Source organism: Ylistrum balloti, unplaced genomic scaffold (genome assembly GCF_031769215.1).
Source record: "Ylistrum balloti isolate Yb309-2 unplaced genomic scaffold, AGI_CSIRO_Ybal_v1 Utg369916, whole genome shotgun sequence".
Taxonomy (NCBI): Eukaryota; Metazoa; Mollusca; class Bivalvia; order Pectinida; family Pectinidae; genus Ylistrum; species Ylistrum balloti.
Window position 1 is genome coordinate 1550725 of NW_026782036.1, and position 144179 is coordinate 1694903.

The following is a 144179-nucleotide window of genomic DNA, read 5'->3' on the forward strand; positions in this document are numbered from 1 at the left end:
ACTGTATAACGGTGTGATGGCGGCTAATAACAGTAAAAACAAACTACTTCTGTCACCCATAGTTTAAACAACAATTTCAATGCCTAAAGGTGGAAACTACCATTCTTGGCTAGTTAACAGCTTTCATTAACACTCTGATGCTGTCTTATGTGTCTTTGGTTCTGCTGCATGTAATACGATCAGTATTTAGAACTAGACAGTGAAACGTTTTCTCTTAGGATTTCTGTCCTATTTTTGAGAGTTAATTTATTGAAGATTTTGTAGCATGTATGTAATACTGTATACTTTCTGTTGGTGATGTCTGATGGTCATAATTATACAGTTTAGTCTTTGAAACCAATAACTCGTGTCAGTCATATGACCATCTGCGTTAAGGTTTTAACGCCATATCTGTATATTAATGGGTAGAATTCTTGTCATAGTTAATTGATATTGTCAAAAATATATCTGTGCGTCTTTTCAGATTAACACTGTTCTCTCTGAATTTCTTGTTTATCAAGACATTCCCAATGCAGAATAAGATCTCCTTCACCACCTCTAACTGAATGTTTTGTCGTAAGGATTTCTGTTCCACTTGTGCCGCTGCACAACTCTTTTCTGACGACAATATTTTCTTGTGAAAATATCAAAAATACCAGTACCGTACCATTCGTGTGTATCAAGTTTTGGACGGTAACTGACGTCGCTAAAGTAAAGACTTCCATGACACATTGCTGTGGCTGGTAGAAGTGAAGCAAGCTTTCCTCCAAACTCGCTTGATGACCATTCTTCGGTTTGTTTTGCGTCCTGTCCTGTGTTCACAACATTGTGTAAAGGTCCCACTGCAATAAAAGAGTCACCTTCCACAATGATGTCTGGGTGAGGTGGTAGACAACTTAGAATTACATTAACTGTTCTAGTATTGGAGAGGTCAACTACTGGCATCAACTTGTAGAACCCAGACTGGAGCTCATCAACCTTGATATGTACCAGTGTATTATCATCGTTCTGGTATGTGAGTTGTGCCTTAAAGTCAGCAAATCTACTCCATCGCTTCATCTCAGCATCAGTACCCTTGGTAAGAGTGATATTTACTCTTGTAGTAGTGGTTTGTATTCTTCCCTTTGTACGATGAATGTGGACCACCTTGGCATTCCTTATAACAGATGTTCTATGAGATCTGCATGACTGAACAGGTTGCTTTTCCTTCTTCTTTTTCCTTTTTAAACATTTCTGATTCAATACCAGCTGCTTCACGAAATCCAATTTCCGCTTTGAAGATAATTTACCCATGTTAACTTTATGGTTATTCTTCTTTGCCATATAGGGACTGTCCTTATTTACAATTACTTCGTCTGTTCTGATTTCAACCTTTGGAGAAATGGGCTTAAATTTTGGAATCTCCTTTTTTGTTTCCATTGTCCCAGTTACAGATATTTTGTTGCTGTCGTCCTTGCCATGTATAAGGAAGAGTTTGTCGCCATATTTAACAGCATAAACAGGTTGTTTACAGTTGCCTTGTGATATCTGAGCACGGTTCCCCATTACTACAGTTCCAGATTGTGTTGACGTTCTGTGCAGGATGCCCTTAGTGAGGGATTTAGCTGGCGAAGCTTCTGGAGTCTTTGTATACCTATGATCCGACAAGTGTACACTGTCATCATCATCATCATCATCGTCATCGTCAATATCTAAACTTTCTTTATGAGGTTCTTCGCATTTCTCTTGTTTTATTGCTTCTTCAGAGCAATCCAACACCTCCACAGTATCATGGGATTGTGGAGATGAAGATATTACGTCTACCGAACAGCTTGTATTACCTACATGTAACTGATTTAGCTTTTTCAACAACAAAGTATCGTCATTCTGCAATGGATCGTTTATATTATCGCCGATTTCTGCGTCATTTTTCTTCAATTCCGTCGCCTTAATTTCATCTTGTTCTGACGTGCGCCTTGGCTTCGCCGCATCCTCTGAAGCTTCTGCATCGTCCATTTGTGCACAATAATCAGCATAAGATATGGCATGAATAAGACGCTTAGGAGTAGTAACGTTCGGCTTTGTTTCAGGAGTTAAGAATGACTCGTTGGATTTGACTGGAAAAATTTCCTGAGATTTACTGATGGCAAAGCTTCCCATCTGGACCAGTGGTTTTGATGCTGTGGCACTTTTAACCGGTAGCAGTTTGGTACTTACTGCATCAGCCTCCTCGGTAACTACATCTATAGCCTTTTTAGGTGAAAACTTAAAAGAGATCGGACTCTTCGATCCTATTTCATTTTTGTATGTTAATGCAACACGATTTTTCGGCGATGTTCTATTGATTTTCATTTGAATTCCTTCAACTGGAAGCTTAAATTTTTTCATGTATGGGAACGAATTTGGATTGTTTACATGTAAAGCATTTGACTTGAGCGCTTTTGCTAGCGTACTTCGTTCTGTGTCGCTAATCGTAACTGGTTTGTCTGATGACTTTCCGGGCTGTTTTCCTTCTCCTTTCACGAATCCACTGATCTTTCTATATCCAGATGGACCAGGTTTTACTGTCTCGTCTTGTTTTTTCCGATTTCTTTTCTGTTTAAGTTTTGTCAAAACTTCTTCACTTTCATTACTATCGATTTTCTGGAGTCGAACGAGCTCCGCCGAAGCCGTTTTTGAAGTATCTGTGCACATTTTATCAAATGTTGACGATTTGGAGCAAGTCGCAGTTTGTACAACTTTGGAAATTTCTCTGAAATTAGGAACATGTTTTGACTTGACGAGAATATTTGGAACGTTTTTCGGTATGCCATGTGTCCAGTCCTCCAGCGTTGCGTACTCCACCTTGGTGCTAACGGCACTTGCTGATATTGCTGTCTTCAGCATTTTTCTTGTCTCCTTTAGCTTGCTCACACTAGACAAAGGAACAGAAGAACATCGTTCTTTAGGGATCACTTCTTCTTTAAGTGATACTTCTTTAGCGGAATTACAGCGCACATACTGTTTTTGGGTGGGTCTTTTTCTGGTGCGGTGTGCTGGGTTATTATCGGACAGCTGTCTGTTCATGGACTTGATAGAGGTGAAGGTGGAAGGACCCAATGGTTCACATTTTAAAGTCGATAGATACGGCGAAGTGTTCATGTCATTAGATCCCGGAATATCGCAAGCTACTTGTTTTTCTCTCATTAATTTTGCTGTTATATTCTCTATTTTGATCTTGGATTTCTTACTTCCTTTTGATATATCTAAACAATCGATCATGTCAGTATTAGAAGTATGCCTTTTTGCGGAAGAATCGTGTCTCTTAACGGCATAGGGTGTGGATTCACATGATTGTTCGTTTTCAATGCAGACACAATTTCCTTCAATTTGCATCGGCTTTTCATCGACTGCTTTTCCGGAAAGTCTTGCATATTTGCTCTCTGTAGCAGATGTGTTCGTTCCTTTGATACCAGGGTCCTGTTTACCAATATCGTTGGTATGTTGAATTTTTCTGAACGACTTTCCGACGTTTTTCTCCTCTTCATTGGAATCATCGTCAGGTTGATGACTTTTATCTAAAGGTTTGCCAAATCTCATCCCCACAACTATAGGTACGTTCGATGCCTCTTTTCTTCCATACTGTGTGTCAGTTGATACTGATATGTTCTCTTTTGCATTGCTTGTCATATTGCCCTCTCCAACATCCGCTTCTACATTAATGTTTATGGAGGTAGAAAAATAAAGCTTTCTGCGTTTTGGGGACGATTCATGGTTTTCTGTTTCGCGAGTCTTGGTATTTTCGTGATCGAAAACATGTTTAGGAGGCGCCATTTTTCGGTCGTTGTTTCTAGTTGGTCTATCGTCAAGAGATACTTTATCTCCGAGACTGTCGTCCTTAGAGTTATCGGTAGTATTTGACGGAACACTTCTACATTTGGCTTCTCCTGAGCACCTATTTACTTGCGAGGCGTTTTCGGGCTTTGAGTAGCTGACTGTAGTATTAAGGAAAGACCTTTGCTGAATGTTACACGTGACGCCATCCGGCAGATTAGCAGGCTCGAGTTTTGTCAGCGCTACAGTGGCAGATTTGATTGGGTGAACATCAGGGTGGACCTTCATTTTCGTGGAGCCTTAAGTATAAATACATGTACATAGAGTTCCATGCAAGTTAGTATCAGTGTCATGTGAGAATATATATTTGATCGCATAGGGAAAAAACGAAACTGGTAGAGGTTGTTTGATACGATCTTATGAATGAATTTGATTATTATTTTCATTCTTGCGATTACAACTTATTATTTTCATTCTTGCGATTACAACAAGCAGATATTTTATTTTTAATTCATCGCTTTATCGCCATCATCTTTAATCAAATCTGGATGGAAATACCGATCTGAACTATCTTTAACATCTGGATAGTGGTAATTATCACTGTTTTCTCCGTCTATTTATCTATTACTAATCTATACCACAATCTCACATGTGATCTTTTTGGTGCCATTTGACTTAATCAGCTCAGTCATTCTCCAGTCCTTACGTCAGATCGATGCAGCATTATCCGATCAATGCAGTCAACTCGTGGTCGCCATTGGAAACGCAGTGGACCTGAAATGACAATATCAGTGTCGTGTAGCGAATCATCACAAATCGGTAAATCTCTTTTGTACATAGGTTAAATGACCCATGATACCATCAATATAATAAAACAATGTTATACATGTACATGAGTGCGGGAGCACTAAATGCCGACAAAGAAATGCAGTACACGAATGTCTGATGTCACTTGTAATTATCACCATCTTTGCTAAGTATAAAAGATTCTTGAAAGACAGCCAGCATGTATGAAAATGAATCAAGAGGCAAAATGATGCAAAGTAACTCAAGCTAGAAGCTTAGACTACAGCAACTGCAAATGAGGCTAAATGAGATGTTTAAACATACATGTAAGTAGATAACAAGAACGACAGACTAGATCTACAACAGATCAGATCTGAGGGGCGTGTTGTCACCTAAATAGGGAATGACTTGGAAGAAGAAAGAAGAAGATAAAAAAGACGACTTGTGAAAAATGGTTTATGTTGAACATAGAATTTTTCCTGTTAATTTTTCTCTCACGAACTGTAACTTGTACACTACCATCGCTTGCGCACCATCATTCTTTACCAGGTGTCGCTCCTTACGGTGTTATGGAAGGTACCACAATGTACTAGAGAGATTGGTTCATGTTTTTGTAAACTGTGTTTATCGACCCACCAACAGTCAAAATTATTTTGAGGCGGGGTGTCCTTGTAATCGCTGGTACCTCAAAGAACAACATACAGAGGACCGTCGCAATGGGGAAATGAGAAGGTAAGGATAAGGCTGTGAAATAAAATTGGAAAAACAATATGAAAGTCATCCAGTACTACCCCACCTTGTCTCGTGTGACCTAATAATGTCACAGTTTGAGTGTGAATGCAAAAAACTTCTCTTGCATTGTTACACATCCTCTGACATGATACTGTAATCAGGGATCGCTTATTATTTGATGCTCTTGATACGTTCAGTCATTAGTTAGAATCGAACTCCAAAAGAAATACGACGTTACCTCGCGTTGGTCTTTGTTGGTGCAAAAGTTGGTGTATGATTATCCGATATAAATCGCTAGAAGATGACACAAAATATTTTCAATGCTATTTCGATATTGACAGCTGCTATATACACGGTATGCATATTGGCGAAATACAGCGATAGTGTTTCCTGTCATTTTTTACTTAAAATTATTGTCAAACTATGATGTGCACAATTGCCTGTTAGTAAAATGTTATTTCTACAACTTAATGTATATTGTAAAATAGGTCATAATTTACCCTTTATTTCACGTGTTTTACGTCCATTATAACGGCCTTTCGGTCTTTCAGTGGACGAGCGTAAAATAGGTAAACACAATAGGTAAATGCAACAGAGACGGGTGTATACCATCTCATTACATTTGGCATTGTGTTACGAGGATATAGATATAGTACCACGTGAATTGATGATTCTAATTAGACTGAAGTTTTGAAAAATTTCAACAACAGATATTTCATTTATCAAATGTACAAATAATAGCTTTGACCGTTACTTCGAATGAACACAACGTTCATTTCATTACAGTATTTAAAAAAATCCCTGCAGTGGAACAAACATAACACTAGACGGATTGAACAGATTAGAATCTATTTAACCTTTCAAATAGGTCAAAAATCTTTGGTGCTCGCAAACTTTGTGTAGCACTCGGCGTCAATATGCTACTGGCAAGATCACCTGAGGTTTTTTTATAACCTTAATATAACCTAGATATTCAGGAGAAATTATCTGAACGATTAACAAATCTAATGCTTTGATCTTTTTGAATTTAGTTTAAACATGTTTAATTTTAACGTTGTGGTCAAGGCTTTTGTAATCTTGGCAAAACTATCAGATGAAATCGTTTGCGTGTTTTAACAAAATTTTCATCTAAGGTACAACATGTTTAGTTTTGTGTATTTCATTTTTAAACGAACTTAATTATCGTTTGAGATATTTTTCAGTCATTGTGTTTAATCTTTCATCGTTTTAACGTATAATAATACATTTTTATTGTAAATATTCTTGTATGTCTTGCTCAAAATCTACCATGAAACGATCTATCCTGGTATGTTGTGAGCGCCAGGTATAAATCCATGCATTTTGCTTTCTTAAGCTCTGAGTTCGCTTTATTGGTGCATTGGCAAAGGTGACAGAATTTCTCTGATATTTTTTTTAAATATATGAATGTACAACAAAATAGCAAAAGATGAGAAATTTGGTATAATTTAGTGAATTTTGATGGAAAGTAGAAAGAAAAGATAAAAAAAATATCAATGAAGAAATGCATGAACTCTTTAGGATTTCAAGTCTTGTTTTTTTGTTTCATCTCCATGTCGGGCGGAATTAGCAGACATTGTTGTATGTATATGTTAAAGGTAATTTCTACCGAAAAATAAAGAACCCTTTTAGCACATAATGTCAGCAATTAACTGTCCTGCAGATATCATGAGTCCATGCATATCTGTTGAGTAGTTTCCATATTTAAACACATATCAAGGGTTTGTAGCTTTAAATGTGGGTCAAGGTAATTACTTTGCGTAAACTTGTTTCTATAGTAGCCAGCAAGACGCTCACAAAAAAAGGACGTTGTCTTATAACAAATAAGACAACGTCGTCTGTCACAAGATTAGAACCAAGCTCCCTTGGCCATACAACATTACCAATAAACAACACGGCAGATTATTTCTTAAAACGTTTAATATTAGACCAGCATTGTGTATTACATAAACCGATGCCGTTTTACCGAAATAGAGATGTACGGAGTAATTTGAAAGTGATCTCCGACATTGGTTAAAATCCGTACTAAACAGGTTTTCATCTAAATTATATTTTATTTTCAAAATCAGACGAATGGACCAGTGACAAGTTCTGCTTACATTCATGTCTCCACATACAATTATACATTAAGTTTGTTTCATTTAGGCTTCATCGTGATTTTGCTGATTTTTGTTGAGCCCCTGGTTTAAATGCACCCTGGTTTAAATGCAATGAAAAAATCATATTCATGTAGGCCTACTTAGTAGTATTTTTTCCTGAATGATTTCTTTCGTAATTGGGTGTAGGAAGGAAATCTGTAAATGCGGAAACGTTAGCTACATTAACATTGTGTTCGTATTTTAACGAACAGAGACAACTTATCTTTATAGTTTGTGAATAAATTTTGCTTTTCAATGCATCCCCTAATCAATTAGACGTAAAAAGAAAGAGAATACGCCGGATTTGTGGAATCGAAGACTTACCTGATTGTAGAGTGGATGACGGGGAAAAGTGTCCGTCAACTTGAACAGCAGAAACTTATGACGTCACCGACAAAGAAATGACGTCATCGAAACAGGTCTTGTTTTTATGACGTCAATATTTCTAATTACATATGCAATACGGACTATCACATACGTCTGCACAATTTGCAGACGTATTGTTCTCGAATTATATGAGTCTTCGTGATAAGGTTTCAGATGCATCTATATGAAAGGTGTTGAAAACATTACTTTGATAACTTTCGTTTTAGCCAAACGTGTATCATGTCATATCGCCTTGAAGTTTCGTCAGCCGGCACATAACGCTCCATTCTTTATTTCCTCTAAGCATTGATATGTCATTGAATGTAGCGATTTACCGTTAGTTTTGTCTTAAGGTAGGGAGAAATAACGGGTTCATTTCGTCCAGTCCATGCGAAATGATCTTCGTACTGTCTCCCATCGCGACGAAATAAGGAAGATTTCATGCTGTCGCTTTGAAATGATGACATTATTTACACTGTCGCCCTGCAAAAGGAGATTATCATGCTTTTTATCCTGTCTCATAAATGGTCCAAACTAATGAAAGACAGTATCATCATTTCTAATTTAATTGTTGTGTCAAACTATGATGATTTTTTCATTTCTGATACTTTTATTTCTAATACTGAAGACGTAGTTCTAGACTGAAATTCAGATATATTACAATTCTAGAAATCAGCGAGGTCAGCATCATAAATCAATGAAGTTCCATTTACAAGGTAATGTTATATTTGTATCATACTAGACTAAAGACAACGATCCAGGTTAGTTTAATCCGGGAACTCGGCCTTGACCCTGGCTTTTTAAGGACACCGTGATAAGATCCTACTTCCCCTCGGTCGACTAAGCCATATAAATCTCTGTCCATTAATGCTGTGATTGGAAAGTGCTCTGAACTAAAAACATGGTATGATATATAATGATTGGACGGCAGGATCAGTGAAACTCGCTCGAGCAGCAGTCAGGTTGATTTTGGTCGATAGACAAGCGTTCAATATTGTCTCATAACCACACAGTTAAGAGCTAGGTCATTCTAACTACAATAAACGGACATTTCCAATCTTACACTGTAACACTTGTATATATAACTCTCAAGTTATTTCGTGGTGATAACCGCTGGTTCTTTCCATCTTCATTTATGTTCAATAGTTTCACCCTGATAGCCGTTCACGACCTTGCTGTAAGACACATCTACACTCGACCGACGTCTGTTGCGCTGGTAATTCATCAACGATAATTATCGGACATCCCTCTATATACCATCACCATAGAAACAGAGCTTATAAGAAATTAAACGACAGTGCATGGAAGCATGTGAGCCAATTTCACATAAAGGCGAACACCCGAGGTAGCAAACAGCGAATGTATATACTTGTTTTGGTTGGATTCGGAAAGAGGATACAACTGGTGGTAGTTCCAAGTTACCAACATATATAAAGTAAGTATAATAATATCGTGGAGAGTTATGATCATTTACGTTCAAATTTCAAGCTCTTTGGCATTTCCCATCTCGGACATCGCTTTGGTTTCTGACTTAATTATATATGTGTATTTGTTTTAGGGAGATTTGTAATTAGTTCAGTAGGTGTTTTCACATAACTCTAATCCTACCTGAATTTGTACATATATGATATATATAAACACTATATTGTTATGATTATACACATATGCGGACCTAGCGATTGAGGATTTGTACAATTATTTTAATGGATTAGTTATGTAAGTATTTAACAGCTTACTATATTTCCGAGACTGTTAACAATAATTTTAATAGATAATATGGTTTGCGATAACTTTGATGACGAAATACATGTAAAAAGTAATCAATTTTAATGCAGGTTAAAATATGTATGTAACAAAGGTTATGTTTTTTCTGTTGATTTATTAATGGCTGAACCCAAAGAATATGCTTAACTAGACTATTCTAGCTCGAAGTTTGGTAATATCAATGTTAACCATGATGGTTTAATAGATAATCAAATTATTCTGATTTATTTTGCTGCACTCCATGTCACTTATAATTATATCAGAAAGCAAACATTTGTGCTGCTATGTGATATGAGGCGTTTTTAATTATCAAACTTATTCTAAATTTACGTCACCATTAGTTTCTACCAACAAGAACTAATTATATTTTGTTTAACGACATAGTTCATTTATAAAGTTGGAAACTTAATTATGACACATTCAGGAGCAAAAAAAAAAAACAGCTTCGTTAATATCCATAGCATTCGATGGCATCTATTGAAAAGGGACTCTTCTGATTAAATTTATTGAAACGGCCAATGAAATATTTGTGGCAGAAATATATCAATAATTAGTTTGTTTCTTGTACATTAGCATTTGTCGACATGGTGTTGTGTTTATATATAATAGTCTTAGTCTGTTTGTTGTGATATAAAGGTCATTATTACAGTATAGTGCTCTAACACAATCAACTATGATTGCTCGCGAAACTCTATTCTAATATTTATACCGATTATGAGTGCAAGAGCAATACACTAAAACATATACTTATATTTCCTACACGCTTAGCTAGCTTAAGTACATTTTTAGTGTAATAAAACCCAAGTATTAATCAAATGGAATAGCCATTTTCAAGTTGTAGTGTCACATTTTCTATAATAACAACGTTTAACGCCATTATAATCACGTAATTGGTGTGATGTAAAGCATTGTGAATTCCAGTTCTTTTCGATGACTTAATGTACATACTATATTTACAATTTATATTTTATTCAGACCAGACATACTCAGTGTATGCCAAGTGGTTTAAGACGAGGCATCTCTAGCTACTGGTTCCTGACACTGGACAAATATGGCAATCATCACAAGGAAGTTTTTACTGTTTGGCCGACATGGCTAGACGTGTTCTCAAGCTCCTGGTGGCTTTGTGTGTGTGTATGGCTGCCGCCATGCAGTGTCACAACCCTCTAGCCTGTTTAGGCGGCAAGAATCGAGGTAAGGTTTTAATTAAATTGTTAACATCAGTGTAATCGAGGTCACTAAACCCAGGCCTACTTCACAGGTAATAACAACCCATAATATAATCAATACATGATTCCCATTCCAAGACATGTCTGAAACAAGTGTCTTTGGTCGTTTTGTTCAGCAGTTTGGTTGGACTAAAAGGTAGTTCATTGATTTATATTTTTGGAGAACCTTGTCAAAGTCTTCCAATTCTTCATTAACACGACTTAGTGTAGGTCAGTCACAATTTATACCTAAAAAGTAATAGCATTAAAGCTTGTTCACATATACAAACTGGTCCCAAAAAGTGATACATCGTGCTCGTCAGGTTCGCATGCACAGGTGATGATAAAATAGAGAAAATGACAAAGCGTCAATGTTATGAAACCCAGGATTCGCGTAATGAGTATTTATCGATCGCGGAATCACCCTGAATCTATTCAAATCTATGGTATTAGTATATCAAGCAGCTGTTCATTATCACAGATAAATGAGCGCCCGAATACCTCTGTGGTCTATTTGTGTCACACCCGATGAGCATTTCACTGAAATGAAATTTACTCTAATATGTTATTCAATTGGCACACACAAACTTAACAATTATGCATAAACCATGACGACGAAACCTATCTCTTTCTACTGAATAAACTGTTCAATGTTGAAATCTTGTCCTTCTGCTCTTTTTAAGGTTACAACACTGCAACGGATTGCATACTTGGGGCTAGTGAATTAGAGCAAATCAGTTTTCAACGTGACTTAATTCTGCGTGAAGAAAAGAATTTACAAAACAACAACAAGAACAACGAAAAACCAAGTCAGCGGCACAAACTCCGTCGGAAGCTGAAGGGGTCGAAACGACAAAAGAAAAGGGAAAAGCGTAAATCACGTCGGAAACGGAGCCACAGATGCACTTGATCATTCATTGTCTTGGTTTGTTTTCGTCCTTTGGAGATTCGTTTTAAATCAAACACAAAGACAGTATTATTTTTGTACTTTCCCATGAAAATAAACATTCAGGGACATTAATTGGGTTGACTATGAATGCATTTTTCTCGACAGTGCAAAAGAAAGCCATAAACAGACTACAGCGTAGACACGAATAAAGCTGCCACATATTGAAATTTCGCTAATGTGCCATTTACCAAATGAACGTCGTGTTGTTGCATCACGCTACCCATGGTCTGTACTAACATATAAATGTAACGCATAAAGACACGAGACTCGTCGGTTCATACGGAGTCGATATTGACAATGACCTGCCATCGTAAATTGAATGAATGTATTTTACACAAAGGGATGTACAGACGCTTTGTAGAGAAACATAGACAACTTCTCGTGTCGTTAATTTTACAATATTGGCAGTGCACATGCAGATAGCAGCTTAAGAACAGCCAGAAGAGGGCTGTTGTAACAACTGAGAAGAAATATCCTCGAATGGTAACATAAGAAAGTACATGTATGTATATTGACTATCTAGAGACTTATAAACTCTTGATACACAAGGCAAGTCTCCCAAACTTTACACTGAATAGTACCAGTACAAACACATTTTGTTTAAAACATTTGTCAATGAGCTGTTTGTGACGAGCTGCTTGTGACCTTTCATCATTGATATATCGAACGGGCAATACACGTGCTTAAATTCCCTGCTATATGGATATTGGTACGTTGCTTTTGATGCTCTATTCGAGAAGAAGAAACTTGCCTTGGTGATGTATTTTTCTATTTGTTCGACTGTGCATGCCGTGATGTTGAAAAAACATCATTAAGCTTTGTATACCATACCTCTCTACTGTACACGAATCTCCATCACTTTAAAAACTGTGTATGTGCCGTAAACTGCATTTGTACCATAAATACTGATAGCAACATGTGTCTTCTATATACTTTATATATATCGAGTTGAAATACATTTCATCAAGTACACCGGCCATGTAAAATTCAAAATAATGACACGTTCTTAAAATGAGAGCCGGGTTAATTACAAAGAAACAATCAAGAACAGTCACAAGTAGTTCCCGCATAGAATTTATAACACACGTTGCAATAAAAAATAAGACATGAGATAAAACTTTCAGTAAGCCTTCATCAATCAACATATCGAAACCGTGTGTGCTTTTGTTAAGGAAAGTATGTTGGATTACGTTACAAGAATAAATTTATCACATTTTCTCATCTGTGGCTACGCTGTATATGGTCCATTTCCTATTTCTCAACATGTGATCACGAAAGAATATTGAAGAATATCCTTGATGGCGGTTGAAAGAAATCCTTGATAGCGTAGATGACTGAGCAACCAGCAAAACAGCATGCTTCTGGATTTTTTGGTTATTCATAAGAAATCGTCTAAATGTTCGACCCTTGTGGCTTTGAATATGGGTCAAGGACGTTATTTTACGCAATCTTTGTCGGGTTTCATCCTAGGAACCTATCAAACAAATATCATGCTTCTGTCCCTTCTGGTTAGTCAGCAGAAGTTGTTTTAAGGATATAACGAATTCGACTCCTGTGACATTGAATAAGGGTCAAGGTAATTTATTTTCGCAACATTTGCTAGGCTTTATCCTAGGAACCTATCAGCATATATACATATATATATCTTGACATTTGGTTATTCAGAATTAGTCACTCAAATGTTTTAACAACTTCGACCCCCTTGATCTTGAATGGTGAAGGTCATTTTTTCGCAAACTTTGCCGGGCTTTACCCAAGGAACCTTTCAGCCAAATACCATAACTGTGCCTTTTGGATTACCAGAAGTCGTTTGAAGGTTTTTAATTTGACCACTGTGACCTTAAATATGGGACAAGGTAGTTTCTTTTCGCGAAATTTATTGGTTTTCAACCTAGGAACCTATCAGCCAAATACCACGCTTCTGCGCATTTTGCTTCGAGAAATTTGACCCTTGTGACCTTGAATAAGGAACAAGGTAATTTCTTTTTGAAAATTTATTGGGCTTCATCCTAGCAACCCAACAGCCAAATACCATGACATTTGGATTATTGGTTATTGAGAAGAAGTTATTCAAATGGAAAAGTTAAAGCTGGAGAGACACCACACAACAGCATAGTTCCCTTAGCCCTTTAGGACAGATAAGCAAAAAAAAAAAAAAAAAAAATTTAAAAAGAAAAAAAAAAAAAGAAAATATATTTGCAGACAAAGCTTTATCTTTGTATCCATATAAAATCATAAAAGAAATCCATGAGGGATCTAGGTATCCACCATCATTTTCACTCATTTATTCTTACTAAATTGGATTTTTACCCTCTTTCCTGTTTTGCTCTTGACTACATGAAATTTGAAAATTCCTCTCAAGAAATGGTGATAATGATCTTTTTCTGTCTAATCTGAGATGGTGGCATATCGCCCAATTTTTTTTATTTGTCCCAAACTCAAATCTGAAAAATACCCATACAATCCTTCCAAAGTGATAACAAACTTCCACAGCAAAAATCCAACATGACCACCTGTCAGCCATTTTGCTATTCAGATTAGTCTCTTAATCAAAGGAGCACAGCTAAGGACATAAGGAAACCTTCATAGATATATGGGGGAGATCCATCCATCATTTCCCAAGAAACAGCAATGACAGGAATTATTTCAGTGCCAACAATGGATACAAGGCTGCACATTATCAGATAATGGTAGGCTAAATCAGAATAAATTGATAAGATGATATCAACCTCTCAAACATAAAACTATAATATTAGATACGTAGAGATTTCATACATTGGGCTGGCAAACAAAAGCAAGACTTATATACATATGTTGTACTTTATTCCAAGCACATTGGCCATTTGAAATTTTAAAAGTCACAAAAAATGAACTTGAAGTAATTAAATTAAGATTATACAGTAAACAATAACCTGAAGCATTTAAAATTACTTTGCAAATTATAATGACAATAAATTACAATGTATATAAATTACAATAATACAACAAATGCACATAAACAGTCATAATAGTAACTTAAGGTACACATTTTTCTCAAAAATATTACTGTTTTCAAGATTAACCTATATGCAAATATATTTGTACCGTATTTATCCACAAATGAGCCCCTCGTCTTCATTTTGACAGGATCATTAATTTTGAAGAAGCAAGCTAAAGGTGATTTGCAAATAAGCCCTCACCAAACTTTAGTGCTCAACTTTTACACTAGAGGGGCGGGGTGTATCTGAGGATAAATATGGTAATATGCCTTATTGCATATTTACATCCTTTTTGTGGCAGTAAATCTGATTCAAAGCTATATTGTACAGCGTTTACTGACATTGAAATTCACCAAATATATGCTTATAATACTGAAATAAATAAACAAAGTGCCATAGGCTCTTTATAAAGTAAAGAAATTTAAGAATTCTTTCTTGCCATTGTTTCATTCATTAAAGATTTGAAATCTTTAATTACCATAAATGGTCAAAATTTCATTACACATGTATCTTTAATAGAGCAAAGTCAAAACTGATGAATCCTAAGCCTGTTTAATTATGATGAATTTTGTGTAATTTAACGTTGCTAGTGTAATATAAAGCTGACCAAGTTTGTCAGAAATTAATCAGATCTTGCCGTGTGGAAATCGATCAGATAAACAGATTTCATTTCATGTCAACAAGGGAAACTATTCAATGTGCTTAGAAGAGTAAAACAAAATTTGGAAGTCTTACTAAATGAGAAACACTTGTAATTCAACAACTAAAATGTAATAACAATCCTAACAGATTCATTTCTCAAGTAAATTTTTATGAAATCAGCACATTTAATTATACTGCAGCATGATATTTTTTATTTATACTACACACTGCTCTTGATATTTTATTGTGAAAAGAAGTTAAAATATGATACTTTATTAACAATGTGATGTCATCACTTGACTTGAGCAAATCTGAATCAACTTAACTAAAATATCTTGTCACCATGTAGAAGGAGATTTTTTATAAATGATTTATTTTAGTTTCTCTCACTCCTTTTAACGTCAGTGGGAAACATCCTTTAGTGTAAAGAACTCTAGAAGTTATAAAATTCTGTAGCCACCTTGTTTCAAGTAATGGTAGAAAACCTAGAGTAAGGATGGGCACTAATATGGCTGTTTATATATAATGTTAAATATTTGTGTTTTCTTTTTTTGCTTTTTTCTTGTACCAAACTATAAGAATATTATCTTACAGAAACAGATTAACATTTTGAATTATAGAAGGTAGAAAATATCAGCAAGCCTTATCATAAATTCTGTTCATTAGATGGAAACAGTCAGATGAGGGATATTATAAATGAAATTGAATACAAACATTGAACACATGTGGGATTTTGAAATTTTGAAGGATAAGAAAGCCTGTACAGATAATCTGACAGACATAACATACAAGAATTACATTACAAAAAATAATGTCTAGAACAAAAATTGAGCAGTATCATCTAATAAGAGCTACACAGTCTATTGTTATCTATGAAAACAATTACTCTCACCAAAATTCAATTAGTTCAGAAAAATACATTATAAATATCTTGGAATATTGTTAATTCACATAAAACTCACTTTTTACAAGACCTAGCTAGCCACTCATATCCTTAATGCTTAATTAAAGAGATTACCATCACTTAGATTCTTTACAACAGCTGCATATCTACCATGCTACACCACCCTTTAATTTTGTTTTCATTAGAAAGACTCGGTGGTGTAATCCATACCCTGGTGGTGAAATTCATACCTTTCCTAGGTAATTCAATTTGGGTGTGCAAACGAAATCTTCTGCATTTAAGAAGTATCTCTTTACGATGTTAATACCAGTCTCAAACGATTCTCTGGGGACCTAAAACACCTCAATATTAACAAGTTATAGAAATTAAAGCAGACAAATAATTTGAAAACTGCACTAAACAATGACATTTTGACTTGATTAGTTTTAATTCAACTTGATAATCAGTTTTAATTTTTGCTGAGAAAGGTATTGGATGTAAATATAACCCTGGTTAGACAAATGTAGATATAAACACTAAATTCTCCTCTTTCTCAAGACCTTTGGCTCTCATGACTTTTTCTTCTCCATTTCACTGACATGAGTCCTGTTCTCCTGTTTTTCCTCATGCTGTTCCTCCAAATTCACAAATAAACCAAACAGAAACTGAAGCAGATACACCATGAGCCTGAAGATGAACACACAGAACAAACCGCCTAATACAATTACAATCAGGCCAGACACCAGCGTCAATTCTACTGTCACCGACATTGTACTTCCGCAGTGTTGACAGTTCCTCAATATAGATCACAGAATACAACAAATACTCAATTTAATCTCCTTAGATAGGATGGAATTAATGTCTTAAAGTCTAAATCTAATGATGAGATAAAGGTGGAAATTGATTGAATACTTAGCAACCTTCTTCCTCACCCAGGGCAGTGACATACACAGTGCAATAACAGCTGACTCTGGGTTCCAGTCATACAGGTGATTCAATAATGCCATCTTGATAAAAGAGACTTCTTATGATCTTTGCACAAACACAGAAAGATGTACATGTATGCCCAATATTCCTATAAATGTTGACAGTATCATTATTTGCAAGTTTCTTCTGTTTGCTGGCTTCCTGTACACAATCTATACAGATGTCTCTTCATGCTAATATCAGCTGCTCTGGATCAGACAGATAGTTGATTTGATATGGCACCATCTGAAAATGAAAGGACAAAATGTTAATCGGATATTTTTATTTCAACCAAGCCATAATTATGTAAATACAACACTATAATTATGTAAATAAAACATTATGATTTTTCAAAATGTGGTGGATGTCAAAGTTCTGTGTGCACGTGGGACTTGCTGATTTAGTCGGTTTTATCTTTGTCTCAAAGTTTCCAAAAATAATGAATGGTTGCCGCAATGAAAAAAAAATTACTATTTGATAAATTGATAGGATTGTTATTTTAGAATGTTTTTTCTGCTTCAATCTTATGTTTTTTAAACTTAAAATACTTCTGAAGTTCATTCCTTCTGGATAATTTCTCCCATAGAATGTCTTTCAGGAGAGAAGAAAAAGACAAAAACTCTCCCATTTTCTGTCTTTACTCACTCAGACATGTACATCAATTTGGTTGTAATTATTTTAGTCAAAGTTACAATTTCATTATTGATTTATCAGCTAGTTTTTTTTTCATTTCCTTTGTATCATATATGTATGCACAATGCATATATATCACTGTCATTTCTTCTATTGTTGGTATGGAGATGGTTTAAAGGAATGAAACACACTAGTACAGAAATGAAACTGGTCAAATCAGGGGATCTCCCCTTATTAATGTTCTATAATATGACATTGTTTTGGTCATTAATAATATTAGGCATTTTGTGCAAGACTTTTGAGGAGTGAAAATATCTTTTCCATTCTACAGTTCTACCCATCACTGACAATTATCAGTGGACAGAACTGAGTTATACAGATGACATTTGAGTAATACAGGACTGTTGAACACAGTTTTATGTTGAGTTGTTAATTTGGTACCAAATCATGCTGTATTGCCATTGCATAGCAATATTTTGATAATACAGGGGAGACAAATCCTCCACCAAGCAACAATTCAGATTTAATTGATGTCATCAACATGGCTTATTTGCGCTACAAGAGATCCGAGATAAATCCTTGAGCCAATCATTATAAGATCTAAATCTTTTAGTTCTACATAAATTTTACCTTTCTGACTGTACATGTCTTTTCTCTTATGCTCAACAAATGGTTATCTTCTGAACCGACAGCCATTTTATTACTTTTTTTGCCATTGAAATATAGGAAAATATATATTTGATAAAAACTTATATCATCACAACCACACTCACTTTAAGTCACTGCATTGAAATTAAGATTTTAGGTGTATATAATGAAGGTCGAGTGAATTGGTTTTCTATCAAATAATTCCTGTGTAAATTTCTGGTTTTCTCTAATTTGGTATTTAGAAAATTTTTAAGTTGATTTTTACAACATTGGAAGAATACCACATAATACTGTCTTTGTCTAGTTGCCAATGGTAATGTCAAGAAAAAATATAGATATTCTGTCATAAAAATCCTCTACATGCCAACTTACAATAAATCAGCCAAGAGTTAATGTTGTGTTTAAGTATCCTGGGGACTTTTCAATGGTCTGTATAAATAATAATAATAATATCACGCCTTTTTCCATGCACCATGAATCCTGCCAACTGCTTCAGCTTACCTTGCCCTACAGTGTATGGATACTGCAGATTGCATTTGTTTGGTACATTTGTGCACATGTAGTTGATTTTTTGGGCTCGATACAGTTTACTTCTTAAAAATTCAACTAGCTCTCCCATAATATGAAGATAACCTAAATCCAAAAGAGATGGGAAAAGGACTGGCCCTACATCTATGTAACTTCAACAAGTAGTTTATTTTTTGCGAACGATGGGTCAATGGGCCTACTTCAGTGCATGTACATTTTTATAGTCACAATGTCACCGACTGACAGACCGATCATAAATAGAGAGTCATTGTCAAAGCGATGCTGTGACAGGTAGGTCCTATACTTCTATTGCAATAATATCGGTCGCAAACATCTATGATACATCTAAAGTTTCGTACAAAAGGTTCATTCTCATGTATTCCGCGGCAACTTCTGTGATCTGATATGCAAATGAACTCACAAAAATACAAACGTTCACCATCCCGCCATATTTGTCTAAGTAGAGAGTTTCCGAAAGGTTGATCCTTTATAATAGAGTGAACCGTAGTCAATATCGTCCGGAATTGTCTTAATTGCAAGGTACTTTCATAATCTACATGGTAGTGAAAATAAGTATTGTTATGATAAATTCTATTGACGTTGGACTATTGATGATGTAATGCAGATAGGACATACTTTTGATTAGAAATTTTGTTCGTAACAAAAGTAGGAAAATCAATAGAAGGGAGACAACCATTACAAAAATCAGAATGAAATCGTAGTAAGGATACATGTATAATGATTTAAAATGTATGGTACTGACTTAAAAAATTAAACCGTGGAAAATACTAGTCAAAATTTTGTTACAATATACGTAATACGAAACACAGATTTAAAAAAATGTGTATGTATTGTTTCACCTTTTATGTTTTTATTTCTTTTTTCATCAATTATGATTCTTGAACTTGATCAGTGTTTTTATTCATTTCCAATCATCACTGAATAAATAAATCTTAATGTACAGAAAAAGGCGATACCACATAAACATTGAAATTCTGCTGTTAAACGATCTATGAATTATGAAAAAATAAAAACAAAAAATGGAATGTGACTTGTGATAACTGAATGCAGCATAGTTGCATTATGACGTCTTGAAATATAATTTAATCTTTTGAGTAGTGTCTGACACACTTTGCCACTTAATTGAACACCATGTATACCTAGTGGTATATATTTCAACAATGAGTTCTGAAGACTTGTGGATTGACTAACATTTCAATACATGGGCTATGTCATAAAATAAGTCCTTTCACCATTAGATGTACCTACCATGACTATTGGGACTAGTCGTTTTCAGAACACGGAACAATGGAGGCGTGTAACCATCTGATTCGACATAATTAAGACCAGCAACGAATTGGAAAACTTAATCAAATTATATCCAAAGACTAATTAGAAGACAAATTATGAGTCATCTACATCTGTATGTTTTCTACATATCGTCAATACACTGTAAATCATTAGCGGTTTCATTTTCTCTTAATACCACCCCATGTGGTCTCTTCGTTGGACTCTTTACAAATTATCGATTAAAGCATTACACTGTAGTTTTTACACACGCCCTAAGTTTTTACTTATTTTGTGTTTTAGAACTACTGCACGGAGTTGCAGAAACTGTTATGTAGGATATTGCAGAATATTAAGGCGTATTCATAAATTTTGAAAAAGGCAAGAAAGGGTTTTAATCATACATGGATGATCGAGGTTAGACAAATATTACGATAAAAATAATACATTTGACATGGGAAACAAATATATTGTTGTTTACGTTATAATGGCGACCATAAGGAGCATGCGCTTCTTTTATTCAGTCTTATATACATAATATGTACACCAAGCTGGTTAAATCAGAGACACATATAACATATATATGTCTCTGGCTAAACGCAGCTTTCAATCAGCGAGATTAAAAGTGAATCACTTTACCAGCTTTCTTTGACATGCGCACTAGACATGTTGTTATTATCGAGTATTTGTGTATTGATAACATTGAGGTTAGGTTTTTGTTGACGTGTACCCATGTCCAAATAACACTTGCCAATCTATAACGATACACACAGATATCCATAACCCCTGACAACCCTTATCTCACTACCCACTTTCTAATTTCTGACCACCCGAATAATAAAAGACAACGTTTATTTAATTTTCATAATTCATGCGAACAAAGAGGACATTATATGCAGCGATGAGGTAAATCCGACGGTGTAACATTTAAATTGGTGTGTGACAGGTACGGAGCCGACGTAGACTCTTAAACCGTTGTTGTACAGGTGAGATCTGATTTTGCAATGAACACGATTACAAAAGTAACTTGGGGCGTTGACGACAGAAATTTCGAGTAACTACAACTTCGAATAATGAAAACGGTAAGTTTTTTGCTTTATTACTTCTTAAAAAATCAAGTTGAAAGGTAAAATTCTTATTTCTAAAGGTCTAGGAATAATTCCAAATGTTTTGTGTAGTTTGATTTGATTCCCAATTTTTGACACGACGTCCTGGTAACGTTTGTTTCAATTGACGTGATTTGCTTTATTCTAAATTCGTTTGTTGCGTTACTTTTAAATGTCTGGTTTTCTCAAGATTTACCTTGTTCAGGTAACATTACGTTATTAAAGGTATCACGGTTGTAAATAGTCATAGTCTACACCGTTCTGTTTGAATTTATCATTGGTAAAGTGGAGGAGGGGAGGGGAAAGGGGGATTGGTGTTATTTACACCAGTTGCACTCGAAAAGGATATTTTGGCCAACATACAATGCACAAATAAATTTGAAATTGAGATAAAGCGTACTTAATGTAAATTACTTAATGGAGCAAGACTAGTCACCTTAAGGAGATTGATGTGGTTTTAAAAACACGTTTGTCTCTCCGTCCTCCAGTAACCAAAAAACGTCAGGACAAGATGGGGTCCGGAAAGTCTAAGGTCAAAGTCAAAGACAGGCCTGCTACACCGGACTATGTAAGTAATTTCAGTGTAAATACAAAACCAAGGAAACTGTTTTATATAGTCGTTTTATATTTGTAAGTTTTGTAAATTTGGGGAAATCGTTAACAGAATACTTACGTATATTGCTGTTGGTTGATATTGTGTTACATGTATTTATTTGCTGCCTCTCGTTTCCTGTTCTGTTAGAAAAAGGTTCCGTCCATCCTGAACGAGTATCCTCCTCCTAGTGTTCCAACCTCACACCGGAGGGATGTCGTCAAACCCGAACGTCTCAAGAAAGTTTCCAGGGCAGCGTTAATGGTTAGTGTCGATATGTCAAAATTACAAGGCAAATGCAGATGTTCAATAAAAGTGAGGAATTTGAAAGCAAATACTTATGTGATTGAGAGGTTTGTATGTCCATTTGTAGGTACCAGTAGACTCGATGGCAGAGAGTTATGACGAGTTCCTGAGACAGCTGACTCGGGCGGCACAGGATGACGTAGAGAAGGTTTGGTCTATCTACATCTGGCTTGGGAGTATGACGTCAGAGCTTGTCTCAAGTCAAGGGTCCTCAAACACACCCATGGGATACCTCAGAATGGTCAATGACAGAAAAGGGGACATAACAACATTCTTCACTCTTCTTTGTCGGTATGACAGTTTTCCTTCCAAAAAAGTAATTATCAGTGAAATCTTAAATGAATTTAATTTAAAAATTAAATTGATCATGCCAAGTGCATTTTTCTGTTATTGAAAGACGATATGCGTCGTTGAAATTTCATTTCGAAATTAACACTTGTACTCTAAACAATTTTTTCTCAAAACATTGACATCGTCTCCGACAGCCATTGCGGTATACCGTGTGTGATGATTCAAGGAGTGACTCGAGCAGAAGCAGTCGGGCAGATAGATGCGAACATTACAGACGATATGAAAGATAAATGGGCTGCTGTGTTTCTGCAGGGCAGCTGGAGGTTTATTCATGTTACCAGAGCCAGGGATCCGAGTGTTAAGGTCAGCTCAAATCACTAATACAAAGTGTTTTATATTTGTGATGTTGATAAGTGTCTTCATTGTCAACCTCACGTGAAAGCTACATATAAAATGGCCTGAACTTTAAAGGTATTTCAAATCAGTACTATTACGTAATATGTCAAAAAAAGTGGCAAGACACTCTAAAGACATTTGTATCATTTGCCTAGCATTATAAAGTATGTTTGATGACTTAATTATTGAAATTCCATATGGCTTGTAGGTGAAAAACCACTTCTTTTTAACGGAACCGGATGAATTCATCTTTACGTGTTTACCAGATCTTCCCGAATGGCAACTACTCCCAAAATCATTAACCGCCACCGAGTTTCTCAATCAACCGTTTTGTTCTCCGGAAATGCTCAGCAATGGTATTCGTATTGTGAACCCCAAAACGGGCCGAATTCGTAGTAAATCTGGTAAAGTATTAATAGAAATCTCCTCCCCACGACAGATAGGACAGAATCTAGCAGTGAGTTTTTTCTTAAGAGGGCTAAGGGTGATAGAAGCCGAGTCATGTGATGAAGGGTTTGCAGGAGTCAAAAGCAACAACGACCACGATGATTGTAACGACGATGACGAGCTAGGCGTCAGTCCATCGCTTGCAACACAGTTTCCACCGTTGTTAGAACGATATGTTTATCAGACTACTAAGAACAACCATGTGTTTTTTGATATCGTCCTTCCAGTTCCGGGTATCTACCAATTTGATGTTCATGGGGACCTGCTGGACAATGTGGACGACTTTGCTGACATGCCTGTGATGTGTCAGTTTAAGCTGATATCTGGGAATGCTCCGTTTCCGGGACAGCTCGACCCCCTCCCACTCGCTCCTTCACTTGGTTGGGGACCAACGCCATACCTTTCAAAGCTTGGTATGAAAACAGTTAGTCATAAGGGAGGCCATATCTATGTCATCCCAGAGGATGTTGTTACCGTCAAGTTCGAAACAATGGACGACTATCACTTCAAAGTGGAACTCCATCATGATCTTGTTACCAGGGACCATTTGGAGGATCACGTGAGCCACCAAACTGAAAATGGCATTCTTTATGTAAGTTTGTCTGTTCCCGAGGAAGGACAATATGCCCTACTTGTATTTGCCAAAAGAGACGAAGGTTCCCTGGAGGATTATGAGAATGTGTGTAATTACCTGGTTATCTGTAGCAGACAGGCATCCACCGAGACTGAGGTTGGTATTTCAATCCTGTTCCAAGTTAAGGAGGATGGACAATGGAAGTTTTGTGCTGTTTTTCATTTTCTTTCTGATGCCCATAAATGACTAAGATAAAAATACATAAAAACTTCTATTTATACTTTGTATGCCAATCACTGGCTGGAGTATTCGGTAATCCGTAAGTGCACATCGTGTTTAAGATAACTATCTTAGTCTATTAATTCGGTACTGGATATGTCAGTTCTTCCTTTTAATATAAAACAACAACATGTCAACAAAACCATGATTCATACTAAAATTAAATGAAACCATAAACAAAAGAAAGATTTAAATGGAGACTCATAGAAAATTGCAATGTGAATAAGACCAGGTGTTCCGATAGAGTAAGCGTCTTCTGCTTCTTGGTTAATCCAAGTAAGTAATGTCATGTGTCCAATTGTGAACACAGCAACAAACACAAAAAAGTAAGCTTTTTGAAGTTTGACAATATTGTCATTAACAGTAATCCCAACGTTACTCATGTAAAAGTGTTATTTTTTTCCACGGTGGAATAAAATCCTTTTCATTCAAAATGCTTCCTGTTTGGTAAAAACCTGGAAATTTGAACCTATATAAAAAGGTATTTACTTTTCTGATAGACCACAAATAGTACAAAATGAAAAGTTAGATTATATCACCAAACCAAGTTCAATTTTAAATACAAACACTCATTGTGCCATTGACGATATTTTTCGAGTGGATGAGTCATGAAATCCAAATGATCACAGTTGATGGTATTTTACAGGAATTTTTCCAGTATGCCTTTCTTTGTCATGACTGTCTTGAGAAGGCCAGTGTGCATTTTCTTATGTTCATATGTTGTAGAGATATCCGAAACGAGTGTTGAGGGAGCGACTGGAGCAGCAGACAGAATCAGGAACATATGACGGACTTTGGGCCGCACTGGAAGCTTTCCTGCTTCACAATGTTGAAGACAGGGGTGAAGTTGACAGAGCTAACCAGAAACTTCACTATTTCAAACTCAAGAAAGGTGACTAGCAACACTATCACTTTGATAATATCTCTTCAAGAAGAATTGAATCGGCAAGGATAAGTATACTTAAGCATTGAGTTGCAACAACAGTTTAATTTTCTATTTTCTGTGTCGAAATATTTTAAGTGCTTCACAAATAGATTAAGATTTATAGTGGATAAGAATCATTGGTACCAAGAGTAATGAAACACTTTTGGAAGTATTGGTGTGGAAAGGAAGTCATTTCAAACATTTTATTGTCCATTGTGTACAAGTTTTGTTAATTTGTATACACTGATATGTCAAAGTTCAGTTCAATTGAACTGTTTTCTCGTTAACGAGCATGTCATATTTTTGTTCTAGAACTTAATGCAGTATTGGCATGGCTTATTACAATAAATAGCACTGATAACTCTGGCAGTCTCCTATCTAACTTTTATTAAGTAGAGTTAACTAAACTTTATGTAACTATCAGGGAGTTATAGTCGTAGCCAGTCAGCTGCATAACTTCTTAAACATAAAACATTCTATAAACGTCTTTTTGCCATGACGATTAAGAAAATGCAGCCTCAAACACTGGAACACCTTTATCGCAAACCTTTTCTTTTCCGACTCCGGTTGTCGCCCGAACCCTTTTGGGGAGACACTGAGAGGGGAAAGTTTTGATAGTTGAGTAAAACAAAGTGTCTTGTGACATTGCGAAACGTGATTACACGTGACCACGCATGCGAAACGAATCCATCTCCACAATAATCTATGGACAACAATAAAAAAAAAGGTAATCGAACGACAAAGATTAAATGCAACCATAAAATACCAACTCGTGAACAGAATCATAATTCAAACTCAAGTTTAAAAAAAAATGGACAAAATATGAACAAAAGAAAATTTACACTCAGAGGAAATAAGATTAGGTGATAAAGGACTCAGAACATTGTCTCATATTGTGATAATGAAAAAACCTTCAGAAATGCGAGCACCTATATGATGACTTGTTTTTCCCTTGCACTAGGCCTATTGGACACGTTGAAAAGACGAAACCTGTTCGTCCTTAAAGAAAGCATATGGCAGGCCAGAAATTCTAAATTCGAGTCGGAACTACAACCAGAAATACAGCGGGCAGAAGATTATCTTTGTCGACTTCAAAGGCTTGCCGGATACCTTCATCCTATTGAAAAGCTTGAATCAAAGGTTATCTCCGAGATTCGGAGTTACAGGAGCCCGAAACCTGTCATACAGGATGTCCTCATAGCGGTCTACTTGATGTTTGGGGAACCGAGAGAGTATTTACAGGTAGCAAAGTAATAGCATCAGTAATACTACTGTCAAAAATAGTTTTCGTATGTTTTTTTTGTTGATTTCTTTGAATTAATTTGTTCAAAATTGTTGAAAAACGTTTAAAATTGAGTTAAAGTTTCAGTGTACGGGTGGATTTAATGAATACAACGTAACCATGAAAGGTTTCCAGGAAAACACGATTTCACAATAAATGTTTTATAATATTCACACTTTAAAATTCACAAATTAAATAAGTGGACATGTCAGGGGACGCATTATATAAAGCCTGTATATATATTTCCGTGTGTGTCCTACATTGTCTTGAACAGGAGTGGGGATACATCCAAGTCCTAATGGCCCAAAGTGGCAAGGACAGTCTGCAGAAGAAAATAGCAAGCTTAGACCCAGATGACGTCACCATGGAGAGTGTGAAAGACGCAGAGAATGTCCTTAAACCCTATGATCTCCGTGCTGTAAGAGAGGCTAGCCCAGGTACCGCGGCTCTGTACGTCTGGGTAAGTGATACTAGATCAATGGCCATTTTAAATTCTAAACTTCATTTGTCGCTATAAACTTAACATAACATTTCATTCATGTTTGCAAATAACTGCTTTCAAAATATTTCTTCCTTGTTACGGAAAACCATTGCTTATTTTATACAATTATCGACATTTCCTTATTTGCTATACTCTACAAACTAGTGTGTATACAATTTAGTGATGGAAATTACAGATATTTATTCTTTAGATGTGATATGACGTCATACTTATACTTTACAAAACGTTTGATAACATGATAGGTATATGATTAACTAGGTAGAGTTAGTTTTGTAAGTAGAGATCTTAAGGAAAGCATTCAAGGTATATAGTTCGATCTCTAGCCGAGCAGTTTGTATTTCTCAGGAAGCTGAGATGAAACCATCACGTGTCGTCCTTGAGCACGACAGTTTATTGCAATTGTTGTATATAGCATGAGAGGAGCACCTTTATTATGGTGTTCAGTAAAGTAATCACCGGGTGAAATGACCAAAACTGTTCGCAGAGCGATAATAATACAAAAAACTGTCATAGGTCATGGTTATAAAATGACAGATTGATGGGAATTATGGTAAAGAGTAACGAAAAAAATCATAAATCTTTGGTAAGACTTAAACAATATATATGTATATAACATAGACTAACAGCGATTTAAGAATAATACCTGTTGTATTGTTGTACTCGGGAAAAAATAGGTCGTTTAATCAACGAAAATAAACCAAAGAAATTGCTTGTTATAGGTACAAAATATTTGTAAGGAGAAAAGGGAACCTACCCCACGGGAATCAACCACAAAAGACAGCACTAACACCAGAAAGAGTCTTGATACATTCCGTAAAGCTGTGATTCCCATGGAGAATTCGCATCTGAAACGAATGAGACGAGAACATCTTCCCAACGTGGCTGGAGGACGGGCGTAATTATACTTAAAAGACTGATGATTTAACAGCTATAAATGGAAATAGTTTGTACACAATAAATACCCATATTGATAGTTATCTATCAATATATTTCGAAAAACAAAATTTCCATAGAAATGATAATCCCAAATATGTTGCAGAAATTTTCTTTCTATCTTGTCAGCTTTCCATTATACTATATTACGATTTGTAATATAACATGTGTATCAAAACAGTTTGCAAATTGATATAGAATATGACATGGATATCTTCACATATACTAGCAATGTATCAACATTTGTGATGATGAGGTCAATAAAACCTACTGTATATTTACTACAACAACTGCCACTGATTTATCACGTGATATATACCATTTCCCAAGTATTGCAATGTTCTTAGCAGTGCTGTTCAGTATGTTGGACCTTACGTTTTCGCAGCGATATGTACCATAATGTTTATCCTCATTTTGTTTTATAACTTTCCTATTCATATTAATGTTATTTTTGAGAGCTATGAATTCTTGATTTCTTTCTATAAAAAAACATTAAAAATAACAAGGTATTGGTGCTTCAAGGGTATTTTTGTTTGGATTAATTGTATTTGCTACAAAAGCGAATAGAAATCAGTGATGCATGCTTGAGGAGATATAAATATTACCCTAATGTCTCTGTTTTAGTAAAAAATGATATTACATGCCGATACATTATCTGATTGTACAGTAGATATTCTATACATGTTTATAACCGATCATTAAATATTAAATTGTGATTTGTTTCTTGTCGTTTTAATGACAGATTATTGTTGAAAAATGTTTAAAAAACAAATAGAGATAACTTTCAATCGAAGATATCGGTAATAAAGAACCTTAAAGTCTATTAGTTCATTCTTGTTACTCTTTTCTTTTTGGTGACTATTACAGTGCCAGATAAACGATTGTGAAGCCAAGGATGTGATTGAACACCTTTATAAATTCTGTCGGAATAACGTACCAAAACTGACGAGATATTGGTTAATCTCCTTTCAGATCTCTTGAGGTTATCTAGTTGTTTTTCATCACGACTTGAAGCATTTCTGAATGACATATATTGACTTCAAATGCATATAGTTTCTGTATCGAATCTGATCTGACTTAGCCCTTTACATGTTGACGCTGTGGTACGTTGTGTGTGTGCGGTTGTGGTGTGTGTGAATATGTGTGTGTGAGTAAGGCTTTGTGTGTATGGATAAGTGGTGATGTGTGTGTTTATGTGGTGGTGGTGGTGGTGTGCGTTGGTATATGTGTGTGTGAAGTTGGTTATGTGTGTAGTGGTATGTGATGGTGGTGGTGGTGTTGTGTGTGTTGTTTTAAATTTCTAAAGGTTACATTTTCGCTGTACATGGTATAAAAAAGAAACTGATAAACTTCAGATTAACATGTCACCGAATATTAAGTACAAGCAACACATTTTGTAAAGATATGTAAACCTATCTGTCAAGGAACAGCTGCAGTAGGAATGGAGTATCTATTCAATGGATGAATTAACATTAATTACATGTGTCTCGTTAATGAAAAATAAATAAGAAAAAGTAATTCATTTTTAACTAGACGAAAATAATCATACTGAGAGTAACTATCAAAGAAATATCTGTCAGAGGGTAATCTTTCATCTCTTCCTTAGCACGGTGTAGTGTTAGACTAGGATAGTAACAACTGATCGATCTATCAATGAGCTGGATTCTGCACCTCTTAAGACAAACACTTATACTTCCTAGGTTTCGTTTTAGTAAACATTCCTTTTGGAAAACGATGGTTTTCAATCCTGTCAGTAAAGGTGTCCTTGAGATTTAATTTCATATTGATTGAACGCTTATGAATTTCAAACGCATATATCTTTTGTTACCCACCTGTAAATTGAAATCCAGTACAACGAAAAAATATGTTACCATTGGAATGTGATCAAACGGCGTTATACGTTATAGAGGTGGATTGGTACGACTTGATGTAACATTATACGCAAAATATAGTCGCGCTTGAGTGATTATACAATGGTACCACACTCTACATTACATATCAAGATATTTAATGAAGTTAAGTATCCTGCATTACGTATTGTACATGTAACACATACTCTATGTAAGTCGGTCTCATATATGGCAGCGATACCGATCAAACATTGATACACTGTTGATAGATCAGAAGTATGTTATCGTGTGGATATAACAGTTGCCTGTCATAGTTGTAGATTCTCTAAAGTTTTGAAGGTGAAATATCAGTAAAATAATTCACTACTATTAACACTGGACCACTTTTTGCTTACATGCAGCCTATATTTACCGATATCGAATCAGTTCATTTCTAATTTTAAGTATGTGGACATATTTTTTATACCAAAGGTTTCCTCATATATACAACAAACAAGCACATGAACTAATTTGTCATTGATTTGTTTCTAGTTTATTTTTCCTTCGCGCAGTAGCTTTTCGTTGTCCATGGCCTTTTCAAAATTCCCCCTCTACCTTTAGATATACTGTCAATCCACATATTAGGGCATTAGAGAGGAATATTTTACACAATGAGGTTTTTATGACGCACCTGTTCAATTTGGTATAAATCTGTCTCGAATTACGCATCCAGTTATATACACTGGTAGTGCTAAACGGAAATCTATTGATATAAATGTGGGTACTTGTGATGTATCAAACTTTATCTTAGACAGGACTCATCATAGATATATCAACGAAAAGTCCACAAAAACGCTGATGTGTTTCAACATTGTAAAGGCTGAGTTTAATCAATTATGAACAGTACTGTTCCTTTTGTTTCAAATCACAAAGGGGATTGCGATATTAATATCAATAATTCGATAATATACTAACGCATCAGGAAATGTTTTACTGTTTTAACTGATATAAATCTAAAAATTCTTTAACTTCTTATAAAACTGTTTATAAAACTTTTGCGAAATACATTTTTTTTATATAAATTGATTCCCTCAATACCATATAATGATAAATGTTTGCATTCATACAGGTCACTAAAATATGAAGCTGCACATAAAACAACAAGGGAGGTTTTAGAGAATTTCACAGCACTGATGAAACTGGCATTGAAATAGTATGGTATCTATGAGATTATTGCCTGTGTAAACACTGAAAACCTTCGCCCGTACAACATACATTTATGTATCTAATATTACAACATGGATACTACCGACATAAGAGATAAGACATCGGTAGACGATTGTAAGTTTTATATTGGCCGCGGTTGATTATTTCAATAAATATTGTAAACCATTCATCATAGGACATATTTGATTTATGTTTTTTTGAATATTTAAGTCGAGTATGTTTGAATATAATTTGAGCGATTAAATGATAATATTTTGTCCTGTTAAGCTCCATATATCAGGGTTACAGGGTGTATGTAAAACACAGACATATAAATAGTCTATTGTTGGTAATTGTTATTAGTCAGTGAGCGCGTATAATTGATATCGGAAACATCGTACTACTATTGTTACAAGACGATTAAACAGAGCGGCCTAACAACATTCCCAGTGTTCAAATCTTAATTTAACAAAAGTAACGGGATAAAACACCATGGATATGGACACTGACGGAAACAACTGTCCTTAGACAGGGTATGTATATAACACTTGCAGTGAAAGAATGATTGGATGTGACATGAAAAATCCATTTACTGTTACTCATGAATAGATATCCACATGGCAGTTATATTTGGTAATGACTAAAACATGTCAAATCAAAGATAAAATACATATGTTTGATATGGTGTCATTTCGCAAGTTTAAATATCAAATTAAACAAAAAATTCTATTTGTTAACAAAAATGTGTTTTTGACATTATTTTTTGTATAAACCTGCCACAATATTTCTAATAAATCTGCAAAATTAAAAGCGATTTTTCTGTATAATCAGTACAAATATAAAAAAAAAACCCAGAACGAGTGTTAGATGTCGATTTATTACATAGAAGTAAAAATGAATTGACATTGACAGTATTTAATTTAAGAAGAGTGTTCTTTTTGTCTTGCTCTGCTTGTAATTAAACGTATAAAACTCTTTATTATTAATAAGATTGTTGCCACAATTACGTCATTTCCTGTTTATAACAACCCAGAGAATATTCTAGCAGATTGCCAAGTTTTTATCCATAGTTGATATATGAAGAACCACGATATATATAAACCAAGGAATACTGACAATAATAAGAGACATTTAATAAAAAAAACTTTGAAGACAGCGTGTGCTAATAAAATTCTACTCACTGAATACTTTATTAACATTATCAAGCTTATTATTACATGTTTGATATCGATGGAATCGACTTTTACATGCATCAGAATAATACACATTTCGTAAGCTTAAGTTTTTTTTTTTATTTATTTATCACACTATCATGTCATAACGTGTTGCTTTCTAGTTACTAATTACTATTGGGCAGATGACACAACAATAATTCTGCTATCTCATTAGGCTTAAACAATACGCGTGTTCGCACATTTCCATGCCAAGGGGTATATAATGTTTTATCACGTTTTTGTCTTTTTGTTTAGCTTTTGCTATACTGACATTTCGTACCTTGTTATTACGTGTTTGCTTTTTATTTACTTCCAATTTTGTTAATAGATAAAGACATGTGGTTTGTCTTTCCTTTCTCGAACGCCTCAAAACTGCATAATTGTGTTAACTTAGGACAGACAAATATCGCTCCTTGGGTAGAGACAGCGTGAGCGCTATTATTCAAAGGAGGATCTTAACCAGCATGACAGCTTAACCACATAATAATTGGATAAAGCTAATTTTGATATATTTTTCATGGACCATAACTTACGATTCGAAAGTTTGGGGGGAAAATATAGAGAACTTCGGTGTGATCTTGACAGAGTCATCGCTACCCTGGAAATAATAATTTTATCTATGTCTATGTCAAAAATAGGCGAAAACTATATTGATATACGTTAATTTCGATTTTTTCCTTGAATGTCGAGATTGTAGCTGTGCATTTGTATGGTATTTCCCCTATACAAATATAGGCCGTGGACTTTAGCTACATGTTTTGCAAAATTTACCTGCAATGAGAACATTAGATATAAACTCTTTTTGTTCATGTAAAGAAGACACACGTAGAGATGTATGTTGTATTGCGTGTACATAACAGCTGATTAGTGGATATAATTTTATGAAAAAGTGAATATTTCAACAAATTGTCAAGTTAAAATCTAATGTTATGGTAATTAGAAATGTAGTCAATTACATCTGGAAAAGGCGCTTTATATGTACATATCACATATGTGACCAAGTCTTTTATACAGAAACACAGCTGTAATTCGTTATCTCGAACTTATATAACTCGAGTACCGTGTTTAATTCCACCGATGTCGACTAAATTACACATTGAGTGTTCGAACTAATCTAAATACTCGGATAACTCGAAGTTCTCCCACAGTCCCGCTGCCTTTCGAGATAATAGGTTTGACTGTATTTTTTGTATGTAACCAATATTTAAAAAGATATGTATTTACATGCTCTTCTTAGAAATATATGAAATGAGATGATATTGATGGTTTCACTTATAACTGTATGTGTAAGAATTAGTTACAATGATGGATGTGTGAAAGCATGAAAGAAAAAACAATCTGTAATCTTATTAATTGTATCTTAATGTCAAAATGTAACTTTGATTACTTGATAACCATGACAGTGGACGGAAACCAGGTACTTATTTTATACCACTGATATTTTATGTAATTAAAATAAATAAAGTGGTCTAGATATTGAATAACAACATGTGTAACCGACTTTAAGATAACAGAGCATTTTGATAGCTTAATAATGTACCCTGAGATAAAGTACTACTTATGAAAATGTGTGATACCATCATTAAAAGGTCGAGGACTCCCGAGGTCAAGTTACTGTGTATAAAGGGCCTGCTTTGATCAATGACCTGATACGTTTATATTTGTGATATGTTTTTGTCGTTGATTTACTCAAATACATAAAGGCTTATTGAGCGACTCTTTTGATTCAGTATGTACATTATTCTTTCTTTGGGTGGCATTCTCGAGTAATGTTGATGTCCGCACAGCAAATGATTGTAGCCAGGGCGAATCGCCAAGTCGATTAAACAGACGTATGTGCACTCTTGTATTAGCAATCCTGGAGTAAGTAACAGTTAATGTACATTATACGTCTCTGGCCTTTGTAGGAGCAAGTGACACATTACATAATGTTTTCCTTGATCAAATGATAGATGTTTATAGGATTAAGTAGAAATGTGATGCAGTTTTATTTATTATTCGACACATATAGTGTTGCCATTACTTAACCCTATTGAATGACTATCAACTCATGTCTTGTGCATAATTCATTCAAATGATATCCCCCTTCTTCTTCTTCTTCTTAAAGAAAATCGATGACTTTCTACATTAACTATTTCACATACAAAATTCGTTGGCTGTATTATCGATGACAAATCAGAATGCTTACCTTTCGAGAACGCCGTTTTTTCCATCTCTTGGTCTTCATGTGAATATTACTTTTGTTCATATTTTGTCCTTATTTCATCGATTTTGAGATTGATTTTAAATTTTACATGTTCATTTCCATATATTTGTATCATATGACAAAATTGGGAATTGGGCAACAGGAAATGCCTATGCCTTAGAACACATACATTTCAAACACTAATAGAGTTATCATATAGTCTTAGAAATATCATCCTCGATACTCCAGGGTAGTATTTTGAACATATATATGTATAGATATAATCAGAATACTAGGTAAATAAATCATTATGCATACATATATCCATGATCATGAAATATGATGACATCTAACACTTTTACAGATCTACCATAACATGAGAGCTACACCATAGTAGGACATATATGCCTTATAATTAGTAAGAGTTAATTGATATTATGATACGAATTAGCCACTCATCACCACTTCCACTTAAGATATCATAACTCCACGAAGGAATTATGTTGAGGGGCTATCTCATACAAATATGTATACAGACATGTGTTTATAACGTGGCAATGAATCATACGGGTTATTGTTTTCTTTACCTCTTTGTTTATTCAAGACTAAAAAGAAAATAGTAATTGACCCAGACTTTGATTGGTACTAAATACTTGACTCAGATGACATAGAGATGTAGGATATTAATAACTACTAATTTTAAACACTGCTTTACAAGTCAGGTCTCAGGTGCTTAAAACTTAAACCATTTAAACCAATGGTAAGTGAAATAAGATCAAGTATGCATGAAACAGAAAAAAGGGAGGAGTTTAAAAAATTTCACGACTTTAGATTTATTGAATGTCAATCTGGCTTTGAAAGTTTCTTATTCACTGGCAACAATCTTTTATACCGAAAGTTAACTCTACCCAACCTTTGGACAACTTAGGCCTGGTAGCCATTATTTTCGTTTAAAAATCTCGAAATAGATCGTTTGATCGAATTTCATAAAAACGATATCTCCGATAGTAGGAAAAAAATGGCAACATCTTACCAGTATCCCAAACCTTTCATTAAAAAAACATAATGTGAAAAAGTGTATTGAAACCTGATTTAATGCAGTTTTCGTGAACAGATGTATATTACTTTTCAGATGTTCATTTTCGGAGAAGAGCTCCTTACCTATGAACTTGGTGAAAGGCGCTGCTTTTAGTATGAGATGAGTTGATTTGTAAATCAACTTATAATAATGGGTAGCGGACAGACAAAGAAAGAAAAGGAGCCTATTGAGGCTGAGGTGGAAGAGGTGAAGCCGATAAATCCAGCCATTCTCAAACTGACCATGAAGGTATAACGACATTTTATACATATAAATACACATAAATAAAATAAAAACCTCCAGCCTATCACTGACCATTTTAAGGATGATAGTATGAGTACGATACTTCATTGCCATTCAATTGCAGGCTGGTGTTCATTCACGATATTGTACTAGGCACACATTCATTGAAATTCAATTTTCACAAATGATATGTGCAAAGACGAAACCCTTTGATACCTTGACATCAGAGAGACAATTCATTCGAAAAAATGATTAAATATCCTTTGCCATAGTTAATAAACTGTGCAATGACTGATATAAATCTAGAGTATTTTCTGTAAAGGAATTGATTTAAATATCTGAGATTTGTTTAAGATATTATGTAGGCGACGAAATCATCATTATCAAGCTATCACAGAGAATTGGTTCTATACAGTATTTCTCTTCCCCAATACAATATTAGAGTGCGTAACATGATTTTTCAGACTGTGGATCGATTCAAACGTATCCGGCTAATTGAGAAAGCAGTGCAGGCAGACATGAGCAAGTTCCCACCCGTACAGCCGACTAAGATTCGGAAAAAAGACATTTTTTCTCCTCGCAAAATGCAGTCTGTTTACAAACGTGTATTTTCAGTAAGTATATTTAGTGGTCATCTATGATGCATTTTCTAAAATATTAATATAAGTTGTCACCATTCATAATATCATCTAAACGCGACAGAATATCTCAGAGATCCTAACAGCAAATAGAAATTAGTCTAGGGTAGTGAAAACTGACTAATATTCCCTTATTTAGTGTGTCCTTATATATAAATGCACAATTATAAATCCGAAGCAAGAGACATTTGGTTAAATCAGGATCAACTTTTTGTTTTCAGGTAAGCAAGGACGATTTGATGAGCTATGGCAAATTGATTGAACACCTGACAGGCAAGGCAGGGAATGCTGTGGAGTCCGTGTGGGCAATCTACCTTTGGCTGGTCAATATGGATCCTTCCAGTCCTGATCTGCGTGGAACATCCAGTACTGACACCCCACATAAGGACCTCAACGACGTCATATCTGGCAAATTGGATGTTCAACTTTTGTTTAATATGATATGCAAGTAAGTGTCTCCTTAGATAGACCGGAGTTAGAAAGTCAGTTATTAATGTAATATCTAAACAGTGTTTTACATAGCTGTTTAAACAACTTAAATTATCTTAATTTAATTTAATATTTGATATAGTGAACATATAATTCCATCCAATTGTCACATTCTTCACCAGTACGAACTTTTGTTTTTAATAACGCAATCACTGCTGACACAAAGTCCCCGAAACATCTTTTAAACTGTATGGACTCTTTCAACAATCAACAGAAATATATACATGTCCAAAAATGATTTAGATGAAGAAAAGTATTATCGCGCCTTGATTTCTAATTCTTGTGGGAATATACCATGGTCGTGGTCGATTAATCTCACGATATATAAGACATCAACATTAATCTGAAAAAAGAAATTGATAGACTTCGTAAAGTGTCCGACCTGTTTAGATAAATTGAAATAAAAGCATGTCAGTCACAAAAAGGGGCACAGTCAGATCCCAAAGATATGTCAGTAGGCTTTTGGAAGATCTTACCATCCAACTCGACAAAGATGTTGCCATCTGGAAAGTCTTCAGTACAGTTTTAATCATAAATTCGAATTTAGAATCGGGTATGTTGGTGTACAGAGAAGAGAAATGAAATGTTTTTAAGAGGATATTTCAGAAAAGGGGTAATGAAGATAATTCATAAGCTGTTTATTGAGTTTTTTAAAATCCCAATATTATTGATTTAACTTCTTCAGTAAAATTTACTTCAAATATTCATTTTTTTTTACTATTTTGAAATGTGATATATTTAAAAACATTGGTTAGACATTGTTTACCGTTACGTTACGATGGCTGCAAAATATAGGTTTCTGTTGATTTTTAATAAATCTTTCATTTTTGATAATTCACCTTCAAAATGGATACGTTTGCGTACTGAGAAATGGCGTATGATGAATGATGGTAGGGAATAGAGTGTCATGAACGAAATGAAATGTGCATAGCCCAGAAATGTTATTATGCTCTTGTCTGTGTATATCCTCCCCTCCACCCTCACGGTATTTAATTTTTTTTCTAATGTTTTACTGAAAAAGTGAAAGGCAATGCAAACATGCATGTCTATGTACTGTTTTTGTTTGTTTGATTATTTTGTTTTTCTTCTCAGAAAAATTAATCAACCATGCATGGTTGCGGAGGGATTTACGAAAACGGACCGATTTGTCCCCAGGTCTCTACAGAGCGAGGCTAAATCTTCTGCGGACCACTGGAATTATGTGCACTTAGAGGGTGAATGGAGATTTGTGCATCCTGGGCTTGGAGTCACGGCCCCCAAAAAGGTATCTTTCAATTTCGTAAACGCTGTGTTCGCCTTCTCGCTTCACACTTAATAAGGTATATCATTTAGAATGGATAAACGATCTATAACCAAATTATACCCCCAAAGACATTGTGACACCATAACAGATTATGAATTCATACTAAGGTTTAAAGAAATGTCAAAATGAAGTATATATTAACATAGATTTCTACATTTTTTAACAGAATAGGAGCTTCTTCTTTCTGACGGATCCGTCTGAATTCATTCGCTTTTCCTTTCCCTCTGAAACTCGCTGGCAACTTTCCGAAGACCCTATATTCTGGAAAGATTTCTCTGAATCAGCGCTCTGTAGACCAAATTTCTTCGCTATGGGATTAGTCGTCGTCAAGCCAAGGACGCCGGAACTGAAAATCAAGAGCGAAACTGTTGTTATCGAGATTTCAGCTCCTTCTGAAATGATGGACAAAATTTTGCTCCACTACAGGATGAAGGGACTTCAGGTGAAGACGTTCGTAGAGAAAGAGGACACCATATCAAACGACTCGTTGCCTATTAGCCCATACCAGTCGACAGCTGATCTAAAAGAGGATCTCTCAGACCCGGCTTTTGTGTTGCAGGCAATGTTTGGTAAACAAGTGTTCAAAAGGCCTTTATTAGCTGGGGGCTTTGCACGAGGTGGCGGTGGCGGTGGCGTAGGCAGTGAACCTGTGGAGGAAAAAGGTAAGATGAATGGTAGTCACGAAAACAGTGAGGGAAAACCGGTCGATGATCACAATGATAATACTCCAAAACTTAACGGTGACGTGCATCAGCCCAATGGCGACGTGAAACCGGATACTAAAGTAAAGTTTATGAATGGTGGACTAAAAAGCATTTTAACGAAGCCTGCAGTTCCAAAGGAGAACGAAAATAGTGAAAAGAATAAGCAAAATCCACCAAGTGTACACAGTTCAAAGGTCAGTGTTAGGCCAAAAAAGCCACCGAAGTACAGTTTCGTGATCCCTCATGACCAAAAACCAAGTAAACTTGTATTTGGGAGTTCACTGGAAAGTTCTAAGCCTGTACCACACAAGACTATGTTTACAACGAAAAATCCTAGGACTATTGACAAAATGATAGACGATGCATTTAAAAAATCGACGATTTCGCCGAGTGTTTCCGCGGAGAAAGCAACCCCGATTAAAGAAATTGACCCCTCAAAATTCCCGACTCATCTGGAACGATATGTCTATCTTCATTATGGATACTCCAGATTCATATTTGAAATTGAACTTCCGGTAACAGGAGTTTACACGTTTGAAATTTTAGGAGATCTTTTCAATTTTAATGACTTTTCACCAGATGTAACTCAATTAGAAAGTATCTGCAAATTGAAAATCGAGAAGGAAGGAGAAACTTGCAAGGTACCAGCACTTCCACTAGTTCCGGAAGTAGGATGGGGACCAAACCCTTACATGGCTGTGTATGGTATGAAGCCACTGACCCACACAGACGGGCGTGTATTTTTGGAGACAGGTGATGAAATAACGATGCAGTTTGAACTATTTGGCACTATCGAATTCCACACAATCAAAATTCAAACAAAACTCCGCAGTCCAAACTTCAAACCAGAGGACATGGAAGATAAGACAAGGCATGTAATCATTGGCGATATCATGTACATTCGCATCCTCCTCCCAGGGAAAGGACAGTTTGCCTTGAAAGTGTTTGCCAAGAAAAAGGGCGAACAGGGATTTAAGAACATTTGTAATTATCTGCTTATATACGGCAAGCAAGATGTGAAGAGTCCATTCAACGAAATCAAGGATGATGTAAGTACTGAAATAATTTGATCCTCTATGAAACAAATATTTTCACTGTCCATTCTTGTTATCGTCTCACAACATAAGAAATGAATGTCATTTTGAAAGTTTTATCGGCAGCGCTGCAAGAAATAATCAAAGAAAAAAAACCATGTCGAAAGTAAGTACTCTAACAACGGAGAGTACCCTTGGCATAAGTCCCTTTGCAAATCATTAAGAGTACATGGAGTACCACCTTACTGGAGACAAATGAATCCCGCACGTAGGTTAAAGCTGATCTCTTACTTTAAAATAACTTTCTTTTCGGTGATTTCTTGCATGGCACTGATGTTTGCTTACTTTTGTTACCATACGCGATGTTCACAGTTACTTACAAGATGTATGAAGCTGTCCGCATGTACCCAGTAAGTCACATAAATATCGATATTTTTGAACAAAATGGACTATTGGCACACCTATGGAAACTAACTGTATCTCCCTGTTGACTGACTAATGAGGTGGAATTTATCGAAGACCTTATCAAAACATGTTGTACAGTCTTTCAATTTCACTTTTAGTTATATTGATGGCATATTGTCTCTTAATAACGAGAGAATTTTACTGAACACGTCCGCCTTATATATCAGAATTGGAGATAGAGGATATCACTTACTCTTCTACATCTTCCGCTTATCTCGATCTTTTCCTAAAGCGAAATCAACATGGATAGCTTTCCGCCAAGCTCTATAATGATCGTGATGGAATTAATGTTCCTTTCATGAATGTACCGTTTCTGGACGGCAACCTACCCTGCATTACCAGCCGATGTTGTTAACATGTCGCAGTTTATTCGATACCCAAGGGCCTATTCCCTTTTCCCAATATCACGATTTTCTTGAAAGATATTGACAACTGACTCATAACATATAGATTCGCGAGATATAGATTGATGAAAAAATATGCTATATGAGGTTGAATAAAATTGATGCTCTTGTTTTCCTTGTGTCTATTCAGAAGTCTCGGTGTGAATCTATGTTTCGTTCATATTTTGCGCTACTTTTTCGGTTTGAGTGTGATTATGATTCTGTTTGCAAGTTTGTATTTTCTTCTTGTTCTATATACACCTATTAGGCCGACTTTAAAGGGGATGACAAGTGATAAACATTACTGTGAATATTTACTAAGGTGCCAGTCTCATTGCAAATAAGACGCAGTAAAGCCTCACACGGCGATATTTTGACTCATTATTTCATTTCCATCTTTGAAGAGAAAAAAATGAAATACGACTGCGATAATAATTATATAGACGTCGGGAGATTTTTTACCATCATCATTGCCATAACAGAAGATCACAATTGCGACCGACCAAGAGAAAGTTGACGGATTACTATACCATATCACTAATATATCTGTACATGAATGCAACCTTGACACATACGCGCCAATATAACACTCTTTCGAGTGTTACATTATCTTGGCCATATAACTATCGATATTAATTGTAAACCAAATCGTTAATTCAAATCTAAGAGAAAACAAGCATAACGTTTTCATATGATATCCATGTAGAATAGGCAAATTTCGACGAGGATGGTACTTTTCAAGTGTTTTTTTTTAAACAAAAAAGCACAATTTTAGATTTCATCTCCTCAATGAGGCTTGGAAAGTAAACATTTATTAGATATAAAAGTAATGATTAACGATCACAGCATTATATTCATACTACTGAAGTTTTGATCCCCGAGATTTGCTAGTATCTGTATGCCATGTTCTTAAAAGTGGCACGGTTCAGAATAACTTTACTTGACCTTTTTTTTTATTAAAAACTGGTCAGGTACATATGCAAATTACAAAATCATTTGAGTAAAGAAAAACATAAAGAAAATACCAACATGGCAACATAATCATAATCCAAACTGAAAATCCATAAAACTAGGACAATATATGGGGAAAAAAATTTTACACGGATGAGGAAGCGTTTACTGCTTTATCGACGATACCCGCCATGTAAACCCTGGTCAATCCAAGTAAATAATGTCACGCTCTCAAATGAGGCATACAACAACGGAAACAACAGGCATCAAACACCTCCAGATTCATATCACACAAAGAAGGAAATATTCTCAATGAGATCACAGTGGCGACCATACAACTTTCCCATAATTTTCATTAAATCTTTTGTTACGAGGAGTTTGTCCGTCAGATGACGACTTCTTGCTCGAAAATTAAAATTATGGGAACAGCCCCTTGAATATCGAATCAACTGTGACATTTAATGGACAATTCACGATAGAGAAATAAAAATCACCACGGTTATCATACAGCATGGTGGAAAGCTGTCAATGTTTCGTTGTCGGTATAAAGATCGTGATTAGCAGCTGATGTAGAAGAGTCTTTGATTTCTGATTTTGATGGATATATACGATAGACATGGTCAATAAATTTCTTGTTATTTAAAGACAAGACGTCATCAATACATCTGAAGAAGATGTTGTCAACCAGAATTCTATCATATTGATGATTTCGTCCTCAGTATATTTCGTTTTTGATTAAGACGTAATTTTTTTTACGAAATACGCTTCAGTACAGATTTGATAGTATCAGAATGGTGGTTAGTAGTTTGGACAAAGGCTTGGTTTAACAGATGGACGAGCCAGCAATAAACCGTTGTTTATATGAATTCCTGTGATCTAATAAAAACGGAAGAGGTTCGTATCCGTATCAATAATAGCCAACCTAAATGATTGTAATAGAGAAGTTTGAGCACCTCCTCATCTTAATTTCTTTCTCGGATTAACACAGACGCCCGTTGTATATCCTTGAAGGGCAAAACAGCTGTATGATGTAGTTTAATTCATTATTAAGCTTTATTGTATCTGATTATATTACTCTATTCACTTGTGTATCCTTGGTATAGAAATATTCGAAGAGGATGTTACGGGAACGTCTTCAAAAAGCAATTCTCTATGGCAATGAGACAGAAATCGAGAAAGCAGTAAGTAATTTCGAGCTGCATCTCATTCCTGACGAGGGAGAACTAAAACTTGCCAAGAAAAGGCTGGAGTTCTTTGCACTCCAAAAAGGTAATATCTCTAAGATATGTTTTGGTTAAAATGTTTATCAAAATATGTGTAGTATTCTTAATGTGATATCAAAGCGATAACAAAGCGATATTTCTGTCATTAAAGAATTATCAAGTGGTCAAGAAAACATCAATTCCAATAAGACACATTATAAGTGGAATGCATATTGACATACACACATTGAGAATCATGATGAGCAAAAAAGAATGTTTCATCTGAACCATTATAAGAATTAATCTTGAACTGACCTTTAAATTATTATAGAGTTCAGCTGACCTTTGAGTATTGTATGGACCTTTAAATATTACATCATATTGTTACATAAACCCTGTGGTCAAAATACCCTTCAAACGTCAACACCTGTGTTTATATATTCAGACATGATAGATATGCGTGTTGGTCATGTGGAGTTTAATACCGGTCATGTAGAGTTTAATACCATTAAGTAATTCTTCTGGTCACTTGTCTTTATCTGTCAAGATGTTGAATAATATAGGACCGTGGTATAAATACAGCAGAGAGCTTGGTCACTTTCAGTCGATACTTGGGGTTGTCTACTCAACAGTCACCCAGGAGGGGCTGGACCGTGAGGTTCAGTCCCTAGAACTACATCACAAAAGAATACACCAAAACTTAACACAAGCGTGGACTTCATCTGTACTACAATGGCTTGGTTCATCACTACAACTTTAACAACTTTTAAAAAGCCACAAGAAACGTTGTTTCGTTATACATCACTTATCCTAAATCGTTTGTCAGGCTTGTGGTCTCGTGTAATGACTTTTTATCAATTTAGAATCAATAAGTTAAGTGATAATCATAGCTCAAACACCGCCATAATTGTTTTTATTTGATTTGATAATAATTCATTCTGCATTGCAGAACTGCGTGTTGTAACAAGACGACGCCATGCCGATACAATTAAGGTTGTGCTCGCAAAGGGCAAAGCGTCGGATTACGCCCCGGAACTACGGAATGAAATTACGGAAGCAGAAAATACTCTGTCCAACCTTAACAAACTTGACGGATATAACTTTCATATAAGGAAGTTGGACAGGGACATCCTGGCGGAAATGAAAACATTTATCCGACCAAAACCTATTGTAGTAGACGTGATGCGAGTAGTGTGTATACTTCTTGGAGAGGATGAAAGTACGATAGAGGTAAGATATGACAGTAATGATTACAATAATACAGGTAAACCAATATTATTAGTTTTCTTACCATGTGTTTAAATCATACATTAAATTGCCTATTCAGGTATATTGCAATGTAGTCCATGTACCAATGAAAACCGGCATCCTCTTTGTGTATTGACAAATAATGTTTGATGGCTCAAATATTGGGCAAGAAATAATGTGAGACACGTATGTATAAAATGTTCGTTTACATCAAGATCGCAAAAATTTTCATTCGTTACTATAGATATGGACGGTTTAATTAGAAAATCGCGAAAATTTTATACCATTAAAAATTACCATTTGGTTTGTGTCATACAGACAAAAGGATTCTGCAATATTTCATTTACAATTCACCAATTACTTCTCCGATTATGTCTCGTTTTATGTATTAATATGTTGTCTCTGTTACAGACATGGGATAAGATATTACCACATCTTCACAAGAAGGGCGCGGACAGTTTTCTCAACCGGATAGATAATCTGCGGGTAGGGTCTCTAGATCCAAGTCTGCTAAAGACGGTGGATACCATCCTGGAGAAATACTCCTATAAGGATATCAGAGAGTCAAGCACAAATGTCGCCGCCTTCCATAAATGGGTAAATTGAAGTACCTGTAGTAATGATATATAATATAAATAGAAACAATTTCAACAAAATGCTATCAAATGAACACAGCTCATAGATTCAAATTACGTATTATTTAGATAACAAACGCATTATCGTAAACTTAGATATCACGCATATTGTACTTTTTACTAATAACATTTATCTCTAGTAAAATGAAATAATTGATATTGTCCTGAAATTAAAAATACGTCTTTATAATGAATCAGTGTAGTGATACTTCCAGTTTTGATAAGAAATTTGATATATATACGCAGATTCAGCAGGTGTGTGATAAACGGAAAGCCATCATTGAAAAGGAACGAAGAGAGTTGCTTAACCGTATGCGAGGAACAGTGCAGGCAAAAGCCAAGGATATTGTGTTTAACAATGAACTCGCCAAACTGACAGCGAAACCAGGAGCATAAGGAGAACATGAAAATAGAATTTTAGATAAACACATTTGCCTATCCTAATTTAATTTAAGAACAGGTCGACATTTCCCTTGTTACAAGTCAGCCAAAAGGATCCGAGGCAAAGGGAAATCAAGTAATTCTAACTGGATGTATTCAAAAGTGCTTTTATCAACACGTAACTTAGAAGATCGATCTAAATTAATGTGTACCATATTTGTAATTGTTTGTATACATTCTTCTTAGTTAAGTGAAACAGAAATGCAGAAAGAAAAACGAGAGAGCATGGCATAAAAAATATGATGAAAACGCTTTGAGAAGACAGATACAAATTTAATTGAACACAAAGGATAGCATACCTGCCATACAATTAAACTATGGAAAGCATCATGGATTAAAGCATCACCTCATCATAGTCATATCAACCATATCATATGATGATATATTTTCGTACGACTCGCTGTTCATGGTTTTTGAAAAAATGTCTTAGGCACTTGATTTCATGGATAACTGTATTGCAAAAATCTAATTCCAATTTTTAGTTGTGACTTTGTGGGCATATGAATCCGTGGATTTAGTGTACCCATTGAATCAACGATCATAAATACACTGCTAAAATTGATGATTTCATAAACTTCTTTCACAATGACATTCAAAGTATACAGCTAAAGTAATGTAATGTGATACTTCATATCAGTCTGCAATAAAGCTTTTTTCATGCATTATTGTTCCATATTTCGAAGATATGATAAAGAGAATTGTGCATCATTTACTATGCTCTCATCAATTTACTCCAAAACTCATTCACTCTCACCAGACGTAATAAGAATAAAAAGTTTGGTTTCAAAACTATCATGAAATTTACTCATATAAGATCACATTATTAGATGAATAGAACAGTATTAGTTATTCTTTCAAATCAAGCGTTTGTGATAGGTATTCTAAGATATTGGTTCCAAGGTAATATAAATAAGGTAATAGGTAAAGAAATAAACCAAGACTTTTCAAAATAATACTTGATGCATTATATTGACAATCTTTAAAACAATCATAATTAATTTGAAAGTCCAATAAATGTGCATCTGGATACATCATAACTTTTTCACCAAATTATAAAAAATATATAACGATACCATTGCTTGTTTTGTGGTTATCCAGAAACAAAGATTGATGTTTTGGTAGTAATTAGACTCAAAACTTTTATATTTTGTATACTTGCATCATATCGATTCTATTTTAATATTTTACTTAAGGGTGTATTTGGCGATAATACATTATTGCATTGCGAGCTCTCGAGACACATAAAGATGTAAATGCTGAAAATTTGCTGAAAACAAAAATTAACTATTACAAATGATATGTAACGTTATGTCTATCCACGGGTTGGTGTATTTTTCATCTGTCATCCATTTCTCGGCACACTTCTTTGTATGATTCAAAAGATTGAGCAAATGATACACATGAGATGAACATTAAATTTGAAAGCTAGGTATGATGGTTTCATGTTTAAATAATAATGTATGTCTTCCAGATTGATTAGCTAGGTTTGTGCTCGACCATTTAGTATAATGTTTCCTCAATACGTCATCAAGTTGTGCTAGGTGGGGAACGTAAGTTGGTCCCTATTTGTTCCTGACATTTTCCTTATATTTTTCGATATGCATGTTATTTACTGATATGTCCCTATTATTTCCTGATATGATTATTTTCTTTACGACCCTATTTTACAATAATTGTATTGTTATCAAATTTTGTTTTTGAATATAATAACCCCCACCTTAAGTCACAGTAAAGAAATAGGCATTTAGGTGAAATGAGTAATGAGGTTTATAAAATACCTTGTTTTCTTGCTCAGGTCATACAATAAGAACATCACATACTAAACATTGTTTTAGCTAATTAGGCGATCGGTCCATCCAATTATCCTCCAGGTTAGGTTATACACAAATAACTGATTTATAACATCAATTATAGCATATTGCCATTACTATATAGTTTTAGTTGTAGATGATATGTCTTTTCATATCATCACGTCAAGACGGAAATGTTAAACCAATTCAAAATCACTCAACACTTTGTCTTTACATTCTGCGAAATTCATATAAAGTAACGTGGAATAAAACATTTCAGATGAAACCTCAGTGTTGTCTTTATTTACAGGCTATCGAATTTGACTCTTATATAAAGTTATGTACGTAAGCATATTCACGGACTACAGGTATGTACAATATCTTTCAACATGATAAACAAGTACAAAGTGGAAAAATCAATCTATTTCCTTTTTAAAATTTGTCCTGGGTAACGGCCGCAGTGTGAAATATCAACAGCAATATGAAATGCTGAAAAGTTAGAGAAGGGAAAGTACAAGAATTTGGAATGAATGATGACAATTAGTAAAATTGAAAGAAGTAGAATTACTAAAGTATTTGGAGGATTAATGGTGACGTATCAGCTGCGGTCATGACACAGCATATGTCACTTGCTTACATCGTTTATGCTGACACATATATGGTTTATTAGAGACCAGAGTTTTTGCATCGTTAAGTGTGTGGTTTATAAAACTCGTCACGAATGTTTCATTTTAGCGAGCCGTTAAAAATATTTGACTCGTTTCACATATCAAATTGAAAGTAAGTTACTAGATGTATCATCGGCAAATCATCTTATAAAGTCTCTGTAAGACAGACTGTAGTCAAGCATAACACCTGTATTTTAACAACTGATTTTCGTGTATGTGTGTCGTACGAGGTTACTACACCGGCGTATAGCATAACATAATTGGATTATTATGTGATAAAACGTGAGAAAAAAGTCGAATAGTACAATGTATGATCTTCAGAGGAAATAAAGATTTTTTCGTCCTCTTGAAATCTACGTAAAATATTACACAAAACAACCGACTATTTCACGCCAAAACTTCATTGTAAAATAAAGTCCTGAGATAATGTACGTAAACTAGGCTTTTAAAGGTAGAAAAATTACTATGTTTAGACATAATACATACGTTGTTGACATTAAAAATTATTGACATTTTTTTTAATATCACATATAATTAAGGAAAAAAATAGTATCGAAGTCTTAAGTTTGTCTGTTAGTCTTTCTCATTGGTGTTACTTCGAGGCGCATTCACTTGGAGCAGTACATATACCACATGTCCGACTACAGGAGAACTCAGCAAAGATCTTGTGTTCAGTACACATGTTAGGAACGCCATTCTGAATGGAGACACATCAGAAAACAAAGAAAAATCAAAAGATCTATCGAAATTGCGGATACATTTTCTCCATAGCTTTTCACACCCGATCGAATAATCGATTCCTGGTTGGTTGATGAAATGCGATTTATAAACCATGGCATCGAAAGTTACAAAAACGGTAATACCTTAAGACCCTAATTATCATCCTCTAAAATCTAGTATTTTTCTTCAATTAATTTTCAATCTGTTCTTGCCAAGAAACGTTTAAATTCTGTTTTTTCAGCACTCGGAGGATTTCAATTTCGTAAAGAGTTTTCCCAGCAATATTTTGATGAATTGCTTTGATGTTCTTCATATATTAGATCCGAATGACAATTGATAATAATTAATAGTCAAAGTGGTAGATTCCTGGTACAGTAATGTAAACCATTTGGTCATCAGCATTGGGATAACTAAACAAAAGGTCAATGCAGGTAATATAGCACTAGATCAATGATAACCACACCATTGAAAACCTCAGTTTTCATGTAAGAATTAAAAAGAAAAAATGATAATAAAGCACGAAGGCTTATCACTGATCATTATTGAGACCCAATTGTTTAAACATGATTTCAAATTTACAAATTCACATACCAATATAATATCAGTATGTTGTTTTTAACATGATCTGAATAGGTTTTTAAAATAACAACTGAAATCAAGTCATATTGTTTTGCTAAAATATATCACTCTAAAAAGAAACAGTAACTTCTGTGATGTATTCGATAGGTTATTTAGTTATGAAAAATTATATTGTTCTTAGTGTTTAAAGACATACCTTTCAATGATGTCTGACAAATGTAGACTCGAAGCTTTGTTTCACAGTTTTGATCAAGAAGCTTTTTACTCTTATTAACTTTCACACAGTCTTGGCCCCCTTTGTCATCAGGTTGTCCTGTCAATCAAAGTAGTAATAATAATACAAATTATTACAACAATAAGTATAAATAAACTACTTTTTAATAAATCTATAACATCGACATATGATATCAATTATATCAAAGATGCCTATATGAAAGAAGCCGATCGTGCATTGTATCATCTTTCATCGAAATCGATTTACTTCAATGTCCACCTGATCATACCTTTGTTGATCACACGTATGATGTGACAGGTATACTTAATAATTTTCAACTGAAAATATGCCGCGGTTCAGACTAAACCCTCTTGTACAGAGACTCGGCCTAGTAATTTAAGTATCTATAGAGATGGACGAAGGGTGATATCTACGTTGCATATTTTACATTTTGTCTATTGTCTTGAGAGCAGACCACTGAAGCCGTTTAACATCCCATTGATATTCATTTTTCTATCAAGTTTCTTATAACACTGTTTATGGAAACAGGGGTTGTGTTACACATGGATGAAGATATTGTTCTATGAAATTTTATCTCCCTCCCCTCTCCATTTCTTCCTCCCATCGAAGTTATTCCATTACAATAGTTTTCAAACGTTTGCGATATAATAACTTATACAGTGAAATCTAAATACACTCCAGAAATATAAATATCATCATGAAAAGACGTTGGGAAAATACCGTTCCTCCAGGAAGCTCCAAGCTTTGTAGTATCTAGTGGTGTTCTATCTTGCCACTGAAATGTTCCCTCTGTTTCCGCGTCTCCGAGGCCTAACCACACGGTGACTTTAGCAGGTTTCCTGGTGAAATGATTAAATCATACAAGTTGATAAATATTCTCGATTATACGATCTTGTTGTATGTAATTGTATCGGCTTAACAATTTTATATAAGGCCAACTACGACAATATGGTATTTCTTTCTGATTAATACCGATATCTCGTGCGGGATGTACATAAGATAAGAACAGATGAACATATGAAATGATTAGCTATGTTTTATCAAAGTCACATCATTAGGTAAAAGCCATCTGATTTCATGAATTTTTAAATAGCTCCTTTTGTGACGGTTTCATTAACAGAATAATGTTGTTAGCTTCAACTTTTAAATAACCATATCAAGCAATACATAATTTCTTAACTCTAAAATAAAACAATGTTACTTACATGAGTTCGTACACAAGTCGATATTTTCAGTAATAAACAGTGTGCCATTGTTAAATGTAGAACAATGCTGAGAAGCATCTATCCAAGATGCCGTTTCATGGAAGAATTTATAGCAATTACCATGGTGATATGACCAGTCATTAGGGCATCCTTCAATATAAAATATATATCAGTGGAACAAAATATCTTCTACTCTCTACTACTAAAATCAGAGAATGTTTTGTAATTGTTCAATATAAAAATACTAACAAGACGCTCTAGAAATGTTTCAAACATCAAAATTATATAATATATCCCGAAACGACCACAAAAAGATGTCTGAACTGTTTTAATGCCAAGATAGTAGTTTGGTAAAGCTAGGAAGTATGGTTATTGTTTAGATATATCCAATCTCACGTATGTCTAATTAAAAGTAACAAACAATATGTATTCATTTTTAGACTCGTATGGTACTAAATAAAACAATTGAATACCTTGGCATGCCGACATCGGACCGTTCCATGTACCGGCTGTAGTACACGTATGCGTGACTGAATAATTTTGGTCTTCAGTACACACAGATTGAACAGATTCCCCGACACTATATACATTCTTTAGTGTTGCAGGGATACTGCCATGGGCAGGAAGGATGGGCCGAGTACACGTCCTGGTGATCGCTGTAACATTTCATGATGCATTTATTTTAATGTAAACATTTAAAAAAAAAATTTTTGCAATATAAAAGTGACTAAATCTATTGAATTATGGGAATCTCCCCATTCTGATTTGAGATTTCTTTCGATCACCTCGAATTTTTCAAAGTCACACCTTAGGCTCTGAGGTTCAGGCAATATCCATAGAAGGACGACAACTGCTGTGTGATGCAGTTTAATTAATTGTTTGGCTTACTGTATCTAACTCGAAACTGTTATGAAAAGGATAATTCATTATTTATATTTTTATACTTATGTGCAGCAAAAAGATAATAATATTAGTACCAAACTGATTTTCTAGATATTTTTATGAGTACTAATTAGATTTATATTTCGTCTCATTCCTAAATATACAATATTTAAAAATAACATAATTGTATAATTAACGCAAAATAGTAGTTGCAATATTGAATTGAAGAACATTTACCTATCTCCGATATCTGCCTGCTACACATATTACATGTTACCGCGCATCCAACAGTACCTACAGAGTCTATATGTTGATCATCCAGACAATAGGAGTTATTGGCCAAGAACCTGTCCATACAGTCGGGAAGGATGTCGTTACACGAACCTGTCAATAAGAAAATGTTCTACTGAAATATCAATTCTTATGGCATGCTGTACATGCGATCACAAGGACTTTTATCTAATAATTTCATCTTTACGGTAACAAAATATGATAAATCTTATTTTTATTTGAATATTTTGTATTTCAGTATAATAAATAAGAGTGAAGACTGGCGTTCATAATGTTCAACGAAAAAGCAAAATAGAAAACTACTGACTTTCTATTACAGATTTGGAATTTGAACACTGCTGATTCTACTATTAAATTGTGAAACACATAAACAACTTCTGATTACAGTACATATCGATACCGCATACGTCACAGTAGTTGGGAACACATCCTTCTGCTGCTGTGTATCAAAATGGACGTAAGCCAGCACCTGGCGCCCGGCAAAAGTTTTCATCCATCCCATCGAAAAAGTCACTGGTATTACATGGAACAAACAAAGATTCCAGGTACAGAATAGAAGGGCAATTTTGATACACATTACTAAACTTTAAACCATTCCCACCGACAAACAAAGATAGTTATATCTATCTTTATTGATACATACGATTCACATTTCAAATGAGTCTAAAAATGTAGGTTTACCTGTATTCAAAAACATTATGAGGACAGTGACTGACGTCTCGCCACGGGAGATAAATCTTCATGTCTTGGGCAAAATTCACACGTCCTCTGTACGTTGCACCTTTATCGGAGGTTTTATTTCACAACTCATCGTCTGGAAAATGTTCATCAACATATCAAAACCTGCATTGAATATTTGTGCAACCAACACTTAAAAAAAGATAAATTGATAATTTTAAAACCAAGGAGGTCTAACTCGTTATGTCAGCCATCTTCCATAAAGGAATACCAAGTAATCTTGATGATAATTTAGCATCTAAATCATATCTAGAAGAAACATAATTGAAGAATACAACGTAATGGTACATGAATCAAACGATAATTTGTATTTGAATTTTAGGCGTGGTATGTCTGCATTTGTTAATAATGATTACAACAAGAAAATACCATCATGTGAACATAATCATAATCCAAACTCAATTTAAGTAAAACTAAGGCAAAATATGAATAAAAGAAATATTTACAAGGTTACTCCTGAAAAGGCACGAGAAGAATAGTACCAGGTGTGCCAGAAGAATGAGCGTCTGCTGTTTCATAGACAACATCCACCATATAACTAACTATAAATCGTTTTGAAAATTATTCAGGTGAGTAACGTAATTTTAACATCAAGGAGTTGTTGCGTAGAGAATAAAGACTATCTTAATACATCCAGCTCTCAGCTTTCTCAAATTTAAATGAGGGAAAAAATACCGTTGCCGCAAAGTTTTTCCTTTGAATGAAATATTTATTATCTATTGCCGCTTAATCATATGCAGACTTAATTAATGTTTTTAAGATTAGGTTACATACATGTAAATGTTTTTAATAAGAGGATGGATAATTTGTGTAATGCACCTTCTTGTGTTCCTTGGAGAACTCGAATAAGACTATCACAAAGTTAGCTTACGAACCAACAGAACATATCAGAGAGATTTATAAAATATTCACAACTATAAATGCATGTACATTCTGTCGACATTTTCACCTTGGCTTTAAACTTTTTTTGCTGACTTAACAGGTCCCATTGAGTGTAATATCAAGGATAAAATGTTGGTTTCGGAAATTGTTGACACCTTGTGGTCACTACCGCACACACTGAAATACCAAATTACGGTAACATATCACATTTATAATTTGAAGTGACAACAAAACAGTCTATCAGACTCCGGAATCACTTGGTCTCTGTTTCCATGAGGAATAAGGATATTTTATGAAGTTACAAGTATACGATCAGGTGTTTCGGAAACGTAGGCATCTTATACTTCTTTGAGGGCAAGTGGCACCAGCTGTTACTCCTCTAAAAATGACTGTTAAATTGAACACTGTTATTTTGTCGATGTGTACAGGGTGATTCGGGTTGTAAATGTTTTAAGAATTGCAGACACAGAAAATGGAAATGAAATGAAGGAATCTAATTTGTTTCCAGCAAGACTTTATACTTATATGATTTGTTCTTACTTTTTCGCGTATTACTAAGTAGTATGTAATCAACCTTTCCTACAAAAAGAGAATGATACAAACACGAAGACATTCCATCGGTTTGAGTAGAATTTTTTTCTGATAGTATCAATATATATTTTTATAAAAACATGTTCAGCATATCTACATTTTATACAATGTATTCCCTACACATACCGCAAATCCGGCTGACCAGGTAAGGTGAATACTATTTCGAGTTCATCTTCGTCACATGAGGTAGCGGTGTTGCCACTTGGTATTTCAAAATCAATGAAGTCCAGTACAATTTTCGTATTGCCAGGGCTCTGTAAGTGAAAAAAGCCCAATAATACACGCAATAATAAAAAATGGATCTAGTTCCCTACTCATCACTTCATTTCTTTACGATTTATATATTGCTTAATGTGTACATATCTGAATACAATTATTCAATATTATGCAAACAAAAATCTGTTTTTGGCGAATACGATGATTTGCCATCCTGAGAAGGCGATATTTCAACAGACCAAACAGTATCCATCCAATCAAAAAGTTTCGCAATCAGCTGGCTTTTCATTTGCCAATATATTTATGCTGCCTTTCTGGTGTATTTTTGTTTAGTCTTCAAACAAAATGGCATTGTTCCTCGTGGCAAATCTTCTGTTGTCTGCTACTGGACAGTGCTATGTTACTATATTTATTGTGTAGTATACAAAACAGCCTTTAGTAGTGACACATTATGTGTAATACGTAGCACAGCCCTTTCTGGTGTATTTTTGTTTAGTCTTCAAACAAAATGGCATTGTTCCTCGTGGCAAATCTTCTGTTGTCTGCTACTGGACAGTGCTATGTTACTATATTTATTGTGTAGTATACAAAACAGCCTTTAGTAGTGACACATTATGTGTAATACGTAGCACAGCCCTTAATGGTGATATATTGTGTACAATACACAGAACAGCCTCTAGTGGTGATATGTTGTATACAATACACAGAACAGCCTCTAGTGGTGGTAAGTTGTGTACAATAAACAGAACAGCCTCTAGTGGTGATATATTGTGTACAATACACAGAACAGCCTCTAGTGGTGATATATTGTGTACAATACACAGAACAGCCTCTAGTGGTGATATATTGTGCATAATGCACAGAACAGCCTCTAGTGGTGATATATTGTGTACAATACACGGAACAGCCTCTAGTGGTGATATATTGTGTACAATAAACAGAACAGCATCTATTGGTGATATATTGTGTACAATAAACAGAACAGCCTCTAGTGGTGATATATTGTGTACAATACACAGAACAGCCTCTAGTGGTGATATATTGTGTACAATACACGGAACAGCCTCTAGTGGTGATATATTGTGTACAATACACAGAACAGCCTCTAGTGGTGATATATTGTGTACAATACACAGAACAGCCTCTAGTGGTGGTATATTGTGTACAATACACGGAACAGCCTCTAGTGGTGATATATTGTGTACAATAAACAGAACAGCCTCTATTGGTGATATATTGTGTACAATACACGGAACAGCCTCTAGTGGTGATATATTGTGTACAATACACGGAACAGCCTCTAGTGGTGATATATTGTGTACAATACACAGAACAGCCTCTAGTGGTGATATATTGTGTACAATACACAGAACAGCCTCTAGTGGTGATATATTGTGTACAATAAACAGAACAGCCTCTATTGGTGATATATTGTGTACAATAAACAGAACAGCCTCTAGTGGTGATAAATTGTGTACAATACACAGAACAGCCACTAGTGGTGATATATTGTGTACAATACACAGAACAGCCTCTAGTGGTGGTATATTGTGTACTATACACAGAAAAGCCTCTAGTGGTGATTTAATGTGCACAATAAACAGAACAGCCTCCAGAAATGATTTCAAATGTGTAATACACAGAACACTCCCTAGAGTTGATAAATTGTTTGTAATACACAGAACACTTTCTAGTGTTGATACATTGCGTGTGATAAACAGAACTCTTTCTAGTGGGATACATTGTGTGTGATAAACAGAACACTTTCTAGTGGCGATACATGTGAATGTTTCATCATGATATTACTACCTCATGCGTCAACTCTGTAAATCCTTAAACAATACAACTGTTGTTTCATTTGCATCCTTGATTAATTATTTAATCGTCAGTGAATTGTTTCAACCTATCGTGTATATTTAAAAATAGATATCTAGAAATAGTGAAATGGTGCAGTGGTAATATATGTATCCATGCGTTCATTGTCTAAATACGGTAGCACATGTTTGCCAAACTCCTTGGCAATAAAACAGCTTTCAAGGTTACACGTGCGAGATATCTTCATAATGGTTCTAACTCGGCTCCATACAATATGTTCTACACCTTTACAATTACAACTATAAATCAGGTCCTCCTCTCTGCAGTGTGATTTTTTACTATGCTATACAGACACACCCGGCTCAATTAAATCACTGATATACGATTGCTTTCTCTAAGTAAATACAGGGGATGGTAAAAAAGGACACAATCAATCTTATTTTACATCGTGAGGTGACAATAAACGAGGAACTTACTTAACACTAACCATTTAAGATTATATATGGCCATGTATTTCGGTAAGACGAACCGATAACCTTGGGTTATATTTCTAATCTTGAGATGATGACATTTACATTTACACAGTCAGAAGTGTTTATTCGCTACATTGATGTGCAAATTCGTCGTACGGACAACAATAGCGCAGGTTTCTTCTAGTTTACTTTCGATTTAGGAGAAACTTACCCTTACAACTCCGAATACTCATCATATGGATCCGGATAATTCGGAGATTGGATGACGGCCTCTGGGGAGTCCTCTGTCAGCTCGATTATACCACCGCAGTTACCTACATCAAGGGAAGGGTATAGTGATACAACCTTTTCATCAGCATTTGTGTAAAGTGCGTGAAGCATTTCATCACGAAATTTAAGTAAGGCTTAGAATGTTGGGAGTTTACCCTCATCAGAGAAGTGAGAAATAAATAAATCACTTATACTTAACTGTATATAAAACTTGACAAATACTAAATACATTTTAGGTAAAAACGAAGACGTAAAATATTGGAAATGTTAAATATATGTCCAGAACTGTATTTTATCATAATTGGAAGACAAATTTTGTGATATATGCTTTTTGATTGATGGGTAAAGTTCGGATTTTGCTATATCCTTCGTAATTGGTTGGTAGTGTTTTAATCATGTTATATATTTTGTGATAATTTGGTTGAATTTGATTGTTTTTAAGTTATGTTATTGGTTTTCAGAATTTAGATTTATATTACCTTTTGTGATTGGTTGATAGACGCAGTAGTACAACCATATGTTAGTGATATCATCATGAAATGACAGAGGAATAGGTTATTTTACGCTTGCAGTTGAACTTTGACTTGGATTCCGAAATCCAAAATACTGTGATCCTAGAGAAACAGCATCTGTAGATGGAATATTGTAATATCATTATAACAATTTCTAAATGTTATATACAGATATCCCGAATCAGTAAACAACAACTGGAGTGTGTGAATTCGGCCAAGAAATGAGGAAAGTAATCTCTTTGAAAACGTATATTGTTTTTAGTTTACATATATTGTATCATGAATTCTTTGGCCATTGGCGAACAGATCAATCAGATGACATTCCGCAGCAAAATGAAGATTTTTTAAAGTCACGTTTTACTGTTTTACAATCCGAATTTCCGCGCTAAGATATTTGATATTGCTGCGTTTTGCTTCAAGTACATAATGGAAGCTGTTACAATGCATCTATCACTATTTTTTACAAAGTGCTGAAATGTGACTGCGATACATTAAGAAAAGCCAGTTTTCAGTATTGAAAAAGATGAAGTATTACCTTTCACCTCTTGGCAACTAGTTTTACTTGTCCTCCACAAAATAAACCTCTCTTTCAACGGTAATTCTATCGGTATGCGAAAATTGCCATCATTTCGACAGCAAAACTCTAAATGTGTATTTTCATCGAATTCCGCGTCTGGAACGGATCCAGAAGTAATCGGATCTTTATTATCCTCATACTGTACATAACCATGTGAGAAACCTTTTAGAAAAAAAAATATTGAAATAATGCAAAAATACATAGCAGATTGAAAAGCAATATTTCAAAAATAGCAGCACTGTTCTCGCTTTACATGGAAATCAACCGAACGATTTTACACCTACCGAGGGAGAGGAATATCCAATATATAGAATACAAACCATTTAGAAAGGAATCTTCGACAAAAATGAAGATTCATCATGAATTAGAAAGCTGCTATGCTATTGGATACCCAATGTTGCACCCGATTGAATATTGAAAAACCCACAAGAACTTTTACACAATTGTTGGATATGAAAAATGTAGGAAATTTCACACGATTGCTATTTATTTATTTTGATAACTTAGACAACGTTTTTAAACACTCAACATTGTGTACAAAGTAATTGATTGCAGCTTGAAGTCCGATTATTTACCCTCTATGAGCGCATGTACGTGAAACACGTTGAAGTCTCTTAAGTGTAACAGGTTCTTTATTTTAAACAATATCATATAAATGGAACAGGAAGCTCTGATTAAATTAATGGTGTTGCATGAGTATGATTGTACAACAGGTTAGGCCTGTATCAGTTATATAACGTACGGCTGAAAATGCGCTTTAGAGCAGGACCCTGCCATCCGACCGACCTTGATATCTAGGACAGAGCCCTTCCACCTGAAGGACAGGACTTTCATAACCACTTGAAAGGCAGAACTATCACACACGATCGAATACCTACCTGTAGGGCAAGACCCTCCAACACGATTAATACAATATTGTCCTTGGCTGAAGTTGAACGTATTTTCATATCGTTGTGAGTCCTCGAATGTGCAGAATTTCATTGTTGTATCGCTTCTATGGACAGTGCCATCTGCATCATGTCTGTCTGCAGTCCGGGACAACTCTCCATAATGTGTTAGAGTGCCTTCTTCGGAACCAGTTGGACAAGATACGTCCTTCACCTTCAGCAAGGAAAATGGTTCAGTCGGCCAGTCAGTTGAGTACAGGCGATGGTCTGTGAATGAAGATCGTGGCTATATTACATAACAGACACATGAGCCTAATACACCTCAGATGGCGTAATCTGATAAAAGCAGCAAAAAACATCAGCTAGACAGAACAGCAGAAGGCATATTGTTTAAGGACAGATGAACTAATAATTCTCCTATGGATCTCCTACATGCAGAGATATGGTAAACATTGTAGTTTACTTCCAATTACAAGTGACCAAGATGTTATCATTAGCTTAGTTTTCTTTTGCCATCCGAACACTTTGATAAGAAATGTATGACTTCTTAGTCTAGAAAAAAAATCGGAAATCGTCAAAAGCGAGGCTGAGAAAAGGTTGAAATTTGCTAGAGATCTACCTTGTTTGAGTAGAGTGGCACAGTTCGTTTCTGGGTCAAGACCATGTATACATCGGTATGAGCAGTTGTTGTCCTGGAAAGTAAAGTAGCCTTTATACTGACACTCTTGGGTATCGTCTGGACATTCCAAAGCTGTCGAATAAAGTACAAACATCGCAGGTAAAGAATAAGTAACAAGTTTCGAACGGGCTTATCTATATTTTGTAGTTTATTCTAAGAAATAGCAGTTGTACTGAAAATAATTCTTTCTGTGCTCGAATGTCATGAAATGTATGCATTTCAGTATAGTAAACACGTAAATAAGGACGAGAAGACGTTTGGTCATCCGTACCAGTTACATTCAATGTATAATTTATTAAGGATATTGTTTAAAAGTTATATTTCCTTTCTGTAACCAAAGAAACCACGACCAGAGGATAAAAGATGCCCTGAAACATTCAGTGCCAAATTCGAAAATTGCTTCAAAATATCCAAAATATGAAAGCACACGTATAATGTGTACAATTTACCTTTACAGTTATATAGTGTCTCGAAATCCCGTATTAAATAGTAATATTTGTTGTCGCCCTGCTGGGCAAGATACGTTGTCAAAGGATCTCGCTTCGTCATCGTAGCCCCCGAGCCTGACGAGAAGTCCTAAGGGAAGATACATATTGACAAAGTCACAGCTGATTAAAAAATCTCCATTGAGTTCATTTGGGAATTTTTGCGTGGTAGGGTTACCCACATATCCAACACATGTATCAGCTTTAGCATTTTATTAACATTCTACTTAAATGATGTAGTGTTTCAGGAAACATGGCCCCAGTCTTTACAGCCATTTGTTTTTTTGTTTTATTTTGTCATTGATAAATATTCTATCATATTCGATACATTTTTGTAAGTAATAACAATATATTTTAGTTCCAGATCAATATTTATCTAATAGTAATAGCTAAATGTATACATAAACTTCAACAAACAGAGCCAAATCAATATGTCTATTTTCATGTTTCTATACTATAATGAATGTTTGCATAATAAAGGTAGAATAATCCTTATCGTTTGAACTAAAACAGCAAGACTGAGTGATCGATTTACTCTTAATAATACAAGTGTAAACATGCTTTACTTATTATCTATGAAATATTTTTTACTGAAGATCAATCAGAGTTACACATCCACATTTCACTGCTTGTGGTTTACAGAATACGTTGTAGTAGATAATCTGGAATCGATATGGCCGAGTACTGGTCTATTTTCGAGGAATTCTCTTATGATCACAATAAAGTACAGGTGTGGTGTGTCGTGAATAAAATACTTTCACAGGTGTGAAGTGTCTTTTATGAATTACTTTTAAGAATGAAACAAATTTGATATACGTAACTCCAGAAGACTACGGAGGTCTTTCAATTGTTGTGTTCACATTCACATATTTGCTGATAAATTATAAGGACATCTAGGTCAACCACCCAAAGCCATATTGACAGAAGACACAATGAGATATGTGTACCTATTAACAGAATCTCAAACTTTAATTAATGGAACGAGGGCGTAATGTGAACAAATGAAAGATTTACGTATTCCCGAAAATGAACAAACAGAATGTGATCAATTGTTCCGGAATGGTAAGCGTCGCCGTCTTCGTTAAACCGGCATCCATTTTGAAAGTATATGTCAATCCAAGTAAAGTAATGTCACAGTACCTAACGAGAACTTGGAGACTATCAGTCATACTGATGAACGGAGAAACCCTTACACTTAGTCCGTAATGCATTACTGACGACAAGTCTTATTTCCATGGAAACGACTCAACAATGTCGGAATCCTTCTTAGCATACGTAAAGTGGTGATCTAATAAAGCAAATAAAGGAAATGATAATATATGTCGTCATTAAAATGGTCAAATAAAGCAATATTCTAAAAATACCAAACATTAATAACACACACCTATGACAAAGTGGTCAACAAAGCGTAGCCGAATTGACTATAGTTCATTGTTACCATCTGGTATCGTATAGTCTATAATCTGTTTACCATCTCGTCACACTATTTTCGACCTTAGTGTACATAGGATTATAGCACAGCCGAAAAGTTGGTCGATTTCGTACCATCTCGTACACTACGTACATCAGTGCTTGTACGCTCCACACCGGCCGTTTGTCTGCTGAAGGTGACCGTGTAGTCACATTCGAATCTTCTACTGGTTGTGTTATAAGAATTTCTATTCTATTTAATTGCACCATTATTATCGATATAGAAATGTAAACGATTGGTATTGATTTTTAGAAGGAAAGGCTGCAGAATGCCTAAAAATGTATTAATATTATCATTTTTGTATCATGTCTTCCTGCAAATTTTATTAAATTTCACAGCTTGAAATGAATGTTTACAGAAATGGTAGTGCGATAACAAGTTTGGACTGATGACATCATTCTGGACATGAAAAACTATTTTTATCACTGTAATTATGAGCAGGACGCGAATGAACATGAAAGTAATCGTAGAATTATATTTAATTTCAACATTCATTATGTATAAACCAGAAATCAACAATGGCGTATTCCTAAGTAAGTACAGAATCAACGTCCCCTATTCCCACCATACGTACTGCGATTGATATTGTCATAATTCACCCGTATCACGTAGAGGATTCATCTGTTCATGGATGAAACCAAAAGCGTATCCAAGCTCATGCACACAAATGCCCTGAAATGATATAAGAAGTATTACAAGCATTACCCACTACCCGTATATGTAAAACGTGAGATAACATTGTGTATATGATGTGATTACAGGTAGATATCACGATACATACAACCAGATCTTATATATATATATAAAGAAAGAGCGGATCCTAAGTGATTTTCAGTTTAAATGTGGTTTATTAAACAAAGTTTTTTATTTTTATCTCTATTTATTTATTTTTATTTACATACATATAACACCAAGAAATAATGGAGAGATTACAATCATAACAAAGTAATCAGGTAGGAAAGACATAATTACATAGAAATCATTTATGATGTGTTTCTCACACAACCTAGAGGACGTTAAACCACGTGAATTACAATGTAGACAAAGAATTGTATCCTGTATCACTTACTGTCGCCTCAATGTGTTCTCTTGTTATTTAAGATATTTTTGACTACGGTTTTTTGTGTGTGATATCAATAACATGAATTCTGATAGATGATTATACGTACCGCTCCACAACACGATATCTTCTGACCTTTGTTGTTATTTGCCATTCCAACCACAGATGAACATCTAATGGAAAAATACATCATTATTTTACTGTTCTTACAGATAAACATGAATAAGGTTAATAAAACTACATAATCCATACACTCTCTGAAGTTACATGTCGATGTATTTATCCAATATAACTTATTCCTGCCACCCCACTCCTCTCTCTCTTCTCACCTGATCAAGATTTCCATTTAAACGTAAGTACTTTACTATAGTTTCAACAAGTTGTCGTTTATATCAAGAATGATACCTAGAAATATAAAAATTACAACCTAAAACCTCTGTTGACCTTACAACAATAGCGATACAAATTAAAATCTGAATGGATTCTCATGAGTGATGTTATTGCAGGGTACCTGTGTATGTCTATTTATCATAGTGTCTATTTCAATCTTATTAATTAATATAAACCAAGGCCATATACCCTCCATTACTGATGAATTATAAATAGTTATGCCCTAGGTCCCGTTCCTCGGCTATGTTCTCGTGCCATTCGTAGAACCGGAAACCTGTATACGTCTCGTATATCTGGGAAGCTTGTATAATTGACTCGATCTGTGGTTGTGCTGTAGAAATGATAAAATATATGACGTCACTATATGTGGTAGTTAATAAAAAAAAGTTGATGTTAGTTTTAATGAATAACGGTTTCCATCGTTTTCAATGCTTTCGAAGATATCTATTAAAAAAAGATAGACATGCAATGAAATTCCCACTATATATTAAATATACATGGTACGATGGTCATTCCAAACAGATGCCAGGCCTGTTACTTTTTCAGGTTAATGCAAATATGCTTATATAACTTAATATTGCTGTTGATTAATTTACCAATCACGTGCGTTGTTACAAATAGTGTTCAACAGTTGATATTGTTTCAGTATGTGGTAGAATGTTAAATTATCATTTTCTTCTGAACCAAATCTAATCGTAAAGAATATATCCTTATAAAATTGATTTGTAAGTTAAAGAAGACCAGAACAAACTATAACTTACTTAAACTACCGAACGTGTACTGGATGACGCACTTGGGCCACAACTTTTCAGGATGGTTCGTGATGATCCTCTTGTCAAGTTCACCGTTTGCTTCTATTCCATGTGTATCCTGTGACAAATGAGTGAAATAAAACATTTATTTGACTTGAAAATAAGATTTTCTTAATGTATAGAAATCGAATCATCTACAGGAAATCATACCAATCATCCAGTCATCTTCATCGTACGATTTCGTTTTCAGCATTTCAAATAGGACCTTTATCTTTATAACGTATCTTATCAGTATTTCTCTTTTAATGATATATTGAAAATACCATTAGCCTGCCTTCAGTGAGTATTGAAAGAATGTTTTGTTATCGGAATTGTTTCCTTATGGGAAAAAACACCTATAAAACAAAAAACGGACAAAGCTAATGAAAACCCAATTTCTGTCGTTGACTGTGTCATACTTTAACTGTATATGTTAGCAATTAATACGATAGAGTGCTAAAAGGTGAATTACTAATTACTTAATTAGTCCGACGACAAAAAGTTAAAGACTTTATCATAGCACTGTTAATTAAAACACAGACACAAAAAACAAAAAGTATACAAAGTACCATTATTAGCTTCAATACTTTCATAATTCCGTGGTGTTCATCATGGTCGCTCTCGGATCCATCGTCCTCATCTGGATTAGACTCCACCAACATAGACGGTTTTAAATTATCCTTTGAGCAAAAATAGTCATTCTAATATCATTTCCTTATTATATGACTTCAAGTATACAACAAATTGCTAATTTTTTCATAGTTCTAGCTATACTGTTGAAACATTCATCACATCAATATACTCATGTAATATTAAATAAGACATCCATTTACTAAAGCGTTTTATGAACCAATCAATCAATACTTATTATTGCATGTGTATATATTCATTGTAACAGTACACACACACATATATATATATATAGTGAAAATGTGATGATATATATATACGTCGTTATGACGTCATTAGTATGAAATAGGGTATTGTAGGGTGTTGTATTTTATAATGTATATATATATTGTATCATAAATGTATATGAAAAAGACGGGACACAAGTAAAAAACTATAGTCTAATTCTTGTTCATGTAAGATAATCAATATTCATTGCTCATACAAAACAACTTACGTACCATATTCTCTAGAATATTGACTCGTGAGTCAGAATTAATGACTCCGTTCTTGACCACCAAACCGGGATGCGATGGTCCCGAGTACACGGGGTCGGACGGTATACTTTGGTCATCATGTACCACGGGATCGATCTCAGGGTCGACGGAAATTATCGGATCGAAAGAAATCTATTAATAGACAATGTGATTTAATGTGAGCTTTCATTGTCTAGCATATGTAACAATAGATCAAACGGAATGGGGTATTGTTTTCAAAGACTGATCGAGTAACCAGTTGTATCGATTAAACAATTTGGACAATCTATTAAAGAAGAAAAAAACAGTTTGATATTTACGTCAGTATCACAGATGTAAGTGTAAAGTGTTATACTATCTACTGTCACTTTCGCTACGTAGTTAACTTGGATAGTTTCTAATAAGGAGCAAATGACGAAATTTAACTATGGAGAAAGCCTCCCAGTAGAACAAATATACCTACACAAGTATGCATTGAATACTGTTTCAATTCTGATATTTTTCATTTGTAAAATAATATCTAAACTGGTGACGTGATATCAGAAGAATACATGGGTATAAAAGATCTAGATTGTCAACGATTAAAGTTTTTGCATTGATATTACTGTAGACAACATACCTGGTCACGTGACTCCATGTCGTCAGACTCGTCAGAATGATGTCCTTTACCTTCATTATTTAGGGCATTCAGTTCCTGTCAGTATTGTAGATTAGTAACCAGTTTTAGAAGGCTCCAGATTATTTTTATTTCAATAACTCAAATGAGTATACTTGTAAGCTCTTTTTTTCTCAAAAATAAGTTTTTGAAATGCTTCAAAACGTTAACTTTCTGCTTTTGCTACTAACGATGAAAATAAAAGTATTACTACAAGGCTATGGGCCAGTCAAAAGCAAAAAAATTAACAAATTTTGCGTTCAGGGAGTTGGTTTTTAAAAAAATATCTTATTAAAGATGCCAAACTGTTTTATTTTCGTGATGTTTAAAATAAATTACATTGTAAGACAACTAACCTGTATTGTTTTTTCTATTAAATCATGGCGATGGGCTGTCGCAGCAGTAGAAACAATCTGGACATCGTACCAGCCGAAAGACGTTCGGTGAAAAGTATTATCACTGAGAAAATACAACATCTTTACAAATATTGTTTGAATTGAAAAGCTTACATGTAGGTCGAAATTAATTCTAATAGTATACACTATCCTAACATTAGTACTTACATATTACAGATACTCGATGCTGGAATGAAAGTTGGGATGAATCTCTCATAGATCACTCTGACTTATATACATACCAATATACATATGTTATGTTGATTAAGCGTGAACCGATGATTATCTTAATTACGCGGTTATTAAACCCGGACGTGATTGGACATTCAACCCAAAGAAAACAAATTTTCATTCGCTTTATTGTTTATAAAAGGAAAGCAAACTACATTTTTTTTTAAATTTTCATTAATTGATTTCTGTTAACGATGAAAAGCAGATTTAAAAATAATTGCTGAGTTTAACGGTTGGATGTAGAGAGCAAAAGCTATTACAACCACTGGGGTATCGATGATGGGCAGACCAGTATTTGATTCTGTTCAATTTGCGCGACATGCAACATATCTTGTGACCATTTAGATGGCTAAACTATATTTCGAAACTTCAGGTTAAGGTATCCCCATTCTTACCAAATTCTGGCAGTTTCCGTTGTCAGATATTTTTCATTGTTATAATGACAACGCCTAACATCGGTAACGATATCAAACCACATAATTTCAAGAGAGTCACCATTTTTCGTGCTGTCATTGGAGTTATTACCCTGAACTTAAAGCTAGAAAGAACTCATTATTTTCATCCAAACACCGGCACACAGAGGGAGTGAGGGAGGGAGGGAGAGAGAGAGAGAGAGGGTGGGGGGGGGGGGGGGGGGGAGAGGGAAAGGGAGAGGGGAGGGGGAGAGAGAGAGAGGGGGGGGGGATTTACATTAATAGATTGTATCGAGCATTGACCAAATTGCCCTACTATGCCCTGTAGGTGTTGAAACAGATCGATTAAATTTTTGTAAAATATCATTTTGATAATTATTTACCTAATATCCTGTAATTATGATTTCATCGAATTAAACCAAATATATATCAAACAATGATCCATAATTTGATATGTCGACGAACCTTCTATTTAACTTAACGGCATTAAGCTTTGTGATGTTTGATCTAAATAAGCAATCTAAAGCCTCTTCGTCTGTTTAGTCTTTGGTATCCGTTAACCATATGCGCAAGGATGTGTGAGTAAAAGGTTGTGTGAGTGAGGGTGTATGTGAGTGAGTAAGGGTGTATGTGTGTTAGTGAAGGATTGCGCGAGGAAAGGTGTATGTGTGTGAGTGAGAGGTTGTGTGAGGTAAAAGGTTGTGTGAGTGAGGGTGTATGTGTGTGAGTAAGGGTGTATGTTTGAGGGAAGGTGTATGTGTGTAAGGTAAAGGTTGTGTGAGAGAGGGTGTATGTGTGTGAGTGAAAGGTTGTGTGACGGAGAGTGTATGTGTGTGAGTAAGGGTGTATGTGTGAGGGAAGGTGTATGTGTGTGAGGTAAAGGTTGTGTGAGAGAGGGTGTATATGTGTGTGAGTGAGAGGTTGTGTGACGGAGAGTGTATGTGTGTGAGTAAGGGTGTATGTGTGAGGGAAGGTGTATGTGTGTGAGTGAAAGTTTGTGTGACGGAGAGTGTATGTGTGTGAGTAAGGGTGTATGTGTGAGGGAAGGTGTATGTGTGAGAGGTAAAGGTTGTGTGAGAGAGGGTGTATATGTGTGAGTGAAAGTTTGTGTGACGGAGGGTGTATGTGTGTAAGTAAGGGTGTATGTATGAGGAAAGGTGTATGTGTGTGAGGTTAAGGTTGTGTGAGAGAGGGTGTATATGTGTGAGTGAAAGATTGTGTGACGGAAGGTGTATGTGTGTGAGGTAAAGGTTGTGTGACGGAGGGTATATATGTTTTAGGTAAAGGTTGTGTGAGTGAGGATGTATGTGTGTGAGTGAAGGGTTGTGTGAGTTAAGGTGTATGTGTATGAGTGAAAGGTTGTGTGAGAGAGGGTGTGTGTATGTGAGTGATGGGTTGTGTGAGAGAGGGTGTATGTATGTGAGTGAAGGTTGTATGACAGAGGGTGTATGTGTGTGAGTGAAAGGTTGTGTGAGGGAGGGTGTATGTATGTGAGTGAAGGTTGTATGACAGAGGGTGTATGTGTATGAGTGAAAGGTTGTGTGAGGGAGGGTGTATGTATGTGAGCGAAAGTTATATGACAGAGGGTGTATGTGTGTGAGTGAAAGATTATGTGAGGGAGGATGGATGTATGTATGAGTGAAGGGTTGTTTGAGGGATGATGTGTGTGAGTGAGGGTGTATGTGTATGAGTGAAAGGTTGTTTGAGTGAGGGTGTATATGTGTGAGTGAAAGGTTGTTTGAGAGAGGGTGTATGTGTTTGAGTGAAAGGTTGTGTGAGAGAGGGTGTTTGTATGTGAGTGAAGGATTGTGTGAGAGAGGGTGTATGTGTGTGAGTGAAGGATTGTGTGAGGAAAGGTGTATGTGTTAGAGTCAAAGGTTATGTGAGGGAAGACGGATGTATGTATGTGAGTGAAGGATTGTGTGAGAGAGGATGTATGTGTTTGCGTGAAGGGTTGTGTGAGGGAGGATGTATGTTTGTGAGTAAAAGGTTGCGTGAGAGAGGGTGTATATGTGTGAGTGAAGCGTTGTGTGAGGGAGGGTGTATGTGTGTGAGTGAAGGGTTGTGTGAGGGAGGGTGTATGTGTGTCATTGAAGGGTTGTGTGAGGGAGGATGTATGTGTGTGAGTGAAAGGTTGTGTGAGGGAGGGTGTATGTGTGTGAGTGAAAGGTTGTGTGAGTGAGGGTGTATATGTGTAAGTAAGGGTGTTTGTGTGGTAGTGTTTTATTTTCGCAATAAATAACACTATATACACTATTTACGTTCTGTTAATATTTGTTTTAAATATAGTGATGCTATGTTGCTTTTAGCCATTTAGTTCCCAATAACTTCATTGGGCGATCAATACCGCTGTCCAACTGCAATAGTCTAATTAGATTAACTTTATCCAAGGCGTTGGCGGCAAAGCTGTAATTTGTCTGGGGAAAGATGGCTTATCATGTCGTTCTCGTGTCATCAACAGGGAAATTAAAACAGACAAAGCAACGCTAAAGTTAATGGTGTTACTATACATACAATATAATTACATAGTGTGTCGGAAAATAACAACCAAAGGAAAATGATACGTCGCCAAATTATAAGTGTAAATTATAGGTTCAGCTTTACGATGTACTAAACCAGGTACATAATTAGGGCTACCGAGGTATGTTTCTCCCAATGAAATATGATAAAAGATAATAGCTCTCAAGATATCAAGAACTCGCCAACGCGATCTTTAGAATGCTCATTAACGATTACATGCATTTCGGCGCTGTTGATCTTTGCTTCAGTTTTCGCAGTATAATCTTTTAAGGAGAATGCAGATATCAAAATTTAGTTTCATTTACCGAACAGCTAAGTTACAGAAACAATTACGAAAAAAATATCGACATGACAACAGAACTTAATTCAATTCGATTAAACTGGAGAAAAGTATGAACAAAAGAGCGTCAACCACGTCCAATTTCATATCACACATGGATATCTTTCCCAGTGCGAGCATGATGACAACAGTAAAACTTTGCCATAATTTTCATCAACATATCTCTAAAACATGTGTTGTGGGTGATGATGAGGATGATTTTTTATTGAGATTTGGTATTAAATGGATTAGCTGTAAGGTCAAAGGTAATAAAATAATTGATTCAAGTTTATTTATGAGTCTACGACCATAATCTCGCTATGTGTAGCTCTGTATGTAGATGTGGTATTCTCAGATATGTTACGGATGTATGTGTATAAAATCTATTTAACTGGTTGGTACATGTACCTATGTACACGATTAGACTACATCGAGCAACGTTATCTGTCATCACGTAGAGAACAGGTCCATGTCAGAATTAATTTGAATTAGAACTAATGGTACCGTCATCTCCGTTTCGGTCCGTACGTAGAGCATGGCGAAGTTATACAATTAGAGAATGTAAAATTCTATGACGTCAGACATCTGCTGTCAAAGATATGATTGTAAAACTTTACCTTCAAATTACAAAGTTTCTATCATGTATCTCTAACATACCGTAAAATCAGGCTGTTGGAACACGACATGTATAGGCTCTAATGTGATAATCAAATCTTATTCTAAATATTTAATTTTATTGGTGTAAAATAAATTATGTTCGATCAATATTTGTCTTTTGGTTTATCGTAGACAATGTTATATACCCTTCACTAGAAAATCGTTATCAATGATATCACATGAAAAAAAAAATCTTATCTCGATAACGTATATATACCGTCATATATATTACTAACTCAAGTGGTTTTTGTCAATACCACATGAACTTGTACATTGTACTATGTGAATCATTCCTACACCGATAAAAAGCAGAGCGAAATTTCGCTGGGTGCGACATGCAAACATTACAGAGAACGTACTGACGATTATATGGAAACTGTCAGACTTTTTATATTTCGAACATTTAGGCATATCGTCCCAGTTACTTATATTGTTACGCTGACCGCTTCGAACAAGCATGTTTTCGAACGCTGCAAGCAGGTGAGCCTTGTCACTGACATCTTTATATACAGGTAAGTTCGTAAAAAAGCACGTGCTTCCAACTAGTGAATATGTTGTTTGAAATTGTATTTTTTGCAAGTAAAATTAAATGCTTTACATATTACTGTATATACTAAGCTCAATATGTTCTCCCATCACCAGGTTTTATATATTCTGTCCTTAGTGTTACAGTTTACTTCCATCGAGAGATCGATCACTAATCTCATTTGTTTTGCATATGTCACGGAGGCTATCAAATAAACAAATATTTTTGTCCCATCAAATTATTTTTTGACCGCTCTTGAAAGTTTGACAGGGAATTTAACTGGTATGTACTTTTGTATTTATATATTACATGCATGTAAATGTCGTCTAACTGTATTAATTTCATTCTTTCGAAATTTCCCAATGATCCTTATATACAGATCGCCACCTTGGCTTAACTAACATTACGTTAGATGAAGGGATATGTTGTCCTTGCGAAATGCTGTGTGTTGTCGATATAACACGCCAGGTATTGGCGCCAATCAATAATTCCGACGCAGCTTCACTACCAGCTAGCAGCTCAAGCCCTCAATTATTTATCTAACACAGACATGCAGTGGTAAGCTACACGAGAGGAAAAGTATTTCGTGGACACCGCCATACGGACCTTCCAAACACGGTAGGTGAGAATCTTACGAGTAAGTTATAATTGCTTTCACTAATTTCATGTCATACTGTTTATCGCTTGTGTACCATGAATGTTAATATATGCACGGATGGTATTTCACGAATAGGAGCACGTGCTATTGACCTTTGATTAAGATATTGATAACAGCGTTTTAAAAATAAATTAAATATTTTTTTATTTGACAGATTGTGGACAGTAATCAGTTTCACTCGAACAACGGAGTACAGATGTGATTGAATTTGGTGATTTGTGCTTAATGCATGTAAATTTCAACAATCAGACAATGTAGTTAATATCTGCATTTAAAAACAAACTGAATTTCCTGATATGTTCGTAGTGTGAATCATTTCTATAACATCGAGATACATCGTCCAGTCATTAAACGTCAGAGGGAAATTGAGAGATAGGATATCTGGAATCATGCTTGTATCTACATTCATTAAAATGGAGGATTCATGTTTTAAATAATTGGTAGTTAAACAGGAGATCGTTACTGAAACGGGGCTGTACTCTCCAGTCTGTCGGGACTGAAGCACGACCGCCAATACACCAGCCAAATAATGAGAGGAAGCGAGGAGTCGTCTGCTGTCAGTATTCATGACTAGGAATTTCACTCCGTGTTCTTTTATTTAAAAAAAAGCCTGACGTTTGGGTGATTGGGGTGACAGACACACCGAGAATTCATTATTTCGGCGACCTTAAAACGTGAGTGTAATTAGTTGAATTACGTGTACAAGTGTATCACGTGTACTATTGGGAAATAAAAAAATTCGATTAGCTCTAGTTGTACATTATCCAATGAACTGTTATATGCATATATATCTACACGGAAGAAAGCGAGCGTATCACGTGATGTACATTACTACAGATGGCTAAATCTCTTCTATATAACGCTGGTTCTGTACATTGTACCCACCGGCGTTGAATTCTTTGATTGCTATGAAAATGGATTTTCATAATGTTTTTTTTCGACATATTCTATCTGTATTTCATAACTGTCAATGTTGATTCTAAACAAGTAATACATCTTATCTTGCAATTGGCACTGCCATTGTCAGAATACACCTGCCACATATATGTTGCTGTATTCGGCAGTGACGGAAAACAGCTGTAATTAGCACGTGTGTTAGTTCGACGGAATTACTTTCTGATTTATTTGAAAACGTTTAAAATATAAATAGCTGTTGAAATTTTACATCTTGTAATTAACAAGTTGATTTATAAAAATTCCAAAAGTCGCTGCTATTATATTCGTTGAGGTTTGGAACTATATTTCCGCGCGAAGTAATACATTTCGGGTATGTCATCAGGCAAAACTTAGCATAACGTCAACGTCAGCTAATAAAAAATGAACAACAAAACTATTGAAGTTTCGATAGTCTTATGTTCAATCAATGTTGCAGGAGAAATAGAATACATGGTCAGTGTCTTAAAATATCAGTTGCATTTTGGCTCGGGACATAAAGACAAAAGTGACTCGCCAGTGGGATTCTTACTAGTTTTGTCTTTCTTCACCCTCGCCAAAATACAGCTTATATCTTAAGACACTGACCATGTATTATCTATGAAGCAGCTTGATCATTTTGAGGCCAAGGGGCAATTAAATCTAAAAAAAACGTCATTTCAATCATACTGAATTATCATTTTAACGTACGTGATATATCCATTGAAAATCTAATTAAATAACCACATTAACGAAATTCTACTTGTAGAACTTTAAAAATGATATTTTTTTCTTATCAATGTTTTAGATAGCAACTTGTAGAAGTGTTGCATGACGTCATTAAAAGAATGGTCATGCGTCACTACATCAGAACAAGTCACAACCAAAGACGTAGGAATAGTGTCACGCCCTCGGAGGAGGAGAACTCTGTCCTGTACAACTGCAGCGACCCCAGACGAAAATCAACCGATGAATTTCTGCGAATGACACCTGGGATGAACCAGAGAAGGGTGTCACTGCCTGCGAATGCTACGTTTCATTCACCTTCGACGATTTTTAAATCTGCTGTAAGGAAGGAAAGAAAAGCGAGAAGGATAAAGACGATAACAGATGAAATCAATTCGAACAAGGTGCTTTTCTCCATATCGTGTGTTGTAGTCCTTGTAATATTTTCTGTGGCGTTTTCCATGTACCGAATGTTCAACACAGGTACCACGTGATCAAAAGACCACGTGACTCAGATTTTTTGTGATGTTGATAATATGTATATCATTTTATTGATATTTTGTTGGTCTACCAGCTTTTCAGTACTTATAATATACATGTACGCTCATTGTAAAACGTCTTGTGACGTGAAACCTGCTACGGTAACATTCCCTGTCGTGATAAGGATTGCGTGTTATGTATAAAGACAGGTATATTTTGAGATCGTTATATTGGGATATCAGTGGTAACGTTTGTAACAGATGCCTTAGTGACGATTTCTTGACCAACAATGCTCTCAGTGATTTGAAAAACAAAGACTGATTGATAAGTTGTTAGCCTCATTTTTAAAGGTTTGACTTTTGGCGGACATATTGCATTATTTTTTTCAACATAACCCTCTTCAGTATCGGATTTTTTTTTTCAATTTTGGAAATAGATGAAAGTGTGATGGAGAGATCTGGTGAATAAGGCGAATGGTCAATCAGTGCAAAGCCACAATCGTTAATGACAGGCATGACAATGGCAGACTTGTGATCAGGGGCATTATCCTGGTGGGACAACGCACCTTAATTAAGTTTTCTGCGGTGCTTGATGTTAATATTTTGTCTTAATTGCCATCAGAATACCATCAGCATCAAAGAAAAACCGAGGCCATAACCTTTCCAGCTGATGGAACAGTCTGCCTTCTTTGGCGGGGATACACCAGTGTGCTTCCATTGTTTAGACTGTTGTTTGGACTCTGGGGCGAAATGATGAATCCATGTTAATCCATAGTCACAAACTTCTGCAGAAAGTTAACAAAACCAGCTTCTAAAAGGTTAAGATAAGCAGTCGGGCTGAGAGCTTTCCTCATCGTGTGATCTTCCGTGAGAATGGAATGTACTGTGAAATTGTAAGTGTACTAGCTATACATCTCTCTGTAACTCGTCAGTCAGCCAACAATATGATGGACTTCATTGACTATTTCTGGGGTTGCGACAGTGACAGGCCTTCCAGGTCGTACGTCATCCCCAAGGCTCTGCATGTCACGCTTAAATTCCGCCAACCACCTTTTCACTGTAGCATATGGGGGAACCATCTTCTAGTGTTGTTTCCATTTCAGTTTGGAACCCTTAAATGCTAGACATTTCTTATGCAAACATGGAATCCTTGCTTTTTTCAGCGATTTTGTCCATTTTGCAAAAGTCAATTGCTTTGCTTACTTTAGAGAGCTACTTCTTCGATATATACTAACCAAATGACACCAGTCTTCGGGTACACAGCCTTAAATAGTCGGGGAATAGAAGAGCTGTAAAACACCATTGCTTCTTCAATACAAGGCTCACAACTTATCAATCAGTCCTTATTCTATCCTGGTGAAAACAGTTAACTTTGTGATAATTGTAAACTTGGTGACAACCTGGACCTTGAAAAAATTCTACTTTATTATATCAAACAATTAATTTTATGATTTTTTCAGATATAAGTTATAGGTTTCTATGGTGATGTTGATGACTTACTGTTATGTTGCTGTAAAAGTTCGTGTAAAATGGCGTCCACATTTTCAATACTATTTTGCCTTCCATTCAATTTTTGTGACATAAGATATGGATCTACACAGATAAGAGATTAACAGTGATTTATTTTTAAACTTTGATTCTATACACGAATAGCTGAACCCATACTTCCACTTGTGTACATGTGTTTGTGTTTGGTGTTGAGGAGAAGGATGGAGCGTTACAGTGGGTGAGAGAGTTCATTGAGCGTGCTGACAAGACCCTAACTGCTTTGTAACATACTAAGGTAAACAAGGTTAAGGCAAGATTGCTTTCCTCATCCTGTACATTATGAAAAATTAAATGAAATATATTCCCTTTTTTTCATCGTTTTTTTTTGTAGTGATGAATTTACATCCGACTGCAGGCTCAGAAATTAGCGTTCAATTTTAAATCGACTTTCACGCCGATAGCCAACCTAAGAAAGAATTTATCAGCTTTACTACTGATGTGGAATTACACGATCGCTAGAAACGCGACATTCCTGGTCTACATACCATATATAGCCGGGAGGTCTTGGATTTATAGACCTCACTAACTCATGATCTATGTCAAGGGCGATATGCGATTAAGCTTTTATGCATTTGCAAGCTCGTCTTGATACAAAGAAAAAAATAAGTCTTAAAGAAACAAACCAGTCAATTTTTCTGTCACTGTAAACAATATTGAGGGGCGTTTATATTTAACATTGATAGCTACTCGAATCAATTATAATTTTGTCAACTATGTTTGTTTTCATTGTATTGTGTAATCAGCTTATTTATTGGAAAGGGGCTCGTAGCCATGGACAACAGATATACAAGTCTTGTATTTCACGTTACAGTGTACAAACCCTTGTGTTCAAAAGTCGACGGCACTGAACCAATACAACGAGATGTAGTTATGAAATACTACATACATAACGTCTATCAAGCTGTACATAGAATTTCATGTAGATACTACTCTTTTGTGCATAAACTTCTTGATTGAAAGTAAAAAGTAAAAAAATATGATAAAAAGAATGATATGACTTGTCGTAGATTATGATAACGGCCGGAGAATTCTTAGCTGTAAACACAGAAATGTAGTCATAGCGATGGTACAATATGACATAGCTGATAACTTTCTGCTCTTGACTGCGAAGTATTGCAACTATATGTAAATTCATTCTAGAGATTTTTGTGTGTATTGTTTGTTAATCTGTTTTGGAGGCAATGAGACCTACATATTATTTAAATCGACTATAATTGTCGTATCAATCTGATTCATTGCTTGAAATTATTAATAAAGCATAATGATATGTATGGAAAAACACGGTTCTGAACAGTTCCGAACAACCATAACAGAGTCCGAAAAAGCACAAAATGACATTACGGAACTGCGCATGCGTCGTCGCGTGCGTTCTGACTGTTTATACTTGATTAAGTATATAAATACATAACTAAAGTTGTACAATTTCCGTTTGTTTTCCTAAGTACATTGGAGAATAGCATGCGATCGTACACACATATATCAGTCAAAAAGAACAGCTTGTATGACGTGCGTGCTGATTAACGATATATATGACTAAGGCTTATTTTCACCTAATCCTATTTGGATAAAGGTGAAGGACAGTTGTTGTAGAGATAGTACTAAAAAAGATTCATATCATCACTTCTGACCACAGGGACATGAGGATTTGTTGCAGTCTGAGTATATATTGACTTACCATGATCTAATTTGTAATGTTAATTAAGAGGAAAGATCTAGTTTGATGACCCCAAGATTTATACAAACGACATGCAAGTGAACAGTACATTTTAGTAGAAATCTAGAATGAGATACAGTATAATCAAGTAATGATTAACAACATTATATATCTGCTTTGTCCTTCCAGGTTTCTTCGGTGAATTGGCGAGTCTAACTTATTGTTGAAACTATAGAGGAGACAGGGGAAAATTAAATTGATCGAAACAAATTGCGAAATCTAGACAGGGTGGTGCACTAATCCCATGCTTTCATAGATTTAATTTCAAGATTGTATGAATTCAAAGGGAATGTTAACTTTTTTCATTTATTTATCTATTTACTAACATTTGAAACCGTACTTTTCCTTTAATTTAATTTACGCAGCTGTTCTAGACATTCAAAATCAACACACAACGGTGTCATTTCTTGTTATCTATATCTCATATCGGGTACATGACATAAAATATTTTTTGTTTGTTTGTTTGTTTGTTTTTCTTTCTCTTTATGTTTGTTTTGTCCTCTACCAAAACTGAATTATTACTTAAAGGGTTATAAGAAACATCAATTTCATTATGTTGTATAAACTCTCACTAATTGATCAGCTGTCCATACAGAATTTCATTCAATCTGTTTATTGACAATACATCAAAGAGATTTGGAACAAGTAATTACAACTTACTAGGCTCTCCCCAATATCACACAATAACTGTAAAACGTAGGCGATTACACGATTTCAACCATATTCTAGTACTCAATAACAATTGTTGATATACTAAGTACCAAAGATAGGAAGAGGGGGAAGATTGTGTGGAAGTCCTGGTTGCCAAGGTTGTCCAGTGTCCACTGACTGATTTCGGTCGTTTTCTTGATTTAAAAGCAAGCAATATGCGCCGTAAAGGTTTATGACTGGCTTATCGAAACTGAATGGCGATAGTCTCTATGTTGCCATAACAACTCGTAAATTCCTAAAGGGGAGATAATACAATACAATGAAAAATATACTCAAATAAATCAGTAATCCTGTGAGTTTCCATTGTATAAACGATAAAATAGTGGGGATAATAGTATGATAATCATGCCATATGATTGACATCAACGATGATTAACTGAAATTGACACGTCTTGGGCTTTTGACTGGATCAAGTATCTGTGGGGGATTATATAAGAATATCTGACGAGACAGCTACTATCTGATAAAAGCAAGGTTCTACAGTTTTGTCTACGACCTGAAGAGTGCGTCGCTGTGGGAATTGCATCATATCTGAGCAGCGATCTGTGTCCATTGCAAACACGTCGAGCACCTTTTCTGTGTACTTTCTCTCTTTGATTTTATTTGTTAATGAGGACCTCAAACAGTGTAACTGTATTCCAATTTTGGAGGTACTAGAGCTGTGTGGTCGTGATGTTTTCTGATTTTGTTTTCAGATTGTGACTTAAAAAATCTAAGGGACTGATTCCCTTTCGAAGAAACAGTTAAGGTGTAGATCGCTTGTTAGATTTGCTGCACTGTCATACCAAGATATTTCGCTGAATCTGTCTCCTCAAGGCTATGTTCTAAATTAAAAGATGGATTGCCAGAGACAGCGAGGACAAAATACATATGTGGATGAAATTGTCAATTTCTCATTTCGCTGCGCATTTGGATAGGATTGAAAATTCAGTTGATCTGTAGATAAATGGTTGTAATGTTTCAGACATGCAGGCAAAATAATTAATATAGATTTTATTTTTTTAATCATGACTAGAATTCAAGATTGGTGGGAAATGACATTTATTTCAAAACGACAGGTGCTTGGAAGATGAGTGACAGCATTTGAAATATAGTTCAACTGGAGACGTGATGACAAAAAAACGTTAATTTAGAAAGATAGATTTTTTGGTGAAAACATGTTGCCTGACAGTGTGGATGGTGATTGATCATGCACCGGGCGATGCTATTATCTGGATCAATACAGTAATGAAACTCTATGTTTCATTATACAAAAATTTAGTGATATCCAATAACCTTACAGGATGTTTTCCCATGTGACCTACATCCTCGTTCATTACCGGACGTTCTAAAGGAAAACATCTCCGGTCGATAGTGCCACAAGCATTTATACAGTTTAATATAGTTCTGTATCATTTGGAAGCATAACAGGATACATCAAGGGTAAGATTTCAGAGACCTAGATTTCTGTCTGCAAATTTCGTTTCTGATTTGATCTAAGAATTGAAAAAAATCAAGTTTTAACTATACTTTCTTCGAACCATTGACTTAAGAAACATTGTACTTGATTTAACTGAAGCCGCCAAAATGCATATTTTCTACATTTGTTTTTGAATACATAAAAAGATATTCATTTGAATATTACAATTTTTTCAATGTACCATTATTCTTTATTGAATTAATCATCCTGTTTCTTGATATACATATAAAAAACATGATTTTGAAACAACATTAGAAAATTGGTCAAAGATTGAAGCCATCATGAAATTTAAAACTTGACGTATCTCAATAATATTTGATAGTAAGTAATTCTATGAATTATTTTTCAACTAATATACATGTAAATATTTCCCTGTTATCATAAGAATTATAATGTAACTTAATGTTCTTATACAATCATTGAGAATTAATATTGGAACCTCATCATATGGACCATGGTACATAAATCTTATCATTCTTGGCTGTTATGATCACTGGTTGTCAGGGTAGCTAATGTGGCTTACTGTGGTTGTCATGTTGACCAGTTGCCATGGTGACGAGGTAGTTTTATGGTGGCTGGTCTCCATAGTGACAAGGGTGGTTCACGTTGGCTGGTTGCCATGGTAGTTAAGGTGGCCCTTAGATGATAATAATTGCTGGTATGCTAATTTGTTGCTCTCGCGATGGTGCCTGGTCTTCACTAGTCCTATCCAGTTAAATTATGTTTTGTGTCCGTAAATTTGAAAAATCAAATGGGTCCGAGAGTTTTTTTTATTTAAATGAAATTACTAAACTGCTTTTTGAAAGTGTCGAACAATGTATATGCCATTAAAGAAAACATACATGTACAAGATATGTTCAGGTGAACTTACTGTGTACAACATATAGCAATGTATACGTGTATACATTCTGAAATACCATGGGATATCTTCGGCGTTTCATTAGATACAGCGTCCTGCTGTGCTAAAATTCAGAAACTGAAATAGAAACTGAACATCACTTATTTATGACAAAGTTACTACCTCAGGAAGGCCTCGTAATCATGGCCTGTAATATAGGCGAGACGGGATCCCTCTGAGAAATCGGAAAGAAATATACTTTTATTTTTAAGATTCTAACTAACAGAATGAAATTTCACTCTGGCAGTTTCACGACATGACTTCATAGACACGTTATGATAAAAAGCTACTCTGACAATACAGGCATGTCAACCATGTCTAACTGAAAATCAATAATACGGGGAACACACAGAGAGACAACTGGCACCAGGAGAATCATTACACTTACACAGATTGTTTACCGAATGAGGTGGAAGTATCTAACATGAAACTCAAGTACACTCGCTTCCATTGTTTTGCCAACAACCCTATGAAACAGCTAGTTATCGAACTCAACAAAAATATGCCTACTTAAGCTTTCTCCATTCTCACGACCTCATCTCTAATCTACTTTAGGTCTTTGTACTTCATTTCGCTTCTCTAAATCTCGTTTCTAGAGTATACAGTAGCACAGTGATATAGGCAACCATTACATAACACACGGAACGGTAGCCGGAAACGTGGAGACAAGGCTTGATGGAGCAAGGAGTCGAACCGGTGGACCGTCGTTCAAATATACGTAATCTGATACAGGTGTCTGCTTACCGGTGCTCTGAATGATGGCAATGTAGAAATTGTGTCAGTAGAGCTCTCTTGGTGATCTTACAATCCTAATTCGTATTGCAGGCATGAAATGGTTTTTAGAAATTTAGAAATTTACTTCCGACTAGAAGTGAGCCCATTGTTCTCGTACTTTGTCGCATTCTTGCTTGAGGTCAATTGTTATCCTATTGTTAGCATTACGAGTATCGTTTCATGAACAGCTAAGCGTCGTGTAATTATTTCTGTAATTAGCTTATAATGTGCGACATCTCAGAAATTGACCCATATTTACATCCGACCTGTATGGCAATATGATGTATTGAGAGCATCGTCATAACTTCTCTACATCGTCATAACTTCTCTACACCGTAATTTACCGTTTTTCGTAGTTTCGTGCAGTTTCGTTCTTGGCTCAATCCTCAGTGTTTTTGACAATAACAAATCTATAGTATATGGCAAATTTATCTTAATTAGAATGAAGATCCACTTGAATAACAGTAAAATAATTTGATGACTAACTGTCCTGTTGCGTTATGTCATACGCCTGGAATAAATATAACAATACAGATGCGTAATAACACTATTTTGACGTCATAAATAAGTAATATCTTGATGACGTCACATGATTGCTTCATTAGTGGAAAACGTACCGTCGAAATCAGTTGATTATAGACAGAATCTTGCACTCCCGCCTAAAAGCACGTGTCAAATCAAAATATTGAACTCGTTTAGTAGATTCCATATTTATCGAAACTAAGCCTTACAGATATCCTCTATCTATTTACGAATCATATTGAATTTATCATATGTTATTTTATTTATCTTTGCTTGCATTTATCGAAGTAATCAACATTGTATCTGCACATTTGTATGAAATTGACAAATAATATAAAAAGCTATTTGGCCCTCGGGCTGATACTGATAAGTTGTGCGATATCAAAATGTCAATATCCGCTTAATGTTAACACATGGTGTATACAGATGTTGTTACATACTGGGTTTACATTGATCGATCTATCATATTCATTACATGACTACGGAGTCCTGATCTCAGATCGATTTTTACATGGTCCTATAATGTAGTGGGGCAAACTTGCGTTGTTGGTCCCATTGTTAAGGAGAATGTGAAAAAAAGCTTTAAGGTACATGTATCGACAATGTGATTGATTTTTTTCTTTCGTTTATTCACTTCGTATAGATGTAGGTATCGATTACGCTGTTTCATGATAGACAATGAGTTAAATGGCTCGTATATTTGATATATCAATATATTGAAGTAGACATTGAAATAAAGTGATTGTTACTACTGATCATAGGAATGATGTGAAAATCAAAAGACACATCTTTCTCAAAGATCAAACAATTTACGTTAAAATGTGAAAATAAAACAAATGGGTATAATTCTGTATAGAATGGGTTATATTGTACATATAAACTCCAACACGACATATGTAATGTCTTTACTAAGCGAGAAAACAAAAACGAAACCAATATTATCATCTTATAGCCCCGCAGGGCGACAGAACGAAGACTATCTTTATTTCGCCATGGCGGATCTATAATTATTGCAATTTCGTCCCCTGGTTAGGGTCGCGTGGCGACAGAAAGATGCTAACAGAGTGACGAAATATCACATGTCTCTAAACAGCCACTTCATATTTTGTATCGTATATAAGTTCTATCTCTGAGAGAGGACGATGTTTTCGCAGGTCTCATTGACAATATTACCGTTGCTTCGCTGCCTTGTTCTTTTGTTTGATGACATGTTTCAAAGATGAGATTACCGGTAGGAGGCCATATTGAATCTGAACACATTGCTATAACTAAATTTAAGATGTGCTGTGTGCAGTGGAGACTTTATAGCTTACAACAACAAATATCAGATTAAATAAGAAGGGAAAAACTTATATAGAAACAAGAAAGACCTGCGGTTGGCAGCATGGAACATCCGCCTGAATTCTCTAGATGTATTGCTGTGTCTCCCCATTGTTACATGTACAATGTACCTGGATATCGATTTTCTCATCAACTAATTCTCCCCTCCGTTAATATCTGTATATTTTGACTTTTTCGCGTGTGACTTAAACATCATTTATGTGTTCTCTCGCTTTTCTAATTTGACAAGGACACTTTCGTTTGAATGTTTTATTAGAGATTTCCTGTCACACATTTTCACTGTAGGCCTTTCCTCCTTAAATTTAATCTACTATCGATCGTATTTTCTGCAAAATGGAATTATTTTGCAGAATAAATGTTCAATTACAAAATTGCACTTCAAAAAAAATTATATAATTAAATTAAAACGCTTTAAGGAAAAAATCATAGCCTAGTGACTCTGTCAACATGACGCTTAATTGGAATGGAGTTTCAGCACGGCAAGGTCAACTATTTATCTTTGGAATTTGTCTAACAGATCAATAGTTCCTCGAGGGACGTCACGGGGAGGAGCTTCATGTGTCTGAGGTTGTGCGTGGGCTTACGACACCACACTCCTCGCAATGAAAATCTAACAGACTTTAGCACCAACATATATTTCCATGATATATGGTTTTGTTTTGCCTCCGACTTTGACGATCTTGTATTGTTATAAAAATGTCTATTTCTATGAGTTATGTGGTCCTTAGTTTCAAGCGTTACTGTGATATTGTATTTAACATGTCTCTGACATTTAGTTTGACTTGTCTCCGTGACGTCAACACTTTCTATAGGAGTGATTACAAACCACGTGATCTACCATCACCTGTTTATTAACTTCCCTCTGTCTGTAACCTTTTTATTTCTCTCTGTGAACCTCGTGCATGTGTATGTGTGCAGTGTATATACATGTGAATTACTGTCGGGATGACCTACACAAAACAGTTTGTGATATATATCTTGCTGTCTGTGACCTATATATAACTATCTGTGACCTATATATTACTGTATGTGATCTATATACAATGTATTACTGTTTGTAACATATATATTACTCTGACTTATATATTACTGTTTGTGACATAAACACGTGTGTATATCTCTGCCTGTGACCTGTACATCTCTATGTTTGTCCTTACATGGTCCAGTTATTAATTTATAAATAAAAAAATGAGATTTTCTTACCATTTTTAGAACAGAAAAAAAAGAGTTTGCGTATGTATTATTTTCCGATTCGGAGAATTTTCCCTAAATACATGTAAATCATGTGTGATCATCGCTTCAAGTGAGTAGGATTTGTAAAATGCGTACATATACACCACCAATCAACTAATCATGTATGATATTTACACAAGTGTATTCATATTTACTACAAGCTGGTTACCATTATGTTCGCGTGTCTAAAAGTGACCTAGAAATCTGTCTATTTTCCACGAAATTTTCCGTTCAAATGTATATTTACATGAAATACCTCACTACTTTATTTTAGTTTTAACTACCATTGTCTCTCACCTGTGTTATTTATATATATATATATCAATTTCCGGTTAAGATGTCTGATTAATATATTTGTAAATCTCCATATAAGGCGAATGATGATGACACGCCGAACCATGTACATTGATTCTTCAATGGCGAGAAAGTTAACTATTAAAAGAGTATACTGGTACATTAATACATATAACACATCTTATTTCCCTGGTCAGCATAACTGTGGAAAAATGCTGTGACCAATCAAATTACAAGTTATGTTTTTTGTCGGCATACCAACACCGGCACGTGCGAGTGATGCACTATGTAGTCGCTAACACTTCCCAGAAAAGTGCGTCGGACAGTACCGAGACCTCTACTTCCGGTTATAATGAAGTCGGCGTTTTGCTCTTGTGCAACTTTACAGATTCCTGGTCCTGGCTCTCCTCCCACGCGAATCAGCTTTCCTTTCATCTGGAAACAATCAGAGTGCGTTTTATCATTTATGAACCAAAACTCTAACTTATTACATACAGAAAATATGATGCATCTTCGCAGTTTGTATGTCATTCATTCGGAAGCATATCTCTATTCACCGAAATGGATCATAAACACAGCATCATTGATAGGCAGTCTTATCTGACACCTCAAATATATCGTCGCTTCGACAACAATTTAATGTCGTAAAAAAACCTCAAAAAACCTGACGTCTCCGGCACCCCTCGAACATATATCATTTCTGAACGTTCCATGTCCGACACCATGTTTTAAGAAGAAAAGACAAGTTTGACACTTTGATGTGCATCAAACAAATCTCAAGGTCTCATATGTACTGGCTGTGTAGTAGGGAGTCGCTCCTTTGTAATCTTTGTAATCCAGAAGGTGTAGCACACGGAACCTTGGATTCTGCCATGATATGTTCCAGTCCATATCGCCTTCATTTCAGTTTTTGATAGCCATCGATAAAAAATTAATACATTCATACATTAATCTTCACAGAAGCACTAGTGTATACACTGACCACTATTCCGAGGCAAAGTCGCGATGTAAAATTGTTTGCGAAAATGAACTTTAAGTTTCCAGTTATCACTAACTAGATTTCTTTACATATCATATATATACATATAGTACAACTAGTACCTTAAAATAACTTTAGAGACCTTAGAATACGACAATGGTAGAGTTATTCTAATTGAGTTATAAAATCAGAACTTGTGGTTACCGATAAACCACCAGCAATCAACCCGTTGAAGTACCACATGATCACAGAACAACAGAGAACATAAATCTTAGATCTAGAAATCTGGTTTGAAATCAGTTCGGTAACTTGCCACGAAACCATTCACAATTACCATAAACGTCAGTTTGGTTTATTTGAACTTCTCAACACTGTTTAGCGCCCCAAACTTATCTTATATTAACGTTACATTGTACCATTTGATCAATAACAAGAGCCTTGATATTGGTAATTATTTGTAATTGTACCTTATGATCTTTAACAAGGGCTTCGAATTTCTCAGCTATTTTATTCATCTCTTTTTCTTCCTCCATTATAAGATTGGTGACAAGGGCTGGATCGATTGACATCATGGTGAGAGCTGCAAAGAAATGGTGCGAAATTGATATGAGCTCGAGACGTTCAACTGCATGGCGTCAACGTTAGTACAGGGGAAACAACTCTTCATCTTGAATATCATGTACCTCAGATTTTACTGGTAACAGGTATTATCGGATACAAAAGGTGGTTGTATAGAAATTGCTGAAATAATGTATATCAATTTTATTACACGTCAATAATCTTTACAATGTTTTCACTTTAATACAAATAGTGTTTTATGTACATTTATACCTGTAGTTTGGTCGACAGTGTGTTATACTCATGATAATGTTGTATGTTGTTGTTGCTATTGAATGTTGAATTTTGTTTACTTGATACTTACATTGTTGATTGTTTAATGACTTATATTCAGCACAATACACAATCACCAACTGATCATGTTCTTTGTATAAATTGTCTTTGTAATCTGTAAGGTTAAAAATATCGATATAAATAACGCGTAACCAAAATCCTATACAAGGGAGGTAACTATGATTCAAACGATGAACAAACTTACCGCTAATTCGGTTCGGCAGAGTATGAAATCCTACTTAATTTTCGTTTATTGATGAAGTATTATGCTAAATCTGTCCATTAATATCTGAAACATTATTTGGCTAGATAAAATTATACAGAGATATCACTTATACTTTCGCTACTTACAAGTTTAGACACGAGAAAAAAAAATAAGGTTAGAAAGTAGGACCGTTTCCATGAAATTAAACGTTTCGTATATTTTCCACGTATTTATCGGACACCAAATTTATCGTGGATTTAGAAGGTAATAGTACAATAAAGGTAACTCCATAGTTATAGATATACATAGAACTTCTAAACATGATAGTTAACAGAACTCTATTTGCGGGGCCGATGTAACCATGACAACAGGACTACACATATGGGAAAGAACACATATGTTGTAATATCTTGTATCTGTTGAGCTGTGTTAAATATTGTCTAGTCGTTTTCATGAATGTACCATTTTGTTAAGAATAACACTAAGACATACATTCATATATCTATCTTTTTTTTCAAATTCAAAGTTTCTTATGTGTGTATTTAGCAAATTTAAACTCTGTTTCGATTTTTTTCTCGTCAGTTTAAGTAAGATAGTATGACTCTATACACCTTGAATTGACGTGACTATTATATCAACCCCGTATCTTTAGTCAGTGACCTAAATCCAATATGCACGATAACGCTCCACAACCTGTACATTGTCTATACTAAAATTATATAGATAATGGAAATTAAACCGTTAGACGTGCAAGTGAAAACATTCACACATTTTACACACTTTATTCATGACAAAATAATACTTACATGTGAAGGCACAATCTGCATGTTCGCTACCGTCCATAGCAATAAGCACTGTACGTTCATCGGTCATCTTGCTCTCGTGTTGAACTGACCAGTCTAAGGTTAAGTTTCCTCTCTGTGATCTTTGGACACAGATGACAACGCTGGAATGTACCAAGCGATATGTCACAGATCGTAATGTGTCGGTACTTAAAGCGACACAATCTATAAACTCAACAGTATGACCATCCAGTTGCGCGAAAAAATCTTATGCAATTTGAACTATACTAAAGCGATAGGATGCCGACTCGCGATTTTATTAATATATTTTTCCAACCTGATAAGTTTAAATATACATTTTTTAATCTATATATGTTATAACCACTCTTTGGCGTACAAGGTGTGATATTTTTAATAACTGGCAATAAATGCACATATGTTGCTTGCATTATTCATGATCAGGATAAAAAATCAATAGTGCCTGTTATCTATCCAGTGAACAGCCAGGTGCCGTAAAATCTGAGATATCATCGCCTGTTGGTGTACTTGTTTTGATTCTTTCTTTTGATAGGCTGTAGTTTTTGTAGTTTAATTTTCTGTAAATCTTATTGCCAAATCTTTTATTAAGAATATTACGATAAACAGTCAACATTCTCTCTGTAAACAAGTTCCAAAGATAGGTGTGTAGAATTCACACCAGATTTTTATCATTAAATGGAAAAGGTAGATAAGTTACTATTGCTTAACATGCATCCTAATTTCAATAAGTGAACTGAAAATTTGTAATTCATACAAGCATCATGTGTTGAAAAGTTGCCAGCGGTAACAAATCCTGCTTGAAATAAATCACAACTTTCTTCATCTCTAAATTCTGCATTTTGATGCCTTTCTGATATCAACAGAACTATTTAGATATATTCTTAAGATTTTTACTAGGAATTATCACAAGGGTATAAGACTTGTTCGAGCGGGACTAGCAAGTTACTACTGGTCTAAGGGAGATAACTTTTTCAGCGAAGCGAATTGACATAGATTTAAAAGGAAACTCGGATCTACAGAACACATAACTCAGAATTATAGTTTCTTTTATGTTCAAAATCATCACTCTAGCGTAGAAAGTGATTTGTTTCATTCCAATCATGGAAAATACTGATTTACGACATAAGCCACTCTCAAAACCGCGCATGCGTTGACAGACAACAGGACAGTGTAACAAGATCTAGGCATGATCAGAAGATGTCAGTACTCACATACTATTCCCAGGTTTTACTAACATACAACAGCTTAAGCACCTCAAACCTTGTGCCCGTAATGCAAAGAAAGTCCATGTGAAAATGTTGTACAGAGCTGAAATCCACCTTGTTTACCCAGTGTGAGACTCGCGATTACCGGACGATCGCCTACATTTAGTTATTCCCGTGATCACTGTCAGTATAGTGTTGATCACGATAATTTGTACAATTCAAGATCGAGTCAATATAGTGACTATACATAAGAAATCTCTACGAAATGGACCAGACGTGGAGAGAAGAGAGATGAATTGTTGAGCTGGTATGATGAATGAACTCAATAATAGTTCCCACTGAATTCCACAAACTCGATAGTAGTTCCCACTGAATCCCTCAAAGTCGATAACAGTTCCCAAAGAATTCCTCGAACTCGATAATAATTCCCACTGAATCCTTTAAACTCGATAATAGTTCCCACTGAATCCCTTAAACTCGATAATAATTCCCACTGAATCCCTCAAACTCGATAACAGTTCCCACTGAATCCCCCAAACTCGATAACAGTTCCCACTGAATCCCTCAAACTCGATAAAAGTTCCCACTGAATCCCTCAAACTGGATAATAGTTCACACTGAATCCCTCAAACTCTATAACAGTTCCCACTGAATCCCTCAAACTCGATATTAGTTCCCACTGAATCCCTCAAACTGGATAATAGTTCCCACTGAATCCCTCAAACTCGATAACAGTTCCCATTGAATCCCTCAAACTCTATAATAGTTCCCACTGAATCTCTCAAACTCAATAATAGTTCCCACTGAATCCCTCAAACTCGATAAAAGTTCCCACTGAATGACTCAAACTCGATAAAAGTTCCCACTAAATCCCTCAAACTCGATAATAGTTCCCACTGAATCCCTCAAACTCGATAACAGTTCCCACTGAATCCCTCAAACTCTATAATAGTTCCCACTGAATCTCTCAAACTCCATAACAGTTCCCACTGAATCCCTCAAACTCGATATTAGTTCCCACTGAATCCCTCACACTGGATAATAGTTCCCACTGAATCCCTCAAACTCGATAACAGTTCCCACTGAATCCCTCAAACTCGATAATAGTTCCCACTGAATCCCTCAAACTCAATAATAGTTCCATCTGAATCCCTCAAACTCGATAAAAGTTCCCACTGAATCCCTCAAACTCTATAATAGTTCCCACAGAATCCCTCAAACTCTATAATAGTTCCCACAGAATCCCTCAAACTCTATAACAGTTCCCACTGAATCCCTCAAACTCAATAACAGTTCCCACTGAATCTCTCAAACTCTATAATAGTTCCCACTGAATCTCTCAAACTCAATAACAGTTCCCACTGAATCTCTCAAACTCAATAACAGTTCCCACTGAATCCCTCAAACTGTATAATAGTTCCCACTGAATCCCTCAAACTCGATATTAGTTCCCACTGAATCTCTCAAACTCAATAACAGTTCCCACTGAATTTCACAAACTATATAATTGTTCCCACTGAATCCCTCAAACTCTATAATAGTTCCCACTGAATCCCTCCAACTGTATAATAGTTCCCACTGAATCCCTCAAACTCGATATTAGTTCCCACTGCATCTCTCAAACTCAATAACAGTTCCCACTGAATTTCACAAACTATATAATTGTTCCCACTGAATCCCTCAAACTCTATAATAGTTCCCACTGAATCCCTCAAACTCGATAATAGTTCCCACTGAATCCCTCAAACTCTATAATAGTTCCCACTGAATCCCTCAAACTCTATAATAGTTCCCACTGAATCCCTCAAACTCGATAACAGTTCCCACTGAATCCCTCAAACTCTATAATAGTTCCCACTGAATCTCTCAAACTCAATAACAGTTCCAACTGAATCCCTCAAACTCGATATTAGTTCCCACTGAATCTCTCAAACTCAATAACAGTTCCAACTGAATTCCACAAACTATATAATAGTTCCCACTGAATCCCTCAAACTCTATAATAGTTCCCACTGAATCCCTCAAACTCGATAATAGTTCCCACTGAATCTCTCAAACTCAATAACAGTTCCCACTGAATCCCTCAAACTCGATAACAGTTCCCACTGAATCCCTCAAACTCTATAATAGTTCCCACTGAATCTCTCAAACTCAATAACAGTTCCCACTGAATCCCTCAAACTCGATAACAGTTCCCACTGAATCCCTCAAACTCTATAATAGTTCCCACTGAATCTCTCAAACTCAATAACAGTTCCAACTGAATTCCACAAACTATATAATAGTTCCCACTGAATCCCTCAAACTCGATAATAGTTCCCACTGAATCTCTCAAACTCAATAACAGTTCCCACTGAATCCCTCAAACTCGATAACAGTTCCCACTGAATCCCTCAAACTCTATAATAGTTCCCACTGAATCTCTCAAACTCAATAACAGTTCCCACTGAATCCCTCAAACTCGATAACAGTTCCCACTGAATCCCTCAAACTCTATAATAGTTCCCACTGAATCCCTCAAACTGGATAATAGTTCTCACTGAATCTCTCAAACTCTATAATAGTTCCCACTGAATCTCTCAAACTCGATATTAGTTCCCACTGAATCCCTCAAACTCAATAACAGTTCCCACTGAATCCCTCAAACTCGATAATAGTTCCCACTGAATAACTCAAACTCGATAATAGTTCCCACTGAATAACTCAAACTATTGTGCTTAATCAAAAATTCCTAATTACTAAAAATCACAGGACACATTTCAGTTGTTTGCCGACTATTTAATAATAGAGGAATACAAAATCATATAAAAAAATGCTACACGTAACATGTAGGAGTAGGTTGATTGAAAAATAATGAATATATACTTTGGGAAAATATTATTAATTTATTTTCAATATGAAAAGTATCCCAAAGTACACTATTAATTGTTAATTTTGTGGTAACATTACATATATTACAAATCAAACTTTGGTTTGTTCGACATAATGGCCCTGTTGTATTAGTAGGTTATATTGTGGGGGTTCTTCAAAACCACCCTTTTTAAGTGATGTTGATGTTGAGAACATCTACACATGTATACAGTTACTCTCATTTCATTTGGTTTAATGTCTCCGCCTCTTCAATTTTGGATTTTCCCCACAAATCCTCATGTTCCTGTGGTTTTTCATTGGATTAATTTAGTTCACTGTGTTTTTAAAAACAAAAATGTCCTAATTAGTTCTTAGATAACAAAGATGTATGTTACACATGTGTACCTCAATATATTGTTTTATTCATTTAAGATTTCATCTTCAGATTAATACATGCTGTCAACAGGAAAATAATGTTCACACAGACAAAAGACACATGGAACGTGGAATGTCAACATAAAGCTTGTATCAGGTATTGTCACCGGTTGTGTAAACGGATTTTTCAGAATGAAAATGGTTTGACATGTGTTTTTTTATATAATTAAAGTAATCGTTGGATACATTATTGATATAAGATACGGTACTGTCAAAATACAGTACACATGATTTTATCCAAAACAGTTGTCTGTATAGGACTAACAAGTTAGATTGAATTGAAATCTAGAATGAACATTGTATATTAGTTAATAATCAAGACACAATGTAGATATTACGAAGAAAATTCGTATAAATATAAGAAGAATAGATATTTTGATATATTCTGTTCTTACTTTAATTACTTCAAATATTCGGTTGGGTCATGAAAATCACTATACTTTAAGCAGAGGTCTACCTAAGAGTTCAGCCAAATAGCACGTCTCTCAGCGAATGACCTTCTGTAGGTCAAGCTGATGCACACGGAGTACACATTAAAATATTTTCCAAATTACCGAGCAGATCAACCTTTGCCTTCAACCTCACACGTTGAAATCCCATTACGTAAGCAGAAACCACCTCACCATATTTGGGATGCAAGAGGTCGGAACATCGTAGAACTGACCACTGGTCAATCAATCCTATTAAAATTACTTAGACTGCTCGAACCTAGCCACGTGTTGAATCAATGTCGCACGCAAAGACAACCTCACCAAAATTTAAAGCAGTGGCTAGAGTAGTGATGTACCTGGGGACTGACCATTGGTCAAACCCAAATCCTTCTCCTTATTTGTAAAATGAAGGAATGCCCTCAGTTTTGCTATAATGCTCTGTCGGTCAGCCAAATCTCCAGTTAGTAGCTGACTGACAAAGAGGCTGTTACTTGTTTTTAAAGGTACATAGTACCCGAGAGGGAAGCAACTTTCGTTTCGAGTTTGTTACGTTTACACAAAGTTACGTAATATAGGTACAAGGAAAACAAATACTCGTCGGTTACTGAGCTTTGTCTTCTGCCATTACACGGTCATAATCTATCCTATGTGTATTAATTATTATATTTTGTATATGGTGGTTCTCTCCAGTTTGACCGTTTCGTTTGATGACCTTCGCAAATAATTACATGTAATACTCTGTTTATTTAAGTCTCCTTTATCCGTGATTTAATAGCATATATACTTACTCAATTCTTTGTTGCATTTTGATTTGTTAACCAGTGGGAGAGTTATTTCCCTTCGTTAATGTCAGAATTTCATATACATTGAAAAGGGTGATACATGTAATTCAACAGCTATTAACAGAAAGAAAATTGTTAAAAATGTATTTTGTCTTATTGCATCTAAAATGGCAACCATGCAGATATTATTTTTTGTATGAGAATTTATAGATTTCAGATAAAAATGTTTTGATTTCTTTGCATTTACTCTAATCTAAGGCTTATGTCTTTTAAAAAGTTAAAATTTATAATATCACAACTGATCAGTAGTTATTGTTTATTTTGCAATAAGTCTACAGACTCTCGCACATATATGACCACGTGTTAAACAAAAGCGTAGCCGAATTGACTAAAATGTATTCTTTCCATCTTGTGTCTGTTGTATGGTCTATAATCTGTTTACTATATCGTCACACTGTTTTCGACTTTAGTGTATATAGGATAATGATACAGCCAAAATTGGTTGATTCCTGACTGTCTCATGCGTAATGTACGTCAGTGCTCGTACGCTCCACACTTGCCATTTGACAGATGAAGTTGATTGTGTTGTCATCGAAACGTCAACCTCAAATATTTCATTGGTTGTGTTTGAAGCACTACATTTTTGTCAAGGGAGATAACACAAACCAAAGATGTAAACAAGGTCGTTCACCGGCCCATTTTTATTACATGGTAATAATCAGTAATGCATCATGGTTATTGGTGTTGAGTATAAACAAAAAAGTTAGTCAGCAGAAACAGAGTAGATTTACATTTAAAGTGAACTCAGATGCTAGTTTTTTTTTATAATAATTCTATTTATCATACGTGATATTGATTGAGAAAAATACATTTAAAATAATTTTGCTGGTTTATAAAAGGGAGGTGTTAATTCAGAAGGAAGCAGATGATGATAAACACAATAAATTATCACTTAGTTTTTCATTATACGCAACAAGACGATGTTTCAGAGTAAAAACGCTATAAAATACACCAAGAGCCCTGAAATGATATTCATATTTGTCAGTCTTACACTAGGTTATTTCCCTTAGCTTGAAAAAAACATATCCAGCAAAAAATTATAAAGGTCAATTTTGTTTATAATCTTATGTAATTGGGGACGCTAACAATGAAATAATTTGTGCCTAATTCTCTTATCAATGCATCTGTCAAGAATCAAATCCCAACAAAGTTCATTCACGTTCAGTATTGAATAACGATATACATTACTATCTTGAAGTGAAAGAGACTATTTGTCTATATGAGACTGAAAATTGGACGTCATTGTTGTGTACAGTGTCTTATAAAGTACATGTGTTTGTTTAATAAATCCGATTTATAAATTTCCTTGATTTTATACTAGACAGCAGATTTTATCAGAAATTTACAATTAGTTCCATCATCTTCAAAGCAGTAAAATATTTTGGGAAATATATTTAATATCCCAACTACGGTCACTAGAGAACTCAACACGAATACAGAAATATGTTCTTTTCATGGACATTATGGAAATTGTTGAATAACGTGAAAAACCAGTGAATGTCCAATAAGTGAGTCGCTTATAAAACAGCTACAGGTAACAGTCAACATATAGAACAGCTAGAGATAACATACAGAGCAGTCACATGTAACATACAGAACAGTCACAGGTAACATAGAGGACAGTTACAGGTAACATAAAGAACAGCCAGAGGTAACATATAGAACAGTTACAGGTAACATAAAGAACAGCCAGAGGTAACATATAGAACAGTTAAAGGTAACATATAGAACAGTTAGAGGGATACATGCTTGGTTATTATACAAACAGAACAATGGATGACGTCACAACCATGTTTTAGATTATGCTACAAAATGATTATTGTTGGTTGATAAATAATTGTTAGGTTACATAAGCTAACAATAGTAAACAGATTTGAATAAACATATCGTGCGTTTATGCAAATTCATTTTTAGCCGCGGTCCAATGTCACTAGATAGCATTAATATTATAAGATGGTACTTACATGCATCATATACACTGTGTATCAAAATATCATTAGTGACGAGAAAGTCTCTTTACTTAACCGCGGCCTGTTTGGGCTTTTTAGACAGCGATAATACTTAGCCATCTTTTCAAAGATTAAATGTCTGTAAGATGTCTATTAGATAATTGCAAGTTTTTTGCTTTAAATAATATAATAACGATCTGTTGTAATGTGCTATTTCATTGTTAATGCATTATGGTGTATCTAACTAAACATGAAATTACACTAATCGGTCTGAAAGTCATCTTGAATACATTACATGTTGTACTCATGCACAGTGTGTCCACGAGAGAACTGGAACACAATACATTATGTCAATGTGTTGCAATGAGGGAACGAAAAGGAAGTTTATACAAGGCATGCGCTTTTACACAGAATATACCGGATATAGAATTGTCCCGACAAGTTTCGAGCACTTCCAAGGGAACGTAATTACTAGATATGGGTCCAACGTTAACAGGGTCAAGATGGAGGGCATCTCAGGACAAATGTAATCTATATAGTATTCTATATCACTGATGGAAGGAGTGTATCTAAATGATAAAAAGAAACTGTTACGTCGGGGATTTCCTATCATACGACATTTCAGAAACAAGTTTGCTCCTTTTTGAAATCGTGTTCCTCATATGACTAAATAGAAAATTCGACAAATTTCATTGACAATTCATATGAAATAGAAACTAGATTAATATAAGATTAAGTTTTTATCATACCACAAACATTAATTTATTCACGTTTAGTTAAAAAGCTGTCTTGTAACAGCATCCCATATTTTGACTCAAAAGTCGATTGTTGACGTAATACAGTCTAACACATGAATCAATGCCAGATACATATGTGCAAGTCTTCACAATATTTGTGCTATAAGTGTTATTACACCGAGAAAATGGAACAGGTGAGATTAAGAACTATAAAGTTACGATTCAAAAACCTGCCAACGTATTCCGCAATATATGATCGATAGATCTATCCCGATGACTGTCATCAATATCTCGACCTTCGTGTACACTATTACGAGTTAGTGGAGTGCCATGGTGAAGTGAACAACAACGCACGTGTTTCCTCAGTGAATCTATAATGATCAGTGTATTGAACAACATGTACTCATTATAGAGACTACTGCACAAATGACTTTCTTTAATTCCACATTTATCTACGGACTGAGAGATAGAGTAAATTGACACTGAATTTTGATGATATGTGTATTTATGAACAGTTTTCTTGTACCTGTTTGTGACAAACAATTTGTTTACCTAGCATGGTATATGATCGTATGTCCCTGGCAATACTAAATAATCACTTGCGATTAGATTATATAAAACTGACCCATATCTGCAAGGTCACACTATCACGCCACTTTACGCGGAACATACAACGACAGCTACACGGCGACGGCGTTATTGCTCTAGTTATGACTTCTTTGGCAGTGGAATATAAGTTTTCATAAGTAGAGAATATTAGTGATATTTTCATTGACAAAAATAAGTTTTTGATGTTTTCACTCATTTTTGACCAATTTAATCACAGAATTTCCATTGAAAATATATTCAGTAAAGCGCATTGCAGATTTTAGGAAGGACTAAATATAGACGAATGCAGTGACAGGAAACTAATGATTTTCTATTATCGATCTTTTTAATGTGAATTTGATAAGTCAAATGAACTGTCTTGCCCTAAGGACGCAACCGCAAAAAACACAGACCGCTCCTCTTTTCAGTCACGTGAAAAAACACAAACCGCCATGGATAGGAAGTATTAAATCCCAGACTTCGGATGATATACAATACACATACAAATAAACCTTCTCTTGAGGTTACGCAGACAAACGTTCCAATGATCGAGTCACCGTTTCCTGTAAATGTGCCTAATTCTAAATAATAATGGATTACTTTATCAAGGTAGAGAATCTAAATATTGTTAAAATTCTTATCATGGTAATTATAATCTGTAGGTCAATCATTGCAAAACGAAAGATATCACTCAATTCGCGACCAGCGATGGTGATTGAAATGTACGATCGAAATATGAATTATTAGGAAACCATTGAAGATGTAGCCATTCTACTGGAACAGTCATCGCCAAAAATTAGGGTGTACTTGGGTTTAAAAGGAATAAACTAGTGTGCCTAGAACAAGACACGAGTTTATATGATTTCATCGTTACAATTATAATTGAGACACGCAATTAATATATTTTCACTAAACAGATAATCATCCAAAGACTTATAATACTATAACGCGGACTTGTTCTATTCTGTTTATGATGTAATGATATTATCAGAGAAAAGCGAGTTCAATCAAGTGTGGAGGAAATTCTGGTGTTGTATCTCCTGTGTAGTGAATATAAATATTATTGACGTCGAGGAGTTGGTCGCTAGGGTAGAACACAGGATTGGACCAACATTTTCTTGTAATGTTGGTAGTCAAGTCCTGAAGGCAACGTCCAAATCTTATACTTCTTTATAAAACAAAGTTTGGAAAGGAATATCACGTCAATTGAAGTACTATGTACGATATTTTTAGACTAGTAGCTGAGGTTTGATGAAGGTAAATCGGACGACCGACATGTCATCAGTACAGATCGGATATACTGATAAGATTACAATGTAATAGGTACATGTATCTACAAAGTTCAGTCAGTAATCAGGCCCGAATCACATAACGTCAGCATACCGACCGGAATGGGGAATTTTTTCTTGAGATGGACATTTTTCTACTTTGTATATCTAGGTAAGACATTTCGTTTGATTTATTTTATTGTTGGAAGTGAATGATTGAGCATTAAAATTGATGACATACACGTATTTACCTTTAATGAAAACTTTATTCATTTCCGAAAGATCGGGTTCATTGGAAATACACAACGAAATGCATTATATTGCACGCGCAGTGTATTAAAAAGTGTGCATTAGTGGGAGTTCGCAGGATTTGAAACAAGAAATTTTTAAAAATTAAGATTATTTTTAATTTGAAAAAAAACCAAATGAACAATTGTAATATATTTTCATAATAAAAATATCAATAATTCAGTCCGATGGATAACTCATCAAACATTTTTGAAGTATGGTTTCTTTTTCTGGCACAATACTTTAAAGTGACAGATTGCATTGCATGTCAAAGCAATCGAGTAGCAGTTTTTATAATATTGTGTTTTAAATTTGTAAAAGGTTTAAATCAAATGTTTTGATTCGAAGAATATTTTTACTATCCATATCTTAATTGTAACTGAGACAATATCTTAATTGTAAATGAGACAATATCTTAATCGTAACTGAGACAATATCTTAATTGTAAATGAGACAATATCTTAATTGTAACTGAGACAATATCTTAATTGTAAATGAGACAATATCTTAATCGTAACTGAGACAATATAATAATCGTAATTGAGACAATATATTAATCGTAATAGAGACAATATATTAATCGTAATAGAGACATAGTAGTGATAGGTGCAGTGCAATGCTTTTTTACGTTGAAGGTCAAGGTCTTTACGTTGAAGTGATTTTTTGAAAATTGTACAGTCCATAGTTTGCTATTTAAATATATCGGTGTTTCTCAAAATTTTCCCCCATTGTGACGAGATTCATAAGAAATAATATCGTATGTCGTAAAATTGACTGTTTCTGTAGTAGAAATTATATATTACAAAATATAATTGCTGAAACCACAAAACGAAACGAAAACTTGCACATTTATAGTGTATCACATTGCTTCAACTGTCACTATGCAAAACTGTATGTGTTTGGACATGTCGACACATCTTCACATCGAATTTTGACCTTTCTTCTATCTTATTTACGGGTTTGGTAAAGTTTTCTATCGCAGTAACACAATTACCGAGATAATTTTAGTGTGATAATGTTATGGTAATCGTCAGCAGGTTGCTCATCTTTATACTTGAGTTTATATTCCAATTCTCGTAAAAATAACCTACAGTATTTTTAAACCATCTGAATACAATCCAGTTCTGCTAAATACACGTTAACCTTGATCATCAGCATCGATTTTTATGAAAGGCATTTTTTGGACGAAATCGAAAGTTTCCTGTCTGAAAAATAGTCTATTTTGATAAAAGTGTCGTTTTGTCTGTCTTTGTCAAGATCTTATTCATAAAATGAAGTGTTCTGTTTTGGTGACGGAACGGAGCAAAATAAATTGTATTTGGATTCATGAGCATGCGAAATTAAATGACAGAAAAACAAAGAGGTGTAGAACGTGTCTTAAAGAAACAAATGAAAGTAAATCTCGCACGCTGACTGGAACAACAAAGAAAAGTAAAGAAATAAAAAAAAAAAAAAAAGAAAACGTTTAATCTGTCGACTAAAATGCGAGTCCTTCATAAACGAAATATCAAATAGCGAAAGAAAGATTATTTCATGTTTAAAATAAAATACAATCTTTTTAACCAGTAAATTGAAGTTAGGTTACATGCAGCAAATGCTAACTAGTTGACAATTTTATCACAGGTAAAACCATTCTACCTGCCAGATGCATTAATACGTTGTATTTCACGTTATATTAAATTAGCTACGTAAGCAAAGACTGGCGTCGAATTGTTTTTGTAAACGCACCATTTTACTGTTAGACTCGTGTAAACTGTAAAATGAGATCGGTGCACTACCAAACTTTATGACCTGGATTTACAAAGTATCCATGATGGTACATCATTCTAAAATACTAAAACTCTTTATACATTTTTAGTTGTCATAATGTGACTTTTATATTTCCTCTTGAACATCCATTGTTTTGGAGAAATTACGTAAGCGTTACGGTTTTGTGATACATTCTGTAATGTGTTAGGGGGTATGAAAGTGTACTTGGCACTGATCCAGTAGTATATGGAGGTGTGCTTGAAAGTGTGAGATTGTGCAGTGTGTAACATTGTACCATTGATAATACAGAAGTAGCCGAGACGTGGCGTGATCCCAATCTAATCATGTTTGTCACGTGATTTGTCCTTCACAACTGTTGCCAGGATGAATAAATCACATATATACATACGTTAACTAAACGCTGAATGTAATCGAACATAGAATAGTACTGTTTCTGCTCAGTATGAAATGGTTATCTATAAAGTATATATCACCTGATGATCTGGTAATTATCAGTTAATTGTTTCGTCACTCATGTAGTCAGGTAGGTCATTAAAGTTCAGCTCACCAAGTATTGTTAGCTTAGTGCAGTTATTATCATATGCAATCAGATAGTTAAATACCGAGATGTGTTGGCCTGTTCACTTATCTTTATCTAACGGATTTCGTCATCGACCCATCTTACGACAGAGGGAAAGCAATTACTTTATATATACTTTATTTCAGTGGTATGGTAAAACTAGTTATCATTAATTGAATGTGTTAAATGGCCAGATTCTTTGAATACCCATCATTGAAATATATAGCTAAAGATGATAGAAGGGAGCTTTGGCAAAACACTTTGGCACATTTCTGTAATTAAATTTGTTTTCTAAATAAATTTAAATGATAACAACAAATGAACATGTATAGACATTGGAGTGATCGTTATACAATACTCCTGGTAACGCACTTGCCTTTCACAAGGACGTCCTGGGTTCGATTCTCCGAACGAAAGTGAAAAGGTGAGAGGTCACTTAAGAAATTACATAATCATAATATTAACTCCAATTCAATATAGCTAGGACAAAATATGGGGCAACTTTTGAAATAAGTACATGATTAATTAGACCAGGTGTTCCGGAAGAGTAAGCGTCTTCTGCTCTATCCACGGCAGCCGTCAAGTAAATCTTTGTCAATCCAAATAAATATAATGTCATGTTCTTTAATGAGAACACGGTTTACAACAATAGAAATAGCACAGAGAAATAGTATATCTCTCAATGAGATCACTATGACGACTGCAAAACTTTCCAGTAATTGTCATCAGCCTGAATATTTTAAAACCCTGTTCAGTACGAATTTGTCCATCAGTTGACAAAAATCATGATACTGGAAACATGCCCTAGCATAACACATTAGCTGCAACATTTTACACAAGTGGTTGGGGATGCTGAGATGTTGCTATCCATAAATGGAAATGGGAAATCGATAATCACTTAGAATAATGGAACGAAGGAACCATCTGAACGATTCAAACACCACTCAACCTCCCGGATTCGGTTAAGCTTTAAAATCACTGACCAGTTATACATTATAGTATAAATGTATTTACGAATTTGACTATGGAAATTTTCTGTTTTGTTATGAAAGATAACGTTTTTGTTTCAGTTCGATTTCGATGTTGCACTTCACCTGCTAACAGCGACTGACCGACATGCTACTATGGATGGAAACTGGTTCGCTCTTGTTATTGATCAAGAAACAATGAAAATTCAATTCGTTTTTACATGACATTGCCAACACATTCTAAATCTATTTTCTCACCATTTTGCAGAATCCATTATGTCAATATTCCGGATAACAGAGGCAATACCTTTAACAAAACCAGGATCTTCTGATGTCCGGATTCTTTCTAACAGCAGTTGTTCTGATGTGAATGTGTTACTCCTGAGTCAGAGCTGTAACTTTAACACGAACTACTGTACCTACAGTCATCCTACAAGTTACAATTCTATACGGTGGATGAGAAAAAATGAGAAATCACTCGTGGGCGTGGATTCTCTTCACGACGGTATTTCAATTTGTTTATTATTTGTTGTATCATTTTAATGGACAATTTAGCCAACCAACTTTTTTAAAATTCTAGTAAAACTTAAAAAATATATATCCAGGCGAAAGTAAATCATTATAAAAGTTATTTGTTACGTTTCCAGTGTGATCAGTTTAATTTTTGATAAAGCCTGTGCCAAATATAGCAAGAATCGTCATATAGCGCAAGATGACGCGCCCTCTGGCGGGAACAAAGTTCCATGTAAACAAATCCACGAGATGGAGGAATAGAGTGGTGGCACGGTATTATAACTCTTTCTCCGAGTTCTGATTTACCGAAATTGTTGCATACTATTCGTTCCATTCTTGTCCAACAGTGATTCAAGGATTGTTCATATCCATTTAACTGTCTCTCCGTTTGATGCGAGACCCTGTAATTCTTTTACTCGCTTCCGCTTTGAGTTGGAAGCCATTTTTATTGACATTCTCGAGACGGGCTGCACATTCCCGTTAGGATAAAGTGTCATTGTATTTGCATATATATTGGTTGTACGTTTAAGAATGCCTTACAATTGATTTTAAAAAAATATGGAAAGTGTAATATTGTGCCAATATTTAACATGCATAGTTCATAAGTTATACAGAAGACTTTCTGAGACTTTTTAACATGAAAACATATTTATAAAACATGATGTGATAATCCCTTTAAAATGTAATTTTAAAATTCAGCATTCTTCCTTCAGCAAATGCTTAATAAGGAAAAAATCAAATAAATAGAAATGAAAATAAATTAGTAAAAGACACACACACAAAATGTGGTCTTCGTTTGATATTGACGTTGTAATCGAATCCCTACGTCACATGACATTTTTACTTTGTATCAGGTTTTAATGGTGTAATGTTGCACGAAGTTGGTGTTACCACACTGTGTGTTAACAGAATTTCGCTAAAGTGAGGTGATTTTATGTATCTAACTAAGCTGGTTGGGTATTGCCACTGTTTGCTAACACAATTCCGCTGAAGTGAAGTGCTCTAATAAATACCTTTTTTAGAAAAATATTTATCAAAACAACCTTTGTTATATACACTGTAAACTGTTATGTGAGCGCGTGTATCTCATTTTTTATTTTTGTATGATAAGACATATATATCAAATTGGATTTGAGTGTGTGTACCTCAGTTTGTCTATACAGAAATAGTAACTAAATAAAAAAGTTTACTGTTTAAAATAATCAAGAGGACGGATAGCTTTATTGTTTAATATTTTTTAAAAAAAGTCTGGTCACCCCAACTCCTGCAATGATCAATGAATCCACCTGCATATCAAGTCACGAATGACTTGGCATATTAAAATGTCTGCAGACAGATCCTGGCGTTTCTGTTTGATAGAACATCAGTGATTGTTGATCCTGTGATTAAGTGGTGTTTTGGTCTCACCCACATACTGCGAATGACACAAGGCACACGTAATCACGATGTGTAGGATACCGACTGACGGATGTGGTAGTTCTGGCCGTTGACTATACATTTAAATAAAGGGCTGCTGTAGTTGACGGATAAAGCTTTCACCTCTTACTGTTACATGTTTTGAAAAGACTGTCGCAGTAGTTTTGGAAATTGTTGGTAGCTTACCGCTCACCACCAGGTCTTTGATGTTTTTCGGTCAGCGACAAGCTAGTATTGGTGGTTCCGGGAAACATTTTGAAGTTTACTGTACGACAGCACGATTTGCCAATTGACAATAGTGGTATGCTAGGGTGAAAGGTCACCATACACGGTACTCACTCAGTTTTTGGTCGGACTCAAGTATTCAAGTGTGCTAGTCCTGTCTAGTTCTCTAACTCTTTCGATTTCACGGTTGATCAGAGCTGCTTTATTTTCCCTGTCGAGTAGATGGGACTTAATTTCTAAGCAGCGGCGTCTAAAGACGTCGTCGTCAGAAACAATACGTCTGATTCTCAACGCTTGGGAGTATGGAATGTCCCTTTTGGTATAGGGTAGGTGACAACTAGATGGGCGAAGATACTGGTGAGTGTCCGTGGGTTTACTGTATAAATCCGTGCTTATTTCGTCGTTGATGAGTGTTGGACAATTGTCTAAGAAAGAGTTTTTCTCGCTGGAGATGTCAGCAGTGAACGTTATGGTCCTATGTAATTCGTTTTCAAAACAAATGAAATTCTCAAGAGATTTTCGACTGGATGTCCACTTGATCTCAATATCATCAATGAATCTAAACCAGCTGAGTGGTTTGGAGGGGGCTGCTTCAAGTAGCCTAGACCCAAGCTGGCCCATAACTATATTTGCACAAGATGTTGCCATCTTGGTGTCCATGGCGGTACCACTGATTTGTAGATAGTGCTCTCCGTTGAATGTTACGTTGTTCAACGTGTGTACAAACTAGAAGTTCTACCAGACTGTTTGTTGAAGGATGTTTGTACTCCCTGGTGTCCCATGCTGTACGACAATTAGGATGCCATCCTCGTGTGGGATGTTAGTGTACAGGGAGACTACATCCATAGTTACCAAGAGCGTATCTTCAGGTAGATTGTTACATGTCTATTTTAGATAGTCTATGGCATCGTTCAAGTTAGATGGAATGTCTTCTACACAAGGTATCGGGTAGGTGTCAATGAACATTGAGTTTTTTCTGTGGCGTGGCCAATCGAATTTATGATAGGTCTACCAGGTTTAACAACCTTGTGGATGTTTGGGAGGAGGTAGAAATTCTCTGCCATTAAATATATATATATATTGTGGGTTGATTTCCACAGAATCTTGCAACAAGTGTCTGATTAATCTTAACAAACGGTCCCTGTCTTAGTCTGAGGATTAAATATTACATTGGTTGATTTCCTTCATTTCCACATATGTTAATAAGTATATTCTGTAAAAACAAAGAAACAATGCCTTAACATTATTGATCTCAAAATGAACATATTTTTGTGTCAATATTTTAATTCCCAAAGACAAAAACGAAGCATTATGTTTACGGTTTGTTTCAATCTGACGTCAGTTTATTAAGATGATAAATATGATAATATATAATGTTTATATGAAACTTGTATACAAGAAAAAAAAGATGATAAATATACGCTTAATGTAAATCATATATCAGAAAAATACTTTCACTAACGAACACTGTTTATGGACATTTATTTCTGTGTTAAAAGTTTGAAATACACATGTGATTACAGATGGATCGTTTCTCTATCCTTCTATGCTTGGTAAAAATAAGTGCTAGTAGTAGTTACTTATATACAAGACAAATTATAGTGTTCAGATTTAAAAATATTCCATATATTTCGTATATATTATAGCAAAAGTAGAATACGTCCACAAAAGCACAGTGTTTAAATACATTTATTTGTTATGATAAATGTCTAATATATGTATAAATATAATTACATGAAGAACATTTCACTACACCTATATGCATATACATCAGATTATCATGCTGAACCAAATATTCGTGTTAGAGAGGAAATAACACATATTTATGTAATACCTATATGAGACATTTATTTATAGGTGGATCGTTTCTATATCCATATATGCTTGGTAAACCAAGTGGTGCTAGTTCCTCCGTCAACACGACTACAATCAGTGGAGGGACTGTGTGTATCCAGTTCTGGTACGTAATGGCGTATTCAGCCTCTAATCTAGAAGTCCTAGTGGATACCCATGGGGATGAAACATCGGTAATGAAACTGACTGGTGGACATGGACATCAGTGGAGGAAGGCAACAATAGCAGTTTCAAGTCAGGCCCCATTTAAGGTATTTATTGCAAAATGATATAAAGGATGTAATGTGGGGATGGCTCACAAAGTCTTATACCAGTAACACTTCTATACATGTCCTACTGTCGTTACTGTATGCTGAACTGGGTTTTTTCTTTGGCATGGGGAGATGCTAAAACACTAGTCTTTTCGAATGGTCAATATATATATATATAAGCGATAACTTCATCTAATAAACACAACACTTCAAAATTTACCTTATTTTTTTTTCTTCGTGAAATGAGAGTAATCCAAATAAAATTTCCTTTCTGACAGTATGAACGTTTAGATAATTCATTGCTTAGACAAAAAGAGACGTCTATGATTTATTTAACTTTGTGTCTGTACACGAAGACTGGTCACATGTGGGACTTTGTCAACAAAACACGGATATAATCTACACGTGTCCAGCCTAGAGAATTATAGCTTGGAGAGGAAATGTACCTTGCTGTATTCTGATATATCTAGAAAATGAATAAACCCTATCCAACATTTATTTAGTCATTTCAAAATTTATATGAACCACGACATAATAGCTTATCTGTGCTATAGAACTAGTTTTCCTATCGTGCAGACATCGTTTACACATGCACATCGTGTAACGTTGCACGATACTACCATTGTATATCTAGACACTTGCGGAGAAATTTAAGTCAACTAGGGAAGTTCAAATTGGTCAGATATTGAAATTATCTTTCCTCGTGCTTTGTCAGTGTTTCGGCATCAATTATTCTGAATGTGTTTTGTGAAGACTTTTTATTATAGGAAATCAATACCACCTTCAATTATTTGTTCTCATCATAAACTCACTTTCAGATACAGTAGTGTATTAAATTGTTTTATTGTAATTTTTAAAAACCTGAACAATCAAACCATCCATACGTCTGAAAGATTTATTAAACAGGAATAATTTTGACAGAAAAATGAACGAATATATAAATAGATAAACACGAATAAAATTAATTATCTGTACACGATGTTGAAATAATCAATGTGACAATTACTGGTCTAGGCATGATTTTTGCTTCGATACAAACTACCTGCATTCTGTATTGAATTAACTCAGTTTTGTTGTGCAATGTCATTTTGCTCTACGTTATTGACAACTTTTGTCAACCAGCCAAGAATTATTTACTTTCACTAACTAATGAGAGTATCAACATGATTTATAAATCGTTTGATTCAATCAAGAAGTTTGGTGTCTGTTGCAAAATTTACCATCAGTACCTCACTACCGTTGTTCTATAAAACCACTTTAATACGAATCCTAGAAGAATATTAAGCTGGTCCACACCATGCATGAACGAAAACTGAACCTTAGAATTAAGATTTATAGAATGTACAACTTTTTCTGAGAAAACAGGCTACTTTATCATAGTAAAGGCCATTCATAAGATTCTGGACGCTTGTAATTGGTTTCATTGGCTGCTCAGTAAGCGAGAACTCCATCAGACGAACAAGGTTTCATGCGGATCGTCTGAATGTTTGACTCAAACGCAGCAAAAGGACATGGGCCATTTTCCCGATGAATCAGAGTATACATTTGATTTTAAACTTCGTGAATATCTGGATTCAATCATCAGCATTCTCTCGGTGGATTCCCATACAGAAAACTATAAATTGTCACAACGATAACGAACTTTCATACCGATTCCAACTTCTGATTATAGAGTTTATGACAACACGTCAGCTGCCTAGCTTCCATTTCTCTTGAATTGCCATCTACAATCACAGCAGTTGTTACAGTAGCCGCAAACCGTTTCATCAAGACACGACAACATCCACATGCTTATGTCTATTTGTCTATAGTCATTCAATAACTCACATTGGTACTATATTCTGGATACACTTGTATCTATCCTCTTAAACTTTATTCTTATTCAGTTTGAGACTATCTGTATACATCGTAAGCAGTTCAATATTTCCTGTTTTTTAATGTGATTCCACAATCGATATTAAACTGAGGGTTTCCGGTAAAACATATGACAGCAATCTAGTCAAATTAGCCTCCAACTGCAAGCGTTTGAATACACGATATCGTGTTGGTTTTCATCACAGTTGAACACTTTACAAAACCTACATGCATGGTATGTGGCGTTATGTATTAGGGCAAAATGATGGTTTATTTGCTAAAATCTGACCTGAGAATTAGGGTATTATCTATGATTTTATTATGAATTGTTTCCAGCCGTTCCATATTTTGTTTTTAATAGCTTTACATCAGGTTTGAGTGTATAATGCATAAGTATTTATGTCGCCAATTAAAGCTGTTTACGTGACTTTGACATACTGGTCTTTAGTTCTTACAATTTCATTGATGTTTTTCAGGTCCTTTTTAAATCAGTAAAGACGAGCTACAATTCAAAACTGGGTTTGGACGACATTAAAATATGGAAATATCCATCAACGCCAACCACGACGCCAACCACTACACCCACCACTACACCTACAACAACATCCACCACTACACCTACAACAACACCCACCACTACACCTACAACAACACCCACAACAACACCGACCACGACACTCACCACAACACCCACAACAACACCCACTACAACACCCACTACAACACCCACCACGACACCCACCACAACATCCACCACAACACCCACCACGACACCCACCACAACACCGACCACCACACCCACAACAATACCCACTACAACACCCACTACGACACCCACCACGACACCCACCACGACACCCAGCACAACACCCACCACAACACCCACCACTACACCCACCACGACACCAACCACAACACCAACCACAACACCCACCACAACACCCACCACCACACCCACCACCACACCCACCACGACACCCACCACGACACCCACCTCGACACCCACCACGACACCAACCACGACACCCACCACGACACCAACCACGACACCCACTACGACACCCACTACGACACCCACCACGACACCCACCACAACACCAACCACTACACCCACAACAACTCCCACTACAACACCCACCACAACACCCACCACAACACCCACCACTACACCCACCACAACACCCACCACAACACCCACCACAACACCCACCACTACACCCACCACGACACCCACCACGACACCCACCACAACACCCACCACAACACCCACCACAACACCCACCACCACACCCACCACCACACCCACCACGACACCAACCACGACACCCACCACGACACCAACCACGACACCCACTACGACACCCACTACGACACCCACCACGACACCCACCACAACACCAACCACTACACCCACAACAACTCCCACTACAACACCCACCACAACACCCACCACAACACCCACCACTACACCCACCACGACATCCACCACGACACCCACCACAACACCAACCACAACATCCACCCCAACACCCAAAACGACACCCACCACAACACCCACCACAACACCAACCACGACACTCGCGATGACAACAACTATTCTACCAACCACCACTACAAAAACAACACCAACATCAACTACTAAATCCACCCCGACACACATCATTAAGCCAACTACGATGTCAATCACGACACCCGCCACGACATCAACAATTTCAAAACTTATGATATCAACTACAGCAGGAACAAACGTGTCAGTATCAAGCTTGTCCTCCAAGGTAACAAATAACATGAGATCTTCAACAATCTCGGTTCGATCGACAACACCCCGGATAACAAAATTGCCTACCTCCGGCCATTCCGTACACAATGTAACAACAGACAAATCAGAGGGAGTAGTCACAGCCATAGAATTAAGCTCAACTCGATTATCAAGTGTAACATCGACAATGAACTCATTGTCCTCAACGTCTGGAAGTAAACGACCTACTCCTACTCAAACACCACTTCAGTCTGTTACTTCCAGTCACTCTGTGCACCATATCGCCCACAATCCCACAGTATCAAGTTCGACTCCCACCGGAAGTATAGGAAACAAGGATGCCCAGAAACAAGGATCGTTTTCTGATGAACACAAAACGGGAATAATCGTTGGTTCCGTTATTGGGGGCTGTGCTTTGGTCCTGGCAGTCATAATTATATATAAAAAAGTCCAGTCAACAAAGAGGAATAAATCTATGCTCTCTAAATCTTATATTAACGATGATCATATCCCAGAACACCTTAAAATGAATGGAATGAAACCACAACGATCATAACAGTAAACTTAAAGTGTGTTTAGGAAGCAAAATACATTAAATGAATGGAAAAGTTCGAGATAACCATTTGTCCTAAAATTTCTGACGCATTTTAATACTTTGTTGGTGGCCTTATAAACTTCAGTATTAATTAAATATAGCTATGTTAGCTCGAGAAGCTTCATACAGTTATTATCAACCATTTATCATAAGTATAATCATTTGTCACTGAATACAACTGACACATCATACATGTATCATTAGCTAAGTTAATACATTAACAAAACTCATTACCTTGAAATGGCGGTCAAGTATCTCGACATATTCACCGTTCTACTTCGTTTATTGGATTTAAATGTTGATAAATGTTTTCCTATCTATCTTTATGGCTGCTATAGATGTTTTTGATATACAGACAGTTGTTGACTAACATCGTTCATTGAGTGATTTGTAAGAAACTATTGATTTCTGTCTAAGCTATTACATCATCTTAACACGTTCACGACATTATCTTGTTATTCTGAAACGTAGAATAGAAATGACACTTTTCTTGGGATTTATAATGGTTGAAGGAACCTGAAAATCTGAACAAATGTTTGCGATTTTGTTTAATATATGTGTCTGCTAACGTATCTTAATTTATTTTCAATATTTTTGTCCATAATTCTTATATTTAAATATATGATAAACTAATGCTTTGAGGAATTACAGATACCTCAAACTTGAAAAGTTTTGTTATACTTGGCATGTACTTTATTGATATGAATATAATAATAATTATGATATGTATGTTATAATGTCACTTGTAAATTATGTTTCTACATAGTATAATGTTATACACGTATTATGTATGGTTATAGCAGCATTAAAGCACGTATGGAAGATTAATGTTGAATGAGAGTATGAAAGAGATAACGGAGAACAGGAAGGATTTGTTTTAATAGGTTTTAGAGTTTTGATTAACAGCAATACCATATTTAACCAGTTAACAAATAAATAAAAGAACAATATACTATAAACAAACTGCTATGGAGTTACTTTGTATATAATTATGTACGTCTCTGGATAGACATATCTCAAGACACGTGCAATTCAATTCAATTTTATTTTATTCTCTTTCAAAAAATGCACTTGATTGTTCGAGGCCTATATGGGACAGTCACTAGGTACTTACCGCAGGTCGGTAGTTGCTGCACCAACCAAACCTGGCACGTCCTGAATTAACCCTGGCTGCTAATAGGACGTAAAGCAAAAATAGATAGATTGACAAATAATAGATACACATGTATTTAGGAGATACAAACACAACTAAAAATGACAATTTTCATTTCATTTTTGTTATTTCTTATCAATGTTCGAATGTTAGTTTTTACTTAGGAAACACCAAATGAAATGAAAGAAAATTGAAATCTTACCTGTTTAAGACTGGTCTTGATCTCGTTAATCAAGCAACTACAGGCATTTATTACAGAAGACGTCACTGATATAAAACTCATATACCAGCAAGATATAGTCTTGTAATCTTTGTAATGGTCAGTTAACATAATACATTTTGACTTCTCCAGTAAACAATTTTGTTTACATTTTATCATTTTTATTTTCTTGAAATGTACACTGTGATAGAGGAGTTCGAAAAATCTAAGTGTCGCTTTAGGTCTAACACATTCTGACAAGAAAAAATTGAAAAACAGTCTATTGATACATTTATAAAAAAAATTATTGATCTGATAAATCTATAAAAACTGATAAAGTAATAATAATATTAAGCTGTGAACCCGTTTAATTTGTCACCAGATCAAAAAGATATTGACGTTATATAAAAGGATTAGACACTACAACTGTAGCCATGATGGAAGTACACCCAATATTTATTATATCAGCATGGTTCTTCTACCTCTCACCATCAATTCGCCATAGGTAATTCTTACTTTGTTCTTTACGAGATAAACTTCCTTTCCACACTTTGGAGGGAAGATACTTGCAGCAGGAACTGTAATGTTTTCTTGTTCTTACAATTTCCATATGTATAATATAGGGATCTGAAGCTGTTAATCGTTTTATTAAAATCATAACATGGTTAGTTTTTATTTATATTTAATGTTGAAATCCACATCACCTTCGTCAGTCAGTCACTGGACTTTTTAATTGTCTTTATTAAATGATCAGAGTCCAAATGTAAAGAATTTCGTCCATAGCTGTAGCTTTAAACCTTTTCGCAAACATTGCAAAGCTCAAAAATATTCCGATATATGGAATGTTGTTAAGGTTTCTTTAATAAACTTATATTATAAAATATCTAATGGAATAAAACAAAACCTATTTCACTCTTCAATTATTGTCTTATATAATCTTAAAATTTCGTGAAAGAAATATCTTGAAAGATGAAGGGAGACAACTCTGTTAGTTATTTGTCAATTTAAAAAGAAATATTGGCCTATCAAAGCACCGACAGCTCCGAGATTAAGTCTTGTGTTCTCAATAATATCCGTGTCGCCTCAGCGAGGGACATCAGATACACCTGGGAGGGGACATTATCATACTGATTCACCTGTTAGTAAAGGTGCAAATAGGAGTGATGATGCTGGTTTGGAATTTAATTTTGTTGCGTAAGTGTTTATACTCTTTACTCTTCTTTTTTCTCCTTAATTCTTTTCCCTCTTGGATACATAAAATAATGTTCATGTTAAGCATAGAAATAGATAATAAACAGTTCTCTTTGATCACTGTATTGTCTTTAATTATATCTTAATCATACTGAATAGATTTATCTACATTATGAATTCAAGTTCAAATTTTGTCTTTTATCAGTTGTAAATATGCAAAATGCACTAATTAATGCTTACAATCATATAAACGTTATGAGAGAATTTGTTCATATTGTGTCTTAAATTCGACAGCATTTCAATTTTAATGGTATAACGAGCGCAACGATTAGGTAATATATACATTCAGAGTAAATGTAGCAATCACAAGAATGAGCTAAGAAATGTATTGATGTTAATGAGTCACTGCATTATAGTATCATCGACATTCTTAAAATCATTAGTATTGATGTCTTAAATTAAATCTGTGCGTGTTAGATTAATTGTAAGTTACACATCTTACTTGTCATACAAGCAAGTTTTATACTGAAAAGTGCAGGGATATGTTTTTTTTTCTATGTCAATCAATCAATCAATCAATCAATCAATCAATCAATCAATCAATCAATCAATCAACTGTTGAGCAATTAAATATTGAAAACATATTACACCAACTAATTTTAAATATCTAATTTTTTAAATAAATGTCGTGTATTGCAGTGCTCCTGTCTATAAATATAAATATCTTCTTTTCTTTTAGAAATATCAGGACCTTATACCATGACGTAAAGAAATTAATTTCAAAATAACATATTCTAAAGTAGAGAATAAAAAACTTTGGTACACAAAAACACGATAATTTTTTTTGATGTATAGATACATTAATATTCTATATCTATAATATCTTTTTAATCTTATTTCTGAGTGGCAAAACCCCTGCATCCACGTTCTATGGTATTCGTGTCGCATTTGATTCAATGTGCAATTGGGAATTACTCTTGCGTGATAAGAAGTAAGATGCCTGTAATTCCGTTGCTCTCATTTGAGAATGTGAAATATTTCACTTCGATTGACCAAATTTTTAAATGACAGGCGTTTTCTATAAAGCAGAAACACGCCTACTCTCCGGAACGCATGGTCTTATTTCTCTAGTACTGTTAGGAGTCACTGCGTAGATGTTTGCCCTATTTGAGTTTGATTACAGCTTCTGTTGACATTCCGATATTATTGACTATACGTTTCATGAGATAAATGTTGAAGGGTTTTAATGCATAAAATAATTTTCTCACATACCTTGTTGATCCGTAGACAAATGAAAATAGGATCAATCAAATAATTCGGCAACCAGAGATTATTGTTGTTGTTGTTGTTGATGATGATGATGATGATGATGATGATATATACTTTACAGCTGTGATATTCATTTTATGACACGCCATGGTTGCTCTCTCTGTAAGTAGTAAATAGGTATTTTATGATATCAGAACTACGTGTTTTGTTAATGATATAATTGTTATGTTAACATCACATTGGTAACACTAGACGTACACAAAGAAACAACAAGAAACCATCTGAACATCCATTTCGAGAACGTTACATTAAACCTATCAATGAAAGGGTTAATTCAAATTGAAAATTGAAAGATAGAACAGAGATCTGCAGTTGATTATCAGTAAGTTCTAACGAAAACGGTTCAGGGATAACACATTTTGTTGATACAGTTTGCTGATTAGTGTTGAGAAGGTGATACTGACGTTGTAACATATCAGGTCACATGAACAAAGATAAGTGGATTTCATTTCCTAGGGAGCTGAATGATTTTTTTTCTGTAAGATGGAGTTCAACATATTTGCTACTTTAGAAAGAGACAACAAATTAAACAACGAAATCTACTGAAATTTCGTCAGTATATCAATTTTAAAAAAACTGCTGTAGTAGTTGTTTACGGAGTTATGTTCTTAAATGTCCCGGAGATGATATATGATACATGATATGCAAGGTTTCGATAAGAAAATAATTATCTGTTCAAAGCCATGGAGAGATCACTATTCCCGGTTCCCGGATAAGATTTCATAAGAAGTTTTATACCTCAAGATCAGATAATACAAATCGTTATCAGATCCTTGAAACACTCACTCAAGTAATAAACAAACACTTTGGCCGGTAAATTCTTCCTCATAGTGTGAATAAAATCTAAGAGTATTGAGATTCCCGTGGAAGCGTACATTATCTGAAGAAAAGTTTAGAAGATCCAAAACCTTAAGGGGTAGATATTGGTACATAAATAACACTTCACGCAAAAATATCGACATGTCAAATCGATAAAATGAGAACAAATTATATAGAAAGGAAACTTAGAAATGCGAGCACATCTAAATGTCAGATATAAATTACTAATATAACTGAAAACATAAAAATTCTTCATTCATAAAAAAATATCAATACTATGATACCAACTGGTCAATCGTTTATTATCATTTAAAAGTAACATGGCTGAATCGTTTTCATTATTATTTTTACCGTGTCTGTCCCTTTGGATGGAAACTGGTTCACTCTTGTTATTGATCAAGAAACAAGGAAAATCCTGTATGTCTTTTTACATGACATGGCCAAAACATTCTAAATCTATTTTCTCACCATTTTGCAGAATCCATTGTGTCAATATTCCGGATAACAGAGGCACTACCTTTAACCAAAACAGGATCTTCTGATGTTCGGATTCTTTCTAACAGCAGTTGTTCTGATGTGAATGTGACACCCCTAAGTCAGAGCTGTAACTTTAACACGAACTACTGTACCTACAGTCATCCTACAAGTTACCATTATATACAGTGGAAGAGAACTAATATGAAACAACAAGTGGGCGTGGATTCTCTTCACGACGGTATTTCAATTTGTTTATTATTTGTTGTATCATTTTAAGGGACACTTTAGCCAATCAACTTTTTTAAGATTCAAGTAAAACAGAAAAAAATATATATCCAGACGAAAAAAATATCATAAAAGTTATTTGTTACATAGGCATTGTCCGGTGTAATCAGTTTAATTTTTGATAACGCCCGTGAAAAATATAAATCTAGACGAAAAAAAAAATTGTGTGTAAAAGTTATTAGTCCAGTGTCCAGTGTGATCAGTTTATATTTTGGGAAAGTCCGTGCCAAATATAGCAAGTATCGTCATATAGCGCGAGATGACGCGCCCTCTGGCGTGAACAAAGTTACTTATAAACAAATCAACGAGATGGAGTAACAGGGTGATAACACGGTGATATAAATCTTTCTCGGAGTTCTGATTTACCTAAATACGTTGCATACAATAGTTTCATCTCTCATTCTTGTCCTACAGTGATTCTAGGGTAGCAGTACACAGTTTCTCGGTGTGGCCATGGGTGATTTTTTTGTTCATTAGATTACCCCATTATAAAGGTTTTAATTAAAAATGAAAAAAAAAATTCTTGCCAAAATTGGTCCTGTCATGTTAAAGTGGACAATGTGGGGTTTCATTTTTTTTCAGGATAATATTTCAGCTTTTTGTTGGAGATTACTATTTGGGTAGTCTCGAATCTGTGTCTACGCACCAAAAACTAGCTTTACAGGAAGTGAAATTTTCATAGTGTTTACATGTGGTCATGTTATGAAGAATTTCCGAGTTGGAATTTGCTGAAATGTAAGTACTTTGTTACCATGACAGTGTTGTTGATTGTATATATGGACGCGGTCAATAAAGTTGTTGTTATTTAAAGGCAGGACGCGAGTTGTTTGGATGAGCTCTTCGTTAAATTCAGTCACATATAAAAACAAGCCCGCCAGCGGAGGGGCACAGAAAGTTCTCCAACTTTACCAATAAAATCGACGAAGATGTTGTCAATTAAAAACTGGATCACTTTTATGATTCTGTCTTCGAAATCGGCACAGATTAAAACATAGCAAAATAATAATTGGCCAGCTGTCTGAAACCCATCCATGTACCCGGGTACGAAACCCTTGATATATCGCGTTTAAGTGATACGGGGCCGTACCCTATACCAAAGTTGTCTATCAGCTAAAGATGACTGACAAATAAGGCAAATTCAAAGGGACCAATTTTCAAATACCCTGTGTCCCAGTCTTGTCTGTAAATAAAAACATATATATATATTTCAACAATTCGTTATTATATGAATTCGTGGTTTTATAGTACCAGAGAAAACAACGAAAATAAATTGCGCAAGAAAAGTGATGTTTTTCAGTAAGTTCAGTAGTTTTGATACAGGTTAAAAGAAAAAGGGCGGGGGATTTCAAAATATTATATTCTCGATAACATATGGTCTATCTTTAGAACTGTGTGTCGCCACAGTCTTATTCAAATTTTTGAAATATCGATTCAATATCATTATATCATTCGCACGATATACTTTCGGTGTATGTTTTTTCGATGCATCAGTATATTCTAATGTTTTTCATTTTATTTTGTGTGCTTTCATTTACAATGAACATCGGATTATAATGATTAACCAAATGTTCGTGTAAAGGAGGAATCCTATTAAATTTATATATATTACATATTAATGCTGTAACTAATGATAGACAAACCTATCTAATGACAGGAGAGGTATTCTCGGGTCATTTCTCTCTACACATCTTTGCTCGGTAAACCTGGAACACGTTACTAGTATTAGTAATTTACCAGACAAATTATAGTGTTCAGATTAAAAATATTCCAATACATCTTATAGCAGATGAAGAATACGTTCACAAAAGCATATTGCTTAAATACGTTTATTTGTTATGATAAATGTCTAATATATATATATATGTGTGTGTGTGGGTGTGTGTGTGTGGGTGTGTGTATATATATATAATTACGTGAAGAACATTTCACTACACCTAGTTGCATTTACATCAGATTATCATGCTGCATCAGATATTCGTGTTAGAGAGGAAATAACACATATTTATGTAATACCTATATGATATATCTATTTATAGGTGGATTGTTTCTATATCCATCTATGCTTGGTAAACTTAACGGTGCTAGTTCCTCCGTCAACACGACTACAATCAGTGGAGGGACTGTTTGTATCCAGTTCTGGTACGTAATGGCGTATTCAGACTCTAATCTAGAAGTCCTGGTGGATACCCATGGGGATGAAACATCGGTAATGGCACTGACTGGTGGACATGGACATCAGTGGAGGAAGGCAACAATAGCAGTTTCAAGTCAGGCTCCATTTAAGGTATTTATTGCAAAATGATATAAAGGATGTAATGTGGGGATGGCTCACAAAGTATTAGACTAGTAACACTTCTATACATGTCCTACTGTCGTTACTGTATGCTGAACTGGGTTTTTTCTTTGGCATGGGGAGATGCTAAAACACTAGTCTTTTCGAATGGTCAATATATATATATAAGCGATAACTTCATCTGACAAATAAGTTACCGATGTATTTGAGCTACGGCAATTTGACCTATAGATAGGAATAGACACTTGATTTTGATCCTCGTGAATACAATTATTGTATTTAACGTACATCTGGAATAAAACCTCAGAATTTTGTCGATGGTACCCGAGTAGAAAATTTCTCAATAACGAGTTTTCATATAATATCCAACCACTGACTATAGGGTTTATGAATACACATTAACTGCCTAGCACGAATTGCCATCTACAAAGACACACATAGAAGTTATAGTAGTCGCAAACATTTCATAAAGACAAGAAAACATCAACATATATATATAAATTTGACTATAGTCGTTCAATGACTTATATCGGGTACACCATCTATCCTCATAATAATTCTAACACTATTCTGTTGGAGACCATCTGGATATACACTAAACGCAATATGTCCCTGCCTTTTAACATGACTGAAGACTATCGGTAAAACATGGCAGACTTTTTGTCCCGATTGCCATATTTTCATCATAGCCCATCAGCACATAATCTACAGTATAACTTTGCCTTTTAAGAGGACTTTTGAGATCTCATGTATTATACATTTAGTACCCATAGTTAACTTTCATATCTACGTGAAACATTGCTGTTTACACCAGAAACATGGATGTATAACTTTACCGATGGGTATATCACATGAAAACAAGAAGATCAAAAATACATGTATTAACACTGGTAATTACAAAAGGGGATTCCCCGGATACTATCCTTGCACTTGAAATTATAATTATGTAGCAGAGAGCTCGCCAAAATTGATATATGCAGATTTGACTTCATAATACAACTGATTTGGATCGTGCGGGTAATATATATATATATAAAAAACAGAAAGTACGCATTAAATCACGATACTGCCAAAGGCCATCTGAAGGGCATGCCAGGTCATAACACAATGAGAACGAGCAAGTCGTTCGTTACACTGTCATGTCTCTGCCATGTCATAACACAATGAGAACGAGAAAGTCGTTCGTTACACTGTCAGGACACTGTCAGGTCAAAACACAATGAGAACGAGAAAGTCGTTCGTTACACTGTCAGGTCACTGTCAGGTCATAACACAATGAGAACGAGAAAGTCGTTCGTTACACTGTCAGGACACTGTCAGGTCATAACACAATGAGAACGAGAAAGTCGTTCGTTACACTGTCAGGTCACTGTCAGGTCATAACACAATGAGAACGAGAAAGTCGTTCGTTACACTGTCAGGTCACTGTCAGGTCATAACACAATGAGAACGAGAAAGTCGTTCGTTGCACTGTCAGGACACTGTCAGGTCATAACACAATGAGAACGAGAAAGTCGTTCGTTACACTGTCAGGACACTGTCAGGTCATAACACAATGAGAACGAGAAAGTCGTTCGTTACACTGTCAGGTCACTGCCAGGTCATAACACAATGAGAACGAGCAAGTCGGTCGTTACACTGTCAGGTCTCTGCCATGTCATAACACAATGAGAACGAGAAAGTCAGTCGTTACACTGTCAGGACAATGTCAGGTCAAAACACAATGAGAACGAGAAAGTCAGTCGTTACACTGTCAGGTCACTGTCAGGTCATAACACAATGAGAACGAGAATGTCGTTCGTTACACTGTCAGGTCACTGACAGGTCATAACACAATGAGAACGAGCAAGTCGTTCGTTACACTGTCAGGTCACTGTCAGGTCATAACACAATGAGAACGAGAAAGTCCTTCGTTACACTGTCAGGACACTGTCAGGTCATAACACAATGAGAACGAGAAAGTCGTTCGTTACACTGTCAGGACACTGTCAGGTCATAACACAATGAGAACGAGAAAGTCGGTCGTTACACTGTCAGGACACTGTCAGGTCATAACACAATGAGAACGAGCAAGTCGTTCGTTACACTGTCAGGACACTGTCAGGTCATAACACAATGAGAACGAGAAAGTCGTTCGTTACACTGTCAGGTCTCTGCCATGTCATAACACAATGAGAACGAGAAAGTCGGTCGTTACACTGTCAGGACACTGAACATTAAGTAACACAAAGAACGAATATGTCTCAGCTGTCAGGTCACTGACAGGTCATAACACTGAGAACCTGCTTCAACCGAAGATGTCAGGTCAATGAAATAACACAAGGAAACAAAAAGGTGTTTCGTTACACTGTCAGGACACTGTGAGGTCATAACACATTAAGGATTTTAATGTCAGGACACTGTCAGGTCATAACACAATGAGATACACATTTAAATATACAATATCATGTTAAGCTACAAACGTTTAGAAGACATTATACCCAGAAAGTTATTGCTATTAAAGAGTAGTTGATGATGTTACCTATGCTTTAATAAAGAACTGTTTTCGTTACATGTCATACTGCCAGGTCATAACACAATGAGAAGTACTTCAGAATTTAGTGTGTAATATAGTATGCTTTTAATTTCTTTAATTTCTTATTTACATGTATATATTTCATCAATATTTTCACACTGTTAACGTCACTTTGACATACTGCTAATGATTTCTTACCATTTCAGGTCCTGTTTAAAACTGTAAAGTTCAGCTTCAATTCAAAACTGGGTTTGGACGACATCAAAATATGGAAATATCCATCGACGCAAACCGCAACACCAACCACAACACCAACTACAACACCTACAACAACACCAACCACAGCACCTACAACAACACAAACAACAACACCAACAACAACCATGACCACAACACCTACAACAACACCAACAACAACCCCAACCACCACACCAACCACAACACCTACAACAACACCAACAACAACCCCAACCACAACGCCAACCACAACACCTACAACAACACCAACTACAACACCTACGACAACACCCACCACAACACCCACCAAAACAAAACCCAGTACACCTACCACAACACCAAATACAACACCAACTACAACACCAACTACATCACCCACCACGACACCAACTACAACACCAACCACTACACCTACCACCACACCAACCACAACACCAACCACCACACCAACCACAACACCTACAACAACACCAACAACAACCCCAACCACAACCATGACCACAACACCTACAACAACACCAACAACAACCCCAACCACAACGCCAACCACAACACCTACAACAACACCAACTACAACACCTACGACAACACCCACCACAACACCTACCACGACACCCACCACAACACTCACCACAACACCACCAACCACAACACCTACAACAACACCAACAACAACCCCAACCACAACCCTGACCACAACACCTACAACAACACCAACAACAACCCCAACCACAACCCTGACCACAACACCTACAACAACACCCACAACAACACCCACCACTACACCCACCACAACACCCACCACAACACCCACCACTACACCTACCACCACACCAACCACAACACTTACAACAACACCAACAACAACCCCAACTACAACCCTAACCACAACACCTACAACAACACCTTCAACAACACCCACCACTACACCTACCACCACGCCAACCACAACACCTACAACAACACCAACTACAATACCTACAACAACACCCACCACAACACCCACCACAACACCTACAACAACACCAACTACGACACCTACCACAACCCCGACCACGACACCCACCACTCCACCCACCACAACACCAACCACGACACCAACTACAACACCAACCACAACACCAACTACTTCACCTACCACGACGCCTGCAACAACATTAACTACAACACCCACCACAACACCCACCACAACACCAACCACGACACCCACCACAACACCAACCACGACACCCACCACAACACCAACCACGACACCCACCACTCCACCCACCACAACACCCACCACAACACCAACCACGACACCCACCACTCCACCCACCACAACACCACCAACCACAACACCTACAACACCAACACATACAACAACACCAACAACAACACCCACCACAACATCTACTACGACACCAACTACAACACCAACCACGACACCAACTACAGCACCCACCACAACACCCACCACAACACCCACCACGACACCAACATCAACAGCATCAAAGTCAACTTCAGCGATAGCGCCGAATATCATTGCTTCACTATTTGGCCTAACACAACAACTTTCAAACCCCGTACCTATGTCTTCAAGCCAGCAAAATGGAATGTCCTCCCCGAGAAGCCGTATAACTGATCTCTTTCTTTTTTATTTGCGCTCCTCATCTTAAATGTAGTTGCAATATTTCAATAATATTTGCAAAAATTCAAAAGAATATATCTGAGATGTTTCAACAGCAACATTTCCATATCTGCAATAAAAGAATAAAGATAATAAACTCCCATATTCAACGTAGATCGACACAAAGGGTTGATATGTGTTATTATGTTAGCAATAATTGACAACTAAAAATAACAATTTGTCATACAGGTGTCTATAATAGTTACGTTCCCCCTCCCACTGGAAAAATATCCTTTTGTATAATATTTACTTGTGTGACAGATAAATGTGTTATATCCTTGTGTAGTGTTTCGTAGAAATAATCATGAAACCATTTGTAGTTGTAAAATCATTAGTTGCAAATGTAGACTATTTCTAGTCAGATTGTATTATTTACATTTAGAATATGTCTTTGTCTTCGGTGATTTGTAATAAAGCAATTAACCCTATACAAAAGTGTACGTTTGTATTCATTGCTAACGTGTCATTCATATTAAGAGGTTGTCACTTTTTCCTATTTTGTAAATGTTTTGGGTTGGATTTATTTTAATGAATTCTGTAGATTTTTTTTAAACACGACACATTAATTTGATATCATCAAGAGGCCATGAGTTGTGTGTTTTGAGGTTTATGTCAATGCTATAGCTATCTCGATAACACATGTGAACAAACAGCAAATATTAAATAATATATATGTTACAATCTAAATATGTTACACTTTAAGTATGGTACACGTTAGATGTGGTACACTTAAGATATGTTACACTTTAAATATGGTACACTTTAAATATGTTACACTTTAGATATGGTACACGTTAGATGTGGTACACTTTAGATGTGGTACACTTTAGATGTGGTACACTTTAGATGTGGTACACTTTAGATATGGTACACTTTAGATGTGGTACACTTTAGATATGGTACACTTTAGATGTGGTACACTTTAGATATAGTACACTTTAGATATGATACACATTCAGTATGAATTGTCTTATAGTAATGAAACTTTATGTTACAGACTCAAGCCTCACGAATCGTCCTTTACTTAAGGAAATATTAACTACAACAGCAAAACCATTAAGACGTTAAGTAAAAATTAAAGTTGGTGTTTCAAAATAGCCTAGGACGCAACTTCAACAGCAAAGTCAGAAGTCACAGGTTTTAACTACATTGGGACGGAAGCAAGAAATGTGATGGGTTTTTAGAAAGAATGTTAAGCGCAATTTTCTGAGGGTCAAAAATAAATTTTCCTATTGGAGTAAATTCGTAAATATGTTCTAAAACATTTTCAAATAGATCAGTACAAAGGGACTGTCACCTACACCAATAACCCGCTAAAGTGAACGTTTCGAAACGGTTCTAATGTTCCCTGATAATCACACAATTAATATTCTAACAAGAATGATAAATGATAAATGTAAGTTGGTTTACACATTAAACCATCGAAACTGGAGTTCAATAAGGCTTCTTCGTCCTAGAATCTGATTGACCATGCCATGTACATGTATTTCTAATGGTTCAAGTCGACCATACCTAATGCCTTGAAGATAACGTCTGGCAGCGAAATCTACTTTTTTGAGGTTTGTCTTAAGGCTTTTGACTTTTGGATGTAAAAGCTTACTGGTTTCCAAATGCAAGTAGTATCCTAAATAGTACATGATATTGGCTATGTGGGCACATGCCTTCATTATTCTCTGTCCAGTAGGACACTGGCAATGAAAATCATTTATGGGGTAAATAGCTTCTGAGCTATCATACTGGATCCAAACAATGTACTTTACAATGTTCTTGTGTCTTGATTGGATCTGACACTGTGTAATGTTTCATGAGTGCCAATAGATACAGACTTTGTAGTGACCATTATCACTGAGTGCTCACTTATGTAGCCAGCTGCCAATGATAGTTGGGTCATTTTCCCCATTCTGAGTTAAATTGTTGTGAACAACCAGCATCATATCCTTTTCGTCTTGGTCTTGTGTTCTAACATTTGTCCCCGGATTCCATTGAGAGAGAGGCTGTTACTATTTTATCGAGTGCCTCGATGACATCAATGAAATAGTTGAAGGCAAGTTGTGTTTTGAGAAAAACAGCCATTGCTTGAATCGTCCGTGATTTGACTCCACTTCTCTGAATTTAGTTATGGATTTATCAAGGTTAGCTTGTAGGTCGTTGTGGTGAGTCTGCTCAGGTTTTAGGTAAGACGGCATATTTGTTGTCAAACCACGTGATTCCAAATTTGGCGAAGTATTCCTCACTCCGCGATTAACAGCGACGTTGTCACCTTTCTCTCCAGTCAGGAAGGCTTTTGCAATCTTCGTATCATTATCGCTTCCAACAAAAGGTCTTACTGTGTCTATCATTCAAGGCTATGCTCATGAACTTCAAATAGTGCCGTTTCTTCTGGCCACAGTAGGAGATTTTCTGGAGCTTGTGATCATAACTCTTAGGAATAAAGACATACATATCGTCAAGTGTGACAGATGCTTGTAGGTCAAGAAATGTTTCTGAGAACACAATGTTATGCTCCAGGATATTTTCTTTGTAAGATGTTCACGTTCAAGGACCAAGGAACAATGCTTATTTCTAATTATTTTAAGATGGAAAGAACTGTTTTCGATATATAAGAAAGTTACATGTTAAAAAGAGTTGAATACTGTTGCCATGATATGTCCGTCTTTATTTTTATCCAGAATAACAGCAGTGTATCCTTGTGATTTAGAGTGTAAATACCAGTATCAATAGAGATTGAACAATAGGAAAGACATTTTAGAAACTGTGTTCTTGTCCAACCAGTCCACGGTATACAATCTATACAATACGCTATACAATAGAGAGGAGAGGGAAACGCAGAGTAAAAGAAGGCTCCTGCATAGAAAGCATATATGAAATGTATAAAGATCCTTGATGAATTCCTTTGATCTGGAAGGTAGCTCTGAAGTCAACATTTCTCTTTCATCAGTGAGGATCTCACCGTTAGGGTTAAGATCTTTTCCTATAAGATGATGTGAACAAATACGTGAGGATCAAGGACATCACAGATTGTGATGAAAGATGAGTTGGTGTTTTTCGAGCTTGGGCAATATAGTCGTGTCTTGATTGAAACTCTTCATATATAGCGTGCCTTTTACATAGGACGATTGGCCATGAAATAGATCCTCTACGTATAATAGTGGGATGTTTTGCTACGTATCATTGCAACACACACACACACAAAAAAACAACAAAACAAAAACAAAACACAAAAAAAAAACTATTGGGGTATATGAGGTATATTATGTATTGTTGGAAGATGAGTACAGTAACTCATCGATCATATAATGTATTGTATGTATTGGCCTATCTATATTTATTAGAAATAGTCATTCAATGACATGTTGGCATTACTTGTATGTGTGATAGGGGTTGTTAGATATTAGGCAAGGCACATGTATACATAAGGTTGGGAGTGTAACAAGGTGGTCCACTAAGTCATTGGGATAATACACATCAAAGCTAAAAGTTTTGATCTTTGATCAGGGTTAGGGTAAGAATATGGAAGACATTCAAAATGTCATTTGTTGACAAAAAATGATGTTTTCCTCACAAAATGCTTAACGACCAATAATGTCGGCGATATACTTATTGTTTTAGTACTTTGGTATTTAGTGAATGGTTAGAACTTTCGTTAAAATAATTAATCATTTTTTATCTGTTTTGTGACAATTGGCGTTCATAGTTTAGTAATTCAGTTACGCAATGTAATGTAAAGTCAATGGAACCAACTTTGATGGCACAAAACAATTCATCGGTGAGAGGTCTCGAAGGGTGAAAAAATCTTTAGGCCGACCTCTATGGGAAATCAGTATTGCTGGAAACCCCACATTTAAGAAATTTTCCTTAACTTATGTAATGCTTCCCAAGGGGCAAATTTAAGTAGAGGAAAATTCTTTAAGTTAAGGAAGATTTATGACGAACAGGGTCAATCATGGGGAAATCCATACCGAGAGGAAATGAAATTGAAAATCGGCCGTTAAAATAGATACGACATACCTGTAGCAACGGGTGTGTATACTTATCATTCATTCAATTTGACAAATTACGACAAGATCTTTTTTTGTTTTGTGTTAAAATTAAAATATGAAGATATTCAGTTGACCGAAATATTTGATCAAGACAGAGTAACATAGAATCTATTTTTAAATTCTATTGTTTGCGGTCATGTGTTGATAAGTATAACTTATCTTATGCAGATAACCACTTGATGTAACATATGAACCAATAGATCCTCAGATGTATTTAAGTAAAGAACATAAAAACAATTATTTAATCGAACAATCTTGTATAATGGATCAGAATGTTTATTTTCAGTTTAAATATATCAATTCACCATGGCAACATACTTATTATATGGGTCAGGCTAACCATACATTATGAAGGCAATCCTTCGTTGTGACATCATCAATGTGTCACTGAAGTCACATGACCAGAAAATCCATGATATCCCACATAAACAGTAGAATTCCTACACCCCCATTGATGAGGAATGTAAGGTCACAAGAGGTCAGATCTACCCCGTAACACATTACAAACCACACACACACTATATGTAGGAGATACTTACCTTATCGGAGAGGCCTTTGTTCGCAGATTAGGACATCACAGGATTAAGACATGATTTTGCCCCTAGATCTAAACCTCATCATGACGCATAGAGTGGTGTAATAACAAATATCAACTACAGGTGTAAATTTTACAGGTGTTTTATTGTAATACAAAATTTGTTTCCGACTGCAAAATGACAAACAGAATTGTAAGGAAGTTGGTATGGACTTTCACTCTCCTCCGTAAGTATCTAATACATTATGTATATTCCTTTTAATAATATTTTGTTAGAATGTGCTACTTTTGAACTTCTGTTCCATTAAATCTTACTCGATGCACACTATTTCATTATAATTTTTTGGTTGATTTTAAAAAGTTAAAACTATTTTCAAATATCTGAATATTACACCAACAGTTTTAACTTAAACATCTTTTGTACAAATAACTTACAGATGTATAACACCATAGGAAGCGATTAGTAACACTGCATCGTACAGCTGTGTCATCCCTGTTAGAGACGTTTTGGTGATGCTTGGGAATGTTGAATTGAACAAAAGGGGACAAAACCTACCTGTACAAATGTTACAGAAGATTTCTGTGTTTTAAGAAAAGCGTTTCAGTAAAACAGTTATTACATCAACAAAGGTTTTCTTTCGTAAACAAAGGTTGCTAGAAATGAATCGCTTCTGTATATTGATTTAATGATTTCTCAGTCACTTCCTGTGTTTAGAACTTACATCCTCATAAACATGTACTGTTATTTGTCTTTCTGAAAGTAAAGGGCTATATCTGCTTTACCTTTCAAGCACAAAAAAGTTGGTGAAAGTGATTAGATATATAAAATTCGTTTATGTTCTTGCGGAGAAAAGTTTCTGAGAAATGAATGTAAATTTAACGTACATTAATTCGATCATTCCCAGCCCACTGAAGATATACTGCTGGTATACTGATAATATTCCATCATGAAGAACAATTGACTTGTCTACTATACTGAAGACTATAGTATCATTGACTTTTGCAGCCTTATTTAACCGCAACATCTCAAAAATACGTTTGAATAATCAAAACTATTATATAAGATTTCTTCTTGTGCTTATTTTGCCGATTAATCTGCATGTATTTGTTTTTGACTACAAAGTAAAGTTGTAACAATTCGGATAATAATACCGCGGATGTTATCTCAGTATAGTCCGTATCTCTTAAATATAGTCCGTATCACTGAAGTATAGTCCGTATCTCTTAAATATAGTCCGTATCACTGAAGTATAGTCCGTATCTCTTAAATATAGTCCGTATCTCTGAAATATAGTCCGTATCACTGAAGTATAGTCCGTATCTCTTAAATATAGTCCGTATCTCTTAAATATAGTCCGTATCTCTTAAATATAGTCCGTATCTCTTAAATATAGTCCGTATCTCTTAAATATAGTCCGTATCTCTTAAATATAGTCCGTATCACTGAAGTATAGTCCGTATCTCTTAAATATAGTCCGTATCTCTTAAATATAGTCCGTATCTCTTAAATATAGTCCGTATCTCTTAAATATAGTCCGTATCACTGAAGTATAGTCCGTATCTCTTAAATATAGTCCGTATCTCTTAAATATAGTCCATATCTCTTAAATATAGTCCGTATCTCTTAAATATAGTCCGTATCTCTTAAATATAGTCCGTATCACTGAAGTATAGTCCGTATCTCTTAAATATAGTCCGTATCTCTTAAATATAGTCCGTATCTCTTAAATATAGTCCGTATCTCTTAAATATAGTCCGTATCTCTTAAATATAGTCCGTATCACTGAAGTATAGTCCGTATCACTGAAGTATAGTCCGTATCTCTGAAATATAGTCCGTATCACTGAAGTATAGTCCGTATTCCTGAAGTATAGTCCGTATCCCTGAAGTATAGTCCGTATTAATGAAATATAGTCCGTATCCCTGAAGTATAGTCCGTATTCCTGAAGTATAGTCCGTATTCCTGAAATATAGTCCATATTCCTGAAGTATAGTCCGTATTAATGAAATATAGTCCGTACCCATGAAATATAGTCCGTATTCTTGAAATATAGTCTGTATCCCTCAAGTATAACCCGTATCCATGAAGTATACAAATAAACTAGTAATCCGTGATTAAACACGATAGTTCACATACTTCAGAATGTTCTCGGTTCTTCCATAATTTTCTCATTAATAAACACATTATGTACTATAGACCTACCATTTCATCATAACATCAAATATAAGATTGATTTGTTCATTTTTTTTCAGCATATTTAAACCATAAACTTTGAAATATTGTAATTTTAATATGCTAATCATTTAATATATTTATCTACCAAGACTTATGATCAGCTGTGTCACGGAGAAAACCGTTGTGAAATATTGAATGATATAAATGTTAAGATTTTTGAACACTCGAAAACGTCTTGCGATATATCAAACTAGTTTATATATAAATAATAAAAGAAAAGTTAAATTATGACATAAAAGCTGTACAATGTAAAAGTTGGTAGCACTGTAATATGTATAGTATCATGGTAATCAAATTCCCTAGGTGAACTACATTATATATTGGGCCGTTTAGACGAAAGGCGATCTCTAAGTAATGTCATTAGAATTGTTATTGTAAGAAGCTGAGTCAGAAACTGGCCCTAACGAAAAAAAAAAAAAAAAAGATAAAAATTCTTCTTTCTTATTTTTTAATTTTCTAAATTTCCGAAAACTCGTTTCATCTGTGCAACTTCCAACTAGTTAAAATACATGTAACTCAATGCATGTTTAGAGACTATAACACCTCTTGATTACGTAATTATCATTGTAACATTATCGATCTCATTGTGATTTCAAACTGACGTCAGAGAAATTAAAAAAAGATATATACTCTTCTAAATTGTAGAATTCGTTTGCTGACCAATATCAAGCTTAAGTTCTTAGATTACAATATATATTTCAAACTCTGAATTCAACTCTATCTACGCAGATCAAGCCCGCCAACAACTTTTAATAGATCAAGCGCAGTCAAGACTGTTGAACATAAGGAGCACAAAACAAACAGCTGGTGGTAGGCGCTCACTTATTCGTGGGGAGAGATTACTTATACGATCGCTGAAATATCAATCAGCTTATCACAAGAAACAAAAAATGAAATAAACAGGTTATTGAAAAAATCAATATTGGCAATGTCAGTTGCAGACGGCAAGTGGGGCTGCTTTGGTTCAGGAAAACGACGAAAATGGGCTTTACTCCAGTTTAGCAGTCGTTCGTAAAGGCATTAAGCTCACTACTATCAAGATATTAAAACTGATGTTTACTCCTCAAATCACTTTAAATGAACATAAGCCTATTGTTTATATCTTATCTACCCTTTGCCTTAAATCTTGTGACCATATTTCCTTGTACACATGGAGGGCAATCTCTTCGCTGTGCTATGCCACTAAAACGTTCAAGTACCGACGCTAATAGATAAGGTTTAGATAAAATATACGACTTGTATGCCACCAGTGGTGTGAAAGAACAACACTTTATGGTAACAGGAAGCTCTCATTCTTGTTGACATTATATTTTCTTCCTCAAGTCATAGTAGCACGTTATATTTCGTCATTGTTTGTTTGAATTTCTTCCTTTTATGTCCTCCAATGCTGAAGAGTTACAGAAATATAGGGAAATATAACAAACAATATTGTAATAAAGGAACAAACATTCGCAGGTACTTACAGACTTACACAGAGATATACACACATGTTTACATAATTGTTGTGCGATATGCAATCACCTTTCAGTAATACATTATTTGTGTATTCGTCTCATGTCATGTGTTCAAGATTCCTTTTACTACTTTCGCCACATAACGATATAATACAGACATTCTTCCGTTCTGCTATCACATATGTATTAACATGGAAATGTGAAAACGCAGTGTAAATAGTCATACACAAAACTATCATATACAACGCTTATGTATTATCAAATTACAACAGATCAATATTTAGGATTGATAACTGAGTGAAACTGGGACATTGTAACAAAGTGATGGAATCTCGGTACAAAATATCAATACCGACTTCTATATAGGAACGAAACTGGGACATTGTAACAAAGTGATGGAATCTCGGTACAAATTGTTAACATCGACTTCTATATAGGAACGAAACTGGGACATTGTAACAAAGTGATGGAATCTCGGTACAAATTGTTAACATCGACTTCTATATAGGAACGAAACTGGGACATTGTAACAAAGTGATGGAATCTCGGTACAAAATATCAATACCGACTTCTATATAGGAACGAAACTGGGACATTGTAACAAAGTGATGGAATCTCGGTACAAAATATCAATACCGACTTCTATATAGGAACGAAACTGTGATGTTGTACCGAATAGCAATATATGGTCAACTTTACCATGGTACTCTTAGTGTAACCACAAAGGATTGAAATATTTCACGTTCAATCTGAGATTTCAACTTTTGGCGAAAAGGCACAAATAATGTATCAAATGCCACAGTATACTACGGTCGAATATTCACTTTTAAATTCTAATGTATGAGTTAGCCGTTGGTTTAGCTATAAACTCCCAACAATAGATTAAGTAAGAGGAATGATGGGTGGAACGCTAACCTGTGATTTTTACTGCATTAGGAAACGAGATCTATTCTCAACTTTATCATGACAGAGCTACTGTGAAGACGCTCCTTAAGACATCAAATTGGCGACTTATCATAGATACCCAGATAGTGGCTGCCCTAACTAGATAACCAACCCGACATCAATGACCCACTCTACGTAAGAGGTAGTACATTAATGGGGATGGTTATCAGCACTATCTCGTATGCCGTCACATTAAGAAGATAGATAGATAGCCAGATATGTAGAATCCCGCCGCCCGGACTCACATGTGAACTCACATGTTGTAAATTTACCTGTAGTGTCGGGTTTCGGGCACTTCAACGTATTAATTCCCCTCTGAAATTGAAAACAAATTCTCGCCACAAGTAAATCTGTTTGCAAACAATTTTTGGGACGATGAAGTTGAAAAATTAATGAACTTCCACAAAGAATGGTGGATTATAGAGTTTACCTGACTCAAGTTATATGTCAATTAGTATACATCATAGGAAAGTCATATATTTTTTTCTCTCATTGAAATTTTTTTTCCGATGAATTAAGTAAATAACAGTCTCAATAAACTATGATCCTTTACCTTATTATCCATGCGAACAATTTTTTTAAGACGGACATTTGTCCTAGGATCTAGAATTTTTCAAACCTCTAACTTTTTACATTTTTTATGTATCTAATCAACTAAATTGACTGAATGTGTTATCTGTCCTAGAAGGACGAAACAGTTTTATGATATAACATTACTTATGAACCCTAGAAAGAAGAAACAGCTGTATGATGTAACATTAATGACGAGTCCTAGAAGGACGAAATAGCTGTATAATGTAACATCACTGATGAGTCCTAGAAGGACGAAATAGCTGTATGATTCAATTTGTTTAATTGTTTAGTTCAACGGGATGTAATTCTAATGATAATGATTTTTATGAATGTAGAAGGAAATCCCTGCTCGAGAAAAGAGTATAATGAATGGTCTACATTTATCCATAACAAATATATACCACATTGTTACTGTGCCTTTGTGAAACTTGTAGTTAAAACTTATATACGAAGACAAAGAAAGACAACAGTAACAAGCATTAAAAATACTACATTTACATAGATTAAGAACAGGTACATTTACAAAGACTAAGATATGCCACATTTACAAAGACTAAGAAAGGCCACATTTACAAAGACTTAGAAAGGCCACATTTACAAAGACTTGGAAAGGCCACATTTACAAAGACTTGGAAAGGCCTAATTTACAAAGACTAAGAAATATCACATTTACAACGACAAAGAAAGGTCACATTTACAACGAACGATTTTGGTGCAGCACTATGCTACCTTCAGTTGTTTGCGCGATAGTGAGATCACAACGGATTCGCAAAAGTGGTTTAGAACCTTCATTGGTAAAATTTGCCTGCCATTTTCCAGACATCATTTTGTCCATGACCTCCTGCAGTACACTATCCTTCCTTGTTTCCCTCGCTATCTCTTCCAATGTCATCGCCTTTGGTACTGCATGCCTCACTATGAAATTTAGATACTCCTCAGCCACTTTTGAGTGTCTGAAAGTTTTTGATGTATTGAACGGGTGTCGTGACATGAAGTCCGCAGGATTGTCTTTGCCTGGACTCTATTTAACCGTGAAGTCGTATGGTTGGACTCTCAGACGCCAACGCTCTATCCTGGCTGGAGGTTTGCTCTTTGGATTGTTGAATATCACTTCCAAAGGTTTATGGTCTGTGACGAGCACGAACGGTGATCCACTGAGATATAGGTGAAAATGTTCGCAGCCCCAAACGATTGCCAATGCTTCTTTTTCTGTTTGGCAATATCTCTTTTCAACGTCAGACAGAGATTTACTTGCATATTGTACAATTTTTTCTCCTTGAATGAGCACAGCCCCTAGTCCTACAGGGCTAGCATCTACAATGATCTTTGTCTCTTTCTTTGGGTCAAAGTAGGTCATTGCATCAGTAGTAAGTTTCTTTTTCAATGTCACAAACGCATTTTGCTCAGATTCTGTCCATTTCCATTCTACGTCCTTGTGAGTAAGTGCACGCAGTGGAGCAGTAATTGTCGAGAAATCTTGAATGAACCGTGAAACATAATTTGCAAGTCCAAGTAGACTTCGTATCTCTCCTGGGTTCTTCGGAGGTTCAGCTTCTTTGATTGCCTCAACTTTCTTAGGATCTGGTGATATCCCCTTTTGCGAGAACACATAACCAAAGAATTCAACACTGTCCTTCTCAAATTCACATTTGTTTCGGTTTAGTGTGATATTTCTCTCTCGGAGTCTGTCGAAGACTTGTCGCAGTATTTCGTAATGCGTGGCTTTGTCTTTGGAGAAGACGATAATATCATCGCTGATATTTCTTACACCTTCAATGCCAATAAGACAGTCTCGGATTATCGACTGGAACTTCTAGGGAGCAGAGGATATTCCAAATATCAACCTCTTGTACCGCCTCAAACCAACATGAGTAGTAAATGTCGTGATATAGCGTGATTCCGGTGCGAGTTCGACTTGATGGTATCCTGCATTAAGGTCTAATTTTGAGAATACTGAGGCACCATTGAGATCAACAATAACCTCATCGACGGTAGGTGTAGGGTGGCGTTCTCTTTCTACAGCTTCATTACGTAGCCGCATGTCCACACAAATCCTGATCTCGTCTGGGTTTTTAGGTTTGGGCGCAACAACTATAGGTGAGACCCAAGGGGTTGGGCCGTCTACTCTCTCTATGATGTCTAATTGTTCGAGTCTATCCAATTCAGCTTCTACCTTTTTCCTCATGTGAAAGGGTATTCTCCTATGTGGTTGAGCAACAGCCTGCACATCTTGCTTTATGTGTATTTTTGGTTGTACACCGTTTATCTTGCCTATACCTTCGAATCTATCACTGAATTCTTCCAGTAAGGAGTCAAAATTTCCTTTTGTGGTAGTTATGGCGCGAATGACTGGCATGATTTTCAGTACGACAGCTGTTTCGTAGCTCATCAAACATCCATAACTTCCATCCACAACAAATACTTGAGCTTTCGTTGTTGTTTTGTAATGTTCAGATTCAAATTCAGCGACACAAATTCCAAGAACCGGTAGTGGATTTCCAGAACCATAAGGATAGATCTTGGTAAAGGATTTGGTTAACTTAGACCTTGGCATCGACAGAGATTTGTATGTCGACTCGTCAATAATGTTGACCGTAGCACCCGAGTCTACAATCATCCTAATAGCTGTTTTGTCTAACCGTACATTTGATATTGGTTGACGTTTTCCATCTGTAGCAGCAAATAAGTATCCTTCATCACTGTCCTCTTGTTTTGACTCGACATAACATGTTTTGTCCTTTTGTTTACTTGTGTTTGACTTGCACATCTTTTTAAAATGATTTGGTTTTTGACATAGACTACAAGTCTTTCCTTTAGCTGGACAATCACCTTTGTGTGGGAATACACCTCCACATCTGAAACAGGTTTTTGATGAAGTTTCTTTCCTGTGATACTCAGAAGTTTTCTTTCTTTGGGGCTTCCCCCTACGACTGTGATGTCGATTAGACTTCTCAATTGCGCGAGCATTCTGTTCAGTAGGAGCGTTAGGCCCTTCAATAGCTTCAGCCTGCTTTTCACTTAGTTCTAGAGACCTCGCTAGTTTAATGAGATTATCCAATGTAAGCTCTTCTCTCAAAGCTCGTCGTCTCAAACGTGCAGAGGAACATGACTGTATCACTTGGGATTTTATTTCTCATTCCGTTTCCGTGAATTCACAGTATTCAGCAAGTTTTCTTAACTTTGTGACATACGTGTTGATACCTTCGCCATCACTTTGTTTAGCTTGACGGAACTGATAAATGTCATATTCTTTATTTCTCTTTGGAATAAAGTACGTTTCAAGTGCGGATTTTGCTTGAGAATACACATCATCTACATCTCCTACCTGTACTGCGGCCGTCAGGGTTAATGTTGAGAATATTTCGTGAACATCCTCGCCTGCGTAATGTAATAGTAACGCTTTTCTTCGGGCGAAATCGGTTATATCCATGGCTACCAACAAATTTTCAAGTCTATCAAGCCACTTTTTCCACCTAACAGCCGTTGATCCATCATCGTGGATACTGAAATGTGGGAAATTGGGAAGACTTGCCATTTCTCGTTTGTTTACGTGATAGGCCGGACACGTGGTTTGGGGAAAATGAGAAAAATCCGTATCAGAATGGTTGTTTAGGCGATTCTGTACTATCTAACCTTTACCCATTTTACCCTTATTCTCTGTATCCTCGTCGCCAGTTGTAGGATTTCATGTTGTGATCTACAAACAGGATTAACACTTCTCTGTAGTCTGGAACTTTACTGTATATGCCGCCATATTGCAAGTACAAAAAACAAGTCAATACCTAGACCCCTATTGATACCCCTAGTATCTAATTTATACAAAGGATCCGGAACCGGGTTACAATATCCGGAACTTAATTATAAGATTATCATGGACACTACAGCCACATTTACTAAGACTAAGAAAGGCCATATTTACAAAGACTAAGAAAAGCCACATTTACAAAGACTAAGAAAGGCCACATTTACAAAGACTTAGAAAGGCCACATTTACAAAGACTTGGAAAGGCCACATTTACAAAGACTAAGAAAGGCCACATTTACAAAGACTAAGAAAGGCCACATTTACAAAGACTTGGAAAGGCCACATTTACAAAGACTTGGAAAGGCCACATTTACAAAGACTAAGAAAGGCCACATTTACAAAGACTAAGAAAGGCCACATTTACAAAGACTTAAAAAGGCCACATTTACAAAGACTTGGAAAGGCCTCATTTACAAAGACTTAGAAAGGCCAGATTTACAAAGACTAAGAAAGGCCACATTTACAAAGACTTAGAAAGGCCACATTTACAAAGACTTAGAAAGGCCACATTTACAAAGACTTGGAAAGGCCTCATTTACAAAGACTAAGAAAGGCCACATTTACAAAGACTTAAAAAGGCCACATTTACAAAGACTTAGAAAGGCCACATTTACAAAGACTAAGAAATATCACATTTACAACGACAAAGAAAGGTCACATTTACAAAGATTAAAAAAGGCTAAATTTAGTAAGAATAAGAAAGCCTACATTTACCAAGACTACGAAAGGCTACGTTTACATGTAATTAGAAAAGGAAGGGATAGGCAAATGATGCAAATGTAATGAAAAGATTTCTCAGATTGAACGAAAAAGCCTGTTATACAGTTGTTTTGTCTTTCTCTAATCATACAATGATGCTGTATCCCATACATATGATTCAAAGAAGATTTCAACTTACCAGAAATAACGTTACCTGACTCTAAGCTTTGAATATAAGTAAAGCAGTTTCGTAACATCCGTATTCAACTGATTTACTTAGTCAAACGGATAAGTCAGATACCTATTAGGTATGAAAAACAAAATAACAAATAACAATGTACGTATGTTTTATAGTTATACAAACCTGCGAAGACATCTTACACATTAAAAACAAGAATTGTTTTACTTTCAGAAATAATTCCCTGCATAAAATCTTCAAATAATCTAGCGTCACAGAAGACAGATATCGAGCCTCTGCCCACTGCTGTCTGCGGTATTTCTAAAGAACACACGATACTTGAACAATCATGTGATTTTGAGAATTCTATGTGTGGGTACGAGTCAGAGAACGGTCGGAACGACGATACTGTTCCATGGAAGAGGAGTCACTCAGAAAATGGTATATGGTTACACTGATATTTCTTCAAGACAAGTAATTTGTATTGATTATTGATTACTACAAATTACTGATTGGTTGCTAGAGATCGATTCCAAATTATACTTGCGAAAAGTTGATATTAGTGTCAGTCATTAAACAAATTCGTTTTCTTTTAATTTCCATCAGGCAATAATATTCTTGATTTGATTAATTTTCTGTATGTATATAATACACGTATATACCTAATATCATTTTAGCAAACTTGTCCGTGGTCTTGCGATTAAGTTGTATGGTCAAAAATTTATTGAAAACGCCTTGAGATACATCTTTTATCTATTAACAGGTTACCACATGGCACCAGGTGACATCGTTCTTTCGAATGGTACGAATAGCATTCTGCGGAGTCCTACCATCAACCCAGGCACCGTATGTATTCAGTTTTCTTACATCTGCAGACAACCCAACGCCCATCTGGAGCTACTTGCTCTTAAGAATTCTACAACAAGGTTATGGTTTTCAAAAGGGAGGCAACTCCGAACCAGCAGATGGAGGACCATTGTAGTATCGTTTCACGCTAATAGCCCATTTCAGGTAAGATTATTTTTCTGTGGAGGAGCGTGGGCCAGAGAATGGGAGTGGGAGTTGTGGATGGTGATGGGGTTGGGGGCTGGGGCTGGGTAATTTTAAACAGGCAATGTACGATAATATATACGATGAGGACAAATCTAACAAATCATGACAAAATGTTCAGTATCCGGCGGTATACAACGAATGACAATTATTACTATGGACAGGGTATAATGTAATATTGGTAACTTGAAAAAACACAGCGGAATGCTCTGTCTCTACAACAAAACAGCCGAACGGTTTCTTGAGCTATCTCCTAATTATCGTCAGTCAGTACACTTGTAATTGAGTAGTGTTCAAGCTCTATCATGGGTGTAAGGCTTGCAGTTTGTCTTAAGGAACGAAAACAATAAGAGTACACGTACTCTGTATCCCTTGAGGATGAAGTCCATGTTTTCATTGTTTTTACTGATATCTGTATATTTACTGTAGGTTGGGTTTGTACCTCATGGCCAGATACAGAACAGTAGCCTAGCAATCGATGACGTTATGGTATGGAGCATTAGAAGATATAAACGACATGCAGACTCATCAGCCACAACACCGCTGCCAACTAGGTCAATGACAATGTCAACTGCAGCCTCGAAATTGTTATCAACATCACAAACAACACTGACGAAAACAAAAGCTACCTCGAAAACAAATGTGAAAACAATCACAACCACACCTACCACAACGTCTACCGTAACTTCAACCACAACGCCAACAACTTCGGCAACCTCGACCGTAACCACAAAACCGACCACAACACCGACCGCAACACCAACCACAACCCCGACTACAATACCAACCACAACACCTACCACAACCCCGATCACAACACCTACCACAACCCAAACAACAACACCTACCACAACCACCACAACACCTACAACAACCCCGACCACGACACCAACCAAACCCCCGACCACAACACCAACCAAAGCCCCGACCACAACACCAACCACAACACCAACCACAACCCCGACCACAACACCAACTACAACACCCACCACGACACCAACTACAACACCTACCACAACACCAACCACAACCCCGACTACAATACCAACCACAACACCTACCACAACCCCGACCACAACACCTACCACAACCCAAACAACAACACCTACCACAACCACCCAACACCTACAACAACTCCACCCGACACCAACACCAACAACACCAACCAAACCGACCACAACATCAACCACAACACCTACCACAACCCCGACCACAACACCAACTACAACACCCACCACGACACCAACTACAACACCTACCACAACACCAACCACAACACCTACCCCAACCACAACCCCCACCCCAACACCAACCACAACACCGACCACAACACCAACCACAACACCAACCACAACCCCGACCACAACACCAACCACAACACCTACCACAACCCCGACCACAACGCCAACCACAACACCAACCACAAAACCAACCAAAACACCAACCACAACACAAACCACAACACCTACCACAACCCCAACCACAACCCCCACCCCAACACCAACCACAACCCTGACCACAACCCCGACCACAACACCAACAACAACACCTACCACAACACCAACTACAACACCCACCACAACACCAACTACAACACCAACTACAACGCCTACCACAACCCCAACCACAACACCTACCACAACACCTACCACAACACCTACCACAATCCCGACCACAACGCCAACCACAACACCAACCACAAAACCAACCACAACACCTACCACAACCCCAACCACAACCCCCACCACAACACCAACCACAACCCCGACCACAACACCAACCACAACACCAACCACAACCCCAACCACAACGCCAACCACAACACCTACCACAACCCCGACTACGACACAAACCACAACACTAACCACAACACCAACCACAACACCAACCACAACCCCGACCACAACGCCTACCACAACCCCGACCACAACGCCAACCACATCACCAACCACAACACCAACCACAACCCCGACCACAACACCAACCACAACACCTACTACAACCCCAACCACAACACCTACAACAACACCTACCACAAAACCAACCACAACACCCACCACTACACCTACCACAACACCTACAACAACACCAACCACAACACCAACCACAACACCCACCACTACTATTACCACAACACCAACCACAACACCAACCACAACACCTACCACAACACCTACAACAACACCATCTACAACACCAACCACAACACCTACCACAACAACAACCACAACACCTACAACAACACCAACCACAACACCAACAACAACACCTAAAACAACACCAACCACAACACTAACCACAACACCCACCACTACACCTACCACAACACCAACCACAACACCTACCACAACACATACAACAACACCTACAACAACACCTACAACAACATCAGCTACAACACCTACAACAACACCAACCACAACACCTACCACAACACCTACAACAACACCTACAACAACACCAACAACAACACCTACAACAACACATACAACAACACAAACAACAACACATACAACAACACAAACAACAACACCAACCACAACACCTACCACAACACATACCACAACACCAACCACAACACCCACCACTACATCTACCACAACACCTACCACAACACCAACCACAACACCAACCACAACACCTACCACAACACCTACAACAACACCTACAACAACACCAACCACAACACCTACAACAACACCTACAACAACACCAACCACAACACCAACCACAACACCTACCACAACACCAATCACAACACCAACCACAACACCTACCACAACACCTACAACAACACCTACAACAACACCTACAACAACACCAACCACAACCCCAACCACAACCACGACCACAACACCAACCACAACACCTACCACAACACTGACCCAAACACCAACCACAACACTTACCACAAAACCAACCACAACACCAACCACAACCCCGACCACAACACCAACCACAACACCTACCACAACACCTACCACAACACCGACCACAACACCAACCACAACACCTACCACAACCCCAACCACAACACCAACAACACCACCAACCACAACCCCGACTGCAACCACGACCACAACACCAACCTCAATCACAACTCAAACCATAACACCAACCACAACCCAAGCCACAACCACAACCCAAACCACAACGCCAACCACAACCCCGACCGCAACCACGACTACAACACCAACCACAACACCTACCACAACACCCACCACAACCCCGACCACAACCCCGACCACAACTCTAAACACATTCCCGACCACAGTACCAACAACTACCAAGACACCAATGCCGTCGTTAACAACAAACCCGACCAAAACGACTACCACTACAGACACCACCACAACGATAATGTTACCAACAACAAGACCTACAACTCTGAAAACAAAACCATTGACGAAGTCAACCAAAACTAAACCTAAATCGCCGTCGACATCTCCAATTACAATAGTAACAGCAAGCCCTAAAACAAAGCAAACCAAACTCCCAGTTACAACGTTATCGAAATTCCCGACTGCAACACAAACAACATATTCAGAAACAAAATCAGCCACATCCCCAATTACGTCGCCGCTGACCTCGACAACAAATCTGATGACAACAACTAAACCACCATCTGTCACCTCTGATATCACTCGGACTACATCTAAGCCAACATCACTAGTTGCTTCAACTTTGATTGCTAACAAAACAACAGTAAATACGTCAACAACAACAAGAACAACATCATCAACAACAACAACAACCCCGACAAAAGTTCAAACATCTCCATCTGATTTATCGACGTATAATTATTTTATAACAACACAGTTCGACAATAATGCTACAGGGATTACTGACAGCATGAATATTTCAACAGGTGCTGTTGTAAATCCATTAAAACACAATTCTGACAAACCAAGAGTAATGCCTATCGTAATTGGAGTTCTCGTTGGTTTTTTCGTTGTCGCTGCTATATGTGTCATTGCGCTGTTTATATACCTTCGTCAACGCCGACAACTTTCGAGGCAGTATATACTTAACGACGTCAACGTTAACGTGAACATGGGTCCTGGCGATCAAGGCAATTTGTATGTGTACGATATGCATAACACGTATGAGCAAATAAAATTGGAATACTTAGCAGAAAATGGAAGAAAACAGGATGCTTAGATTTTAATTATTTACTGAGTCTATGAACAAGATAGATGACTATATATATGTATGCTAAAGCTTACGTGGAAGTTTATGTTCAGAAGCCACAAGAAGATACAACCAATGAGATGGTTCTATTGTGGAGGAGGCGCGATAATCCATATATACAGATTCAGTCAATATGCATTTCCAAAGTAATTACATTTATACAATAAACAAGTTGTTTTACCGAAGAGAAGATTACATCATGCAGTAATCGGCTGGTCCGATTAAAAGTAAAGAATAGGATACGAAGTCGAGATACAAAAGCACGTGCGTTATCTTGTCTAATTCCGTAAGGGCGAATTATTCCGATACACTGTATGTATACGCGAGGATACACTTTGTGTATACGTGGAGATACACTGTATGTATACGCGAGGATACACTTTGTGTATACGTGGAGATACACTTTATGTGTACGACAGGATAAATGGAATATAATTGTGTGTAAAATGTTTGTGTGTAAGTGTATAAAATGTATGTGCATAGTACACATCATTTATATTAGATTTGAATTTAAAACATATATTTCTGTTTAGTCCATTCTTTAATTCGGCTGGTCCGACCCTAGCGATGACATCATCACACATTGTCCGATTAATGTCTCATTGTTTAAATTTGATTGGTTGGTTGGGGTTTGAAGTGCATTATGAAGGACATATATCCAAACTTTCAAAACCTAAATCATATATGTAAACCATTACATGTAGAACTGATAGATATACAGGTAGATTATTCTTGATTAGATGTGCAATGTAGTACTATCTTTTATAACGGTGCATTACAATGGAAAATGATTTTACTGATAGTGTTAATGGTACACCAATATGAATGTGCCGTGATAGATGTTGGATAAAATATATAGTTTTACCAGTATGTTTTATATTGTTTATAGAATATCTATATAGGAATATTTCATAAAATATCATGTAACCGATTCTGTATGTATCGATATAAGTATACATAGTCTTAAATGACTCCCCATTATATGAAATTTTATGAAACGAGTTTTGAAAGTTTTGGGTTTTTTTCTTAATTCAATTTTTTTTTTATTTTTTGAGACTTGCAGAGCAAAACTTGAAAAGTTGAGACGAGTTTTACAAAACAAAAAAAAAAAAAAAAAAAACAAAAAAACAAAAAACAAAAACAAAAACAAAAAAAAAACATATAACTTATTTTCCAATGTTTTTAAGTAAAAACGTGGTAGACGATATTAAACGGAGGCAGACACATTTTTGCTCCATTTCCAGTTCATGACATTATGTAATTGTCCATATTATGACATCACAATCGATATCTGATTGGCACAGCCAATGAAAGAGACGATATAGGGTAAATTATGCTAATGAAGGATGATATGTTTATTATGTAATAAAATGTTGTAATGTATAATCATTGATGCATCGATATATAAACACTGATATGTTTTATCGAAAGTTTTAAGGAAGCAGCTGACTCTCTAAGCATCTTTATACACTATACAATAAGTTCGTCGTTGAAAGAATCGTATTTAGTTTATTTACTTATATGGATAATAGTTTTACGATATTTATTTATGTATATAAATTACCAGATAGTCCTTCAATGTCATGTAACACCATGTCAGTATACTTGTATAACAGTGGTATTAATGCCAGCAGCTTCTATAGATACATGTGTATATACAAAATCTTTTCATGTCGCCTATTTGTAAGCTTTAACGCTTGTCAATACTCATAAACTAGATCAAATGATATGCAGAGCATCATTATGACCAATAAAACGAAGCCAATTAAGCGAAATATGTGTTGTTGATATTTTATCATACGTTCAAAACGCCACACAAATAAATATAGATGATAAGCACAAAGAGATATCATATTTCAAATATCGTGTTTACATTCTATTTTCTCCAACATGTGTATGTATTTGTTGTTAAATTTCATCACTATATAACATCAAGGTGTTCTAGATTCGATGTGTGTGTATGTCCATGGAAGAGTAGTTGATATACAAGTAAGCCCCAAACTTTCAATTTATTATTGGATTTTTCTTCGAGTTATCCCCCCTTACCCTGCAAGTCGACAACTATGTACGCCAACTAAAATGATTGAGATAAAAATTATATCGTTTTTGGAACAGCTGATGTTCGTTGATAAAGAATCTCCTTCCCATAGCTGGTAGCTACATCGATGGACATCATGCGGGAGGCCCACGAGATTCAGGGCAATGATGGAGTTATGGTATATGATTGTTTGATTACGTCACAGCTTATTTATCATTAAAGTATACATTATAATGCTTCCTCTGCTGTTGGCCAAACTAAAATTTGACGACACATGTAATTTATCAGTATTTTTACAAATCCTTTAAACCAAACTGTGTCTCAAAAAATATGAAAAATATCAAACAACTGGTATATGTTTCCACGTTTTGTTTCTCTATAAGTTTATTATCTATTGAAGTCGAAGTTTTCATAATGAGGTTGGAAGGAGGACAGGTCGTGTGTGAGTGTGTGAGTGAAGAGAGGTGGGAGGTTGTTGGTAATAGACCCCAAGTCTACGTGTTCAGTTTCATTGACATAAAACCAAGTGACAAGCTCTGAAATCTTTTAGAATGAGAGAAGTTTGCATATAGTTCAAATCACGTTGTGATGGACACACAGCAACATAGAGAAGATGTGTAAGTACATGCATAAGCATTGAATTGTCTTTTTGTGTCATTTATGGCCACATAAAAGGCAAATTTTGAGCGCAAGGTAATGTTTTCCTGCAAAGTTCATTTATATCGATCACTCTTGCCATATGAATTCAATAGAATAAAAGTTCTTATAACACAACCGGTAGAACATTTGAGTATTGCGCTTTGATGACACGGTTACCTTCGTCAGACAAATGACCAGTGTGGAGCGTACTAGCACTGCCGTACGAGGTGTTCGAGATGGTAAGGAATCGATCAACGTTTTCGGCTGCACTATAATCCTATGTACACTAAGGTCGAAAATAGTGTGACGAGATGGTAAGGAATCGGTCAAGTAGTAGTGTAGTCAATTCGGCAATGCTTTATTTAACACTCGTTGCATATCTTTGACCAGGCACCTGAATAGGTTGTTTTTCTTTATAGTCGATATAGGTTTTTTTCCCATTCAAATGTTGTGATGTTATTGTGTAAAATGATCTGTAGGTGCCAATGTATTGATCTGTCGATGATAATCATTATGACGGGCCCCGAATATATGATGCTTCATAATTCCGATTTCGCAAACACCTTCTAGGACGTTCTCTGTAAGTGTTTTATCCTCAGAATGGACTTGGAGAGTCTTGTGAGGTTTCATGACTGTTCCAATACCATAAATAATTACTACTTGTCCTTTCGTTTTGTTCTTTTCCTTGGGGTTTGGTCATTTAGTCTTTTCTCTACTTTCACCAAATGCCTTGTTTACTTACTTACCGTGTAGTCATCAAAATGTCAGATTCAAATCTTCTGTTGGTTTTGTTATAAGAACTCTTATTCCATTGACATAAATCGCCTCATGTGTAATTATAATAAAAGGAAATTAATGATG

At 35.7% G+C, this 144179-nt stretch overlaps 6 protein-coding genes and 1 long non-coding RNA gene across 7 annotated transcripts in view; 4 read left to right on the top strand and 3 right to left on the bottom strand.

Annotated features, from left to right (window-relative positions):
- Positions 1-537: 537 nt before the first annotated feature.
- On the bottom strand, positions 538-4059 carry LOC132546811 (uncharacterized). Its single transcript, XM_060210527.1, has one exon. The coding sequence runs from the start codon at positions 4057-4059 to the stop codon at positions 538-540; it is 3522 nt and encodes a 1173-aa protein (XP_060066510.1).
- A 17855-nt stretch (positions 4060-21914) lies between these two features.
- LOC132546865 (lim and transglutaminase domain protein ltd-1-like) lies at positions 21915-27822 on the top strand. Its single transcript, XM_060210592.1, has 9 exons — positions 21915-21971; positions 22146-22259; positions 22369-22592; positions 22787-22955; positions 23197-24165; positions 25015-25180; positions 26175-26455; positions 26770-26956; positions 27716-27822. Exons 1-9 carry the CDS (start codon positions 21915-21917, stop codon positions 27820-27822), a joined length of 2274 nt encoding a protein of 757 aa, XP_060066575.1.
- Positions 27823-45444: 17622 nt separating this feature from the next.
- Positions 45445-58580, bottom strand: LOC132546837 (uncharacterized). Its single transcript, XR_009554083.1, has 11 exons — positions 58501-58580; positions 56475-56577; positions 53886-54013; positions 52230-52362; positions 51949-52061; positions 51495-51641; positions 50849-51031; positions 50376-50525; positions 49891-50009; positions 49132-49248; positions 45445-48333 (listed from the first exon to the last, which is right to left on the bottom strand). It is a non-coding gene; the product is annotated as an uncharacterized LOC132546837 (long non-coding RNA).
- A 25172-nt stretch (positions 58581-83752) lies between these two features.
- On the bottom strand, positions 83753-86463 carry LOC132546863 (universal stress protein Slr1101-like). The gene is made up of 4 exons (XM_060210590.1): positions 86397-86463; positions 85417-85500; positions 84962-85074; positions 83753-83950 (listed from the first exon to the last, which is right to left on the bottom strand). Exons 1-4 carry the CDS (start codon positions 86461-86463, stop codon positions 83753-83755), a joined length of 462 nt encoding a protein of 153 aa, XP_060066573.1.
- Positions 86464-96839: 10376 nt separating this feature from the next.
- LOC132546812 (MAM and LDL-receptor class A domain-containing protein 1-like) lies at positions 96840-104578 on the top strand. The gene is made up of 3 exons (XM_060210528.1): positions 96840-96888; positions 100570-100806; positions 104313-104578. The coding sequence occupies exons 1-3, from the start codon at positions 96840-96842 to the stop codon at positions 104576-104578; spliced, it is 552 nt and encodes a 183-aa protein (XP_060066511.1).
- An 8149-nt stretch (positions 104579-112727) lies between these two features.
- On the top strand, positions 112728-120924 carry LOC132546814 (mucin-2-like). The gene is made up of 5 exons (XM_060210529.1): positions 112728-112749; positions 113938-114174; positions 116258-116505; positions 119236-119712; positions 119755-120924. Exons 1-5 carry the CDS (start codon positions 112728-112730, stop codon positions 120922-120924), a joined length of 2154 nt encoding a protein of 717 aa, XP_060066512.1.
- A 15247-nt stretch (positions 120925-136171) lies between these two features.
- LOC132546815 (mucin-2-like) overlaps positions 136172-144179 on the top strand; it is an 8941-nt gene continuing 933 nt past the window's right edge. The window contains exons 1-2 of the mRNA XM_060210530.1: positions 136172-136411; positions 136880-140155. Of these exons, the coding sequence (XP_060066513.1) occupies positions 136172-136411; positions 136880-140155 (3516 nt within the window). The remainder of the gene's footprint in view (positions 136412-136879; positions 140156-144179) is intronic.

What these genes read in the sequence shown, in the direction of transcription:
- LOC132546863 (XM_060210590.1), bottom strand. Translation starts at nt 86,463, where the DNA reads ATGACCGATGAACGTACAGTGCTTATTGCTATGGACGGTAGCGAACAT. An exon ending in TGCAGATTGTGCCTTCACAT is followed by an intron (nt 85,501 to 86,396) that starts GTAAGTATTATT and finishes TTAACCTTACAG; the next exon opens with ATTACAAAGACAATTTATAC. An exon ending in CCCTTGTTAAAGATCATAAG is followed by an intron (nt 83,951 to 84,961) that starts GTACAATTACAA and finishes GATTGTTTCCAG; the next exon opens with ATGAAAGGAAAGCTGATTCG.
- LOC132546812 (XM_060210528.1), top strand. Translation starts at nt 96,840, where the DNA reads ATGGGGAATTTTTTCTTGAGATGGACATTTTTCTACTTTGTATATCTA. An exon ending in TTTCTACTTTGTATATCTAG is followed by an intron (nt 96,889 to 100,569) that starts GTAAGACATTTC and finishes ACCATTTTGCAG; the next exon opens with AATCCATTATGTCAATATTC. An exon ending in CGTGGATTCTCTTCACGACG is followed by an intron (nt 100,807 to 104,312) that starts GTATTTCAATTT and finishes ATTTATTTATAG; the next exon opens with GTGGATCGTTTCTATATCCA.
- LOC132546814 (XM_060210529.1), top strand. Translation starts at nt 112,728, where the DNA reads ATGGTTGCTCTCTCTGTAAGTA. An exon ending in CGTGGATTCTCTTCACGACG is followed by an intron (nt 114,175 to 116,257) that starts GTATTTCAATTT and finishes ATCTATTTATAG; the next exon opens with GTGGATTGTTTCTATATCCA. An exon ending in CAAGTCAGGCTCCATTTAAG is followed by an intron (nt 116,506 to 119,235) that starts GTATTTATTGCA and finishes TTACCATTTCAG; the next exon opens with GTCCTGTTTAAAACTGTAAA.
- LOC132546811 (XM_060210527.1), bottom strand. Translation starts at nt 4,059, where the DNA reads ATGAAGGTCCACCCTGATGTTCACCCAATCAAATCTGCCACTGTAGCG.
- LOC132546865 (XM_060210592.1), top strand. Translation starts at nt 21,915, where the DNA reads ATGGGGTCCGGAAAGTCTAAGGTCAAAGTCAAAGACAGGCCTGCTACA. An exon ending in GGCCTGCTACACCGGACTAT is followed by an intron (nt 21,972 to 22,145) that starts GTAAGTAATTTC and finishes CTGTTCTGTTAG; the next exon opens with AAAAAGGTTCCGTCCATCCT. An exon ending in TTTCCAGGGCAGCGTTAATG is followed by an intron (nt 22,260 to 22,368) that starts GTTAGTGTCGAT and finishes GTCCATTTGTAG; the next exon opens with GTACCAGTAGACTCGATGGC.